This window comes from Hyaena hyaena, unplaced genomic scaffold (genome assembly GCF_003009895.1).
Source record: "Hyaena hyaena isolate Hyena2069 unplaced genomic scaffold, ASM300989v1 scaffold_8, whole genome shotgun sequence".
Taxonomy (NCBI): domain Eukaryota; kingdom Metazoa; phylum Chordata; class Mammalia; order Carnivora; family Hyaenidae; genus Hyaena; species Hyaena hyaena.
The window spans coordinates 3152860-3268518 of record NW_024080640.1 but is presented as its reverse complement, the minus strand read 5'-3'; the positions used below and the strand labels follow the sequence as shown (position 1 = coordinate 3268518).

Here is a 115659-nt window from a genome sequence, read left to right as displayed (position 1 = left end):
CCCAGGTTTCCCCCCATCCCTGCCTACACAGGTGCAAGAATCTAGTATGAAGCCTGGAAACCAGAAGAGGTTTCTGATGCCCTCAGTGTGTAGGAGTTGTTGGTCAGCAGCTGGACAGTGACACGGTGAAAAATGAAAAGCCCCCTGTCCTCTGACACCGTGAGGGTGGGCACCCCCTGGGCCTCCCACACCCATAATCCTGTGCAGGAGCTGTTCCCTTATCCCATCACACTCATCCCTTCCCCAAAAGGACGGCTTTTCCAGTCATGATGCCATATTGAGGTGCCAACCTTCCCGGAGTCTGGAGGAGGGTAGGGAGGGCCCCGGAGGTCTGGGAGGGGAGCACAGAAAGGGTGGCAGGGCCTCCCAGGTCACTCTGCGGCTGGAGAACAGTAGGCTTCTCTGTTTCAGACAAAACCCGTCTTTGGCCTTGAGGCTCTGGATCCAACCTCTATGGCTGCCCTTTGGCTGCGCTGCCCGACGGAAGGATTGTTCTGGAAAGGGACAGCCAGGTGCACATTTGGGGAGGCTCTGAGATCTCTGCCGTCTCTGTTTTCTGCTCCCTGAGTGTGAGGATTGAGCTTCTGATGGACAGCTGTCACAATAGCATGTGTGGTTGCTTTTTTGGTGTGGCCCTAGCCCTCCGGCTCATCTGCCACTGCACGGAGGGTGCCTGGCTCCTCTCCTCCTCTCCTCCCTCCCTCCAGGCCCACACCGCGTTCCAGAACAATCCCCCACCGTGTGCCTGTTGAAGGGGCCTGTCTCCCTGTTGCTTTTCTAGTGAGCCTTTTCTTCCCCTGAAGCACATCCAAGAGAGCCATAGCGACTGCCCTCTGGGTTGCCATGGAAACAAAGCATTCTTCCCACTTCCCTCTGTTTACCTTGGTCTGGGACTGCGGCAAAAACCAGCCAGTCGCTGAAGGGGAGGGAGGGCGACAGGGGGAGGAGGAGGGGAAGGCAGCCGCTCTAAACCAGATCATTCCGGTTCGGAGCGGTTCCCTGCTCCACTCCCGAGAGGGCCTCCAAGTAGGCTCTCCAACTAGGCGTGGGCTGCGGGTGGAGGCTCTGCGCCCTATTTAGCGGAGAGGGTCTGGAGGCTACCCTGCACCCCCCGTCCCAGGCTCCACGTCTGCCTGCTCTCTCCTGCCCCAGCTTCCTCCCTGCCGGTGCGGGGGTGTTAGCAAAGCCTTTGTGCAGCCGGGCTTGCCGGGCCTCCGCTCGGAGGTGGGTGGCTGGTCATGACACCCGGGCGCCCGGCGGGGGCTGGGGAGCGATCTGATGTCCAGCCCCGCTCTGTGACCTGGCCCAAAACACCCACACTCAGCCGGGACCACTGCCATGGCCTCCCAACAGAGGGCCCTGCTTCCTCTGGCACCCTCCCTGCGGCAGCGGGGGGATCAGTTCGTTCTCTCTGGCTTAAAGCTTCCAGTTGTTCTTAGAATAAAAACCAAACGATCTGCCCAGCTCTTCCATCATCGGCGCGGCCTGCCTCTCCCTCCTGCTTCCCTGGCCTCTTCTCCGGCCTTCCCGTTCTCCCGCTACACGGCTCCTTCCTTCCCCATCCAGAAGACCCCAGGAGCCGGGTTTATGTCTTAGGGATGCTTGGGCCCCTGATGTAGTGACATTCCCCCTCCTGCGCTTTCTAGCTCCTGGCGCCTAATCTTTGCACCCTCGGGGAGACTCTCCCTAACTCCCGTGTCCGGCAGCTCGTACTTCTTCACAGCAGCCTCTGTAACTGCCTGCCCTGGGACCGTGTCCCCTGCCCCAGCCTCCCAGGGAAGCTCCCGGAAGGCAGGCGTGCGCCACGCCGGCATCCGGCCCCGCACGGGGGCGTCCCAGGTGCTCAGTTAGGCGGCGGTCCGAGCGGGCGCGCGCCGGCCGCCACCCCGGCCTGCGCACCGCGCGCTCCCGCCTTCGGGCCGGGGGCCGGGCGCCCCCTCCCGGCCGAGCTCCGCCGGCTGCCGCTGCCCGCCAGGGGGAGGTAGAGAAGCCCCGGGCCGGCTCTCCGCGACGCGAGGTCCCAGGCCCGAGGCCGTCGCGCTGCAGGGGGGGAAACTGGCTGCCGGCCTCGCAGGCGGCGGGCGTCCCGCCAAGGCCCGGCGGGGACCTCGATCGCGGAGGGGAGGCGGCGGCTGGGCCGCCCTCGCCGCCAGCCCAGCGCTCCACGGCCCCTTGGACGGGGTGGGGGGTCGGGGGGGCGGGTTGTTGAGGCACGGCCACCCCTTTTCCGGGCTTTGCGGATCTGGGTAACTCCCTCGGCATGTCACTTGGCTTGGCTCACCAACCTGTGACGTGGAGGTCAGCCCTCCAGGCTTACATTCCAGTACCGGCTTGGCGGGGAGAAACGAGGCAGGCAAACGCTCGCCTGGCGCTGCAAGGAGGCCCAGGCCGGGCTCTGAGGTGGTGGTGGGGGGAGCAGGGCTGGAGTTCGAGTCCTGGACGCGCCAGTGCACCCTAGGTACATGCCACTCTGTGCAACGTCCGAAGTACCCTTCTTAGGGATCACATCTTTGTAGGTGGTAAGTGGGCCTCTTCCCTTTCCGGGGAGAGCAAGGGCACGTGCCGGCATCCCGAACCATGGATCTGATCTTGGCTGTTTCAGTGCATGCTCTGCCTTTTCCTCCAGGGGGAGGCTTAGGTGGGAAAGGAGGCCCCAGACACCTGGCTGCCTTCCTTTGCGGTGGCCGGAGCAAGTACGTTTGCACACTTAAAGTGGGGGAGCTCTTGTAGACCTCCTTGGCAGTCGCAGGCAGAGCCACCTCTCAGCGCGGAGAGCCAGACGGCTTCAGGTGGAAGGCGCAAGGGGCGTGCGCTGACCGGTGTGTTCTAAGGTGACACGGACTAACAGCTGCTTTCTCTTTGCACAGTTGCCATGTGCACCGCCCCTCTACAGTTCCGGGCCGGGTGCGGGCTCCTGAAATAGCAAGTGGCGCCGACTCCCAGCTGTCTCTGTCCTTCGCTCCTTGACCGCACTGAGCTGGGCTGGTCACCGCCTGGTCAGCCTGAGCTCTGCTTGGCCCTTCCTTCCTAGGAGAGCTGCGGAGGCCCTCCTGTTAGGCTGGGCCGTTGGAAAGGAACTCAGACACACTCCGTTATTGAGAATTCGAGAAAAGTGTCTGTCTCCCTGTTCCACCGACTTCGAGGCCAGACCCCCAGGCCTGTGCAGGGGAGGTGGGTTTGCCGGGTCTGCTCTGTGTATCGCTCAGAAGCCCCCCATGTCCCCTCACCTCGCTGTGGAGTACATGAAAGAAAAAGCCTCTAAAGTAATGTATTATCTTGCTCGAATTTATGAATGGACGGGATGGTGAGGGATGGCCTTCGGCAACAAGATAAAACCACATCTAAACCTTGAGAGACTTTTTAAAAAAATTAATTCTCCCCCTCTTCTGGATTTTTCCCTCCTACTAGCTTTCAAGATTAGCTTTTAAGTCAAAGATTTCCAAATACCAGTCAGGCTATATCTTAATCAATGGATAACTTAAAAATACTAATACTCCAGGCCTACCCTTTGAATCGCCTCATTATTTACAGCCTGATTTGGTCAGAATGGACCCAGATTCACAGTATCTTGGAAAAGGGCTAAATTGAAAGAGCTACGAAGGATTCTGATTTATAAAGGAGAGAAAAGGGGAAAAAATGAACAAAAAACCATAAACATACTTAAAAAACTTAGGAGTCGCTGCTGTGGCCCTTTGCATCTCCTGGGCCATCTTACTTCGGTTAGCTTTTTTGGCTGTTTTTGTTTGCATTTTTTGATCCCTTCCTTTATGCCTCTAATCAATATGCTTTCCTGGTTACTGCTTCATTTGAGACATTATATATATTACCTTCCTGCTGTGGAGGATGAGGATTTAGTTCTCATTTATGGCATCCCACTTCCCCTGTCTCGTCCTCTTAGTTTCTTTATTGGTTAACTTTGTAACTTTTAGTAAATCCTTCATCTTCATTTCTTGTACCATCAACCACAGAGAGTAAGAACAGTAAATACCTGCTCGCGCTTCCTAATTGCCAGGCATCCTTCAAAGCACCTTATACATACATTATTGCGGCCACACAATAACAATGACTGAGCCAAGAGCCAAGAGCTAAGCCTTGATCCCCCAACGCTCCAGGTCATCTCGTTCTAGAACTGTACTGAGGTAGCCACTAGCCATGTGTAACTGCTTATACGTAAATGAATTAAAATTAAATGGAACTAAAAATTTAGTTCTTCAGTCACACTGACCGCATCTGAAGTGCTCAACAGCCAAGGGCTACCACATACTGGACAGTGCAAATATAGAACATTTCCATCATCACAGGAAACCATTGGTTTTGTGCTGGTCTAGAAGCTGGGCCTTTCATCTGAAGGGAGTATGGAAACTGGATGGTTTTTACCAATGTTTTCTCCTGTCAAGCAGTTACTACTAAAGATTAGCTGCAAGAGAATTATGGTCACACTGTTCCATTATAATAGCTTAGTAATAGCATTTGGACAAACTAGAATTTCATGCCTGTAACTGAAAGAACAAAACCACCCAAACCAATGAAGCCACTGAAACCTCTTCCCACCCAACCTAAGACGGGGCTTAACTAAGAACCGAATTAGATACAAACAAGAGTTCTTTTCGAAGCTCTGGCTGGTCTAGAGTCTAAAAGGCCCAGGGGCCATTACTTACTCCTGATAGGCTTCAGGGGAGTGGACTTCAGAGGAGGCAAGAGAAATAAAGCAAAGGAATCGAGACTGCTCTGCATGATAAATGTATTAACTGTCAGGAGGGCTGAGAAGCCCAAGAAATTAGGGGGTAGAAATTGTTGTTTTCCTCTGGCTGACTTCTGTTAGAATATCAAAGATTATCTGTCCTGGGAAGGTACATTTGATCCAACAGTTTGTCGATGGAAACCCTGCAAACTAAGAGGCATCTGTGCGATTCTGGATGGGAGACCTTCAAAGTGGCCAGACTTGGGAGTGTCCACACCTACACCGGACATCAGAGCCTGAAGAAAAGCACTGCTGGGAGGGGGATCCTAGTAGAGGGTGAAGCGGCACAAAGCAGAGGTGTTGGAGAAGGAAGCATCTGGAAGACAGAGGTCAAAACCAGGAACTGTGGTTTCATCCCCAAAGGACCCCTGTGAAGGGCTCAGCTCCTCCTGGGGCTTCTTCCTTGTCTCACGAAGACAGCCGTGACTTTGTACGTTAAGATTCACGTTTTCCCTTTGAGTTCCCTGTAGCCCCTCCAGCTCTTTGGAAAGGCCTTGGTACATCCGTACAGACGTGGCTAAGTGGGAGTTTGGGGAATACACAGAATGGGCCAGAGCAAGGGAGTGTGGCCTGCCTGCCCTGGTCACTCGCTCCCTTGCTGATGTCCTGAGGGGACAGTGGTAGGTCCAGGAGTCCCAGGTGGTGAGCAGAGAGAGGGACCCACAGCAGGTGGCGATGGAAGGCAGACGACTCGCAGACATTACACAGAAAAGTGGACCCTGGCAGGGTGGGAAGGGGGTGGTGGAGGCGGGCAGACCGACGCTTACGTCACGGAGGCGAGCTCGCATACCTGCAAATTACCGTCCGACGATCGAGGGAGCCTTGAGCCAAAGAGATTCGGATAAGATTTATTGATCAGATTGTTTTAGAAAACCAACAGCAAAACACTGACAAGGTACATAAATACAGATTGGACATTGTCGGGTAAATTCACTATTTGTCCTACTGGCCCGTAGGACACCAAATACGGTGGAAAAGCTGTCCTGATCATATGGCATGCACACCGGACTGCAAAAGGACTTGCACACTATTTAACAGGACTGTGGCAAATAGCTTTACAGTAAGGCAAGCATCGTGTGCGGCCTAAGCACACCCCGTACGAAGAGCCACGCCCAGGCCTGCCCTCACACACTGTGCCAATGTTCCCCTTTCCCGCCTGCGTCCTTCCAGTCAATTCCTCATTGGCAGGTGCCTTTATGGGGAGGTGCCTGGCGCTGCCCCTGCTCAGACTCTGTGTACAAGGAAGTGGCTTCGGAGAAAGTCAGTGTGTTTCTGATGCCTCCTTTGTAATCTAAATGTGCAACTAGTAAAACAGCAATCGCTACGGCTCAGTGAAACCGCTTCGGATGTACCCTGTACACTGACTAAGCAGGGCCTTTCCAAAACTTCTATAAGGTGACAAAGTAAAATGAAATCATGAAAATTATACTAAAAACATGGTACCACTTTTGAAGCACAACTCAGAACTTCTTTTCTGTCACACCAGGTTAAGAGAAGAGGTCGCTTCCCGCCAAACCAGTGACCTCAGAAGGGAAACCGCGTCACTGGGCGCGATCCGCAGCGGCACCCAGGGGAGATGCAGAGCTCTACGAAGCCGACCTCGGGCCCTGCTGACGTCCTCAGAGTCCCTTGGGAACTGGGGGAGGGACCAAAGCACGTTAAGCTAACATTGACCAGTTTTTGGAGCTCATGATCACGGGGCCCTCATCCGTCCTGGAGCTCGACGCCAGAACGGTGAAGGAGGAGGAAAACGGCTTCTGGTGCTACATCAGAGCACTGGGCAGGTCGCCACTTTATACAGACACGGCGCCACTTTCTAAACGTCCGTAACACCACATACGAACAAACTGGTTTTTCAGAATGAAGACCAACACAGACTTACAGGGTAATTCAACCTTTCCTCCATGCCAAGCTATATGGCTGGAAAAGGTATTCCCAAAGGAAAAGATAAGGCTCCTGCAAGAACAGAGGAAAAGCAAGTGTTTGTCAAGAGCCAAAGAAATGTGTTCAAACGATGGGACTCCCTCTGCATCCCACACAGTAGCATCTTCTTCCTCTAGGTGCTAAGAGGTCTTTGGTGGTTATGGGAGAGGCAGCCTAGAACTCAGGGCAGGGAGACTGTGCCAGAGCAGAGGAGTGAAAAGTTAACATCTCAACTCAGGATTACCACCCGTGGGTCCTAATTCCAGCATTTAACAGCTGGCATCAGATTGACAATTACAGCTAACAGGGCTGCGTATATGCTTGCTGGTTTCCAGCCCTCCGTGATTCTTCGTTTTCATTTCTAACTATGTATTAGCCCCACTCCACTGAAAAGGAGGTGCTTGTGGGAAAGAGGTAAGGAGGAGGAAGAATATAAATGAATCAACTGTTTGATAGAAAAGTTGAAACACTGATTATCTATGAATTTCAATGATCTGTGCTTTACTCTTGCTACTCTGGGTAACCAAAGGTCACTGTTAATAATCCTTTTGCTTAGAAATATTAATGTAATTTTATTATTATATGTTTAAATCTAGCTATGTAATGGACATGAATAATTTAGAGCAAATTTTTACACCATGTCACGAGGGCCCTGAAAAAAGATTCTGCTAGTGGAAAGGACTTCAGTTTGGCCCCTGAAGGACAGTTAAAATTTCATTCTATTCTATATTGGTTAATAGATTTTCCAGAATGTGGAAAATATTTTACTAAATGAAGAAAGCATTACTGTCTTCATTTAATAAAGTATCATATTCACAGATAAATTAGTATGTACATGGGAGAGCTGACAGTATTAAATATTAGGTTTTAATTCTCCATTTAGGAAATTCCTTACAGGTAGACTTCTTTTTTCACGGGCAAAGAAATGTAGTAAGATATGCAAACATGAGATAGTACAAAAATGACTGAGGGAAAGTCTCAACTCTAACAAAACCCAAGGAATAAAAAGTCTTTAAGAATTGGGGTAAGAAAACAAGGACTTGAAAATCCAGATTGACCAAGAGCTGGCTCATGCTAGCTGGTCACATCTCAAATTCTTGGTATACGTTGACTCTAAAGGAATGAGCTGGCTTTCCCCCAGGGCAGATTAAAAAAAAAAAAAAAAGTAGTCTACCTGCTTTATAGTTACACCCTATATATAATCTGTATATATCCATATGTGTTTCTATATATTGCACTTAAATTTACGGGACTGCAGTAAGACGGCGGGGAGTGCCTCAAAGAGGCAGAGAAGCAGCAGGCATAAACTTTCCTAAAACAAGTAACAGTGTCAGGAATTCAGGGTGCTGGTTACAGGTACACTAAATGGCCGGGAACCCCCTATATAAAATCTAGTCATCTACATTTAAGTCATCATACACACAGTCTCATTTGGCATCCAGAACATGTGCATATGTGTGGTTCTATAGCACTCAGAGCTGGTCATACTACATCGTTTTCACTAGTGTTATATTAAAAGAAGACACTTAGACCAAGGATATGTACTTTTATAAAAATGTCACATACAAGGTCTTGGATGTCAGGTCTCCAAAGTCTACCTGAAAGAAGACTGCCCTCAGAAGGCTGAAATCCTTTTTGCTAGCAAGTGTGGACTGAACTAGACCCTCTTTCTAGCTCTCCAGTGTAGCAAAGCTACAGACCTGCTCACTTCCCAAGGAGCATGGAAGGGTAAGCACAGAGGCCGAGCATTGAGGCTTTGGTCCCTATGTAAATCCATGACAAATACCCTTTCACCACTCTAGACCGCGTAGCTTATTTCCCTGGATGTAGTCTACCAAATATCCAGAGGCCAGGCTGGAGTCACGCAGTCAAGTTTTGTTTTGAACTCATGGGGCTGTTCAACCTGACTTGCTCCGGAGAGAGCTCCTCACTGGAGTAAGCTTAGCAGTGAGTGGGAAGAGGTTAAATGTCAAACAGACTTGGTCATGGCGATGGGGGTGGGACCTCTAGAGGAGTTGCTTCTTGTTCTGCCTCTGTCCCATACCCCTCATTCCCCCAAAAGGACCCAAATGCACAGGGGAGTGGCATCATAAGACCTTGCAGAATATGGGCTCCATGAACTCAACCATCCATTAGAAATGGGATGTTCTAATAAGGCATGGAAGTTAGAGTCCAAGTCTAGAGACCGCAGGTTTCTCGTCCCCAGAACTCAACACTGGATGGGGACTTTTTAGCCATAACTCAAAGGTGATTTTCAGTCCACACATGAGCTAAAGAGATCCCTTCTGAGATGAAAGAAAAAAGAAGAGTAACTTTAAAAGCTAAGTGAAAAAGAGGCACTTAAAGGAAAAATGTGTCCCAAATCTCCCGTCTGAGTCTCCTGTTGTGAGGTGACCAACGGGATGATCAGCACTGTGCCTTCTTGTATGCCTTCAGCACCTTTCGTACACCTGAGGACTTCCAAATGTTCACGTCTCAGCGACTTGCTCAACTACTCTAGCAGCCTGATGGCAAAGAAGTGAAAACTCGGGTCACTCCTTTTTTTTTTTAGAGTTAAAACACAAAACAAAACAAATTGGAACTAAAATTTCACACCAAAAAACTAACGATCCTGTTGCATTCCTTCCTCATGCTAGTTTTTAAAATAATAGTTCTTCAGGAAGGATGACCTGTGGCTTTTCCCCTAAGACCTTTTATCCAATAACTAGACAATTACTCACAGCACCATGCACAGGAAAGCAGACAAAAAAAGAGGCAATAAGCTAAGGGAAAAAATCAAGGGCCAGGTGGCTTTCTAGAGATAAAACCCATTGCCTGAGAAAATGGCAGGTGCATGGCCCAGTGTTCAAGTTCTGAAAAGGAAATGGCCAATATGATGGTCAGAGCTCACAGCCTGGAGCTGAAGCCCTCCCCGCCTTGCTCTCTTCTGGCCTCTCACATGCTTACTTTTATGCCCCAAGGCATATGTAGGGTCCTCAAGCCCTCCCCCACCCCACGAAGAAGTCAGAGCTACTTGAAACCAGTAATAATAAGCACAAGGGAATTTCAAAACTGCCCAGAACGAAGAACTCTGACCACCATAAATTTCCTTGATTTGAAACACTCTTGGTGCCATAATTTCTAAGAGCGACAATAAACAGCACAACTAAAACACACACACACACACACACACACACACACACACACAGAAGCCATTTGACAGCCAAATCTAACCATTGCTGGCACCATAAGAACGAGGAAAGAAATCACAGATCAACAGTTGCTGAGCTGCTTGACTTTCCTCCAAAGTCAAGGATGGGTTTGGGTATCTGTGCAGCAAGATGTTGACTGGTGCTACCATCAGATCCAGCCACTCAATTAGAGGCGTCTTGGAAAACATGAAGTCTGACATCTAGGCTGGCCTGGATCCTGTACGATTCTCAAGGTTAGCCTTCTGGTTCTTGTTCTTGTTGCTGGATTTACATTTAAAAAAAAAAATTTTTTTTTTTCAATGATGCTGCTTTAATTTACAGAGCACTGGCTGACATGGTCATAGTTTCAGAGAGCCTTTAAAAAATTCTCTATCTTATCTTGATTCGTAACATTGTTAAGGTACTTTCAGATTTTCCCTCAAGTCCATCCAGGAAGAGGGAGGGCGGGAGTATGTGTGTGTGTTGAGGCAGGAGGGAGAGAAGCAAAGAAAGAAGCACGAGGGAAAGGGAAAGTGCCAGAAACTTAAAACCAATTTACGGAAAGGCATCTGATGTATTTTCTGAATAAGGCCTTGATCAGGGTAACCAATTCTACACTGCCCATAAATAAAGGAGTCTCTTTAAATTAACATTTCCAGTATCAACGAACAGTCCAGAAATCCTCATTTCAAGCGCTCGATGAGTCCCTGTGTGAGTCCGAGGTGCAGCAGCTGTGTGCGGGAGAGGTTGGCCAGGTTGGGGAAGGCTGCGAGCAGCTTCTCCCACGCCAGTTCCAGCAGGCTCGGCACCACCAGCCAGATCTTAAACAGTGACCCAGTCCGTTTGTTTTCATGGATGTTCACCACTCCTCCGTGAATGTACATGCAACCAGCCTATCAACAGACGGCAGTCAAAAGAGAACAAATTCAAATGGAGAGAAGCAGATACTTATAGGCTGGAGAGTCAGCGAGAAACTGCACAGGGGGCCAGACGGAGATGGGGTGAAACGAAAAGAATTTCTCACTGATCCCAGCATAGTGCAGAGATCAAGAAGGGTTTAAATAATAAACGGGGAAAATTGTAGCTTTTTTCTTGTTTTCACTTCAAGGAACATTAAAGTAACATTGTATTAGGTATTCACTGTGCCGAATACTAGGAATACAAAGATGAAAATAAAGCTCTTTGCCTTTGAGAAACTAGTGGGATCTTTAAGAACGAGGCATCTTGGGGATAGAGCTATTCTGCCCTCCCAGAAAACACCTTTTATATCACTGCCGGGGCCTAAATGCCACGCACAGCATTTCTTTAATATTTATGCTGCTCTTTTAAACTGTGTTTGATTGTTTTTCTCCCCTTTTCTCAGAGGAAGGCTAGCTTTGTCTTGAAGAGAGTTTCAGAAACACATTCTTTATCCAAGGTTTGTAATATCAGAATCTTTTTTTCCTTGCTAATATCACTAGAGACTTATCACCTGCAACTAGGTAAGGAAGACATGAACACAAAAACTTACCGGTGTAACAGCTGCACAGTGAAAATACACTGGCTCTGGCATGGTAGCTGGGAGCTTTACCCACTGAAAAGTCTGCAGATTCAACTTCCAGATATCTCCCAGGATCACTTCTCCGTTATAGCCCCCACAAATAAACACATCTATCAAGGAAAGAGAGACCCATAATCACACCAAAGGAAAGAGCCAGTGCCTCAGTGTGTTTCGTAGATCACCGGACAGGCTGATAGGACATGCTCAGTGGGTTCCCCTGTCCCACAGAGGGCTCGGGCTGAGGGGTCCTCTCCTGAGGTTGTCTTGTCCCTCACTGAAGTACGGATACTATGTTGCGATCTTTGCTAGGACTAAGGATGCAAGCCTCTAAGCAGGCCTCATGTCTGGGTCCTCAAATTCAAATACATATAGGTTGCCAGGCACAGGAAGTGAATGAACAAGAAGGTCCAGCACAAATAAACAGACAGAAGGTCCAGGGAAACAAACAAGAGTGCATACGCTCTGCTCCAGCTGACTGATACCATGTAGAGAGTAAGGTGAGCAACTGCCAGATCTTCTGTTTTTTTCAAGAGAAGATGGAAATCTAGATTTTTTTTTTAAGTCAAACACTTTGATTCTAAGTGTTATCCACTAATCCAAAAACTTTTCATACACATATGAGCCAGACAAAACATAACTGCAGGCCACCAGTTTACAAATTCTTCTTCATCCTCTAGAAAGGATGGACACCTATCTGCCCATAGTGACAATGTCCTCCATGCAGACATTTAACCTGAGGAGAAACATTCACTGCAATGCTCAGTTTGAGGGCAGAAAAAGTGGTTCTTCCAAACGTTCTTTAGCCGAAAGAGGATAGTTTGAAGCCCCGTTTGATGTATACAGTTTTTTAAGTTCTTTAAGCCTCCAAAATCAAAGTTTTTTGTTTTTCATTGTGGTTACTTTGTTTTTGTAAAATTAGATAGTTATAACTGGACAACTTGTAACAAAGTCTATGTATTCACACTAAATGCCTCCAACTAAGGCTGAGCTCCACTGGTGTACTGCTGGGCCTCGACGAATCGAATGAATAGATGTCTTAATTCAGGTGTAGATCAAGTTTAAGCCAATACTTAATTAAACTCTAAAATACACTGGGAACTTTTTTGGCTGAGATTCAAGAGAAGTTCGGCTCCAAAGCAAGGCACAGCTTTGCTTCCTACAGGGGCAAAGCTCAACAATGCCACTATCTCCAAATCTTACCAGAAAGCAGCAGCATAATAAAAGGTATGTCTGTACTAGAGATGGCAGCATAATCCTAGCCAAATCCAAGCAGAACTGCTGAAAGGATACAGGCTATCAAATTCATTTATACACACCTTCCTCCCAGGAAAAATGGAAGGGGGCATACCAAATGATAAAATAAGCTGTAAATTAAAAGGCAGGAGGGTTGTCCAAAGAGGAGTCATTTATCACACTCAGATGAAGTCACCTCAGCTGCCTTCTGAAGCCATACAATACCTCTGTTGTAATATAGCCAAAGAATGAGCTAAGAGTCCTGTTTGGCATCAGACAGAACACAGCATAAACTTGAGAAAATACCACTCTGACGGACTTATTGTAATTTTAATACTTTGTCCACCGAGGTGTCCACTATATGTCAAGATTATCAGTGTTACCCACCACAGCCACAGACATCGGGTGGGGTGGGGTGCTGAAAGGTCAGGTGGCATAATATAAGCTTATTTATCACCGATTTTTGAGTTCTCTGGTAACTGAGGGCACCCAAACCCCCCACTAGTTTACTTGATGAAAACTGCTGAGGGAAGCATAATTTTATGGATCTCCCTTTAAGTTTAAACTATAAGAAATAGACTCTTCTCAAAGTGATGTCCTGTTTAAGGAGCTATTATTAAGAAAGACATTAAAGACATTCTCAGGGCACCTGGGAGGCTCAGTCAGTTGAGCGTCTTGATTTCAGCTGGGATCATGATTGCACAGTTCATGAGATTGAGCCCCACATCAGGCTCTGTGCTGACAGCATGGAGCTTGCTTGGGATACACATTCTCTCTCTCTCTCTCTGTCTCTCTCTCTCTGTCTCTCTTTCTCTCTCTCTCTCCCCCCATCTCTCTCTGCCCCTCCCCTGCTTACACATTCTCACTCACTCTCTCTCAAAATAAATAAACATAAAAAAAAAAGAAATAAGACATTCTTGGCATATACATTTACAGAAATGAAACTAGAACGTTCTTCAGAATACTTACCATTTTTTATTTGAACGCAACTGTGACATCTTCGGGCTGCAGGAAAACCTGCCAAACACATGAACACAGAAATCCCATTATCCACAGAAAGACTAGAATGATGTTGATGTGCCACGGTGAAAGACATACTAGGAGTAACTCACTTAAAACAATCCCTTTGTTGCATTAAGCAAACATTGACTCGTCCTTCCAATCCTTCCTTACTTCACATTAAAATAAAGCCACCCGAGTCTCACCGTAAGTACAATGCTCAGGTGCCAGGGGAACAAAATGGGGGTTACTAATGGCTTTGCCAAGCCCTTAAGCCCACAAAAAAACCAGGTGGACCTTGATTCTCAATGCCTGCTTCCTAACCCATCCACATTTCCCTACTTCCACAGAACTCCACAATCCCCCTTCAAAGTCTCTGCATAATTGGGGAGGAAGAATAATTGGGCTAAGGGATAAAATAAGTTATAATACCAGTACAACAGATATTTTACTTGTCATATAACTCAATAAAAGTACTTCTTCCTTTCCAAAGCAAGTAAAAATAGAACGTATATTTATTAAGGAAAAATGAATCCATAATTTAAATTTACCTATTTTTTCGTGGGGTTTTGTGGCAATCTCCTCCCATGCATTCGTTTCAAGGTTGTATGCATGGATCTTGGGGAGAAAAAAGAAGAAGATACACACACATAAATAATTTTAGCTAGGCTGAAAACTGGAATTTTTATAATTTATTTTTTATTGCTTTAGAGAAGGAGCATGTGAGCAGGGGAGATGGGCAAAGGGACAGGGAGAGAGAGAATCTTAAGAAAGCTCTGCGCTAAGCGCAGAACCTGATGCAGGGCTCGATCCCACAACCCTGGGATCATGACCTGAGCTGAAATCAAGAGTCGGACACTTAACTGACTGAACCACCCAGGCACCCCTGAAAATGGAATTTTTAGCAACAGCCGGTAAAACATGTATTCTTGGTTGAAAAGTCTTTGTTTCTTTTGCTCTTCTCTGATTTTCCTTAATTCTTTTTTTTTTTTATTTTTTTTTAATGTTTTTTATTTATTTCTAGGAAAGAGAGAGACAGCGTGAGCAGGGGAGGGTCAGAGAGAGAGGGAGTGACAGACTCCGAAACAGGCTCCAGGCTCTGAGCTGGCAGTGAGCACAGACCCCGACGCGGGGCTCGAACCCACGAACCGCGAGATCATGACCCAAGCGAAAGTCGGACGCTCAACCGACTAAGCCACCCAGGCGCCCCTGATTTTCCCTAATTCTAATATAAGGCAAAACAACATTAAATGAAGCAGTTGACAATTAAGCAGATAGAGGACTCCAAGTTTTTAAAATCACAAAAAAGTATAAAATTTGGAATTCTGCAACTGCCACTTTTTTTTGCAATGAACGTGTATCATTTTTTTTTATACCAGAAAAAAGCAACTGTTGAGAAGAAAATATGAGAGTGCAGTTTTGACAGAACTCAAAAAAGACCAATAAGGTTCCAAAGCAGACCAGGAGCTCCGTAGCCTAACCTAGATTTCCCCTGGGAGATGTGCATTTAGAAAAGCCACAGGGAGGGGTGAATAAAAACCCTCAGAGTACAGCTTTCTAAAGTGAGTGACGCAGAGCCCTAAATGCACTGTTCTTTTTGACGTCGCGCTGATGACGAGAGACATTCTGTGGGACGTTCTGAGCAACTGGCTCCAGTTCTCACCAGTTTCTCCATTTAAGCTACTATGTCCTCCTTTTAGTCTCTTTCCTCATCCAGCTGTACCTGGGTTAATTTCCATGTGTTTTTAGTGTGTGATCAATAGAGCCATCAACTGGAAAGCCTAACAGGGGCATAGAGTTTGGCCTTCTGTTATAAAGAGCACGGAACACAAAACAGGTGTTAATAAGGAACCTGTCCAAAAATCCCAATACCCACAGTAACAGAATGTTGCTTGTATGAAACATGCCTCCTTTTCCTAACCTTCTCTCTCTCACTGTCCCTCATTATGATGATGATGAGGATGATTTTTAAATATACCTTGTTTAAGGAATAAGCTGTCCAGGAAGTACCACCTCCCAAGATGTAAATCCTCTGCCCATCATGTGCAATTTCATGTCTGTATCTGAAAATATACAATAAAATCCATCTATATTAAAGTGAAAAACGATCTACCTAAGATTCAGCTACAAGGCTTTTTTTTTTAATTTTTTTTTTTTTTTTTTGTTTTATTTATTTCTGAGAGAGACAGACAGCGTGAGCAGGGGAGGGTCAGAGAGAGAGGGAGATGCAGAATCCGAAACAGGCTCCAGACTCTGAGCTAGCTGTCAGCACAGCGCCTGACGTGGGGCTCGAACCCACGAACTGTGAGATCATGACCTGAGCCGAAGTCGGACGCTTAACCGACTGAGCCACCCAGGTGCCCCAGCTACAAGGCTTTTTACTGGATAAGTATACATAGTAATAAATTATTAGAAATAACCGAGGTGGTCAACAACAGTGAACTGATTAAATAAATTACAGAATATACACAAAACAGATTAGTGTGCAACCAATAAGAAGGTAGGTGTAGAGTATGGTTAATATATTGGAAATTTCTTTTCATGTCATTAACTAAAAAAAAAAAATTCTCTCATGTAAGAGCAGATAGGCTATAATCTCATTAAAAATTTATAGTTACACAAATATGCACAGAAAATAACTACAAAGATACATCCAAAATGTGAACCCTGGTTATCTTCAGATTAAGCTTTTGTTTTTTATTTTCTTCATTTGGCTGATCTGTATTTTCCAGATTTTCTAAAAAGGATCTGTCTACATTTCATTAGAAACCCTAGACTCTGAGCTTTCATATGAAGATACTTATTTAATAGATACAAAGATATCGAAAAATTATGCTACATAGAACTGTGACTATAATGTGAAACAACACCTACCAGAACTTTTATCCAAGCAGTCTAGCTAGAAGCTGGAACAATTTACAATATGTCCATAAAATGATTCAAGAAGGCAACCATGTGAAAATGCTTTGAAAACTTAATCTATTTCCTCCTTTCTTTGAAGGCCCTGGTGCTAATAAAATAAGTTACATCAAAATTATTCCAGTAGCGGTCCACCTCCCAAGTCCTCACACGGTAGTTCCGCAATCAACAGCCCACTGACATACTGCAATCTTAGCACCTCTATTCCATTTTGTTTAAAGGAAACAAAGAGTTAAGTGCATTCATCTAAACAGAGTGCATACAAAAAATGTTTCCTGTCTTTGCATAACTTTTTTAAGTTTATTCATTTAAGTAATCACTACACCACCATGGGGCTCATACTCACAGCCCTAAAATCAAGGCTTGCATGCTCTTCTGACTGAGCCAGCCACGTGCCCCTACTGTCTTTACTTTTAAACAGGAGGGGGAAAAATTAAGTTTTTCCACAGAGCTTACTTCTAAGAGACAACTCCTATCAGGAAAGAAAAGCACAAGGCCTATGCCTGCTCCTAGAAGGCAGCTAGGAGCACCATGTGATGCTTGTGTGCTTAGCAGGGCACTGAAAATGAATGGCCTCCCTCCCTCCTTTCCATCCATCCGTCCGATCAATATTCATTGAGTACTATGATGGGAACTCAATGTGGTGCAGGCCACAGGCAAATGCGCCTTCTTCTGGGGTTACAGCTGCAAGCAAATGAACCGAAGAATCCCAATGTGCAAGTGAAGAAGGGAAATCAAAAAAGTAACTAGAAAGTAATTGTTTTGTCTGTAATATGATATTTAATTACAATTGCTACCATTGGTTTTTTTCTTCAATGTGTTGCTATCTTCTTAATGCTGAAAAACTTAGGTATAAAAGAAAGTAACATGAGAAAGAATCTACAGTTAATGGAGAAATATCACTCGTTAACCAGAAGACCTTTCTTTAATGCTCAACTGGGATCTACCAGCCAGTTAGCTCTTTTAACCAGGCCTTAAGAATTTTCTTCAAACCATATTACCAACATTCTGAAAAGAGTCAAATTTTAGCAAGGAAGAATAAACATGCTTTAATCTTAGAACCTCACCTCTCTTCTGGCAGATCACAGGACAGGTTGTTTGGTTTCAGTTGTGTCCACTCTCTGGTATTGAGATCTAATTTGTGCAGATCTGTGCTATAAATATAGCCAGTTGTCCCTCCAAAAACATAAAGGGAGCCATTGATGATCGCCATGGCCTGGAAAACAAGGAAATGTGAATACCACTGACTCAAGAACACTTGATTGAAGAATGTAAACTTATTAAATACCCCAAAATCAGACTTTATGCAATTCTTTTGTATTTTTTAACCTTCTAAAATATCAGAACTTTAAAGGATTAAAGATTTTAGAGAACCCAGAGATTACTTTTAGACAGGCAGAGCTTTCCTCAACCGGAAAGCAATCCTACCTAGACAGGCCAGGGTATCCCTTACGGGTCGTAGCCAACCCAAGAGTGTATGCATCGTGGCCATGAGCACTTCCATGCAAAGCTGCTTCTCTTTCTAAGCAGTGTGAAGAAAATCACTCTCAGGAAGAAGAAGCAGATATGAAAATAAGCCACCAGACCTCCTTAAGTAAAATGCCTAGAGTCAGCAATCATAAAACTTCACGTTTTCCACCAGACTCTTCTTTAGCATAGGCTCAGCGTTTGTTATGATTGTGTATCAGAGTTGATATGCCTCCTGTGGTGGGACAGTTACCAAGTGTGTGCCTCTACACAAGGTATTTACCAGCAGTACCAAAGCTGGCCAGCTTGAGCAAGAAGCCAACGCTTGCTTGTTTCAAGCTCAGCCCATTACTTTCAAAGGGTCTCTGATGCTGGTAGGTTGCTCCCGATATTTTGGGATGTAACTTTCCAAACCTATGATTTGAAGCACTGGAATGTAATTAGAAACTCATCTGCACATAATTTGTGTTTTAGTTCAGATTAGTCTGTATAACAATCTCGTACCAAGTGCAGAGATCATCTCCTCTACTCCTTAGGTCAGAAAGCTCTCTACAGAATCAAATTGTTCTAGGGCTGATGGCGCCCAGACCATACACAGAGCCCGATCTCTCACCGGGGGGTGGGAGTAGGGATGCGGTGAGTCCAGACATTTAAAAATACTTCCGTATAGATCTAGATCACGATCCCAAATTGGATTAGAAACAAAGAGGGGAAAAAAGGAAAGAAGAAGGCAAGCAACCAGATTTATAAATTACGTCATAATCAGAACTGAAAAATCATGTATTTGCCCCAGTGAATTTTATTCTCTATTAAAAACATGGTAATAAATATTCTGACATTGTCCCCTAAACTAGAAAAATCTGCAGAAATACATCCACCGTGACTGGCTACAGACTGGTACCTGTCCATATATACGACTGGGTTTCTTCCCGCGACAGCTGAGCAAAGCCCATCTCTTATACTTCACGTTACACACATGGACGTCATTGCCATTGCTCTCGCCAAATGGGATGCCTGTACCTCCAAACACCAACAGGTTGTTTCCATGCAGCACAACTAGGGAAGGAGAAGCACAAATTCCATTTACATACTGGCTAAACCCAGAATAACTGAGAAACTGAAAAAAGAAAATACCTGCTTTAATGGTCTCAGAAGGTAGTTCAAACCACTGACATCTAACCACTGCAAAGTACTGCAGAAAAAAGCTTAATCCACACCATCCAAACTGTGTCACGGAGCCAGCTCATTGTTAGGTGTGTGACACGTACTCAATACATATTTGTGGAGTTCATGAAATACTGTATATGACAATACTAAAAGACATGAGCTTGTGACAGCACAGCACAGCCTTTCAAGACAGTTCAAGTGGCAGCAAAGCAGAGGAAAATGAAGTATTGTCTTTGCCGTAGCAAGGGCCCAGCAGGACTCCGGGTGAAGGGATAAAAGGATCGTTCTGGTTTTGCCAGGGGAATGAATGGTCTCTACACTTTAAATTATGGTTTCTGTCGCCTTAATCCTCCACCAGATAAAAAGAAACACCAATATCCTGCTGGTAACTCTGGTGTCCTTCTGTCTCTTCTGTTCCTGCAACCACACACATGCATGCACACACGCACACACACACACACTCTTTCTCTCTCTGATGACAAATGCTCCCAAAATAGTGCTACTGTATTATTTCAAGGGCATTTTTTTTTTAAATCAATTCTTCAGTTAATACAGTATAAGAATCAGCATGGGCTCTGGAGCCAGCTAGCGAGGTTTCAATTCTCATGTGACCTCAGGAAAGTTATTTAATCTCCAAGTTAATCTTCACAACAGCCCTATGAGGTGGGAACTAATCTTATCTTCTCTGTTTTTAACAGATGATGAAACAAAAGTGGAGAGTGGTTTAAACACTGGTTGAAGGTTTCCCAAAAAGAATGCTGCCAAGCTAGGATTCAATTCCAGGCAGTCTAACTCCAGAGCCTGCAGTCTTAGCCATTTCCTTAGGGCATCTCTACAGCCTCAGTTTCTCTTTTTTATTTTCTCCTTCCAAATTTTTATTTAAGTTCTAGTTAGTTAACATATAGTATAACACGGGTTTCAGGAATAGAATTTAGTGATTCATCACTTACATATAACACCCAGTGCTCATCCCAACAAATGCCCTCCTTAGTACCCATCACCCATCCATCCCACCCACCACTCACCTCCCTTCATCAACTCTCAGTTTGTTTTCTATCATTAAGAATCTCTTCTGGTTTGGTTCCCTCTTTTTCTCCCTTCCCATATGTTCATTTGTTTTGCTTCCTAAATTCCACATATGAGTGAAATCATATGGTATCTTTCTCTGACTTATTTCACTTAGTATAATACACTCTAGCTCCATCCATGTCATTGTAAATGGCAAGATTTCATTCTTTCTGATGGCTGAGTGATAGTCCATTGTGTGTGTGTGTGTGTGTGTGTGTGTGTGTGTGTGTATGTCAGTGGACACACTTGGGCTCTTTCCACTCAGTTTCTCATTTGTACAATGGCAATAATTCTAGTTTGTGCATTATAAAGATGTCGTGAGGTAAACAGATACTACGCGTGAAGTACTTTGTTCAGAAGCTATTATTGCCATTATAAGCTCCATTTGTTGATCTTCTACTATACTGTGCATTGTGTGTGTGTGTATATACATATATATACACACATATGAAACTTTATATTGAACCCTCCGAGATATTACTAATCTCATTGTACAGGTAAGGAACTTGAAGCTAAAAATCATCAAGCAAGTGAATGGTACACAGCTAGATTTAAACTCAGGACTATCTGACTCCCAAGTGATTCTGAATCATCATGCTGTATTATTACATACTAAAAAGCCTATCCATGAACAGGGTTTAATCATATTACAGTATTATTATGAATGATGAACAAAAAACATGCGACTCTGAACCTGTTCTCATAGACATTTCATAATTATAGTCCAAAGTTCAAAACTGCTTGCACTCACGTGACATGGATGCCAATTCCCGGGGCATGTAGCCATCTGTGCCCATCTGGTGCCACACTCCTGTAGCAAAGTGATACCTCCAAAGCTCCCTGAAGAGAGGGTAGTCTTCGTTATCTGGCCCTCCAGATTCATCGTAATCTGGGTTATAACCTCCAAACACATAGAGGTTGGTATTATCTGCCACACAACGATGTCCACTTCGTGCTGGTGGAGGTCTGTGGCCTAGGAAAGAAGAGGACAGTTTTCCACAGATGGCCAAGCAGATTCAAAGCACAAACACAATTTGGTCACAATTATTTTAGTTTTAAAAGGGTATTGGGGAAGATTTATAACGTGGATTTACTTTTTATTTACTTAGGTTAGTTTATACATTTGCACACACTACTTAAGGTAATTTTAAGGAGCTAGTCTCCATTTCTATTTCATACAACTACTTATAGATTTTGGAAACTGTAAAAAACATATTTTTCCAAGGGAGGAAAAATAGCATTATAAACTCAAGAAAATGGCTGACAACTTGAAATTTGCAAGAAGAGAAGGAGGAGGGGTTTAATAATCCAAAAGCTAACGGGACAAATTTTCTTATTTCCTTAGGGGAGAACAAAAACACAGGCCAAGTAAATTAAACTGAAAACATTAGAGAACTACATAAATATAATCACAAATGTGAATGAATCATGTATAAATAAAAATACACGCACATAAAACCTATGATTTGTTCACAATATATAATTACACACTTAAAAAGAAAACTGGCTTTCAAAGAGTTATAGGAAAATTTAGAATTTAAATCCCTCTCCAGACATTATGGAAGTTAACAAAAAATATCCTTAGAGTTATCTCAAAGAGCATCTTTCATCCTATAAAGAGCTTTACTAAGGAAAGCTATTTCTACAATTTATATTTGAAAGCTTTCTGAAGCTTTCTATAATTTCTGAAATTACATCAACTAGTTCACAAAGAATAACTTCATGATTAGAGTAAAAAAACCTACAATTTTATATTATTTCTATTATTCTTATAATTTTTTATACCACTCCACATAAACCCTGATCTAGCTATAGAACCAAAGATGTTTAAATACATATTGGATAGAATAAGAAGCTACTATAGTTGTCCGTTACCCTAAAGACTTAATCTACTTTCTTATACTAGGAATAGGTACTAGTAGAATGTTAATTAATATTTAGGACAATGCTGGACACCTAACAAACTTGTTATACAAATAAATATTTATTATCAACCTTACATAGGCCTTATATATTTTCTTAGTCAAAATCCCACTTCCTAGGGTATAATTTTAAATAAGAACTGAAAAGAAATTGCACAGACCTAAGAGACACTAAAAAACTCATGAACCACGAATCACTGAATCGCTCAACCCCAACTTCTCAGTCCTGCTTGAGAATCTTTGATGGTTCCTTCCTGTTCAAGCACAGTCCTCAGCTAGTGATTTAGAGCCTTTGACGACCTAACTTTGTCCTCATCTCTCACACTCCTGCCTGTTTAAGTTTGTCTCTCAGCTTGGAAAGGTGTGTCCTTACCTTAGACCTTGGCTTGACCTCCTACCCTTCAACGCCTACTTGTGGAAATGCCTCCAAGTCCAGCCCTTATAGCTTTCTCATCAATAAAACCTGTAGGGCCCTTACAGTTCAGCACCCTACACTTCAAATAATAGGATATGCACTTGCTATAAGATTATATAAATACAGGAGTATATTAGGCAAACTATAATCAGTTAGAAAATTTACTCATGAGCTGTGATTTACCTCAAGTGAAGAATTCAATTTCTCTTTCTACGAATCTTGAAACACAGAAAGTGTGGTGTGGAAGAAAGAGCAAAGGCTCCAAAAAGTATCTAGATTTGAATCCAGGTTTTTTCTAACTGCTACCTTGAGCAAGTCACTGACCCAGAGTCTCAGCTTCCTCATCTGCATAAGGGGATATTATTCCTGTACCTCACAGATGTTTTCATAGTGTTATTAAAATGTTTATTAGTAAGTTTTATTTTAATGCTTATTTTTGAGAGAGAGAGAAATAGAACGCACATGAGCGGGGGAGGGGCAGTTAGAGAGGGAGTCACAGAATCCAAAGCAGGCTCCTGGCTCTGAGCTGTCAACACAGAACCTGACGCAGGGCTCGAACTCATGAACTGTGAGATCATGACCTGAGCTGAAGTCGGGCACAACTGACTGAGCCACCCCAGTGCCCCTAAAATGTTTAATGGTTTATATGTGAATCTTCCAAGTATCTGCAAGCTATTTGAAGAGAGAGGAATGTATGTGTATTCATCTTCCTAGCACCAAGCCTAAGGCACACAGAAAACACTTAACAAAAACTTACAAATTTAATTCTTCTCTACTTATTTTGTTAATGTTTGTTTTTCTTCTCCAAATAGGTTATAAGCTCCTCAAAGGCAAAGGTCATATGTAACAATTATTTGGTACTATCTCTAACACCTAATACAGTTGGTAACAGTCACTGGAAGTTTCACTGATTTTAACTTTAAAGAAAACAATGACAGGGATGAGCAAAACAGTGTACAGCTCTCAGTGGACTTTGATATCATTATACTTAAGATATACTATTTGGGGGGTAGGGAGTAGATTGCACAACATCTTCTCAAAATACAAATGTTTCTGAAAGTTAGTGAGACAAATTTAGAGGCACCTGAGTGGCTCAGTCACCCCAAGTCTGACTCTGGTTCAGATCATGATCTCACATTTCGCGAGTTCAAGCCCCGCACTGGGCTCACGGCTGTCAGCCCAGAGCCGGCTTCAGGTCCTCTGGCCCCCTCTCTCTCTGCCCACCCCCCACTTGTTTTCTCTCTCTTTGTCTCAAAAAGAAATAATATTTAAAATAAACATATTTTTAAAATATATAAAGAAATAAAAATTAGTGTGACAAATTTAAAGAAAAAACAGAACAGAGTTGCTATGGTCACCAGATGGGAAACTCTAAGAATCTCTATAATGTCAGTCACGTTACTGCCTGGAGTCAACAGTAATTTTTTTAAACTGCTTTTGGACAGATATGAATAGACACACAGTATATTCTAGGATTTTCTCTAAATGGCCGCACAGCAGATATTCTATTATAAATATATTGACAACTATTTTTGTTACAAATATAACTCAAATGTATTAAAGGTTGAGGAGTTAGTGAAAAGACAGTTTTAATTTATCCACTCATTCTTTAAGCCAAAAATATTATCAGATACTTGCTATGTGCCAGGTACTGTGTAAGATGCTGGGGATACAGTGATGGGGAACAGGGATACCATTAGCATTTCTGTCCTCTGGAGCTTATAGGCTAGTCCTACATTGTCCAGTGCAGTAGCCACTATCCACACATTAATGTTGAGCACTTGAAATGAGGATGATCCAAACTGAGATACGCTCTAAATGTAAAATGCCCACTGAATTTCAAAGACTTAATATCCAAAAACGAATGTAAAATTATAAATTTTTGTATTGAATATACATTGAAATGTTTTTTATATCCTGAGTTAAATAAAGGTAATATTAAAATTAATGTCACCTGTCTTCTACTTTTTTAATGTGGCTACTAGAAATTTTTAAATTTTGTGGTTTACATAGCATTTCTATTGAACAGAGCTGGTCTAACTCAATTGCTGGCTTTTGAGCAATTTCATTACCTTTGCAAGTTAAACTGCTGGGCAAAGAGAATCTGATCAATTTTTGATAAATATTAAACACCCTGTCAAAAAGTCTGATAGCTGGGAGTGAAGAGGTTACTCTTCCTTCTCTTTGGTCAGTAACTAGAGATTTCTTTGTGCATATTTATAGCCCAAGAATGACTAACGTATCAGGAAGTCAAATTTTATTTTGAATAAATCATGGGAGTTTGTCAGGGCTAATGTCATGGAGACTAAGCACTGATTTTCATTATGTGGGATATAGCATAGGCTCATCAACTTGACTGAAATAAGATTGGGTTTTAGACTATTAAATAGTTCTCTGAATTCTCCCCCAAATTCTCCATGTGCAAATCTCACTTTCCTAAAAATGACTTGCTGCTATTAAAATCATCCATAGAATTAGGGTACCTGATTCAGGAACTTCCACTAGAAAATGTAAAAAATTCAAATGCGAATTTGTATGCAGAGGTGAACTGCTAAAACCCAGAAGGCAACCTCCAGCTAAGGCAGCATGCACCTATGATGTGCGAGCGTGTGCTCACCATGTCACAACAACTTGCCATTTACCCCAGGGAGTACATCGGAGCTTATGGTAACCAGGAAAATGGGCTTCAGTTTCTAGCCCAAAGGAAGAAAGCAGCTAGCTGTCCCTCATCAGGTGACAGATGATTAGGGTGCTGCTAATGTTTTCACTAATACAATATTTTAACAAAGCTTCCTTTACGTATAGCCAGGTGCAAATGTCTGAGTATTTCTGGGTCAAAGGAATATACACTTTGTTTTTTTAAAAAATATTTTTATTTATTTCTAGGAGAGAGAGAGAGAGACAGCGTGAGCAGGGGAGGGTCAGAGAGAGAGGGAGTCACAGACTGAAACAGGCTCCAGGCTCTGAGCTGGCAGTCAGCACAGAGTCCGACGTGGGGCTCGAACCCACGAACCGTGAGATCAGGACCTAAGCGAAAGTCGGACGCTTAACCGACTAAGCCATCCAGGCGCCCCGGGAATATACACTTTGAATTGTTACAGATGCAATGTTGTCACAGAGGCATATTGCTCTCCAAAAAGACTGGAACAATTTACACTCCCAGCAATGGTTTCTGGAAGTGCCTATTTCTTCACGGTTTCTTTAACCTCTTTCACTTGTGCCCACCAGAAGGGTGCAAATTGGTATCAGGTAATTTGTATTTCCCTGATTTTTACTAGTTCACATATTTATCAGCTCATTTTATTTCTTCTTTGGGGAACTGCCTGATCACATCCCTTGCCTATTTTTTCATGTACTGAGTTTTCTTCTCACAGATTTGTAGAAACTATTACATTTCTTTCCTCCAGCCTGTTACTTGTCTCAATTTTGTTTATGGTATCTTTTAACCGATGAAGTTTTCATCTGAGAGAATCAATCTTTTCTTCTAAGGTTCCTTTGCAAAAACAAAAAGAAACAAGGCTGCTCTATATCTCATATATTTCTAAATCATTACAAAATTATTTAAAACATTCCCATTTACTTCTAATTTTATAGTTTAGACTTTTTATATTCAGAACCTGAATACATCCAGAACTTATTTTTGTGTATTGTATGAGGTAGGGCTCTAATTGTTCCCCTCAAATGGATAGGCCATTGCCCCCAAACCACTTATGGAAAAGCCATCTCTTCTATACTGAATTGATATATCACCTTTATCAGGTACTAAACTGACATGTTCTAGAGTAGAATTAGGAAAATCCCAATTATCCAGGTCTAATTACAAATTTGGACACAAAACCTAAGAATGTGCAAGAGTAATATAAAGCAAAACCACAGATCTTAATTGCAAAAGCTTGCAAATAAAATAGCATGTACACGTACTGCTTAATAAGTCTATTACTTTACAAGATGTAGCCACCTCTAAATGTTCTATCAAATATTTGTGGGGAGGCCATTAAAAAAATAAGAACTTTTACTGCTAAAAGTAGTAGCTAGTTATAGATATCAAATAGCTAAAGGATAAATTGTTTAATTGGTCACTTTTCCCCAAATATAAAGCTTTCCGTTACCTCTACTGGAGAAGACAGGTCTTCTGTTGTGCACCTGGAAACCTGGACAGGAAATCCAAGGAAGACCGAGCCAGCTGGCTTCTGCCCCTGACCAGCAGGCAGACTGGTCTTTTTCCTACTCCCAGAGTCCAAGCTGCCCAGGCAAAAGCAATCCATTCATATCAGCAGGCAATATGTAAGCATTTCCTACCGAAGGGACTCTAGGCCCTATACGAGATGTGTATGTAAATATTTGGCTTCTCAGGGCAGAGTAGTTTTTAGTATCTAAGATGGAAGCAATAAAATAAATTCGCTTTGACAGATTCTGGTGTTATCGTGAGTCAGTTTCAAGTGCCGAGCACAGCATGCTTGAGATAGTGGTCACACTGTTCTAGGTATCAGGGTCCATGGGCTTGGGCTCTGTTCAGTGCCACTGTCTACTTATTCCTATATCATTATCACACTGTTTTAATTATGACAGCTTTGAAGTATCAATCAACATCTAGTAAGGCAAGTTCCCTTTTTTGTTACTTTTTCATAAGCTTCCTGGCTGTTTTTCTCCATTTACTCTCGCAATGAATTTTGAAATCAGTTTGTTAAAAACCCATAAAACGTTCCTTAGTGTAAGACACCATTTTATCCAGGTGATCCAAGTTAACATGGTCTTAATGGGACAAACCTGCACCATGTGCATTGAGAAGAACACAGTATTACTTCAGGTGTTCCTACCAAAAGTGCATAAGCTGAATGTAAGGGCCATTCCACAATATAACTAGTGTTTACTGTTCAAAATTATCAATGTCCAGGCTGAAGATGTATAAGAACTGAATGCAGCACATGATCTGGTATCTCCTTTTACTAAAAACGATATCACTGGAATAACTGGCAAAATCTGAAAATAAGGTCGGTAAATTAGATGCTAGTGTTAATTTTATCTATTACTTATAATTTTCTATTTTGGGGACAAGTCTGCAAAGAGAATACTTGTTTTTCAGGAAAAGATACTTAAGTACTTAGGGGTAAAGGGGGATGAAGTCTGTAGCTTACCCTAAAAAACGGTTCAAACAATATGCATGTGCATGTGTACACGTGTGTTATACACAGCAGGGGAATGGGCAAGGAGAGGAGAGAGACAAGAGAAGGAATAGGGTAAAGCAAATGTGATCAAATGTTAACATTAGGGGAATCTGGGAGAAAGGTACAGACTTTTTACCATTCTTGTGACTTTTCTGTTGAGTCTGAAATTAGGTCATGAAGGAAGATAATCTCTAGCCATTTATCCTCATCTTTTTTGATAGTCATTGGTAGTTTCATTTTTTTCTTGGTTTTATTTCTAAGTATAATTTTCCATACAATTGTGAATAGATCTTTTATTTTCTAATTTGTTGTTTATAGGAAAGTTATCTTTGCAAGTCTGAGTTTTATCCAGCCAACTGTCTGAACTCTGGTATTAGTTATCATTAATTATCTTGAATTTTACAGTAGACAATCATATACATGTTATTAATGACAACTTTCCACTCTTTCTTTCCAATACATGTACTTTTAACTTTTTTCCTTGTCTTCTATTGTATTGGCTGACACTTCCAGAATAAGGTTGAAGAGTGGAGATGACAGTAAGCATTTTTGTCTTACTTTTACTTTAATGAAGATATTAGCAATGTTTCACAATTATATATGATATTTGCAATTGGTTTAACAATTTTTTAAATGTTTATTTTTGAGACAACATGAGTGCGGGAGGGGCAGAGAGAGGGAGACAGATGATCCAAAGTGGGCTCTGCACTGACAGCAGAGAGGCTGATGCGGGGCTCAAACTCATGAACTGCATGATGATGACCTCAGCTGAAGTTGGATGCATAACCGACTGAGTGAGCCACCAAGGTTCCCCTACAATTAACTGGGTTCTTATAGATAGCCTATCAATAAAATAAATTTTCCTTTGTTCTTGGATGCCTGCAAATAGTTTCCTTGCCAGGAATGGGTATGATTTTTTTAAATAAAATTTTTATTGAAATGTAATATAGAAAATTTCACATAAGAGTAGAGCTTGATGCAGTTTAACAAAATGAACACACTGAGTATCAAATTTTATTAAATGCTTTTTTTATTAAAAATTTTTTTTAATGTTTTATTTATTTCTGAGAGAGACAGAGAGAAGACAGCGTGAGCAGGGGAGGGTCAGAGAGAGAAGATGACACAGAATCTGAAGCAGGCTCCAGGCTCTGAGCTAGCTGTCAGCACAGAGCCCGACGCGGGGCTCAAACCCACGAATCGTTAAATCATGACCTAAGCTGAAGTCGGATGCTTAACCGACTGAGCCACCCAGGTGCCCCTTAAATGCTTTTTTTGATATCAAGAAAAGCTTATTGTTCTCCCATTTTCCTGATTTTATTGAAATAATCAAGCTTTCTTAATTTTGTTTCCTTTTTTCCTAGGAAGATCTACATCCTATAGCCTCTAATAATTTTTAAAACCCATAAGCTTTTGTTTTTCTAACAATATTAAGAATAAACCACATATGGGAAGAAAGTTCCATATTAACAGTGTTTACTTCTGGAGAGGGAAATAAAGTGGAGAATAAAGATGTGAAGCAGGACCTTTGTTTTAATTTAACCTCTTTCACTGTGAAATATAACACATGTACAGAACACATAAAACTATAAATGTGTAGTTTAACAAATGATCATAAAGGCAATATGTAATCATCACCTAGGTCAAACTATCGAATACTGGCAGCGCTGAGACGTCCCCTTACCTGCTTCTTTTGGCCACAACTCCTTCACTTCTAGAGGAAATATATTTCCTAGTTTTTATGGCAATTATTAAACTTGCTTTCTTTTAAAGGCTTTATTATACCTAAGTTTGCATCCCTAAACAATATTGTTTATTTTGGCCTAAATTTGAATTGTATTAAAATTTTTTTTCAATGTTTATTTTTGAGACAGATTATATTTTAAAAAAGACAGCTATTCTAAAAATAAAGTAACAGCAATTCTTTACTTAGAAATAAAAATTTCAAAAGATGCATTTCACAAGAACATTTGCATTGTAGTACTTCTTCCATAAATGCATAGAGAAGTTTTGTACTTAAAATCATAATTGAGCAGAAAAAAAATTGATGTAGCTTTAAAAAGTTAATTTTCTTCCCAAATGGTTTTCCCAATATTTGGTTTAGTATATGCATGTGCGTTTAATTTTTTTTCATGTTTTTATTATTTTTGAGAGAGAGACAGAGACAGAGTATGAGTAGGGGAGGGGCAGAGAGAGAGGGAGCCTAGAATCGGAAGCAGGCTCTAGGCTCTGAGCTGTCAGCACAGAGCCGGATGGGGGACTCTAACTCACAGACCGTGAGATCATGATCTGAGCCAAGGTCAGACACCTAACCCACTGAGCCACCCAGGTGCCCCTGAATTGTATTTTAATAGAATGATACAGTATGTTATTCTTCCTGGGCTCTTTCATTCATAATTATGTTTCTGAGATTCACGCATGTTGTTGGGGTGAAATGGTCGGCTCATCTCCATTGCCAAATAGTATTACTTTGTGTATAAATAGTATACCACAATTTATCCACTCTATGTTGTGTGAATGGAGATTTGGGTTGTTTCAAATTAGTGGTTCTTAATGCTGCTATAAACATTTTTGTATAGGTTTTCAGGTGCACAGAGGTCCATATCTGCAGGCTATAAATCTAGAAATGTAATTTCTGAGTCATGGTATAAATCTTTACTTTTATTAGACACTGCCAAACTTTACAAAGTATTTGGTATTGTCAGTCTTTTTAATTTAGCAATTCATATAGGTTTGTAGACCTATTTTCATTGTGGGTTTTCAAAAACATTTTTATTTATTTCTGAGAGAGAGAGACAGCATGAGCAGGGGAAGGTCAGAGAGAGAGAGGGAGACACATAATCTGAAGCAGGCTTCAGGCTCTGAGCTAGGTGTCAGCACAGAGCCCAATGCAGGGCTCGAACCCACAAACCGTGAGATCATGACCTGAGCCGAAGTCGGATGCTTTACCGACTGAGCCACCCAGGTGCCCCTTTCATTGTGGTTTTAATATGCATTTGTCCCTGGGGCTCCTGGGTGGCTCAGTCGGTTAAGCATCCAACTTCGGCTTAAGTCATGATCTCACAGTCCGTGAGTTCGAGCTCCGCCTCAGACTCTGTGCTGACAGCTTGGAGCCTGGAGCCTGCTTCAGATTCTATTTCTCCCTCTCTCTCTCTCAAAAATAAACACTAAAAAATATGCATTTGTCTCATTACCTTTTTCTGTTTATTGACCAACTGGGTTTTTTCTTTGGGAAATGCCTGCTTAAGCTTTTAATACGTTCCTCTATTGAGATGTCTATTTTCTTCTTACTAATCTGTTCAAGTTTGTTAAACATGCTTGAGATAAGGCACTTTCACCCTCCTACGTACTTCCATATTATTTGAGTTTTAATAAACCCACATTACACCTGTAAATTCTAAAACAAAAAATCAGATAATCTTAAGCCGTTTTACTTTCTCCCTACCCCCAGTTTGTTTAAATCACCTGAAATGTTACAGAATGTTTTATATATATATACTTTTATATATATATATACATATAAAATGTACACATACACATTTATATTATTCTGTATTTTTAGTTACAGAATGTTATATACATAACATATATACACACATACATACACATACTTATACTTCTATATTTTTATAAATCTTTTTAAAATCAAACTAGGTTTCATAGTCCCTTTTTTTGGACACCACTTTGGGTTTTACTGATTTCTTTGCACTGTTGCTTTCTATATCCAAATCTTCCTCTTTCTTGGATTTGTTTTCATTTTACTGGGAGTATCTCTTCAAAGTAATCTTCCAAAAAGGGTATGTATAATAGCAAACTTTTATAAATCTTGTTTATTTTGACCCCCACATAAACATTAGTGAGGCTGGGTACAGAGTTCTGTTCAAAATAATTTTCTCTCAGAACACTGAGTGTACTTCTCTTCAGGCAAGTCATGTTGTAGGTGAGAAATCCAACACCAGTCTTTCTATGTAAACTATTTTCTGTCTTTGGAATCATAAGGAGTTCCCCAATGTACAGATAGAGGCTTTTGTTTGTTTTTGTATTCTTCCTGCTTGTTCCTTGGTGGGCCCTTCATAGTCTTCCTTCACTTTAGGGAAATAGTCTCTATTTCTTTATTTTCTCCCTTCCATGACTCTATGAACTGGATATTGACCGCTTAGATTTGTCCCCACAGTTTAAGTTTCTCTCATGTATTTTCTCTTTTGGTCTTCTTGTAATGGTCTCTAGATTTCCTCTTTTATTTTTGTAAAAATTGGTCTTAAGACTGTATATTATTTAACATTCCAACTGCATTTTTATTTCAGCAATCAAGATTTCAACACAGAGGTGCCTGGGTGGCTCAGTCAGTTAAGTGTCCGACTCTTGATTTCAGCTTAGGTCATGATCTCATGGTTGGTGAGATCGAGCCTCGTGTCAGGCTCTGTGCTGACAGAGAGTGGAACCTGCTTGGGACTCTCTTTCTCCCTCTCCCTCTGCCCCATGCCTACATGTGCTTGCTCTCTTTCTCAAAATAAGTCAATATAAACATTTTTTAAAAAGACTTCAACACAGAACTAATTCTTTAATTATTCCCTTTTCTCACAGCAGTTGATTTTTAATTTATGGACTCAATTCACTCTTGATTCTGAGGAAACCTCCTATGATCAGAGACTCCTAAAGTTCCATTCTGCTTCCTTGTTATCTGTTTCCGCCATGTCAGCTATTTGTTCATCTTAGTCATCCTCTTTCAAGTCTAGTCTTCTGCAAATGTCTGATGGGCCTTGATCACCTATTTATATTAATACGTGAAGGACTACATGGGTTAGTAACTGTTAAGAGACATGGGTTTCCTCAACGGTTGTATTACTCTGTCTCCCAGCTTCCAAATGGGAGGTTTCTTTCACTGTGGGTGTCTGCAGGCAAGTGGTAGAGTGGTGGTACACTGACAGCTTTCCTTTTTGAAAGAAGCTGAGAAAAGGTAAGCAGTTTTGCCTTAGGATTGCCAGAATCAGGCTGTATTTTGATTTTTTATTTTGGTCCTTTAATGTATGTCAATCCTAGACTGAGCTCCCTTCTTTTCCTGCTCCTGTTCTACCCTCCTTGCCCAATCTATTGTGGACGCACATTCCCTAAAGCTCTGCTTTGTGTTCCCACTCTCTCTCCAATCCAAGTCCATGGGGACATAGCCTGCTCAGTCTTCCCCAAAGCAAATCCCCTCACTCCACCTGAAGAATTGTTCTCACAGCGTTATCCTAGGAACTAATGCTGTTGCCAGAGCTCTTTATATGAAGAGACAGAAGAAGGGAAATAACCGTTAGGGAGGAAGTCCCTTGATGTCCTATCTTTCCTAAACCTGTTCCCTACTGCCACGCTTGCAGACGCTAGGCTTAGAGTTTCATGAAAGAGGCCCTATGAAGAATTCTCTGAATTCACCATGCAGCGGGAGCACCTATTTTGAGTTCCATTTTACTATTTTGGTTTCTCAATCAATATAATTCCAACTGCTTTCTATTACCCTGAAATTCCTTAGACTTCCTGGTATAATAAAATAATAATGAAAGCAGCTAACGTTAATTCAACATTGGCTAAATATAAAAACTCCAAGTACTTTGCACACATTCTCTCTCTCGGTCCTCACAATAACTCTAGGAAGTACTATCATCATACTTATTTTACAGATGAGGAAACTGAGGATGGAAAAAAAAAAAGAGTAAGAAACTTGCCCAAAGGCACACAGTTGGTAAATGGTAGAGCCTGGATTCAGACATAGAGATAATTTGGCTTTAAAGCCTTTCTTTTCTACAATCACGATTTATTCTTTTTCTTATGTCTATTTTGTCTTTTGCAATGATATTTAAGAAGTATGGAAAAATAAATGGGTACATTTAGGCCATCATTTTGTAATGGAAACCCATTGTTTTATTACACTAATATTGTTTTCACACCACACTTTTAATTGGTAGAAATATCTTTCAGAGAAAATGCAGGTTCTAGAGAAGGAATCCAGTGACAGAAAACGAGCCCTTTGAAATGTTAAATCAGAACCAACAGAATCAGAATCCTAATGCATAGGATTTCCCAAAATGAAAGACTTAAAAGTGCCAATTTCAAAAGCATAGGTTTTTTTTTTTTATCTAAGAAAATGATAAACAACAGCATTTTTGTGTTCTCAACAACTCTAATTTACTGCCACTTCACCAGAGAGAAATTGAGAGTATACGAAAATTTTAGTTCCATCCTATTCCCTGACAGTAGCCTTCTTAATAATTCAATTCAACTAAAATACATATGATATCCCTACCACATGTACTGCGCTAAGACTGGAGACAGAGAAATGTCAGGCACTGTCCCACTCTCCCTGCCCTTGCAGAGCGTACAGTCTAACAGCAGGCACGGACAGGAACCAATGACTGTAATTCAGTGTGATAAGTGCTATGACACAGGCAGGTACACCGAGGGTGCCATCAGAAAAGAGACAGGCCGGGGCGCCTGGGTGGCTTAGTCAGTTAAGCGTCCGACTTTCGCTTAGGTCATGATCTCGCGGTTCGTGGGTTCGGGCCCCGCGTCGGGCTCTGTGCTGACTGCCAGCTCAGAGCCTGGAGCCTGTTTCAGTCTGTGACTCCCTCTCTCTCTGACCCTCCCCTGTTCACGCTGTCTCTCTCTCTCCTAGAAATAAATAAAAACATTTAAAAAAAAAAAAAGAAAAAAAAGAAAAGAGACAGGCCTTCCAAGGAACTTTCCCTGGAAATAACTCTTAAACTGAGGGTTCAAGGATACATTATTATTGATTTGGGGAGATTAAACTGAGTGTATCATCTTCTCTTCAAATATGCCCCACTCTCCACCTATTTAACATGTGTAAAGAGCACAACGGTCCACACAGAAAGCTCCTCCCCTTCAATATTAGTTGAATCAAGTCTCATCCAATTCTACTTGTTTATATTTCAAATCAACTCCCTACTCTCTACTCCTATTACAACTACCTTCACTGCAGTCTCCAACACTTTTCACCCCGATTACCGGAATAACCATCTTCACTGGTTAAAAAAACAAAATGATTCTGAAAACTTCCCTTGGGTTGTACCCACTTGACCTGGGCCTTCTCCAGCTTCTTCTCTCCTTACTCCTTCCCTCTACGCTGAACCCCCTATGGTTCTCTGAGAGACTATGCTCCGTGTTGCCTAACTGCCTTTCCTTAAGGTACATGGTTCCCATGATTTGAGATGTTCTCCTTTGCTAATACCTACTCAGCATTTAAGTACATCTCTTCTGAAAAGTCATCGTGATGGCCACTCCTGTCTCTATCCATGCTCCCCACAAGCTGAGTCAGGAACCTCTTCCATGTAATCCCATACCATGCTACCTCATCAGGACACTTATCACAAAGAATTACACTCAAATTATTTTTTGTAATTGTTTATCTGATTCTCTACTATTTAGATACTGAGCTGGTACACTGCCTGGTACACAGGAGGCAATCAAGAAATATTAAAAGAATGAAAGAATGAACGAACGAACGGAGAGAGTTAAGTCTGTGAAAGCTGATGAGAGAACCAAAGGAGATAATGGAGAGAAGGACAGAACGCTGGAGCAATGCCCACCTGTAGTGGGTAGGAAGAAAGAAGCCAGTGAAGGAAACAGAATGAACAATCAAAGAGAAGAAGAAAACACTAGGATTGTACAGTAAAGTAACCCAAAAGAAGAGAAAGATTTAAGAAGGTGCAGGTGGTCAACGCATCAAACACTACAAACAGGTCAAAGAAAGTGAGAACTAAGACAAGACCACTGGTTTAGAGGCAGTCACTGGTGACTGATGATGGTGATGCTGGCTTCACTCCCACCTCCCTCTCAGCACAGGCGGAGGCCATTTTCCTCAGCCATTGTTGGAGCCAATTTAGGGCTTACAAAATAACCAAAGGTATGTGACTTACCTGTACTAATCTCTTTTTTCCATGACTGAAGAATTGAAAAACAGAATATTCAAAAGAAAAGAAAATCTCACCATCCAGGCATAACGTTATTTCACTGTTTCCCTTGTTGTTTCTGTTTATATTTGTACAAAATTGATATTAAATTCTATATCCTAATTAAACAATTTCTTAATTGTATTTAAATTTAGTCAGCCCAAGTTAGCTTTCTCATTGTAAATTGATAATTAGCATTTTAATTTATAAACAGAAGAAAGAAAAAAACGTTACAGAATTAGATGTGCCATTTGCTTGGCCACATATGCTAAGTGGTTTGTTTTGTCCTATAGTATTAAGATTATCTCAGTCTGTATCAATAAAATCATTATTTATTCTAAAAGGTAGCATACCACCCTAAGTATCTTATCTTGACCATTAAGTCTAGATTTTATTCTTTCCATGCTGTGGAATGTGGCTGCTAAAAATAGGTTAGGTACTAGATATAGACACATCTACAGCAGCTGCAGGATTTTTTTTTTTTTTTTTGGTAATAATCTTTTGACAAAATTAGACATACTGGCTTATAATAATTTAATAAAGTCTAAATCACCACATTAAGTATGCCTGTCTGACAATTTGTTATATCTAGACAAATAGTGTGAACGAGTGTTCAATCCTCTTCTGAGATTCTTTTTCAGTATGGAGTACGTTTTGGTAGAAAAAATAAGAAATAGAAGGAATGCAACATTGCTAAAAGTAAGAATTATTAGGTCAAAGGATGTCAACATTTTTAAGGCTTTTTATATCATATTGCCAAACTGAATCCAGACAGGCTGTGTTAAATTTACACTTCCCTCAAAATATGAGTTTCGTGTCCCCCTACTTTTGCCAGCGCTCGGTATTCTTATTTACAGTCATTAGCCAACCTCATGTATGAAAATGAGATCTTATTATTTTAATTATCGTATTTATGTAATAATAGTGAAAATAAATATTTGTTCATATTTACTGATCCTTCCTTTTTATGAATTGATTATTCATGTCTTTTAACCTATTTTTCTAGTGGGCATATGCTTTTAAACTATTGATTTATAAGAGCTCTTTATATATTCATGGTAGTAATAATTTCTTATAAATATTTCCCCCTTTTAATTTATCTTGTTATTTATGGTTTTTGACATAGAGGTTTGTAATTTTTATACAGTTACCTAAGTTAATCTTTATTTATTCCTCAGATGATATTTAGAAAATTCTTTCCCACGCCCATATTTTATATATTAGTCAAAGTTCTTTCTCATATGGCTACAGTGGAATAATACTGACCTCAGTTAGATGATTTATCTCTACAATCTAATACACATTAAGTGTTTCTAACTCCCTAAAACTCACAATTCTAACAGTGGTCAATATGAAACACAGGTTTAAAATTAAATTCTAGACTTTTCTTACTCCAATTTTAGCTGTTTAGACAATTTTTAAAAACCAAAGTTTTGACTTTAGAAAATTCAAAGTTCCCTTTAACCCATATGAAGCACAGAGCTCTTGCTAGTTATCACCCACCTCTCAAAAACCTGTTAGGGATCCTTATGATGGGACAGGACTGAATGAAGCGCCTCCTAACTGGGTCCCATCGTATTTTCTTCTTACCTGTTACCACAATTATCAGCAATAAGTCAGACACATACAACACATGGCAAATAATACATAGTTACTGTAGTTATAAAGACAGAAAAACAGGAAACAAAACAATACTTGAATACAGAAAGAAGTGATGTAAAGTAGCATTTAACCCTGTTTTGGAAGTCAAAACAAAATTAAATTAATATATAAGCAGTGATGAAGGTATTCAACTCATCCCCAAAGAATACAAACAATATGTGCACCATTTTTCAGAATTCTGGTTCAACAGAACATGCATTCAATAATCACCAATGCCATCTTGTGGCAAAAATTCACCAGTAGCTTTACAAACAAATTAGAAATGATGACATTTAAAAAAATCAGTGAATGTCAAAAAAGGAGCACTGGCTAAAATTAATTCGGCATAATGTAGGCTCCTGTTCTCTTCCACGTTTGGTATTCTTTTATCAGCTATATGGTTAAGAGGATAAAGCAATGGGCACCATTCTTTGAATATGAAATAAGCAGATCTTGCTATAATTAAAATGTTATGGTGACAACCAAATAAAGCAAACATTTAATATCTTGGCACTTCCACTGGGAGAGAGGAAAAAGCAAATTCATCTGCCTTCCAAGGAAGCAAATCAGCTCCATATTAACCCCCAATTAAAACTTGTTTTCTTAGAATATAGTAGAGAAATACAAAGCATTACTGAACTGTTAAAAGGATTAATTTTCTCTTCCCAAAGGTTTGATAGCTCCCAAAGATAGCTTTTAATGGCAATACAAAAAATTAACATTTGTATAGACTTTAAAGTTTACCTCACTTGATCCTCACAACAATCCTGTATGGTTTCAACAGTTATTTCATTAAGCATCTGCTGTGCCCTGAGCCCTAGGCTAGGCTCTAGGGTAGTGCAAGAAGGATTTGTCTCCTGCCCTCAACAGCTCTTGGTCTTAATGAGGAAGGCAGATGTCTAAACAAGTAATTACATTACAGTGAAGTAACTGCCATGACAGTGGCCATAAAAACACTCTGAGGAAGATATTATCATCTTAATTTTACAAGCCAGGTAGCCAAAGAAAAATTAAGTGACTTAATGCCTGACCCAGGATCCAAGCTCAGCCTGACTTTAAAACCTGCCTTCTTTCCACTACACCACACTTTCCTGTCTCAAATTCTTTAGAAAGCATATAGGTTTTGTGTTTGGCAATTGAAAATATATTTAGATGTTCATCAGCAAGGTCTGGTTTGTTTAATGTAGTACTGGTACATAGAGATACACAAATCCTATGTAATGAAATGGCATTATTGGTGCATGCCTATACACTGTGGAGAAAACCGACTCCTGGGCAAGGGGAAGAATTATTTGTTTTGCAGAAGCATTTAATCGTCTAAGTTTTAAATCAGCAATGCCCAAATGTTGGTTTACAGACCACTGCTAGGCTAAGGTGAAGATTCACAAATCCGAAACAAAATGAGAAAAAAGTGGCCAAGGCAGTGATTTATTTTAAAAAAGGAAAATGTCTATTTAAAGGCCTGTCCTTTTTTTCAGAGATTAGAAATTTTTTTATTAAATATGCTTCATTTTATGAGATGAAGATTACAGGAAATGGTTAGTTGTTTTGGTTTAATCTTTCTTAGAAAAATAGAAAGTTTACAAGCCTATGTGTATTCCAAAATATATATATATATATATATATATATATTTTTTTTTTCAATTACAAATTTGTGAAATCCAAAAATCTGGAGAATCACAGTTTAAATCAATACAGTTTTTGTTGACGACTCATAAGTCCAACATTATAAACCACTGTCAAAGGATACATAAGATGTATCAGAAACTTCCCTGGCCCTCAAGAAGCTTAATTCTAATTAGGGAGACAAGACAGACACATAAAACAATTAGATAGCAATACAAGACAGAATATAACAAGTGATTAGCTTCAAATTTGACATTTTTATGTATCAAAAGTGTTAAAATGTACATACCCTTTGACCCAGTTATTCCACTTCTAGGAATTTATTCCTAAAGAAACAATCACAGATGCATGGAAAGATGTATGGACAAAGATACTCACTATGATATTATTCATAATGGTAAAAAATTAGAAACACTTTCAATGTCCAATGACAGGGGGATGGCTAAGTATGCTAAATAAACATACTTAAATATGTTCATATTTCACACAGCACTAAAAAGTATATACAAGAATATTTACTAACATGGGAAAACATTCACAATATACTGCAAACGAAACTGCAAGTACAAAATAGTACTAGAGTATGATACCATATTAGTAAAGAAAAAAGTGCTTGTATAGATTCACAAAAAATACATGAAGGATATACATCAAGTTTTAATTGTGGTTATCTTTGGGTGGTTATTATAAGTGATTTTTTGATTTTTCTCCTTAATGCTGGTCTTTATTTTCCAAGCTTTCCCATTGAGTAGGCATTACTTTTGGACTGGAAGAAAAATAATACCATATTACTTTAAATTTTTTAAGCTATGTTAAAAAAATACTGTAAAGAAACATACCAAAGTGTTAACAGTGGCTATGATTAGGGTTGAGAGTTATCACCTCTTTTGTATTATCCAAATTTCTATGACATATTTTATTATGGAAAAATATAAACAAATTTAAAAGAACACTGAGGGAATAACACTGAAAATTACTGAACCAAAATTATAATAAAAAAAATCCTTTTGATGCTTTCTCAGAGCTCTGTCAAACATCTTTGGCCTGTTTCTCGCTCAGCCACCAACATTAAATTTGTCAAAGGTATAAGTTAATGTTGAGGTTATTCACACAACATAGGCACTGACTTCCAAACTCATGTTTTCTTCCTTCACCCAAATATCAGGAAAAGAGAGAAACCAGCAACATGGCAAATACATGTCTTTCCAATTACATATAGATAGGTTCCTGGTCTGAAGTTTTGTTCATTAAAGCTTTAATATGTATAAATTCAAACTGCCAATCTTCATTTGTGATTGCTTCTACTCTTCAAAACAAAAACAAAAAGGATAATTTATTCAATGATTTCATCAATATTTTAAGTTTTTTGATTTTTATTATTTTTTTAAAGTAATCTCTTCACCCAACATGGAGCTCAAACTCACAACCCTGAGATCAAGAATCACATGCTCTACTGACTGAGCTAGCCAAGCACCCTTATCTTTTGCGTTAAAATTTTTTTTATTAAATTTATTTCATTATAAATATGACATAGTCCTTGACTGAAATACGCTATTAGGCCAAGCATATTCTCCTTTCTGCAAAGCCCAGCTAATAACACAAAGCCATTTTTTTAAATCCATAATCAAAAGACAGCAAGAAATGTCTTCAGTGGACTAATACCATAAGGAATCACTGAAATATGAAAAACACAGTCCTATACACCCAGAGTAGAGGGCTATTGCAAGTGGTCAGAGCAGACCTCACAGTAAACTAAGCCCAGAGACGGAAAACAGCAGGAAGCATGGACACAACTTACAGAATTTACAGGTTGGGGGGTAGCGCAGAAGTTACAAGGCAGATCAGCCTCTCCTACTCATTCACCTCTCTGGGTCAAGCATTATAGAACAGAGGTATTTGCTCCAGATGGAAACAGTGACATCAAATAAAAGAGGTATCCCTCCCCAGGTAGGATCAATGAATATAAACACTAGATCATAGAGACAGGAGAGAGCCCTGGGTGGATACTAACTCCCAGGCAGAAGAGGGGACACTCACACTAAAGAAGACTGGCAATGACACACTTCATCCTATTGAACATTTCATCTCGACCCACAATCATTAAAGACCTGCTGCAATAACAGATATAATATCCACACGAAAGCTAACTAGGATTCTCAAATAAAAATGAATAAGCATAAAACCAAGACTTAGACATGAAAAAGAGGCATGAATGTGACAAACAGAGGAACTCAGACTAAAGAGAGTTATTAACAAGTTAAACAGAGTAAGACCTTACATCAAATGTAATTAATAGCCTCAGAGATATGCAAGGTAGTAATACATTTTAAAAAATCAGTTGGAACCCTCAGAAATTAAATTTTGATCACCAAACTAAAAAACCTAAGAACTGAAAAATACAATTAAAGAGCCAACTAAATTAGTACAATAAAAGATGGGGCCAAGAAATTTGCCAGAATATAGTATAGAAGGAAAAAGAAGTAGAAAGTATTTTCAAAAGTTAAGATATAAAAGAGAACTGTGCAATCGCTACCAAAATTCCAACTGTCTTTTTTTCAGAAATGGACAAGCTGATTGTAAACTTCATATGGAAACGTAAGGAACCCAGAGAACAAAAGCAATCTTGAAAAAGAACTAAATTAGATGACTCACACTTCTTGACTTCAAAACATACTACAAAGATACAATATTCAAAACAATTTAGTACTAGCATAAGGATGGACATAGAGATCAATGGAATAGAACTTAAAGTCCACAAGTAAACCCATCTATGGGCACCTGACTGTTGACAAAGGTGACAAGACCTCTCAATGGGGAAGAATAGTCTTTTCGATGGTCCAGAATTCTATTTGTACTCAAACTCTCAATTGTGAGAGTGAAATTAAGACATTTTTAATGTACAAGGAAACAAAAATTTTGCTTCTCTCAGATTTCTGGTAAAAGAATTACTCAAAGATAGATACTTGGCTCAGTTGGTTAAGTGTCTGACTCTTAATTTCGGTTCAGGTCATGATCTCACCTTCCAGGAGATCGAGTCAGTGCGCAGTACAAAGCCTGCAGAATTCTCTCTCTCTCAAAATAAATAAATAAACTTAAAAAAAAAAAAGGTATATACTTGGAGTTAAAAAAAATTAAACCAAAAACAACAAACAAGGTACAAGAAAAGAGTAAGGAGAGAAACCAGTAAGATCTTAAAGTGCTGACTGGGAAAAGAGCAAAACACAAAAGTTTACTAACATTCAAAACTCCAATCTCAGATGATACTGACAGGAATCACTGTGAGAGTAAGAAGGGGATTGAGAGAAGGGAATGCAGAAGAATGAAGTCTTTGCCTTGCTTAGAAGAAAGATACAGAAAGTGATTAATACAGATATTGATAGAAAAATACAAATTTAGGTATTGTGCAAAAAATTTAGGAGTACTAGCTGGCTTCACTCCAAACATTTAAGGAAGATATATAATACCTATCTTACACAAATGCTTTCAGAAAATAGAAAAACTCACTTATGAGACTAGTAGACTAGTAGAACCTTGATATCAAAATCTGATAAAAACATTAAAAATAATTACAGGTCAAAATCCCTTATCAACAGGCACAAAAATTCCAAACCAAACATGACCAAATAAAATCAAAGTTTTATAAAAGGATAATACATCATGATCAAGTGAAATTTATTCCAAGAATGTAAAGCTGATTTAACATTTAAAAATCAGTATAATTCACCATATTAACAGAATAAGGAGAAACACCATATGATCATCTCAATCTACGCAGAAAAAGCATTTGGATAAATTTCAATGCCAAACTGTGAAAAAAAGAAACTTATGCTCACACAAAAACCTGTACACAACTGTTCATACTTCATCAATAATAGCCAAAACCTGGAAACAACCTTCCAATGCATGAGTGGTTTAACTGTGGTACATTCATCCATACCGTGGCATAATGCTCAATATTAATGAACTATTGATATGTGTAACAACTTAGATGGCTCCCAAAGGAATTGTGCTGAATAAAAAAAGTCAATGCCAAAAGGTCATATACTGTAGGTTTCCATTTATATAACGTTCTTAAAGTGACAAAATTAGAGATGGGGAACAGATTAGTGGTTGCCAGGGGTTTACCAGGGGAGATGGCTGTGACCATAAAAGGATAACAAGAGGGGCACCTGGGTGGCTTAGTCGGTTAAGCCTCCGACTTTCGCTTAGGTCATGATCTCGCGGTTCGTGGGTTCGAGCCCCGCGTCGGGCTCTGTGCTGACTGCCAGCTCAGAGCCTGGAGCCTGTTTCGGTCTGTGACTTCCTCTCTCTCTGACCCTCCCCTGCTCACGCTGTCTCTCTCTCTCTCTCCTAGAAATAAATAAAACATTAAAAAAAAAAATTTCCTTTAAAAAAAAAAAATAAAAGGATAACAAGAGGGGTCACTGTGATAGATCTGATCTCTATCTTGACTAGGTGGTCACACAAATCTACACATGTGATAAAATTACCTGGAACTCAATACAAACACACACTCAAATGAACGCATGAAAAACTAATGAAATCAAAGTGAGATCAGCAAGCAGTATCAACATTGACTTCCTGGTTGTATTATTACACAATAGTAATAAGATGTTATCATTTGGGGAAACTAAAAGAATAAAGAACTATTCTTTCTTATAGTTGCATGTGAATCTACAATATCTCAAAGGAAAAAGTATTAAAAAAGTGAAAAAAATTGATTATGTTGATATGGAGCAGACTGCATTCAAAATGCTATATCTGAAACAATTATAAATCTTTTAATAAACAGAACTATTTAACATGATCTAAGAATTCTGATTTAGGTGGCTATGCCACATGGCCTGATCCTATTGCTTTATACAATTCAGTGTCTATAAAGAATTTCAAAAGAGAAGCAAATTAATACCATATTCAGAATCACTACAGAGTTGTGTAGGTTGCACGCTGCACAAGAGGTCCAGACCAAGTGGCTAAATGAGGCTAAAATCCAGCCTGCACTCTACTCCCTAGTGGACCCACAGGACTATGTCTACCTGGAAAAGGCATTTTTACTTTTATTAATTTTTTTAGTTTTAATGATACTATATTTTGAGAGACAGAGAGAGAAAGTACATGGGGGGGGAAGGGGCAAATGGAGAGGGAGAGAGAGGGAAAGGGAGGGAGAGAATTCTAAGCAGGCTCCAAGCTCAGCCTGGAGGCTGACAAGGGGCTCAATCCCATGACCCTGGGATCATGACATGAGCCAAAATCAAGAGTCCCATGTTTAACCAACTAAGCCACCCAGGTGCCCCTATTTTTTTAAGTATACACTCAACGTAGGACCCGAGCTCACAACCCCAAGATCAAGACTCACATGCTCCACTGACTAAGCCAGCCAGGCACCCTGGGAAGAGGCTTTTTTTTTTATGTGAAAGAGCCATTTTTAAGTAATTTGCATGACAGCACACTTTGGAATAGCAGTGACCCACTTTTTAAGTAAATGACTTTCTTTTACACTTAGAATTAACATCTATTCACTATCTACTCTATTCCTAGCAGTTAAACACACTCATTTTTAAGTTTCTGCCTTTTGCCTTTCAAAGCAGGAAGATCTGAACCCATATCTTAATTCTGTTGTGTTGGCTGAATACAGGGTATTCTTTCAGAGGCTTTGGTTCTGTCTCAAATCCTTTTTGAAACAAAGAGGTATGTAAATCAATACAAAGTAAAACATAAATTGGAGTGTTATACTGTGTTATGGCTTAGTTAGTCATGGCAGCATCTTATATATGTGTGCGTATGTGTGTGTGTATAAAAACAACTGAATTCTCTTTAATAACAATACTGTTGCAAGAACTCGTTTAATCCTCACCACATCTGTATGAGACAGATGCTATTATGATTCTCAACTTACAGAGGAGGAAACCAAGACAAAGAGAAATTAAGTAATTTTCCCAAGGTCACTTAGCCAAGCAAATGAAAATCTGGGATTCAGACCCATGCAGTTTAGATCCAAATCACTCTTAACAACTCTGTAATAATGCTCTTAGTCACAATTCAATTCAGCACCTAAGAAATGTGTCTAATGGAGGCATTTGCTAAATACTTGTTGAACGAAAGAATGAAGAAACGAACAGTAAGGCAAGGATTCTCAACTAAAGGTACATTCTCCCAACCCCTCCAAAGTAGTTGCTCTCCTCTCCCAAGACTCTGGTGTTACCCCCATTATACAATCATATTACCACCCTATTAAAATAAAAGCCACAGTAAGTCACTGTAGTGGATGAAATAACTGTAGTATTTCCTATCCCGTAGGCTTTTAGGAAACTATGAAACATGCACTCTGGTTCTTTTTCAAGGGCCTTCAAGCTAGGGGTGAGCAGCTATTAACTACTTACTGGCATCTACGGTACTTCCCTAATACATACACAGGAAATGTATCCTTAGGGAGGCAAAAGCAGCTATATGCCCCCCAGATATAGGTATGTTATATCATCTGTCTTCAACTACATCATTTACTTATTTATCTACTTATATAAAAAAAATTCTATTTTCAAATATATCTCTGTATTTTTGACACTAAGAGGAATAAACAGTAAATGAATGAAAATTGCTGGTTCCTGCCTTCTCTTGCTCATCACTGCTGTTCATTAAAACATATTCATTTCCCCTGCTGTGCTTCATTTTTCTGTCTTCTTTTACGTTAGTCTCTTGTCTCTTGACTCTACTCCTCTGACATTTGTTGCAAAAAGTAGGCCTATCATACACAGACTTCTATAAGATGAAGTAATCACAGCACACTAAAAGACATCTTCAAATCTTAAGCTGCTCTTTGTCATTCAGTTTATATTATTAGTTATTCAAGTATTACTTTACTGAAGAAAAGAAAAAAGCCTCATTGGTTGAGTTTTGTCTTTGGGAAAGGGAGGTAGACATAGGAGGTGTACTAGGCTCAAACTGTTCTAAAAGGTAGATGGGATATTTGAAACCAGTGCTCATAAATGAATTATAAGCCATACTGTCCTTCCTTTGGAATAATAAAAATAAAACAGACTAAAACCTTTCCAGATTAAAAATTAATAAAAAAGTACAATTCCTAAACCTGTGTTAGATTAAAATATTAAGTCTAATAAAAAAAATCTTGGGAACACTCTTGATTTAAAATAGCACTACCACATTCTTAATGTTTATGAATGGATGCCAGGGTTTTCAAATAAATTTTTAAATAAAAACCTTACTCTTTTGGATCAGCTTAATCTTTTGATAGCATTAACTATAAATACGCCATAAACTATATATAAACTGGACGGTCTCTAAAGCTCTAAAAATTCTACAATTCTCAGTGGAATCAGAAATGCTCTAAGCATCTCAGAAATTACCTAGTGCAATAGTTCCTGAGATGCTGGACTAGCTGGCTCGCTGCCAACTTATTAAAAATAATAAAAATAAAAACAAAAACAAAAAGCAGATTACCAGGTCCATCCCAGTAGGTCTGGCATATGAATTTTGGTGGGGAATCAGGGTCTATTGAGACTAATAAAAATTATTGGCTCTCTTCCCAGAAAAATGTATATATATATATATCCATATATATATGGATATATATATATATACACACACTCACAATTTCACATGTGATATAACCTCTACAGACCCACCCCCTGAAGACAGACTCATGAACTGATGACCCCCAGGTTAAAAAGTAAAAAATAATTCAGACCCAGAATGTTAAAAATGTTTTCCGAAGGGTGGTTAAATGGAAGGAGGAAAAGATTTATTCTATATTTATTCTATATTTATTTATATATATATTTATTCTATATTCTATAAGAAGACACAACTGGGAGAAAGTCATAGAATTTGCAGCTGAATTTAAGGCAAGTCTTTGTATTAGAGCCAACACATAATTTGACAGCTTTCTCCACAATTTAACAGGTATTCCATTAATCTAAGCAGTCAAGTAGAGATTAGGGGGGGTGCCTGGGTGGCTCAGTCGGTTAAGTGGCCGACTTCAGCTCAGGTCATGATTTCATGGTTCACGAGTTCAAGCCCCGGGTTGGGCTCTGTGCTGACAGCTCAGAGCATGGAGCCTGCTTCGGATCCTGTGTCTCCCTCTCTCTCTCTGCCCCTCCCCTGCTCATGCTCTGTCTGTCTCGCAAAAATAAATAAATGTTCAAAAAAAATTTTTTTTTAAGTAGAGATTTAGGGAACCTGGCTGGCTGAGTCAGTAGACCATGTAACTCTTGATCTTGGGGTCATGAGTTCAAGCCCCACATTGTACATAGAGCTTATATTAAAAAAAAAAAAAAAAACACACACCATTAAAATAGAGATTTTTATGGGGTGTCTGGGTGGCTCAGTCGGTTAAGTGCCTGACTTTGGCTCAGGTCATTATCTCACGGTTGGTGGGTTCGAGCCCCGCGTCAGGCTCTGTGCTGACAGCCAGCTCAGAGCCTGGAGCCTGTTTCAGATTCTGTGTCTCCCTCTCTCTCTGACCCTCCCCTGCTCATGCTGTCTCTCTCTCTCAGAAATAAATAAAAAACATTTTAAAAAATTAAAAAAAATAGAGATTTTATAAAAAGATTAGAATTATTGTGGAAAGGATTTTCATATTGTGTAGAAGTTAGGGCAAGATAATTAATTTCTAAGGTCTTTTTTAATTTTAACATTTTATGGTTCTTAAGGGTTTTAGAAGACAGGAAAAAGATAAAATGTTAATTTTAAAACATTTTTTTACTGCTTATATTTTCTGTGTTTAAGATTTTAAAAAATAAACGAAACTGCCTGCATTTGTATTCTGTGAGTATCTGTGTTCATGTGGCCATCCTGAAATGTAAACCATAGCCAGTCGGCTTTTCTTCTTTTCCCTTTCCTTCCTTCCTTCCTTCCTTCCTTCCTTCCCTTCCTTCCTTCCTTCCCTCTCTCTTCTTTCTTTCTTTTCTTCTTCCTTTCTTTCTTTCTAGAAATCGAGAGAGAGAGCAAACATGTGCAAGCAAGGGCAGAGGGAGGGAGGAAGACAGAGAGAGAGAATAATCCCTAGCAGGTTCCACATTCGGCTCAAAGCCCAATGTGGGGCTCAGTCCCACAACTCTAGGATCATGATCCAAAACCAAGAGTTGGACACTCAACCAAGTGAGCCACCTGGGTGCCCCAAGAGTCTGATTTTCTTAATTTAATATTATCTCCTTTTTTATCTCCTGCAAAACTTGGTTTAAAAAAAAAAAAAAAAAGGAGGGGCACCTGGGTGGCTCAGTCAGGTAAGCATCTGACTCTTGGTTTTGGCTCAGGTCATGATTTCTGGGTTCTGGGAGTTCGAGGCCTGTGTCAGGCTCTGCACTGGCAGCACGGAGCCTGGTTGGGATTCCTTCTCTCTCCCTCTCTCTCTACCCTTCCCCCACTCACATTGTCTCTGTCTCTCTAAAAATAATAAAAATAAGTTAAAAAACAGTTTAAAAAATGAGTATGGTGTATATCCTACTACCCTAGAAAATAACTTAATCAGTTTACTAACAACTACATATGTGAATCCTAATATACTGAAATGAAAATGTATAGTAATAACCTACTCAGGAGTCAAAATAGATGATTTGGTCTTTTCTTGTTTCTGGATTTCCTGCACTTTGATAAGTATCTAGAGAATAATCTTTCTCCCCAAAAACATTCTTGAAGGAGAGAGAGAAAGACTAAGTACTGGGTGAGTGTAGGTATAAGAAACTAAGTATGAAAAACAGATCTTTCAATCAATACATTTTGACAGTGCTTGGTGAACTAAAATGTTGCAACCTCCCTCCTTTAGGAAGCACCAAAGATGCTTGGCTCTTCAGAGACACAGAACCCTCCATATTTCTGCAAGTAAAACTGAGGAACAAAGCAGAATGAAATTCGCAAATCTAATAGTTAAATGACTGTATCCAGAAATGTCGGTTACTGCTTTGCTACTCATTCTGTTCCTTGATTAAAATGAGAAAAGTAGGGTGCCTGAGTGGCTCAGTTGGTTAAGCATTTGACTTCGGCTCAGGTTATGATCTCATGGTCCATGGGTTCAAGCCCCATGTCGGTCTCTGTGGTGACAGCTCAGAGCCTGGAACCTGCTTCAGATTCTGTGTCTCCCTCTCTCTCTGCTCCTCCCTCATTCATGCTCTGTCTCTCTCAAAAATAATAAATAAAAGTTAAAAAAATTTTTTTTCAAATAAGAAAAGTAATCAATTTTGAAATGAAGACATAATTATTTTTGTTGTTGTTTATTTATTTCTGAGAGAGAGAGAGCGAGCCAGCAGGGGAGAGCAGAGAGAGAGACAGAGGATCTAAAGCAGGCTCGGTGCTGATGGCAGACACCCTGCTGAAGGCTTGAACTCACACACTGTGACCGGAGCCAAAGTTGAACACTTAACTGACCGAGCCACCCAGGTGCCCTAAGACACAGCGGTTCTTTATGAATTCATTTTTCCATCTCTCAAGTCACCATTTTCTGTTGACAAATGCAATGTCTTCAAAGAAAATATCTAGACTTGACCAAAGATAACAAAAGCTTGTGTTGGACCAAACCTGGCAAAAAGCAACAAAATAGTCACCAAATAACAAGATTTTAATGTTTACTATCTTATTCAAAACTGTTTTTAAAAGTTCAATATTTAAAATCAAGCTATTTTGAAAAATTGGTGACAATCCTGTCATGTAACAAGCAGAAAGCCAATAAGAACAACCTAAATGCAAAACTAAAATATAATAGATATGAATACCGCCAAAGTAGACATGACATCTAGGAAGATACCTGCATGAAGGATTATATTAAAAAAGACAGCTATTCTAAAAATAAAATAACAGCAATCTTTACTTAGAAATAAAAATTTCAAAAGATACATTTCACAAGAACATTTGCATTGTAGTACTTTTTCCATAAATGCATAGAGAAGTTTTGTACTTAAAATCATAAATGAGCAGGAAAAAAAAAATTGATGTAGCTTTAAAAAGTTAATTTTCTTCCCAAATGGTTTTCTCAATGTGTGGTTTAGTATATGCATGTACATTTAAATTTTTTTTAAATGTTTTTATTTATTTTTGAGAGAGAGAGAGAGAGACAGAGAGAGAGAGACAGAGACAGAGACAGAGTGTGAGCAGGGGAGGGGCAGAGAGAAAGGGAGACACAGAATCCAAAGCAGGATCCAGACTTTAAGCTGTCTGCACAGAGCCAGATGCAGGGCTCAAACTCAAGAACCTTGAGATCATGACCTGAGCCAAAGTTGGCACTTAACCAACTGAGCCACCCAGGCGCCCCCATGCATGTGCATTTAATGCTAAACATGTTACCTCCTTCTAAAGTACCCAGTTTGGAATGCACAGTAGAATTTCCATATTCTGAAGTGCCTGGGTGGCTCAGTGGGTAGAGCATGCAACTCTTGATCTTGAGATTGTAAGTTTGAGCCTCATGATGGCTGCAGAAATTATGTAAAAGTGAAATCTTTAAAAAAAAAAAGGGGAGGGTGCTTAGGTGGCTCAGTGGGTTAAGTGTCCAACTTAGGCTCAGGTCGTTTGTGGTTCTAAGCCCCACTTTGGGCTCTGTACTGACAGCTCAGAGCCTGTAGCCTGCTTCGGAATCTGTGTCTCCCTCTCTCTCTCAACCGCTCTCCTTGCACTCTGTCTCTCTCTCTCTCAAAAGTAAACATTAAAAATTTGTTTAATCCTAAAAAAAAAAAAAGAAAAAGAAATTCCATATTCCTGCATGAGGTCTGTGTGTATTTTGAGGAATTTGTCTTCTGGGACACCAAAGATGTTTGTGGTTAGCAGTTTTTGATCAATTACACATCTGATTCAAATCAAATGAGTTCAGAGTTTGTTGATAAAACCATATGGTAGGAGCTACTGTGGGTAAAAAGGGAAATAACTCAAAGAAAAAGCACTATTAACTCCAAAGACTATTTATTCATTTTTTTTTTCTTTTGGTGAGTGAGAGTGTACACATCTGAGACAGCAAATGGGGGGTGGGGGGAGAGGGAAGGAGAGACTCTTAAGCAGGTTCCATGTCCAGTGCAGAGCCTGACCCAGTATGGAGCCCAATGTCGTGACCTAAGCCAAAATCAAGAGTCAGATGCATAACTGACTAAGCCAACCAGACACCTCTAATTCCACTATCTAATCTTACAGATAAATCAATGATATCTTAGATAAAACTTGAAGTAAATTCGTTGACTGCATAGCAAATATAATAAGAGCATGATATCAGGTTGGATTCTTTTTTTTTTTAATGTTTTTATTTATTTCTGGGAGAGAGAGAGTCAGCGTGAGCAGGGGAGGGTCAGAGAGAGAGGGAAATACAGAATCTGAAGCAGGCTCCAGGTTCTGAGCTAGCTATGAGCACAGAGCCTGATGCAAGGCTTGAACCCATGAACCGTGAGATCATGACCTGAACCGAAGTCGGACGCTTAACCAACTGAGCCACCCAGGCGCCCAGATATCAGGTTGGATTCTAAATATAGCAGGAAGCTACTGAAGGATTTTGATCTGGGAAGCATATCTTAAAAACCACAGTTTTGCTTTAGGAAGATTAATCTTGTTTCAGTATATAGAAGAGAATAAGAGAAGAAGTCTGGAAATGACCAAAACGTTAATTAGTATAGTCCAGTTATAGGGCAGTGAAGGCCTGAATTACATTAGGAAGAGAAAGAAGTGGGGAGGACAGGCAGCCCAGAGTTAAGAGCATGGGCTCTAGAACCACACTGCTTGTTCCAAATCCTGGCTTTCTCTAACTTAGCTAATAGCCTGAGATAAGAAATGCTGGGCCTCAGCTTCCTTCTCTGTGAAAAGGGAACAATAACAGTACCTACTCCTCACTGGGTTATGTTTATAAAAGTTCTAGCTAATGATATTATTATGGGGATAAAACCTAAAGACTCACAGACAAAATGGATGGGAAAGTTGAGTAAAACAAAAGGATAAATGTAAGCGTGAGTTTTTGGTTCCATAACTCGAAGAAACCTTTAAAAACTGACATTAAATGGTAAGTTGGTAATATTTATCATTATGCATTGCAGGAATATTTTCTCTTTTAAAAATTTTTTTAGTATTTATTTTTGAGAGAGAGAGAGAGAGAGAGAGAGAGAGACTGAGCATCAGTGGGGGAGGGGCAGAGAGAGAGGGAGACAGAGAATCTAAAGCAGGCTCCAGGCTCTGAGCTGTCAGCACAGAGTCCGATGCAGGGCTTGAACTCATGAACCGTGAGATCATGACCTGAGCTGAAGTGTGGCCCTCAACCAACCAAGCCACCCAGGCGCCCCAGCAATATTTTCAAATTGTAAGCCAGGAACAATCTCAATAAGTATCTATTGCATGAATGGTAAATTATTGTACATCCATGTAACACAATACTTTCAGCCATCAAGAAGAATCAGATCAATCTAAATATGGTAATAAAGAACTATCCCCCAAATAGATTTTTAGTTAAAAAAAAAAAAAGGATAGGTGCAGAAAGAATACTTTATGTTGTACTCTAACGGCTTAAAAATGAAGATATTCATACGTATGCAAATTCTCCCATCCAAGTACTAACCAGGCTGAACCCTGCTAAGCTTCTGAGGTCAGATGAGATCAGGCGCGTTCAGGGTGGTATGGCCATAGACTGCAAATTCTATTTCTGGAGAGATACACCAGAAACTCTAACAGATGATACCTCTGGAGAGAGTCTACAGAACTAGGGATCTAGGGCAGAAGGGAAACTTTGTCTCCTTTGTATACTCTTTGATTTTACCATATTTATGTAGTGCTTTTTAGTTAAAAAAAATTAATGAAAAAACATTAGGGGATAAGCTAGGATGAGTCCAATAACAGGAAATCATATTTACATATTTAGTTGAGCATAACTTTTAAGTGGTCTACAAGTTTACTCAGTATAGATAACTGGTAATCCGGTCTAAACGATCTTAGGGTTCAAAACCACTAAAAAACCGCTTTTAAAAAGGTCTTAAAAATAGTTCAGGGAGGAAAAACAAAGTGAACCTTCAAAAGTATAGAGGTTATTAAAAATTGGACTGTGCTTCAAAATTCTAAATTTATATGTCAGTTTGTGATATGAAACTGATTATCTTTTCCTGTGTTATAAATAGTTCATAGGTCCAAAGGCCGGCCCACTAAAGCCTACTATTACCAACAATGACTATAGTACCGTAGTATTAGAGTCCACCATTTTAGAGCCTTGGACAAGATGACCTCTCCCTCCTTCTTGAAAGACTTTCTTCTCTTGTCTGTGAAATCAAGTAGTCTTGGTTTTCCTCTTATTTTACTGACCTTCTTTGCTTGCTTCTCCTTTCCTTCTCACCTTCAAGTTAGTCTTTGGGCCTTATTTCTTTTTAATCTTCCTTGGTAATCTCATCCAGCCCAGAAGCTTTTAAATACCATCTATATGCTAATAATTTCAAAATTTATATATTGACCCTCCACCTCTCTCTTAAATTTGATTTATATATGAAAACTGCCTACCTCATATCCTCTTCCACATATGGAGGTCATATAGGCATCACATGCTTAACAGAGCCAAAACAAAATTCTTGATTTATGCCCCCACAATCCTGCTCCTTCCAGTCTGTTCCATCTCATTTAATGACACCATCATCGATCCAGTTGCTCAAGACAAAAACATATGATTCTTCTCTTTCCTTTATACCTCACAGTAAATCCTGTTAATGCTATTTTCAAGCATCATTCATGAGATCAAGCCCTGAGTTGGGCTCTGCGCTGAGAACATGAAGCCTGCTTGGGATTCTTTCTCTCCCTCCTCTACCCCTCCCCCGCTTTCACATGCACACCTGTGGTCTCTCTCTCTCTCTCACAAAACGTTAAGCCACCATAATCCTTTCAGGAGACAACTACAAATCTTCTAAATGGCTCTTATGCTTTAACCAATTCCCACACTCCATTCTCCACCCAGCAGCTAGAGGGTGCTTTAAAAAATGTAAATTGCTGGGGCGCCTGGGTGGCTCAGTTGGTTGAGCCTCTGACTTCAGCTCAAGGTCATGATCTTACGGTTCATGAGTTTGAGCCCCACATGGGGCTCTCTGCTGACAGCTCAGAGTCAGGAGCCTGCTTCGAGTTCTATGTCTCCCCCCCCACCCCCGTCCCTCGCCTGCTTATGTTCTGTCTCCATCTCTCAAAAATAAATAAACGTAAAAAAATTTCTTTAATGTAAATTGCTGGCTGACTTCTTTTGCTTAGCATAATACTCTCTAGCTCCATGTTGTTCCAAATGGCAAGATTTCATTCTTTTTTATGACTAATATTCCTGAGTGTATGTGTGTGTGTGTGTGCATACACATACCACATCTTTATCTATTCATCAGTCAGTGGACACTTGGGCTGTTAGGTCAATCAGAGAAAGACAAATACCTTATGATTTCACTCATACATGGAATTTAAGAAACAAAACAAACAAGCAAAGGGGAAAAAAGAGAGGGAGAGGCAAATCAAGAACAGATTCTTAATTATAGAGAACAAACTCCAGAGTGGAGGTGGGTTGGGGATGGCTGAATAGGTGATGAGGTTTAAGGAGCATACTTGTGATGAGCATCAGGTATTATACAAGAGTGCTGAATCACTATATTGTGTATCTGAAACTAATATCATATTGTATGTTAACTAACTGGAATTTAAATAAAAACATTTAAAAAACATAAATCACATCATATCACTCCCTTGCTTAAAACTGTCCAATAGCTTCCCTTCACCTTTAGAATAAGGAAAGGTCACAAATTCAGTTTTAGACATGCTGAACTTGAGGCATATAATGCATATAAGTGAAGACATGAAGAAAGTAAGTATATGACCCTCAAGAGAGATTTGGGCAGAAGTGAGAAAGTGGCCTTACTTACTGGCAAACGGATAGAAACTGAAAACCATGGATTTGGAAGAGAACACTTAAAATTAAATTAAAGAAAAAAAAGGTGGAGGCATAGAATCACATTAAGGCCTGGTAGAAAAGAAGAATTGACAAAGACTGGGTATGAGAGGCCAGACTCATAAAAAGAAAAGCAGACCCAACACCTGGAAAGCTGACGGAAAAGGATGTTTTAAAATGAAGAGAGATCTGGGGCGCCTGGGTGGCTCAGTTGGTAAAGCTTCCGACCTCAGCTTAGGTCATGAAATCATGGTTCGTGGGTTCCAGCCCCACACTGGGCTCTGTGCTGACAGCTAGCTCAGAGCCTGGAGCCTGTCTTCTGATTCTGTTGTCTCCCTCTCTCTCTGACCCTCCCCTGCTCATGCTGTCTCTATCTCTCTCTCAAAAATAAATAAAACATTAAAATTTTTTTAAATAAAATAAAATGAAGAGAGATCAAATAAAATAGAGACTGAAAAACATACATTTGATAACACACTAGTCCATTTTGTGACTTTAACAAGACCTACTTCAAAGACGTGATGGGGAGGTATGGTGAAAAACACAGCAACTCTAGTCAATGCTTTCACAAACTTGGCTATAAAAGGAAAAGGAGAGGGGTACCTGGGTGGCTCAGTGGGTTAAGTGTCTGACTCTTGATTTTGGCTCACGTCATGATCTCACAGCTCATAGGTTCAAGCCTCACGTTGGGCTATGCACTGACAGCACAGAGCCTGCTTGAGATTCTCTCTCTCTCTCCCTCTCTCTCTCTCTCTGCTCCTCCCCTGCTCACACACTCTGTTTCTCTCTAAATAAATAAATAAATAAATTTTAAAAAAAAGGAAAAGGAGAGATTAGAAGAGATAAAACTTAAAGCTAAAATGCTATAGGAATGATTTGATGGAGAGAAAAAGGTTGAAGACACAGGACATAATGTAAATTTTCTGGAAAGACAGGAAGGGATAGAATCAAGGCACAGATGGTAGAATGGTACAACTATTTCTGATAACATTCAACATAAAAATGTACTTGGAAAAAAAGAATATTTAGAAAAGCCATACAAAAGTTGTATGTGCTAAATTCCTCAGTAAAGAAAATCTATTGTAGACTATGTAATGTAGAATAACTCTTGTGTCAATACCTGCAGACATTGATAATTATTGACTCATTCAATAAACATTTACTAAAAGCACAGTCATGAGCTGGATAGTGTCCTAATCTCTGTAGAATATGATAAAGAATAAGACATTACTTTTGCCTTTAAGGAACCCATAGTTAGCAAGCAGATAAGTTGAGAAACAAATAACTGCAACTGAGTATACACAAGTACTGTGATACATACTTTGTATCTGCATACAAGGAAGGTGGTGGCACAAAGAAGGGACACAATAGCATGGCCTTTGAAGTCCAACAGACTGGTCTGAATTCAAACTCTGACATGTACTGGCTATATAACTTTGGCAAGTTATGCAGCTTCTCTCTAAGCCTCAGTTCCTCATCAGAGAAGAGAATGCAAAAATTATTTCCCTCACAAGGCTATGAGGATTAAATAAGTTAAGAGTTACAAAACACTTTGAACAGTACGTAGTACTCAGTACAAATAACCTATTTTGTATTAAAAAAGAGAATTTTAATTAAAAAGAGAGAATTTTTAGAAGTTGTATAAAGTATACATGAGTGGGTCTTAGAAGACGATTAGGGGAACGGCACTCTAGGAAGAAGAAACGGTATGTACCGAAGCATGACACATTGTAGTACTGGAGCAAATTACAAATTTCTTTAAATCTCTCTCTCCAACCTACCTTATGCCAAGAATTTAAGGCAACTAACTACAAATACTTCTATACAGCTGGAAAATAAAATCAAAGACATCAATGGTGAGGTTAGAGAGCTAGAAAGGGACTAAGGGAAGAAGAGTTAGGGGAAGGAGGAGAAATTGACAAGACTGGGACCAACTGGGTAGGAGGTGAGCAAAAGGAAGGAATCTACTGTGACTCCCAGGTTTCTGGCTTGAGTCACTAAATTGGTGAATTAGCCATAAAACTAGTCGGGATAAGGAGCAAAAAAGAAAAAACAGGTTTGGCAGGAAAGATGATGAAATTATTTTTAGACATACTGAATTTAAAGGACTCTTCAGTAACTTGGGTGGTAATATCTAGTAGCCACAGGCAAACAGACCAGGAAAACAGGTCTGGGTTGAAGACAGATTTAGGCATTGTCAGAAGATTAATAATATCACCCAGGGAAAATATTAAGAGAGGAAGAGAAAACAAATAAACAAACAGATAAAGTCTTGGATACCAATATTAAGGGGGCAGATAAAGGAAAACTAATAAGAGTTCAAGAGCTAAAAGGATAACTAAGAGTTCTTCAGGAATAGAGACTTTATCTACTTATGTATTTCTAGGCTCTAGGACAGCAGGGAGTCAAAATAAAAATCTAGAGAAGTTGGGTATGATGAAGACTAAGAGGTATCTAACGGATTTAGCAATTAGGAATTTATTACCTTAACAAGAGCACTTGAGTGGAATGAAGGAGGCAGAAACAAGACTGCAATAGATTGAAGAGAAAAAAAAAAAAGAAATTAAAATGAGTAACAGAGTCTATTCTTTTTGAAAGCTTTGCTGTGAATGAGAGAAATAAAATAGGACATGGGGTGCTTGGGTGGCTCAACTGGTTAAGCATCTGACTTTGGCTCAGGTCATGATCTCCCAGTTTATGAGTTCGAGCCCCACATCGGGCTCTGTACTGACAGCCTGGAGCCTAGAGGGGGCTTCAGATTCTGTCTCTCTCTCTCTCTGCTCTTCCCCCATACGTGAGCACGTGCACACAGGTGCTCTCTCTTTCTCTCTCTCAAAAATAAACATTTAAAAAAAATTTTAAAAAGATATAAAGTAGGACATTAGCTAGAAGAAAATCTAAAAGTTATTCATATAATAAATTGAGAAACAGATTCTTCCTAATAACAGAAAATATGAGTGAGTGTTTATGAGTAAAACATTTAAACATACAACAGCTTTTGGAGTTTTTTTGGTTGTTTTTCTTTTTTAAGAAAAAATTTATTTATTTTGAGAGAGAGTGTACACATGCGGGGGAGGGGCACGGAGAGAGGGAGAGAGAGAATCCCAAGCAGGCTCCATGCTGTCAGCACAGAGCCCAGCGCAGCTTGATCCTGTGAACCACGAGAATTGGACACTCAACCAACTGGACCACGCAGGCGCCCCTAAATATACAGTGGTTTTAACAGAATCCCAAGTTGCTGCTAGTGATGTGTAATTATTTACATAGTATTAAATAAAACCTAATTCGCTGATAAATAAAAGGAAAGCAAAATAACAAAATGTTGATATAGTGGTTTTTAAGTGGAATTACTATGAATGATTTTCAAGTTCTCACTCAATATTTTCCAAATTTTAATAATGAGCTTCTATTCCTTTTATAGTTGTGGTGCTAAGAAGTGGGAGACAATGAACTGTACTGTACAAAAATTAAAGATGTTTCAAAGGCAGCAAAGATTTGAGAGATTCAAACTCAAAGAAGATAGACCATAGAAGAGACAAAAGAGAAGCTGGTTGAAAGCAGAAAAGAAATGGAAGGAAAAAAATAAAACCAACACAGAAATGAAATCTTCATTGAACACAGCATAAAGGAGTACAAATACTGCTGAAAACATAGTAAAGGACATGGACAAGAGAACTGAGAAAGGCAAGCAAGATATAAATGACTCTGAAAACCATAAAACATTGTTGAAAGAATTAAAGAGGATCTAAATAAATTAAAAACATCCCATGTTTGGGATTGGAAGACTTAATGTTATTAAGATGGTAATACTTCTCAAACTGATGTGCAGAATCAATGTGAATCCCTAGGAGAATCTCAGCTGAGTTCATATAAACTGATAGGCTGATTCTCAAATTTCTATGGAATTACAAGGTACCTAGGATAGTCAAAACAATCCTGGAAAAGAATAAAGTAAGAGGACTCATACTTTCTGATCTCAAAATTTGCTACAAAGCAACAGTATGGGAGGCAGTGAGGTAATAGCACACAGACAGACCTATAGATCAATAGAAAAGAATCAAGTGTCCAGAAATAAACTGGAATCAAGTGTCCAGAAATAAACTTCCACTTCTAATGTTTATGGTCAACCGACATTTAACAAGAATGCCAAGGCTATTCCATGTGGAAAGAGCTGTCTTTTCAACAAATGGTGCTGGAACAACAGGGGAGCCAATTTAGATACCCCTTACCCTACACCAAACAAAAACTCACACAAAAAGAATCAAACACTAATGTAAAAGTAAAACTATACAACTCTTAGAAAAAACATAGGGATAAGTTTTCATGACCTTGGATTTGGCAAGAGTTTTAGATATCATAAACTGGACTTCATCAAAATTTATTTATTTTTGGACTTCCACCAAAATTTAAAACTTCTGTACTTCAAATAACACAATTAAGAAAGTGAAAACAGGATGTGAGGGCGATCTGGCTGCGACATCTGTCACCCCATTGATCGCCAGGGTTGATTCGGCTGATCTGGCTGGCTAGGCGGGTGTCCCCTTCCTCCCTCACCGCTCCATGTGCGTCCCTCCCGAAGCTGCGCGCTCGGTCGAAGAGGACGACCTTCCCCGCTAGAGGAGGACCGTTCCTCGGTCAAGGGTATACGAGTAGCTGCGCTCCCCTGCTAGAACCTCCAAACAAGCTCTCAAGAAAGTGAAAACATAGGGGCAACCTGGGTAGCTCTGTGGGTTGAGCGATGACTCTTGATTTAGGCTCAGGCCATGATCCCAGAGTCATGGAATCAGGCCCCCACTGGGCTCCATGATGAGTGTGAAGCCTGTTTGGGATTCTCTCTCTCTCCCTTTGCCCCACTCCCCTGTTCACATGTGCACACTCTTTCTCTCTAAAAGTAATTTTTAAAAAATTTGGTGGGGGAGGGGGGCACCTGGGTGGCTTAGTCGATTAAGCATCCAGCTCTTGATTTCAGCTCAGGTCATGATCTCACAGTTGGGTTCAAGCCCCACATCTGGCTCTGTGCTGATAGTGCAGAGCCTGGTTGGGATTCTGTCTCCCTCTCTCTCCATCTCTCCCCACTCTTTCTCTCTCAAATTAATAAATAAACTTAAAAAATTAAAAAAATAATAAAAATTAAAAGTCAGATAACAAGTGTTGACTAGAGCACGTGGATGAAATTGGAACTCTCATACACTGTTAGTAGAAATGTAAAATTTCAGCCACTTTGGAAAAGTTTGGCAGTTCCTCAAAATATTAAAACATAGAGCACAGAGTTACTATATGATCTAACAATTTCACTCTGAGGTATGTACCTAAGAGAAATGAAAACATATGTTCACACAGAAATCTCTACACAATGTATAGCAGTATTATTCTTAACAACCAAAAAGTAGAAATAGCCTAAACGTTCATGAGTGGATAAATGGATAAGCAAAATGTGGTTTATCCACACAATGGAATAGTATTTAGCCATAAAAAGGAATGAAGACCTGCCTCCTCAGCACAGTAGGAAGCGCATCAGTCTCTCAAAATGGAATGAAGTACTGATATCTACCACTGTAACATGGATGAACTTTGGACACATTATGCAAAGTAAAAAAAGGCAGTTACAAAAGACCACACACTACATGGTTCCTTCCATATGAGACAGTCTACAATGGGGAAATCTATAGAGACAAAAGGCAGATTAGCGGTTGCTTAGGGTTCAGATGGGGTGGGGAATGGAAGAGGAGGATAAGGGAGTAGCAGCTAAAATATCTGAGGATTCTTCTCAAGGTGATGAAAATGTTCTAAAATCAACTGTGGTAATAATTGCACATATCTGGCTATATTAAAAACCCCTGGTTTTCAAATGGTGAATGTGAATTTAAATGGTGAACTGACAGGTGAATTATATCTCAAGCCACTGAAAACAGAAATGGCAATGTTAAGAAAAGTTGGAAAGGATTAACTAGGGAGGTAGGGGCTAAAAAGGGGGGGGGATTAACTACTCTTGTACTAAAGAAAATAAGTAAAAAATGGAATGGATGGAATTGCAAGATATTTAGAAAATAACAACAGAAAGTTTATAATCTACAGAACACAACCAAAGCAGTATTTAGAAGCAATCTTAGCATTTAAACACTTAGAATGAAAAGAGCATTAAGCATCCAACATAAAAAAACAGAAATACAATCACAAAAAAAAAAAAACCTAAGAAAAGCTAAAGGAAGGATTTAAAACAAAAGAAAAAAGTAATAAATAAGAAAACAGAAAATAGTAGAACTAATTTAAATAAATCCAAGAGCTGGTTCTAAAATCCAAGAACCAAGGAAAAAACACAGGAAATTTTTTTTAATCATAAAAGAGTATCTTGTTCAACTTCACACAAAATTAATTTTAAAAACTTAGATGAGCATGGAGGAGGGCACCTGTGGGGATGAGCACTGGGTGTTACATGGAAACCAACTTGACAATAAACTATTAAAAAAAAAAACTTAGATGAAATGGATTATTTTCTAGGCTAATAAAATTATCAAAGCTTCGGGGCGCCTGGGTGGCTTAGTCGGTTAAGCGTCCGACTTTCGCTTAGGTCATGATCTCGCGGTTCGTGGGTTCGAGCCCCGCGTCGGGCTCTGTGCTGACTGCCAGCTCAGAGCCTGGAGCCTGTTTCAGTCTGTGACTCCCTCTCTCTCTGACCCTCCCCTGCTCACGCTGTCTCTCTCTGTCTCCTAGAAATAAATAAAACATTAAAAAAAAAATTATCAAAGCTTCCTCCAAAAGATGTATATTGTAAGCAGCAAAATTATCATGAAACTAGATGTTATTTGTCAAAGAGTTCTTCTTCCCCACAAATATTCAAGGTCCAAAGATTTCACAGGCAACTGGATCAAACCTTTAATTTCAATGCCATTTAGCCAGAGATAGAAAGAAAACAAAGAAATTCAAAAGGACAGAAAAACAAAGAAAACTTTGAAATAACTTTTATGAAAGTGGCAGAACCCAACAAAGATAAACCAAAAACTACTACAGAGCAATTTAGCTTATGAGGAGTGATACAAAGTTTCTAAATACAGTTTAACAAATAGAACCCAGCAGCACATTTAAAATAGTAATACATCGTGACAATTGATTCAGGAATGCAAGGATGGTGCAGTAGTACAATTCATCACGAAAGTAGATCAAAGGATAAGAATTATATAATTTTCAAAGAAGCTATAAAGGCTTTTGATGAAATTTACTTCTGTACTAAAAAGTCTTAATAAAATGGTAACACCGGACAATTTAACATGATTAAATATGTACACTTCAATCTAAAGTCAGATCTGATTCCAACAGGAAAGTATAAAAACACCTACTGAACCTAGGAATAAGACAAAGATCCACTATCTTACTGTTTCATATTTTTGGAAACTACTTGCCAAAATAATTTGACAAAAGAAAGAAATAAGTATAAAAACTGGAAAGGAGGAGATAAAATTATCTTTATTTGGTAATGATATGATTATTTAACTCCAAAACCCTAAAAAGACAATGGGGAAACTAGACAGTATTAGAATTCTAAAGGTGTCTAGATACAAAATTAATACTCGAAATTAACAGCATTCCCACATTCACACAAGATAACATACAATAAAAGTATAAGCTCCATTTACAATAGCAACAAAAAAGATAAAATACCAAGGGCTAATTATAACAAGAAATGTGAAAGGTCTTTATGAAAAAACTTTAAAATGTTATTGAGAGAGGCAAAAGAAGACTTGAACAATAAATGAATATATTCCCTGCTCTTGAACAGAAGACTGAACCTCAAAAAGACATCAAATATCTCTGAATCAATCTGTAAATATAATGTCCTACCAATAAAAATATCAACAGGATGGGGGAGAGGAGCTAAACAAGCAAGAATACCCAGGAAATCTCTGGCAAGTAGAATAAGAGTGAACTACAATCCAAGAATGAGGATATTAAGGTATAAATAGGCGAACTGATCAATGAAATAGGATAAAAGTCCAGTAAGAACCCTAAATTGTATGTAGGAACTACGTACACTGATAGACAGCATTTCACTGTGGTAACTTAGTAGTCACCTGGAAAAAAGTTGGGTTTCTACCTTCACACTTTACATAATTTACATTTTATATAGATATGTATATTTAACTTAAAATAAAATTATAAAAGTACCTAGAAAAAACATAAAAATTTTCATTTTCATTTTTTTAATCAGAAATAGTAGTTATACAGAGAAGGCATCTTTTGCATCTTATGATGCAAAATCTAAAATCCGAAAACAGAATAATTACAACTAGAAAAAAATGTTTAATTTCTGCTGAAAAAATATACCATAAACAAGGTCAAAAGCCAAATGACGAGCTGTGAAAAATATCTGCAACACATATCAGACAACTAATTTCCTTAAAACACAGAGCTCATATAATAATATTAAACATCCTCATAGAAAATGAACAAAAAAATGTAGCCAGATGAATAAAAAAATATAAGCAGATGTTATAAATAAAGTTAACAAATATGGTTCTCATACCTACTGAAAAGATGAAGAAAAATATATCTATTAAATTGGCCATTTTAAAAAGTTTCATAAACCATTCTATTACTGAAGATCTGGGAGATCAGCAGTCCAACACCAACAGTGAAACATAAACTGGTACAACCTTTATGGAAGGCAATCTGACAATATCTATGAAAATTTAAATAGTCCATTTCCTTTGACCCAGCAATTGTACTTCTAGGAATTTATTCTAAAGACTCACTCATGTGCAAAAATATATGGAGGGATATTCACTGTATCATCATTTATATTAGCAAGACTGTAAACGTTTTAAATGCCCATCCAAACAAAGAAATGCTACCATTTCTCTCTGCACAAGCGCCTGCACACACACACCCACGCACCGCCCCCCCAATACACACATAGGTACGCACACTCAAAATTTATCATTGCTTGCTTCTAGGGAAAGAAGCCAATTAGCTGGGGTCAAAGGTAGAAGGAAAAGTTGTCTTTTGTCATATGCTCTTTTGTACCATTTGGATTTTACATCAGCAACATATATCATATTTCACATTTTTAAGTTAAGCTATCAGTATTGTTTTTGCCCAGCTTTACCAGTTGTTACATTTTTCCTTCTCTTTGTCAGTTTTTCAGTTCTTTCATTAGCAGCAATGTTTAACTGTTATCCCAGGTAATACAGTTAATCGCTGACGCAGTGAAATCACAGTAGTAACTTGCACTCTATTATCCCCATGATCTGGTTGCGCTAAGCTCTACTTCTGCATACCTATTCTACAAAAACGTTCCCTGTTCTTTCTTTACTGGGTGTATAAAGATTATGAGTTAGAAATCCAGGACCAATAAGCTATGAATTTCTTGGCCTCTGGGGTAAACACAAAATCATGACTGCATTTTAGGAGACAGCAAAAAGGCAAGAAGCTGCTCAAACAAGGTTTCACAAAATATCATTTTGTGCTCTCACCATGAATGCAGAGTCTAATCTATTTTTAATGTAAGAACTTGATTTTTATCCATTTGTCCAGAGTCAATGGGGTTATAGAGGATTGAACCACACTAATCAATCAAAATCACAAGAAAGTAACTGCTTACATATAATGCCAATGCATTCATCTAGAATTTAAGTATATGTACATGTGTACATATGTACAGATGTATATACACAATTAGTGTGTATGCATATATGAAAAGTGTCAAATCATGCATATCAAGGAATCACACATAAATGGTAAGTGTGCCCAAGGAGAACCACATGGCACTGTAAGTGTGTACAGGGAGAAGAGAATAAATCAGAAGGTCAAAGAAGGCTTCCCTGAAAACACAGTGTGATCGAGTTAAGTTCTAATGGAAGAGAAGCCAAAAAACAAACAAACAAACAAAAAAACCACAAAAAACAAAAAACAGAATGCGGTGTAAGAGAGTTCTCGTTCTCGAGTGATGGGATTGCATGTGAAATGGCCTTGTGGCAGAAGGAGGATATGTCTAAGGAAGCAGAAAACAATCAAAGAGCAAGACCATATGATGCAGAATTAACTCGAGAGTTACACAGACAATGCAGTGCCTTTTAGATCATGTTAAGGATTTTTGCCTTACACTAAAAGCAATGAAAAGCTAGTGAAGGGTTGTAAGCAGAGATGAGAATAGTTTTGCACCTGCAAAAGATGAGTGTGCTGTATGTATTTCAGGGCAAGAGTGGAAGCAGGAAGGCTGCTTAGAAAACTGCAGGAGACCTAAGTGAGGGGTGATGGGAGCATGGACTGGAGTTACAGAGCAGAAATAAAAGAAATGGAACCTGGTGAGTAATTATACCTGAAATGCAAGGGGGAAGAAAATGTAAGGAAGATGCCCAAGTTTCAGGTTGCATAACTGCATGGATAAAGATGCCACCGCTGAGGGAGAGAGAGAGAATGCTCCAGGAAGACCAGAATGTTGTGTTTTGTTTCATCAGGGACTGGATGGAGGAACTGTGTGCAAAAAGTAAGAAAGGGTTCGGGGTGCTTCGTATCTGGAAGTCTTGGTAGATCCACACAAAACATGGAAAATAGGATTAGAATTCAATGGAGAGAGAAAGTTAGCTACAAAAACTTAAAAAATAGAATTCTGTTTTTAACCTCCAGGGTCACATAACACAGGCCTAGATACTTCTATGGCTCACCATCACCTAAAATCCTTTTAAACACCTCAGTACACAACTTTTTAGTGGGGGGAGGGGATACTCAAAATGCAATGCTGGGGAAAATAATTAATTGGTGTAAAAAGAATTTCAAATATATTGAGATGGCAGATGTTCCCAATTCTGATAATAAAGAAATGGCAGAAGCTGCCTACTTGGGGAAGGAAGAATGAAGCGCCAATCAAGAGGAAAAGAAAGCAGAGAGAAGAGGCTGATCACCCCATTGCATGAATTTTCACAGTTTAAAACACGTTTTTATCTTTACCTCTGGACAAATGGCTGTTCCTGGCCTTGTGTGCTAAGGAAATGCAGAAATAGCTCCACACCTAAGCCCCACATCAGAAAGCATGGCTTCCACTGCCATCTGGCGGTGGCAGTGAGGAAATGCACCAACTAGGTTCTTGGAGCCTGGGAATGCCTATATGAAACCCATGGTATAATTTATCTGAGATCAAAGACCTTAAGATTGCAGTAGTAGAGGGAAAACCGGTAATAGTCTTTGGAAAGAGATTTACCTTCTAATCTGTCGACACACAAAAATAGAAGTTTTCGCCATTAATTTGAGGTAGGTAAAAGGATTTCTCCTTTTCTCTTTTTCATGTTAAAGATCACATATATAGCAGTTCTAGAATACCGAGTCTGATACTATCACCTCAAACTCAACTCCTGGTGTATTATATATGTGACTATTTAAAACTGCTTCAGTGTTAATTTTAATGGCACATATAACTGGTTAACGTGCATTTCTAACACACAACAATAACCTCATCACAAACAAGCAACTGTCTCATTGAATGTGCAAAATTCCCTTTGTTGTCTACAAATTAATCAAATCATTTTTGACTACTTAGAACCACAGGCATGGTAGTGAAAGGAATTCAAAAACCATCATGTTCTCAAAACTCATTGGCTAAGCAAATATATCACTGATAAAATCAACATTATTCACAAACAATATGGTGAATGATTAACACATCATTCCTGATCGTTCTCTTCAAGGTAAGAATAAGGTTGCCCAATATAATATTTGACATTCTGTGCAATATTTACTTCCCTACTTTCTCTCTACTATACTTCACTTGCAAATGTACCTCTTTAAAATTGTCCGCACACACACATCGACTTGATTTCTTTGTTTTTTAAAGCATCTGAACTCAAGGATAGGACATTGTAGGCCAAAACCGTAAAATAATCACATTGGATACATTTTTCCGATTCTCAATCAGCTGCTTTTATATAGCATAATTTTGTCACTAAGAATATTCTTGATCTTAATTTTCTCCCCTTAAAATCTAGACCACGTTATCGATTCTGTCTCTGGACACTGCAAAATATTAATAATTTAAATACTTTTTCCTAATTCTCTTGGTTCTGTTTCCCACCCACATCCCAACACCCTCTCCACCACCACCGCCCCCCCCCCCGCCACCCCCCCCCGCCCCCCGCGCCTTTCCTCCTCCTTTCTAGTCTCAGAATGTCTAACTCTTACACACTCGAGGTGGTTTTTACAAAAACACTCTTTGGAATGCTCTTCCCTCTTCTCTCAACCTAGCACCCTTTTAAAAATAATGTCCCACAGCTAGGCGCCAATATCCTCCTTTTACAAGATCAAACTGCGGAAGAGGACGAGACTGGGAACAGAGTAAGCGAAACATTTGGGAATGTCAATGAAACATCGGCCTCTCCTTTGGAAAAAAAAAAAAAACACACAACTCTCAGCACAGAGCTTTCAACAGAGCAAAACTGCTTCTTTTCGTTGTGCTCCTGCTCCCACCCTGACCTGAAAGACACCTTTCCTTTTCTCTAAGACCCAGTTCCTCTGCTATGCGTGGGGCCTGCCTTTGCTCCTCCCAAGGAAAAGAAAGCCAGGGAGAAAAGAAAAGGTAGCAGTGGCCTTCCCATCGCGCCCGCAAGCTGTCAGGACCCTGTCCCACCACTCACCTGGCAGGTGTGGCCGCCCGGAGAGTTGCACGAATCTGTTGAGCTGGCCAGTTCCCCGACCCCCGCTGCCCCCATTGCCCCCGCCGGCCCCGCTACCTCCGCCGCCGCCGCCACTGCCGGCGGCGCCTCCTCCCCGCCGGCGGTTCCTGTCCCAGCCCTGGGCGGCCGACATGACCCGCTAACGATTGCGGCAGCCGGGTCCCGGCAACCCCTGGCCCGGCGGCACTAGCGGAGCCTCCTTGCTGGGCTCCTCAAGAGACCCGGGAGACAGGGGTAGGGGGAGCGCCCAGTCCTCACCAGTGACCAATGACTGGCTTACTTGGTGACAGGCAGCCAATGGCCAGTCGCCTTCTTGGTAAGTGGAGGGAGGCGGGGAGAGACGTGGTAACCATAGCTATGGCTAAAAAAAAAAAAAAAAAAAAGTGGGGAGAGAGAAAGGCAGAAGCAGCCAGTCAACACACGCATCAACCGCGCTAAGCAAGCCCGCGTCGCGAGTCCTGCGGGACCAGGAGAGCCAATCGAAGGCCGAGTAAGAGAGGCCACGCCTGCAGAAAGAGTCCCGGCGACGGCCGGTCGTCCAGGCTCCGTTCGGGTTCAGAACTCTTCCCAGAAACACCCAAAGCAGAGCTAGGATATGAACATAAGACACATATTTGGAGGCAATACAGTGTTTCACCGCCTGTGCAGCCTGAGATCCCTTTCCCTGACTGTTAACACACAAAGGAGGAAAAAACCAGAGGCGGAGTCAAAGCTTAAATGTAAAAGTAAGGTATTCCTGGGTTTCATTTGTCTTGTCTTTGAATTGAGTGGCTACTCCTTAAATACAAGCCACCTACCAAGCAAACAATTTTAAACCTGGTTAATAAACATAGAAAAATGTTCAAGCTCACCCGTAATCCTGGAAATGTAAAGTAAGACCCCAGTGAGAAACCGTTTCTGGCTTCTTAGGTTAGTAAAGATTTTTAAAATAACACCTAGCAGTCAGAAGGGTAGCAAGAAAAGGGTAATTTCATAGATGACTGATGACTATGAAAATGTTTTTGTCCAATCAAACCCTTTTTTGATAGTAGAAAATCTGAATCACCTGAAAGAAACACAGAAACAGGTAGGCAAGATGACGATTGAGGAAAAATGCAGATGTACAGTTCAGAAATTCCTATTGTTCCAAAGTCAAACGGAAAACTTGGCTATGAACTTACTGGGGGCAGTGCAAAGTGGGAAAATACAGCTTATTAAAGATGTTTATGAATGATCAGAGAAAAGCATATATACTTAAAGGAAAAACAACTTTTCAAGGTTCTTAGGTATGGTGGCTTTTCTCTTTTTTTCTGTAAACCTTTACATAGGAGAACCTTGTGTGATGCCAGTAAAATAGAGAAAATCTGCTGTAGCTGAGGCTGCATGCATATGCTTTTGGTCAAATCTCTGGTCACCAGTGGTCCTGCCTCCTTATTTTCCTACTTTGAGTCCCTCAGGGCAGGTGTTTTACCCTGTAAGCACTATAAGGCACTGTTTATGAAAATGTTTGAGACCTGAAAAAAAAAGTTTATGACTCTAAAATGTGAAAGTCAAAATTAATAAATGCTTATTTTTCTAAAGAAATTGTACTATTGAGTAAACCAAATAGTAGATGAAGGAAATTTTCTTTTTATACGAGTATTCCCTAAATAAAAAGTGATACAATATCACCATTTTTCAACCCTTAATAAATTCAAGGATCAACCTATTGAATATTACCCATAGCTAGCATTACAAAATTAAAGATGAGATATGTATGCCTCTGGAACATAAACACAACTATGAAGTAGCCTTGTAGAAAAAAATTGAATCTGAATTGCATCCGATATCTATATCTGTCAATTTATACAGAGGAAATACAGAGGACAGAGGGGAAAAAAATACTACCGAGTTACAAACAGCAAAATCCAAACTATGGAAATTCTATAGGATAAACAAATTTTTTCAACAAATAAACTACAAAGGGAACAGATTTGGAAGGAAAAACCTATATGATAAAAAGAGACTCATGATAGTGGTTTAAGTCCGTGAATATACTAAGAATCACTGAATAGTAATGGTTGCACAACTTTGTTATTACATTCAAAACCACTGCATTGTACACTTGAAAGGGTGAATTTTATGGCGGATTTTATGTGGATTATACCTGAATTAAAAATTTTAAATCATATGGGAAGGGAGGAATGAATGGGGAGCTAAACGAAACCCCGTAACCATAAGCTGAAGCTGGGTGGTGAGGAAGGACATAGAATGATCCATTATACTGTTGTGCCTACCTTCGTGGATGTTAGAAATTCTTCATAATACAAAGACAAAAAGGTATATAAAAATAAGATTATATTAATGAGTCAACTGAAAACTATCTCATGTAGTTATGTATTATGTAGCATACAGAATACATATATAATTTGAATGTAATATATATATATTATGTATATATATAATCAGTTCTAATTCCAGAAACAAAACTCTTGCTCTTAACTAAATTTAAAATTATTAAATTACTATTTTTTAATGCTTATGTTTGAGAAAGCACATGGGGCGGGGCCAGAGAGAGAGGAAGACAGAAGATCTGAAGTGGGCTCTGTGCCAACAGTTGAGAGCCTGATGTGGGGCTTGAACTCTCAAACCGTGAGATCGTGACCTCAGCGAAAGTCGGACATTCAACCACCTGAGCCACCCAGTTGCCCCCATAGTATTAAATTCTTTGGAAAACATCCTTGCCAAAAAACTGAAAATGAATAAAGTCAAACGTGTACTTCTATCAGTTTACAGGATATAAAATAGTATTGTGAAAGTACATGGAAAAGTATGTTTTCTGTAAATGTAAGGTCATATTTTCATGTTAGCAATCAATCAGGGTATAGCAATCCTTTAAAAACGTTTACTTCTTGGATTGTTGGTTAGTTTGTTACAGATTAAACAAACTATTTATATAGTTATGACCCAGAATCATATAAATTCCTTGGTGAATAGTCAAAGGTGACTAACTGCTTGTCATCAGCCTAGATCAAATCAGCATTAATTTTCAGAAGCTCAAACTAAGGAGTCGTTAGTTTACTTAATTACAAAAATTATAACCATCTACTCATATAAACAGTACACACATCCGCATTACACATATAGATGTCACTGAAATGCAAAGTATAAATTGTAGCTAAGGTTAAGTTTGGCTGCCCAGGGAAAAGAAGGGAGAAGGCTCACATTTATCGATCACTTTTTGTGAACTAGGCACTTTTATGTGTATTACGTTTTCTAATGGGCAGATTACCTACCATGGCATTTTTGAAACATTAAGGAATGAACTCAATTCAATGGGACATGACCAGTATTTCCTAAAAGAATAATAAAACTATAAGAGTGCAAGAAGAGAAAGGGGTGGGGGACAAAGTGGTCCAGGAAGGTCTTGAAACACCTTGGCGTCTAGCTAGGTATTCAAGTTGGAAGGGCCTGCTCTGAAGGGTTAATAGAAACCTTGGGCTCACCTCTCACAACGTTTACACAAGCATTTGATCAACAAAAGGATAGGCAGCCAATGTGTTTACCAAAGTTTTAGGTTCCCAGAAGCCCAGTAACTTCAGCCCCATCTAAAAAATATATATGGAAATTTTGAATGCAACTCTTTGCCCTTATCCCACCCCCACTTCACACACACACACGCACACAATCCCACTATTTCAAAGCTTCCGTGTTTCTTTATTCTTTGTGTGGCTTTAAACATAAAAGCCTGAGTTTGCCTTCGATATGTGGAAAAAAGACCTTGGACTTTGCAAAGGTAAAACCAAGATTTCATTCTGAATAGGGAAGGAGTTAAACAATTCTGCTTAAGATGAACTGGAAAGACAAATCTCATGAAGGAGCTTGGGCTGAATCCTAATGGAGTGAGGTGCCATTGAAGTCTTTAAGAAAAGAGGTGTGACATGATCAGATAAGTTTTCAAAGATGACGCCAGAGAACTGGGTTCAGGATTTATAGGGGAGGCTGTCCATTGCCATGGGTGAACTTCCTATAGGCAGCAGCCTCTGCTCCCAAATATCTCCTACCAGCCACACTAAAGATCTATCATGTTGGGGCACCAGGGTGGCTCAGTCAGTTAAGTGGCCAACTCTTGATTTTGGCTCAGGCCATAATCTCACAGTTCATGGAATCAAGCCCTGACTGGGGCTCTGCACTGACAGCACGGAGCTTGCTTGGGTTTTTCTCTCTCCCTCTCTCTCTGCCCTTCCTTCGGTTGTCCTCTCTCTCAAAATAAATAAATAAACTTAAAAAAAAAAACCTGTCCTCACATGCATATTTGAGCAGTAGCACAAAAGATTGGAATCCTCGTTTAGGCTATGACTTAAGTGCGATATTATTCTAGCACTAAGCCATGTAGTCTTACAATCTTCAATTATAAAGACAATGCTCTTGGGGCACCTGGCTGCCTCAGTCAACTCTTGATCTTGGGGTCATGAGTGCAACTTGGAACCTGTACATTAAAAAGTACAGATAGGAGTGCCAAAGAGGCTCAGTCAGTTAAACATCAGTTTAGGTCATAAACTCACAGTTCGTGAGTTCAAGCTCCACATTGGGCTCTCTGCTGTCAGCACAGAGCCTGCTTTGGATCCTCTGTCTCCCTCTCTTTCTCTCTCTCAAAAGTAAATAAACATTAGGAAAAAAAAAACATTTGGGGCATCAGGATGGTTTAGTTGGTTAAGCGTCGGATTCTGGATTTCAGCTCAGGTTATGATCTCATGGTTTGTGGGTTCAAACCTCACATCAAGCTTTGTGCCGACAGCACGTGGAACCTGCTTGAAATTCTCTCTCCCTCTCTTTCTTCCCGTCCCTCCCCTACTCACTCATGCAGTTTCTCTCGCTCCCTCTCAAAAAAATAAAAAAAAAAAACTCAAATAAATAAATAAACCTTAAAAAAAAAAGAGAGAGAACACTCTTGTAGCGGTGCTTTATAACTGAAAGACTGAGACAGAATTAAACTAGTTTATTGTTATTTGATAAGTTTACACTTGATGTCAGAAAAACGACATAATGAGATGAAGTAATATATTACTTTAGCTGTTGCAGGCTAATGAGAAGAAGACAAGGGCTGCTGCATAACATGAAAAAATGCACTCATGGCATGTTTGAAGGTTTCATGCTGTCACAGAAAGCAATCCAAAAGTGAGTTTCACAGGGGTCCTAATGTTCCAAGTCCAATAAGAAATGTAAATTTCTAAGAAAACTGAATAATGGTCAATCATTTTTAGAGTTATATGATGGAGTTACTTGAGTATTTACTGATTTCCTTTAATAATAGAAAGTTCTGAGCTAAGGGGCACCTGGGTGGCTTAGTCGGTTAAGCGTCCGACTTTCGCTTAGGTCATGATCTTACGGTTCGTGGGTTCGAGCCCTGCGTCAGGCTCTGTGCTGACAGCCAGCTCAGAGCCTAGAGCCTGTTTCAGTCTGTGACTCCCTCTCTCTCTGACCCTCCCCTGCTCACGCTCTCTCTCCTAGAAATAAATAAAACATTAAAAAAAAAAGAAAGTTCTGAGCTAAAACTAGACTTTTTAAAATTTATTTATTTAAGTAATCTCTATACCCTGTGTGGGACTCAAACTCATGACCCCAAGGTCCAGAGTGGCACGCTCTTCCAACTGGGCCAGCCAAGTGCCCCCTGGACAGTTTTTTCAACATCTGCAATATTGAACTTGAAGTCCAGATAGGATTTCCTGTTATCAATTTCAGTAATAATTGTCTTATATATTCATTTGATTCAAAAAAAATTTTTATAGTTTATTTTTGAGACAGAGAGGGACAGAGCATGAGTGGGGGAGGGGCAGAGAGAGAGGGAGACACAGAATCCGAAGCAGGCTCCAGGGTCTGAGCTGTCAGCAGGGCTTGAACCCATGAACCGTGAGATCTGACCTGAGCCGAAGTTGGACGCTTAACTGACTGAGCCACCCAGGTGCCCCTCATGTGATTCAAATTTAAATTATACTAACTTAACTGCAAGGGAACAAGATAAGTTTATGAAGATATTAAATGACAGCTCATTAAATTGACTTTAGGAGAGGGGCGCCTGGGTGGCTTAGTCGGTTAAGCGTCCGACTTTCGCTTAGGTCATGATCTCGCGGTTCGTGGGTTCGAGCCCCGTGTCGGGCTCTGTGCTGACTGCCAGCTCAGAGCCTGGAGCCTGTTTCAGTCTGTGACTCCCTCTCTCTCTGACCCTCCCCTGCTCACGCTGTCTCTCTCTCTCTCTAGAAATAAATAAAAACCTTAAAAAAAAATTAAATTAAAAAAAATTGACTTTAGGAGAATGCTCTCTGGCAAAGATTTGTGAAGTTTAAGTCTCATTATCCCAAACAAGTAAACAAAACCTTGAAACTATTAATACCATTTTGTATTTTTGGTGTGGTAAGCATATATGAACAGGCACTCTCTGCATGTGTTAATACTATTGAAACGAAATCACACACAAGCAGATTAAATAAAGAGCCTAAGCCAGCCGTGTTTTTCTACTTTTCTCCAACATTGGTGATTATAGTTCAGCAAACATCAGTCATTAATGTGAACTGTTTTGAATATATGGTTATTTAATTTAGAAGTTTATTTTGATTTTGTTTTAAAGCACTATAAGCATACATAAGGTTATAGATAATGTATGCATTGAACTTTTGATAAAAATAACATGTCAACATTGAGGAGGAGGCTTTTTTCTGTGTAAAACAGGATGAACAAAATCAAAAGGTAGAATGAACATTAATCATTTTAAGAAATACTGTTCTACCAAATGCTCCTTCTTGCTTAAGATAGAGTTAACTGGGTTTGTCACCTGAAGCCAATAAAATCCTAATTAATATACTACCTCTAGAGTTGTAAGAAACAGATGTAAACCATACAGTACAATACAAATGTGAGGGATTTCCTACACAGAGTAGATTCTTCTTCTTTTTTTTTTTTAAGTTTATTTTGAGAGAGACAGCACAAGTGGAGAACACAGAGAAAGGGATAGAGAATGCCAAGCAGGCTTTGCATTGTCAGGGTGGAGCCTGATGCAGAGCTTGAACCCATGAAACTGCAAGATCATGACCTGAACCGAAATCGAGAGTTGGATACTTAACCAACTGAGACACCCAGGCGCCCCTACACAAAGTAGATTCTTTAAAAAAAAAATGCTCTTTAATTAGTCAGCTGGGAGAGATGAAATAAGATAAATATACATAAAGTTGTAATAGTCCCAAGATTGGCCCAATAGCCACATGGGAAATTATTTTGAGTCTTTATATCAAACTCTGATTTGTAAAATAATGAATGCATCCTTACTGTAAAATCTTCTGTAAGTAGAAGAAGATATAGAAGAAGTGAAATTCTCCCATTCACTTGCTACCCAATCCTACTCCTCACCCCAAAAGACTGTTAATGGTTTGAGGTCTATTCTTCCAGATCTTTTTCTTTTTTGTTTTAAGTTTATTTTTATTTATTTTGAGAAAGAGAGAACATGAGCGGGAAAGGGGAGACTTGAGAGAGAATCCCAAGCAGGAGCCCAACATGGGGCTTGATCTCACAGTCATGAGATGATAATCTGAGCCAATATCAAGAGTTAGATGTTTGGGGAGCCTAGGTGGCTCAGTTGGTTAAGTGTCCCACTCTTTTTTTTTTTTTTTAATGTTTATTTATTTTTTGAGAGAGAGTGAGAAAGAAGGAGACAGAATCTGAAGCAGTCTCCAGGATCTGAATTGTCAGCACAGAGCCTGTTGTGGGGCTCGAACTTGTGACTGTCAGATCATGACTTGAGCTGAAGCCAGAACACTTAACCGACTGAGACACCCAGGCACCTCAAGTGTCCAACTCCTGATCTCGGCTCAGGTCATAATCTCATGGTTCGTGAGTTTGAGCTCCACATGGAGCTCTGAGCTGACAGCATAGAGCTGCTTGGATTATCTCTGTTCCCCCACTCCCCACTCTCTCTCTCTCTCAAAAATAAACATTAAAAAAAAAAAAAAGAGTTGGATGCTTAACTGACTGAGCCACCTGGGTGCCCCTCCAGATCTTTTACACAAACGTACACACATGTGAGGGTATTCTATTTTAGTTTGTTACATAGATGGGGTTACAGAGTGTATTCTGCAGGCAGCTTTTGTTCTTCTATACAATATGTCTTGGACACATTCTTATTAGTTTTTAACAAGATTTTGTTATTGTTATTCTTTTTTAACCTACAGTTATTCTTCTGTCCTTTGGTGGAAACAGTAAGACTGATGATCTCTTAGTCCCAAAACAGCACGTTGTCTTTTAGGATGTAAGTTTACAAACAGCGAAAAACAAACAAAAAGATGTTAAAGAAATCCAAGGATTCAAAATATATTCAAACATAGTTGGAATCACTTTCAGCCCCCAAATAATCTTTCACACCAAAAAAACCCAAACAAACAAACAAACAAGGGAATAGGAGTTAGGAGGGAGGATTCCTCTCAATGGGAAAGATAATTTGTCGAGGTCTAGGTGGATCTGGGAACACCTTTGTCTGCTGGGTTGCACAGTAGGTGGAAAAGCTCCACTGACTTTCTCTCCTGAGACATTTCACAAGACAATATTCTTGTTTCCCCATGCAAATTTCACTGCGTAAATCAAGGGTTCTGAAATTATTTTAGCCTGGTAAGGCCTATGGATACTTTTTCAGAATAATCTTTTTTTAATGCATAAAATAAGATGTATAAAATTACCAAGGAGACTAATTGCACTAAAATACAGCTATCAAAATATTAAAAGAATTAACTTTTTGATATAGAAAATCATCCCATGAAATAACAAAGTTGAGTGGGAGCTTCCATAACTACTAATTTAAAATAGGGTATAAACAATATTTTAAGGTACTTGCAGTAACTCTAATGGTGTATGAAAATATCTGGCTTTCTAAGGGTGACAGAGTGACAGTACAGTTATTACTACTGTGGTTTAAGTAGGTGATGGGAATTAAGGAGTGCATTTATTGTGATGAGTGCTGGGTATATTATGGAAGTGTGGAGTGACTATATTTTACACCTGAAAGTAATATTACACTGTGTATTAACTAACCAGAATTTAAATAAAATTTAAAAAAAAGAAAAAGAAAACATACTATTGTGGTTTGTTGCCTACATTTATATTGACAGAAATGGTAAATTTCAGTCAGGGGATTGTGAAAATCAAGGTACCTTTCCCCCTAACTTATATTAGTTTCCTTGGTGTATTGGTTTGCTAGGACTGTTATAACAAAATACCACTTAGTAGGTGGCTTAAACAATAGAAATGTATTTTCCTACAATTCTGGAAGCTAGAAGTTCGAGATCAAGGTGTCAGCAGGACTGGTTCCTTCTGGAGGTTCTGGGAGAGAATCTGTTCCATGTCCCCTTCCTAGTTTCTGGTGGTTGCTGGCAATGCTTGACATTCCTTGGCTTGCAGCTGCATCACTCCAATCTTGTGACATGGTGCCTTCCCTGTGCTTCTCTGTGTCCCAATTCCCCTCTTTCTATAAGCACACCTGTCATATTGGATTGAGGGCCCACTCAAATCCAGTATGACCTCGTCTTAACTTAATTACACTTGCAAAGACCTCATTTCCAAATAAGGTCATATTCGTAGGTTCCAGGTAGACATAAATTTTCGCTGGTGGTGGGGGGTGGAGGAACGACACTATTCAGCCCAGTATACTATCCAAGTTCATAGACTCCCTGGTGTAAGTGGAATCAGTACTAAGTCTAAAAGAGGGAAATGATGAAATGGTTATTGTGCTGAAGAGTGGAATTATGGATTTTTTTTCTCCTTATCTCTACTTTGAGAAAGCTCTAGAACATGACTTTATTACTTTTAGAATAAAAAATAAAGAAATTATGATATGTTATTGATTTTAATTAACAACGTTTTAGATAATAAAATTTCCTTTGAATTTGGCCTTAGATAATTTTATCACCATAAAGGCAATGGACCTGGCAACTCCTACTTTTATATTATCTGTGAGGTTACAGATTAACCAGAAAAGTTTCTCTCAAGGAAAAACATACAGTCATGTTTAATTCTTTTAGTATAAAAAGAACATGTACAAAGTCTCATAGACTTAAGGAATCCTTGGATAAATGCAAACTATAAATACCGTATAATGAAAAAATTAAAAAAAAAAAACACTAGTAAACATACTTCATTAAAGAGGTATGGACCCCTATATTTGTGGCCAATTTTAGACAAGGGTGTCAAGTACATTTATTGCAGAAATAACAGTCTTAACAAATGGTGCTCTAACAACTGGATTTCCACACACTAAAGAATCAAGTTGGACTCCTTCCTCAGTCCATATATAAAAATAAACCCAAATTGGGTCAATGACCTGAATATAAGTGTTAAAACCATAAAAGAAGAAAATCTTTTGGAGTGATTTTTATGTTATGTAAGTTGCATATCAATGAAAAGTAGCCCATAAGAAATAAAAATGTTTGATAAATGTGTACCCACTTAAAAGCCCATGGTCATGTTTTATAGAAATTAAATTTTTCACAGAAAATGTAAATCTTGCTGTTTGGCACATTTTTGTACTTCATGAAAGAATTATACTAGCAAACACAGTATGTTAGACTCCTTAAGAGATCCAACACAGCATAAAAAGCTTACTTACATAAATTTTTGTATATTCTCACATTAAACAAACCACACATAGAGGGGTGCCTGGCTGGCTCAGTCAGAAGGACATGCAACTCTTGGTCTCGGGGTCGTGAGTTCAAGCCCCACACTGGGTATAGAGATTACTAAAAAGTAAATAAAGTAAATAAATAAAGAAAGAAAAAACTGCACATATACAATAAAGACGGTCTGACAGCTGGAGCCATCAGCCCTGTCTGCTTCCCTGGGATAAACAAAGTGGGTAAACTGACCCTGAGAGTGAAATTAGTGTGCCAGAGGGTTTGGGGGAGGGCATTTGGGGTCAATATCATGGGAAGGAGGGGAAGGAAGCAGGATAGGGCAAGGAAGAAGCTGGAGTGCCAAGAAGTCTCAAGGTTGGCCCCAGGGGGGTGGGGGTGACCCTACAGGAAACTCCACAGCTGGATGGCCCTTTGGCATGTCCTGAGTTGGGGCAAGGATGCGGCCTTTTGTATCTCCATCTTGATTAGTCCCTGGATGCAGGATTCCCTGGGGAAGGCAAATGGCTCTTTCCATTCAAGTTAACTCCTAAAGGAACTGACAGCTGAGGGAGGACTTCTTGGTGGTGGTACTCCCAGCAGCTATGGGATTTAGTTCTTCATTCCTACAGGGGGGCCTAGGTGGGGCAACACTGCCTCCAGGAGCTATGCTAAAATGCTTGGGAAGAAAACTAGTTCTTATCAAGAACCTACTATGTGCCAACCACTTTCACAGACATTATCCCATTTAATGTCACTACCAGAGGTTACTCGACCCCAAGGCCACATAGTTAATGATGGCAGTGGGAGGAGGATCCATATCCAAAACTCCAAAACTCTTTTCTCCATATCACATTTGCCAAGTGACTCCGAAAATTGTAAACTTCAGAATGATTTACGGATCCATGTCTTAAAACTGACATCTTTTTGGGTTGCCTTGCCAGGTTAGTTGGTGGAGTGGCTTTTTTTTTTTTTTAATTTTTTATAATGTTTATTTATTTTTGAGAGAGAGACAGAAACACAGAAACTGAATCGGGCTCCAGGCTCTGAGTTGTCAGCACAGAGCCCAACATGGGGCTCTTGACTCACGAGCCTAAAGATCATGACTGGAGCCAAAGTCAGAACAGTCAACTGACCGAACCACCCAGACGCCCCTGAAGCATGTGACTTTTGATCTCAGGGCTGTGAGTTCGAGCCCCACATTGGATATAGAGATTAGTTAAAAATAAAATCTTTAAAAAAAAAAAAAACCTGGATACTTTCTCAACATTGGTTATGTGCCAGGCACTGGGAAATTATAGGTAAAAAGGCAAAATGTCTGCCACAGAACAGCCCATGTGAGGTAAAGAATATAGAGACAAACAACATGTCGTGCATTTTTCTTTAACTATATTCAGCTGACTGGATGAAGGGGCAGAGTGGTGGAGAGTTGAACTCAAGTGGGATAGAGGTTTTGCCAAATGGGCACTGTAAGGCAAGACAGGCTCAAGGAAATTGAGAGGATATTCAAGGAAATGTATTATTTTTAGGGAAATAGTTTGCTTTTTATTATGACATTGTCAACCATACTCAATAGTAGAAATAAATAATGAACCCCCATGAACCCATCACCCAAATTCAACAATTAAAAACATTTCACTATCTTCTTTCATGTATTCCTCCTTACACTTTCTCTTCGGGAACTTTATTTCCTTTTTAAGACTTTAATTTCTACACCCAACATGGGGCTCCAACTCACAATCCGGTGATCAGGAGTTCCATGCTCCCTAGACTGACCCAGCCAGGCACCTGTCTCTCAAAGAATTTTAAAGCAAATCCCAGACATCATTCCAGTTCACCCACAAATACCTACACATTTATCTCTAATAAGTAAGTCCTTTTTTTAAGGACTTTTAAAAACCATAACCACAATACTATAGTCACAAAAGACAAACTAACAATCATTCTTCAATCTTAACTAATTCTCACTCCATATTCAAATTTTGCAAAGGAATAATGAAAATGACTGGCAATGAACCGAAGCTGGCTAGAGAGAGAAGAAATGGGGCAGGCTCTGGGTTTAAGGATCATGGAAAGGTGGCCAGATCAACAGGTTGAAGGTCCTGGTGGGTGAGAACATTACTGGAGTTAGAAGCCCACAGAGAGTGAGGCGGAAGGGTTAGGGTGGTCCCACATTCACCTCAGCCCATTGCTCAGTCACAAGCCTTTTTTGCCAGGTGATTAGATGAGACAAACGCCTTCCAATCTGATCTCTTTCCCACAATCTCCTCTATTTTAGCTCCAGCACCCGAGAGTCTCGGGACAATCTGCAGACTAAATTAGGTCCTCCGGTTATACACTTAGTACTTCTTCGGAGCATTTCTAATCATAACCTCAGAACTAGAGGAAAACGCATTTGTTGGAGGTCTAACCCCACTAAGACCTGTCTCCTTTCTCCGCTGTCATTGACAACGCCCAGGACACCATCAGTAGGGCACACTCAATAAATACTTGTCGGACAAAGGAGGGAGGGTGTTCAATAATGCCAAATGCCACAGACTTCTAAACCCGCTGTAACGCGGTTTCTAAGAAAAGTTCGAAATTATTTACGCTCAAGAAACGGTCGCCATTTCTTCACTTGTAAAAATACCTAACTTAGGAAGGCCATATCAGTTAATTACTTTAAGACCCAACCTGGCCCCTCATCTCAGTCGAATTTGGAGAAACAGCACTCGAAACACCCCTCCTCAGCCCGAATATGCTCGCGCAAAAAGGAAACGATTAATCTAGACTTAAACACCAGGAGCCCCCGTGGTGGTTTACCTCGTCCTATCATGAGGGTTTACCTCGTTCTAAGATGGCCACGAAGGGGAGGGCCCCGCGGTCAGATCCTGCGAGTTGCGTGGGCAAACGCGCCGGACCGCGCCTCCAGAGGAGGATCTTAACCGCGCAGAACGGAAGTTGCTGAGCCTTCAGGTCCGCGGGGAAGCAAGTCGGCAACGGACCAAGATGGCGGCGCCCAGTGAGGGGCAGGCGTTTGCCGCGGGGGTTGAAAAGAGTTGGGGTGCGATTATTCGCTCCCCAGAAGGGACTCCTCAAAAAGTCCGGCAGCTGATAGATGAGGGGATTGCCCCGGAAGAAGGAGGCGCCGAAGTGTGAGTTCACGAGTCCACCCTGGGTCCAGCGCCGGCGAATTAGAGGGTTTGGGGAACGCGGGCCTTGAGGGGGAATCCCCTGGGTCGGCAACTCTGTCTGTGGGGTTGGCTGCGTCCTGGGATCTGAAAGAGACTGGCTTTACTATGTTTACTCGGTTTGAGTCTCTGGATGTACTGCTTTCCTCACCACGGGCGGAATTTTGCTATAAAATGGGTTTGGCGGGGACGGGGGAAAAAATAGGACCGCTAACTGTATATGCACCTGGCATCTTTAGTTGGGCTTCGTAATCTTTTTTGAGCCTTAGACACCTTTGGCAGCCTGGCAAAACTTATGAACCCCGTCTCAGAATATTTTTAAATGGACAAAGTAAATTACATAGGAATATAAAAGAAACCAATTGGTTTAGAATGCGGTTATCAAGATAGTAAAAGAACAAAAGTGCAGTAACATTCTTCATTACTATAAAGTTAAGTAATTTCTAGTAATAAGCTTATTATCTCCCATAATTTTGGAGTAATCATGAACCTACGTGGTATTTAAAACCACGTTCAACAACCATAATGTGACAAATTCATAGGTGCTGCTTGATGCTGCTGTGTTTTGGGGGGGTAGGGTGGGGGTTAGTACCTTCATCCCTAATTGAAGGAAGTGCTGAATTTCAGTTAGAGGTTAATATAATAAATGTCATTTTTTTTCTTATCCAAGTTAATGGATCCTCTGAATTTCTTTCAAGAACCGCACCTCCCTGAGGCTTTCTGAGAAAGATTGTTAGAATGAGTTTATGTTTTTCGAGTTATAGTAGTTGCTCTCATCAATGACTTTTGTCCTCAAGGATTCCCTCCTCTACCCCTTTCAGGTGCTGCTGAAATGCCTTTCACTAAAAAAATAATAATTGTCCTGTTGGGTTTTTTTTCTCCCTGAATTTTTTCATGAAATTGCCCAAAGGTCTTTCCTTTTATTTGAATTTTAAAACTAGTTCTTTTTTTGGGAGAGTGGGTGTCAGTGATCGACTCAGGTAGAAAAATAGCAAAATTATTTTTTTCTGTGGTAAAGAAGTTAAATTTCTAAGGTGGTTCAAGCTGTATAATGCATAGAAGCCTTGGCATTTGCTAAAGTTGTGTGAAATACTGTTGGAGAACAGTGAGTTAGCTACAAGTTCTCCAGTATAGGACTAGTGGAGCCGTGTGGAGGTAGAAATTACTTGAAACTTAGGTATGGCCAAACGGTAAAGAAATTTGAATGCCAGACTGACAAATTTGGATTCTATTTAATAAGTATTGTAAAACCATTGATAATTTTAAGCAGAGGAATAACATTACTGAAATGATTTTTAGAAAGGTTAAAATCCAGTGTGGTGTGATTGGTACTGTGATGTGCCAAGAAGCAGGATGCAAAATGTTTAGGTAAAGTGATGCTGTGAAAGATTTCTGAGAGTTCTGCCGCTTTATTTTAGGAAGGACACATCTGCCACATTCCAGTCGGTTAATGGGTCACCCCAAGCAGAGCAGCCGCCGTTGGAATCTACAAGCAAAGAAGCCTTCTTTAACAGGGTGGAAACATTTTCTATATCCTTTTTTATTAGTTCATGTGAGTTGCACTTTCTGTCTGCTCCTGGAATTAGGAATAACAGCACTTATTTTGATGTTTTAAATCTAAGAATTAAACTTGGAGGGGAAAAAAAAGAATTAAACTTGGTAAGAAATTTTATAGGAAAATTAGCATCATAAAATGTTATTCTTCAAAGGGATATTTGAGATGATCTGGCCTTTTCTTTTTTTGTTGTTGTTTGTAACTAATTAATTTATTTTGAGAGAGAGGGAGAGAGAATCCCAAGCGGACTCTGCACTGTGAGTGTAGAGCCAATATGGGGCTCGAACTCCTGAACCTCGAGATGATGACCTGAGCTTAAATCAAGAGTCGAACGCTCAACTGACTGAGCCACCCAGATGCTCCTTATCTTTTCGTTTACAGAAGAAAACACTGAGACCTTGAGAGGGCAAGGAATAGTAACTAACTTTTGTATGTAATGTGTTTTCATGTATATTGTCATATTCAGTCATCACCTTAAACCTGTGAAAATAGGTATCATTAAACTCATTTACAGACGAGGAAGCAGCTTCAGGGAGGTTGCCTATGGTCAGCCTGCTAGCAAACGGCAGAGCCAGGATCATAGCACGAGGCAGTGTATACCACACTTCCTGTCTCTTTCTATATTTTCCTCTGTATATTAGTTGTCTATTGTTGCATAACAAATTAAAACTTAATGGCTTAAAACAGCAAACACGAGGCACCCTGGGTGGCTCAGTCGGTTAAGCATCCGACTTTAGCTCAGATCATGGTCTCAGGATCCATGAGTTTGAGAGGCCTCCCCATTGGGAGCTCTCTGCTGTCAGCGCAGAGCCTGCTTTGGATCCTCTGTCTTCCTCTCTTTCTGCTCCTTTCCTACTCACTCACCCTCTCTCAAAAATAAATAAACATTAAAAAGAAAAGCCACTTATGTCACAATTTCTGTGCCTGGATATGATAATCATTTATTTCACTTCGGCAGTTAAGTAATTCTGTTACTTTTATTTTAGATAATGCTAGCTCCTTTAACATCTATATCTAAATTCTGTTTTCTAGTCTTCAGCCCTTCTTTCGCTGACATTAGAATGTTTTCAAATTCCTGTACCCCTTATAAAAATATAGAATTTTCCTGCATCTTCTTTCATGTTTTGTGCGTGTGTGTGTGCGCGCGAGCACACGCGTGCGCTCTGTCATATAGAGCTCTTTAGGTAAAATATAAAACATTAAGTGTTAAGTATTAAAGATCAGTAAATGTTCGAAGACATTTTCCCAAGCACGTACTTCTAGATGCTCTGGGTGCCCTCAGACTGTTTAACACACATAGGCTATATGTACACATTAGTTTGTAACAATCAAATTTTGGTCAGGGGGATAATGAAGAATATTAATTTTACTGACTATTCTTTAGAACGTGTAAAAATAGATATGGCACAACAGGAAAACATAGATGAGTGGCAGAAAATATTTCTGCTTGTTTGACTTTTACCATGCCTTATTGCTGAGGAGTATGCCTGTGCCTTTACAAGTGTTTTTAAATCTCTAGTATTTCACTGTAAGTGAAAGTGAATGGCTTCTGTGTTCCACCCCACAGCCAATAATAACATAAATATTTTATTTGATTAAAAAACATTTCTTAGCATTTTTATTTATTATTAAGAGACTGAGCATGAACACGGGAGGAGCAGACATAGAGGGAGACACAGAATCTGAAGCAGGCTGCAGGCTCTGAGCTGTCAGCACAGAGCCCAACACCAGGCTCGAACTCACAAACCGCGAGATCATGACCTGAGCTGAATTTGGTTGCCCAACTGACTGAGCCACCCAGGTGCCCCAATAGCATAAACATTTTAAACATGTAAAATACATAGGGCTCTGTAGAGGAAAAATTCATCATTTTCCCCCTCTGGTTATTACTCAGTTGACTTTCATAATTCTGTGAAGTATGTGTGTGTGCTTTAAAAAAAATTTTTTTTAACATTTATTTATTTTTGAGAGACAGAGACAAAGCATGAACAGGGGAGGGGCAGAGAGAGGGACACAGAATCTGAAGCAGGCTCCAGGCTCTGAGCTGTTAGCACAGAGCCTGGCGTGGGCGCATACCCACGAGCTATGAGATCATGACCTGAACTGAAGTTAGACACTTAACTGACTGAGCCATCCAGGTGCCCCATCTATGCTTTAAGAATCGTTTTTCAGGGGCGCCTGAATGGCTTAGTTGGTTGAGCGTCTAACTCTTGATTTTGGCTCAGATCATGATCCCAGAGTCGTGGAATCGAGCCCCACATCAGCCTCTGTGCTAGTGTGGATCCTGCTTGGGATTCTTTCTCTCTCCCTCTGCCCTTCTCCCCTGTTCACATGTGTGCTCTCTCTCCCTAAAAATAATGAAAGATAAAAAAATAGAATTAAAGTAAAATTAGTTTTCCGAACTTTTCTTACTTGTTTTTTCTCTTAATCTAATGTGTTTATAAGAATGAGTTAAAGTTTTCATTTCTGACTTCCTCATCATAATATACTTGCAGCATTGTTTCTCTTAACATGAATACTCTCTGAAATGGGCAGGTAAGCCCTCCGAGCTGTCTCCACTTGTCTGTGCCAAGTATGGCTGGGTCACAGTTGAATGTGACATGCTCAAGTGTTCCAGCTGCCAGGCTTTCCTCTGTGCCAGTTTACAACCAGCTTTTGATTTTGACAGATGTGAGTATAAAATACAAGTTACATTTTCCTCCATATTCAAAGATATATTAGACTGGTTTTTCTAAAAACACCAGTCACTTGTGTTTGATCAAAGAATGTGTACTGTTACCTATAGCAAGGCAAATCTGTGATTGTCTTCGTCCTAATTATTAGCTCCAGTTACTACTGTTTTTTTAAAACTAAGCTACTTTAGAGTGAACCTGACTATATTCTGGAAAACTGATAGCAGGGTATGTTTGCTTTGTGTTTCCAAAATTTATACTTAGGCAAAGAAACAAGGCACTTTTATGAAGATGTACTTTAGAATGCCCTGCCTTATGAGATACATAATATTATTACTGATCTTAGGATCTTGATTTAGAACTTGTTTTGTGAAAAATATTAAGATGATGCAGTTGCTAATAGTTTCACTACTTTTAAAATTATCTTAGTCATTTTTATTTTTAATTCTATCTAAACTCTTAAAGGGTCTTAGCCATTAGATTTTGAATCCATAGAGTGTTTTCTAAGGCATTGCTGCCTGTATGGGTTTCAGATAAGGACCGTTGTGCTGAGCTGAAGAAGGCCCTGTGCACCGCCCATGAGAAGTTCTGTTTCTGGCCAGACAGCCCCTCCCCAGGTACTTATTGCCAAGATTTCCCATTTACCATCTCTTCTGGGTTATTGCATTTTTAATATTGTCTGTTTCTTTGTGAAAATCTAGTTTTTGATGTTTCATTTTTTTCCTTTCTATTTGGGCTTTTCAAGAAGAACTTACATTCGTTTACTTGTTAGGTTATTACTTAACTTTATTAAGGGCGTTTGACATGCCAACAGCTTAGCCAGGCATAAATTATCCCATTCAGTCCTCACAGGGGCCCTGGGAGGTAGATTATCAATCCAGTTTTTTAGGTGAGGAAACAGAATCAGAGATCTTTTTTCCTAATGTTTTTGTTTTTGTTTGCTTTATTTTTTTATTTTCCGACTTCCGACTTGAGAGAGAGCGCATGTGCAAGCAAGGGAGAGGGGTGGAGGTGGAGAGAGAACCTTTTTTTTTTTTTTTTAAAGAGGCTCGGCATAGAGCCTGACATGGGGCTCCATCCCATGACCCTTGGGATCATGACCTGAGCTGAAATCAAGTCGGTCACTCAACTAACTGAGCCACCCAGGCACCCCAGAATCAGGTATCTTAAAAACAACTGGTGAGGAGGCAAAACTGTGGTTTTATCTGATTTCAAACTCTCTGCTTTGCCCCCCACAGCAAGCAGTCCCGTGTTCTCCCCAGGCTTCCTTTAGTGCACTGACTGTGGCAGTTAAGCAGGGTCGGGGTTTGGTTCCTAAAACCAACTTACAGGAAGCCAAATGAGAGTGATCACAGTGTATAGTTTGTCACAGTGAAATGACACAATATAAACAATAGCATTGAAGCCAAAGACTGCCTGTATAAGGGCCTTGGCAAGGCTCCCTCTCTTGAATCCGGTGAATTTGTGATTGTCTTCACTCTAATTATTGACTTCAGTCGTTATTTTTTTATAAAACTAGCTATGTTAGAGTGAATCCGACTGTGTATCTGGGAAACTAACAGCAGGATATGTTTACTTTATGGTTCCAAAATTTATACTTAGGCAAAGAGACACAGGAGTTTTATAAAGCCTCACACTCTAGAATGCCCTACCTTATAAAATACATGATTCTCCTTTGTTACTTATCTTAGGATCTTGACTTAGAACTTGTTTTGTGAAAAAATATTAAGGTGATGCTGTTGCTAATATTTTCATTTTTTAAAAAGTTTTTGTAACATTTTTATTTATTTTTTGAGAGACCAAGACAGAGCAAGCGGGAGAGGGGCAGAGAGAGAGGGAACACAGAATCTGAAGCAGGCTCCAGGCTCTGAGCTGTCAGCACAGGGCCCGACATGGGGCTCAAACTCATAAACCCTGAGATCATGACCTGAGCTGAAGTCAGACGCCACCCAGGTGCCCCATTTTCGTATTTTTTTAATTGAAAAAATTTTTTAATGTTTATTTATTTTTGAGACAGAGAGAGACCAGGCACAAGCAGGGGAGGGGGAGAGACAGAGAGGAAGACACAGAATCTGAAGCAGGCTCCAGGCTCTGAGCTGTCAGCACAGAGCCTGATGCGGGCCTCAAACTCACAAACCGTGAGATTATGACCTGAGCTGAAGTCAGATGCTCAACCAACTCAGCCACCCAGGCACCCCAATATTTTCGTGTCTTTTAAAGTTATTTTAGCTCTTTTTCTTTTTAATTGTATCTGTCCCCTTTTTTTTTCCGTAAGTAGGCTCCATGCCCAACATGGGCCTTGAAATCCTGATATCAAGAGCCACATGTTCTACCACCTGAGCCAGCCAGGCGCCCCAATAGTTTCTGTACTCTTAAAGACTCTTAAGTGTTTGTATTGCATAAAATGCTTCAGAATGAAGGAGTTCCGAATGTAGTCACAAGTGGGAGTTTTAAATATTTTACTGGTCACATGGTCATGTTCCCGCTGAATAACAGCAGAGCCTTGTGGAGGGCTCACCAAGACCAGGTGCAAAACTTCATGCTTGACCAGACATTAGTGCCATGTAGGTATGCTTCTTATGATTTCAGCAGGACAACTCAGGCTAATTTGAGGGTCACTGATGTCTGGGAATATTCCATGCATAACCACTAAGAAGAAAAAAATAAATCGAAAGTGTCCACAGAGTGCCATCTACTGATAGATGAAGAGGTGATAGAAAGGGACTATTAAGAAATTATTATTATTTTTTTTTAGGTTTATTTATTTGAGAGAGCGAGCAAGCAAAGGAGGGGCAGGGAGAATCCCAAGCAGGCTTCGCTCCTGATGCGGGCCTTGAACTGTGAGATCATGTCCTGAGCTGAAACCAAGAGTAAAATGCTTAACCGACTGAGCCACCCAGGCGCTCCAAGAAATAACACTTCTCTTAAAATTTTTATTTATTTAAAAAAAAATTTTTTTTATATTTATTCATTTTTGAGAGGAAGACAGACAGAATGTTAGCAGGGCAGGGGCAGAGAGAGAGGGAGACAGAATCCAAAGCCGGCTCCAGGCCCTGAGCTGTCAGCACAGAGCCTGACATGGGGCTTGAAATCACAGTCTGTGAGGTCATGACCTGAGTGAAATCGGTCTCCCAACCAACTGAGCCACCCAGGCGCCCCAAGAATAACATTTTCAAAGTGAAGATCACGGTAACAGGAGTTTCTGCTGTTGGCCCAGCAGTTTCTCTGTGCAGTACAACTGCATTCGTTCCTTGAGGATACGAATTGTCTCTCTGTGTACCCAGCTGGTGGTTCCTGCTCTCAGGACCGCGCACTTGGCCTTCTGGGTCCCATTCATAACTTCAGCTGCTGCTACTTGCAGACCTCGAACTCCTATCCAGACCTCTCTTTTGAGCTTGACTCCTTTCCAGCTGCCTTCTGAACATTTCCACGTAATATCTTGCACACAAAACCAAATGCTTCATTATACCTAAAACGTGCTTCTCGTCTACTATATTTTCCGTCTCGGGAACTGGTACTGACCTCCCTGCCAGTTGTCCCTAGCCAGAAACCTAGAAGTCACCGGAGATGCTCTTCCCTGTCTTCACCACCTGGTCCTGTCCATCCTACCTCCTAAATCTCCAGTGCGACCTTTCAATTATACCATCCTTCGTTTGGTTCTTCCACGTTCAAGAGACTTTAGTGTGAAGAAAGGAACGCCTACAACTATCTACACTTGAATGCTTTTCTTCATGAAGCGTATCTAATAAATACAGTCTCTTAGGTAACGTTTTCCTAACGTTCACCAGTAATTATAAACAAAACTAAATCCCTTTAAACATTTCAAATTATAATTACTAGTTTATTAGACTGATTATTTTGAACGTACCAAACACTGAAATAGACCAAATATTCACAGATGTTAATTATAAAACATTTTAATTTATGTTTAAACATTTTCATGATGGGTGTAATTTCTTCTGTTTGCCCTTTTGCCTTCATCAGTTTTTACTAGTATTAGGATTGTAGGAATCAGACCAAACCCTAAATTGGAAGGTGATCAGAAGGGCATTAGGATCTGTTTTTTTCTCCTAAGTTTTGTCAGACCTGAGCCACTGGTCATCAGAATGTTTCCTTTTTGTTAAACTTTACTTGATTTTGTAAACTCCATACCTTTTTTGTTAATCTTAGTTTTTTATAATCAGATGTTCCTTGTGAAATGATACATCTTTCTAAATTAATGGCATATGTTTTTGACATATTTGATTACTTGCAACAAGTTTAAATAGTTTGATAATATTTAACAATATTAGAGACCAAAATCTGGTTGTTGTGGGTTTTTTAATTAAATTAAATTTTTTTAATGTTTTTACTTATTTCTGAGACAGAGAGACAGAGACAGCATGAGCAGGGAAGGGTCAGAGAGAGAGGGAGACACAGAATCTGAAGCAGGCTCCAGGCTCTGAGCTAGCTGTCAGCACAGAGCCCGAGGTGGGGCTCGAACCCACGAACTGTGAGATCATGACCTGAGCCGAAGTCAGACGCTTAACCGACTTAGCCACTCAGGTGCCCCCAAAATCTGGTTGTTAATGGTACATTAAATGGTGGACAAAAGCGCTATTGTTACTGCTTTTGTACCTCTTTTTTAAAGTTTTTATTATTTATTTTGAGAGAGAGAGAAAGAGGGGCACAGTGGGGGAGAAAGAAAATCCCAAGTAGGCTCCGCACTATTAGCACACAGCCCGAAGTGGGGCTTGAACTCATGAACCATGAAATCATGACCTAAGCCAGAATCAAGAGTCAAACGCTTAACTGACTGATCCACCCAGGTGCCTCTGTACCTCTTAATAATAAAACTGGAAAAGAGATTTTTTCTTTATTTTTATGTTTATTTTTGAGAGAGAGAGTGCACACGGGAGAGGCTGAGAGAGGGGGAGACGGAGGATCCAAAGCAGGTTCTGCACTGTCAGCACAAAGCCTCACTTGGGACTCAAACTCACAGACTGTGAGATCATGACTTGAGCTGAAGTTGGATGCTTAACCGACTGAGCCACCTGGGTGCCCCTTTCTTTTTCTTTTTTGTTTTTATTTATTTATTTTTTTGAGAGAGAGCAAGAATGCGTGTATATGTGTGCAAGCAGGGAAGGAGCAGAGGGAAAGTTAGAGTCTTAAGCAGGCTCCATGCCCAGCTTGGAGCTGGACCCAGCACAGGGCCCCCACGTGGAGCTACAATCTCACGTGTGAGATTATGGCCTGAGCCAAAATCAAGAGTTGGACCCTTAACAGACTGAGCCACCCAGGCTCCCTCCCACCTTTTTTTTTTAAACAGCCTTATCAAGGAATAGTTGACATAAAATAAACGGCACATATCTAGGTATGCAGTTTGGTAAGTTTTGACATACTTGGGTGCTCGTGAAACCGTCACTGCTAGATTTCCATTCAACATCATGAGTTTATATTCATTATCCCAGTTTGACACTATATCTTACTATGCCCTATTTTCTTACAGTATGAAGTTTCATTGACCATTAAGAGTTTTATGGCATTGGGGCGCCTGGGTGGCTCAGTCAGTTAAGCGTCTGACTTCGGCTCAGGTCATGATCATGTGCTTTGTGGGTTCGAGCCCCGCATCGGGCTCTGTGCTGACAGCCAGCTCAGAGCCTGCAGCCTGCTTCAGATTCTGTGTCTCCTTCTTTCTCTACCCCTCCCCCACTCGTGCTCTTTCTTTCTCTGTCTTAGAAATAAATAAAACAATAAAAAAATTTTTTTTTAAGTTTTATAGCACTGATGCTACTTCTCTCCATCTTTATGCCACCTGTATCTTGCAGGGATTAGTACCTCTGATCACTTTAATGTCTGCTGAGCTTATTTTTTGGTATCTCAACAGACCCCTTATGGTCTCTACTCTAAACTACTGCATTTTATCTATATTATATCACTTACTCCTTTAAAAAATCTTTCAGTAATTTCTCATCACATACATTAGTAAAATCATGGTCTAGTTACTCTCTCCACTTTCACCCCATCTCCTCCTCCTTTCCCCACAGGAACACTGGGTTCCAGTCCTGTGACACTGTTTAGAAACTGCACTTGTGCCATCCTTTGGGCCTTTGCTTTTACACACTATTGTTGGTCTTCAGATTCAGCTTAGACCTGACTGCTGCTTTTGTTTTTTTAATGTTTGTTTATTTTTGAGATAGAGACAGAGCTTGAGGTGGGGAGGGGCAGAGAGAGAGGGAGACAGAATCCGAAGCAGGCTCCAGGCTCGCACAGAACCCAACGCGGGGCTTGAACCCACGAACTGCGAGATCATGACCTGAGCTGAAGCCAGACACCCAACCGACTGAGACACCCAGGCGCCCCTAGACCAGACTGCTTCTGAGAAACTTTTCTTGAGAATCTACTTTTTTAAACATATTCACAAAACGATCACAGCTTTGTCAGAAAAAGTCATTCATTCTTAATATCTTCAAGTACTTGATGGGTTTTATCGGTACCTATCCCCTGTTGTTCCATACACATCTTTTACTTTTTACAATTTATGCCAATATGATCTTCCAGTTTACCTTGTCCACAGATCGATTTGGGATGTTGCCGTTGGATGAGCCTGCTGTTCTTGTTGGCGAATTCCTAGATCGTTTTCAAAGCCTGTGTCACTTGGACCTGCAGCTTCCTTCTCTGAGGCCAGAGGACTTGAAAACTATGGTGAGTTTTTCTTAGCTAGCCCACGGTGGCCTTCAGTTCTCACTAGCAGTTGTACACGAAGTGTTTCTTTAAATGACCAGAGGATTCAGATTGCTATGAAGAGAACTAGTTGTTTGTCCCTAACTGAACTGTTTTCAGTCTCCACTACAAGGGCAGCTATTGATAATTAAGTAAATGGGTTCCATCTAAACTTCTAGGTACGATTCTTTAAATGGCGTACATTCAATTTTGTCTTGAGTTGTTACTTTTAAATTTTTTTTTTTAATGTTTTATTTATTTCTAGGAGAGAGAGAGAGACAGCGTGAGCAGGGGAGGGTCAGAGAGAGAGGGAGTCACAGACTGAAACAGGCTCCAGGCTCTGAGCTGGCTGTCAGCACAGAGCCCAACGCAGGGCTCGAACCCAAGAACTGCGAGATCATGACCTAAGCGAAAGTCGGACGCTTAACCGACTAAGCCACCCAGGCGCCCCTGTCTTGAATTATTACTTAAACTGTTTAACAAAAGATACTGAAATGTGACTTTATATGCTTTATTGCTTATCATTTCCCAAAGAAAATAAGACAGGAGGAGTTACAAACGCCCTTCTCCCCTGTGAGTAGAAATTAGAAATATCTAGTGTCCCATTTCATTACCCTGCACACACTCTGAAGACAAGCTTTACTGTAGGAAATAGAAGCTATTCTTTTGCTTCTTCAAGTTGAGCGGCCATTTGGATTTTAACGGAAGTATTGACCTCTGTGCCTATTGCAAATGTCCCTGTCCCCAGCCACAGCAGCTGTTTTGTTCACTCTGTCAGTTCTTTCTTATTCTTTACAAAAGTAAAGACCTTGGCAAGCACTTGTTTTGTCAAGAAGTGAATTTAGTGGCAGGTCAAGATATAAATAGTAATTTGTTTTCCCTATTTCGGTCTGAAGTTTACAAGTTTGAGAGAAAATCGGCAATTGGTAAAGTGCTTTTTTGGGGAGAGAGAGAGAGCACACATGCAGGGAAAGGGCAGAGAGAAAGGGGGAAAGAGAATCCAGAGGAGGCTCCTCGCTGTCGGCACAGAACCCAGTCTCATCAATCGTGAGATTATGATCTGAGCTGGAATCAGGAGTCAGATGCGTAAATGACTGAGCCACCCGGGTATCCTTGTAAATTGATTTTTTTAAGTTAATTTATTTATCTTGAGAGAGCAAGGTGGGGGAGGGGCTGAAGAAAGGAGAGAGAGAATCCTAAGCAGGCTCCTCGTGTCAGCATGGAGCCCAACAAGGGACCCAGTCCCATGAACTGTGAAATCATGACCTGAGCCAAAATCCAGACTTGGAGGGCCCAACTGACAGAGCTACGCAGGGGCACCTGCAATTGGTAAATTGAAAACAAATTTGTAGTAAGAAAAGATTTAGTAGTTCTAGGAAAACTGCTACCTTTCTCAATCACTAGATTCAGGGCAATTCAGGAAGCTGCTGTGTAATACCTTAGCCCTGTCCTAGAACTAAGCCTTCCCTAATGATGACAGTTGTCTTCGTGTTTGGCATTTCTTTCATGATTTTTGCCTCGTACCATCTAAGTACATCATTTTATGTCATTTTTGTGGTTGGAAATTTAAGTTTGCCACCTTGGTTCCTTTATAGTCCTTGACAGAAGACAAGATCAGTCTTCTCCTGCACCTGGTTGAAGATGAACTTGATCACCGAATGGACGAGAGAAAAGTTGCAAGCAAATTAGGCTCAGACATCCAAGTCCACGTCACTGCCTGTGTTCTCTCTCTGTGCGGCTGGGCGTGCAGGTCAGTGAGCGAATTTGCAGGATAACGTGAACTTTGACAACGTCATACATTGGTTTACGTCAGTCACTGATAGTATTTGGAGATCACATGGTGTTTCCTGTCAGCAAAGCAGACAGAGAAAACCTGAGGGGGTGGCGAGGGGATGATAAGAATCAGTAACAGTTCCAGAATTAGAACTCAGGAATTCTTGGGTTACGCCTGAACTTTGGGGTTTTGTTTTGTTTTTGTTTTTTTTTTTTTACTGTCACTTCCCAGCTGGGAATTTGTGCTCCTGTAAGCAGTGAAGCTCATTTCTGTTTATAGAAAGGAAGAAAAATCCTTTGCGTTCATAAAAACTACCAAAGGAAACATCAGCTGGAGTCCTCTGAACCTCTGTGTTGGTGTTTCTATTCCAGCTGCTCAGTTTAGCATAGTCTCCCTCTGAGATAGAAACCTGTTGGAACTGGGACCCCTGGCTGGCTCAGTCGGTAGAGCATTCGACTCTTGATCTCACGGTTGTGAGTTCGAGCCCCATTTTGGGTGTAGAGATTACTTAAAATATTTAAATTAAAAACAAAACCTGTTTGAATCAATTTTTTTAAATGTTTATTTATTTTTGAGACAGAGACAGAGCACAAGCTGGGGAGGGTCAGAGAGAGAAGGAGACACAGAATCTGAAACAGGCTCCAGGCTCTGATCTGTCAGCACAGAACGCGACACGGGGCTCGAACCCACGGACCTCGAGTCATGACCTGAGCCGAAGTCGGACGCTTAACCGACTGAGCCACCCAGGCGCCCCCGAACCAATCTTGATTTACCTTAAATATGCATTCTTTGATAGATAAAGGAATTTTACATTTAATTTATTCTGCGGCACCTGGTAGTTCAATCGGTTAAGCGTCCGACTTCGGCTCAGGTCATGATCTCACGGTTTGTGGGTTCGAGCCCCGTGTCGGGCTCTGTGCTGACAGCCAGTTCAGAGCCTAGAGCCTGTTTCAGATTCTGTAGCTCCCTCTCTGACCTCTGACCCTTCCCTGCTCATGCTGTCTCTCTGTCTCTCAGAAATAAATAAAACATTAAAAAAAATCTTTTTTTATTTTAAGGTTTATTTATTTATTTTAAAGTTTATTTAAATAATCTCTATACCCATTGTGGGACTTGAACTCACGACCCTGAGGTCAAAAATCACCTGCTCTTCTGACTGAGCCAACCAGGTGCCCCAGGAACATTTTCATTTAAAAGGAACAGGAGAAATTTATAAAACAACCTTTAATATAGTCTTGCCTTAGAGATGACACCAAGACACTTAGATCTTTCTGTAGGGACTTTGCGAGAGATGTTGGAGTTGGGGTCCTGAGATCAGAGGACAGGGGCTCTGAGATGACATGATTCCCAATCCACTGGACTATTCCAAAGATTTATTTGATGAGATAAAGCATTCTCACAAGTGATAACACCTTGTCCTTTGGAAATGTTAACCTTTTGAGAATCCTCTCTTTTCTGTTCCTACCTAGTTCTTCTCTGGAACCCATGCAGCTCTCCTTAATAACCTGTTCCCAGTGCACAAGAAAGGTGGGGCTCTGGGGCTTCCAGCAGATGGAGTCCTCCATGACCGACCTGGACGCATCATTTGGCCTGACCAGCTCCCCCATCCAAGGCCCCGAGGGGCGGGCAGAGCGCTGTGCTCTGGTGCCTGAATCTCCTCGAAGGATGGTGACTCGGAGCCAAGATGCCACATTTTCCCCTGGCTCAGAGCAGGTATAGACTTAATCGGCTTGTTTGAGGTGGGCTTTTTAAAAGCAGCATTCTTGGGGGCTCTCGGATAACTCAGTACAACTAGAGCGACTGACTTCAGTTTAGAGATTATTCAGCATAATCTCAGGGTTCATGAGTTCAAGCCCCACATCAGGCTCTGTGCTGACAGCTCAGAGCCTGGAGCCTGCTTCGGATTCTGTGTCTCCCTCCCTCTCTGCTTCTCCCCTGCTCGTGCTCTGTCTCTCAAAAATAAATAAACGTTTAAAGTAATAAATAAATAAATAAATAAATAAAAGCATTCTTGGGGTGCCTGGATGTCTCCGTTGGTTAAGCTTCTGACTCTTGATTTTGGCTCAGGTCATGATCTCAGCCATTCGTGCCCCGCGCCAGGCTCTGCTCCGACAGCGAGGAACCTGCTTAGGATTCTTTCTCCCTCTTTCTTTGCCTCTGCCCCTGCTCATACATGCTTTCTCTCTCCCACTTTCTCAAAATAAGTAAATAAACATAAAAAAAGAAAAAGCATTTTTTGCCAAAAGTATTGTGGTGGAAAAGTTGGGGATTAACTTAGGTAGGTAAGCTTCAGTTCTGACCACATTGATTAGAATACCACGTTTTTATTCGCCAGTTGCAATACAGAAGCTGTATTCTTGAGTTTGTCTAAAAATCTATTATTTTTTGAAGAGTTTAGATATGTTGACAGTTCAGAAAGTAAATTCTTACAGTTTAAATTGTCAAGTATTCGTTTTTACCTGCTTCTAGAAATAGCTTCTTCTGACCATAGTCCTTTACATCATTGGTATACTTCTCTTACCTCCTCTTTCCTTCAGGCTGAAAGGAGCCCAGGCCCCATCGTCTCCCGAACTCGGAGCTGGGACTCCTCCAGTCCCGTTGACCGCCCTGAGCCAGAGGCCGCTAGCCCCACCACCAGAACTCGTCCTGTGACCCGAAGTATGGGAACAGGGGACAGCGCTGGCCTGGAAGTGCCATCCAGCCCTCTCCGGAGAGCCAAACGGGCTCGCCTCTGCTCTTCCAGCAGCTCGGTGAGTCCACCTGCGTGTAGAGGTTGCCGAGCGCAGACAGCACGCCAGGCCCTCACCGCGTAGCACAGAGAAGCAGGTGTGGCCCTGTGGCAATGAGAAAACAACGTGAATAAGTCTCAAGATGAGATAGTTGGGTGGCCAAAAGGAAAAAATTGAAGAGGTTTGTCATTCACTTCTTTGGGATGGATTCTGGAGAGGTAGTAACTGTTTGAAGCACATGGGGCTGGCGGGGTGACGGGGACAGACCTGATCAGGTGCCGTTGGTTTAATACAAAGGGAATGGAAGAATTTAAAAAAAGAGCGGGCACTACATAGACACTGTTTAAATTTTCGTTTTTAAGTTTATTTTTATATTTTGAGAGAGAGAGCACGAGCCAGGGAAGGACAGAGAGAGAGGGACACAGGATCCCAAGCAGGCTCTGCACTGACAGCAGCGAGCCTGGTTTGGGGCCTGAACTCATGAACCATGAGATCATGACCTGAGCCAAAGTCAGATGTGTAACCAGCTGAGCCACCCAGGCGCCCCAACTCGAGCACTGTTTAAAGGAGGCGTCAAACTGGAAATGTGGGCAGTTGTAAGACTCGGAACTGGACAGCTCACAGCCGTGCCTCCCTGGATTGACCTGGCATCTGCACTTCATCAGTACTATTTCTTTTCCTCCTCCCAGGACACATCTTCCCGAAGTTTCTTTGATCCCACCTCTCAGCATAGAGACTGGTGCCCTTGGGTGAATGTCACATGTGGCCAGGACGCCAGGGAGGATGGCCGAACCGAGGTGGCTGCCAGTGCCGCGGCAGAGCCAGGCTGGAAGGCCGTGCTGGCTGTCCTGTTGGCCCACAAGCAGTCCAGCCAGCCGGCTGACCCAGACTCAATGGTGAGATAAGCGGTCGCCTCTGTGTGCATAGCACTCGCTGTTTATGGGATGAGGAGCTGGGGCTGGTCCTATAATTAGCACCCTGCCTGCCCTCAGCTCTCATGAGTCAGGTTAGACTGAGTCCGGATTTGTCCTCGAGAACAGGCGTGGAGCTGATTCAGTCTTCCTACAGTTTAGCATTTGGCATTCCATCAGATTCTGGTAAATTCTTTGTCTTCTCAACTAACGTGATTCAAAGGAGAAAAGGATTACAAAACCAGAACTAGGTGAAGAGGCGGCTGCTCCGGCCTCATGTTGCACACCAGCTGCTTTTTCTATCAGTTGCTGTCACTTGCATGGGGAGCCTGGCCAGCTAACTTAGCCATCTGAGTACTGTGCCCTGAGCCCGAGATTGCATTCCTCAGGGTGGCCACGTTACTTGGCTCTCTCCCACAGCCCCAGACTTGTGCGCTGAGCCTCAGCGAAGCCACTGCAGTAATGTTTTCTGCTACTTGCACACGTGGGCAAATGCAAATCTGTCATGACAGCAGAGGAGACAGGTCACGTATTTACTCTGCGTAAGGGGTGGAAGTGACAGGAGGGTGGGCGTTAAGGAATCATGGAAACTGGGTTCTCTTTCCTCTGTCTGCTCATTCCCAGGTTTGCCTTCGAGTAGGGTGTAAATAGAATAATTTCTGATCTCTGTAGCCTCTGAGGACCAAGTAAAATAATAGTTGCCAGTATATAAGAAGTGCTCCCAGGTTCGTGGTTTGACAGGGTCATGGGATTCTATTGGAAGCCACAACAGCGAGCCCCAGAATGTACATCCGTACCCTTAATAAATACGCATACGAAGGCTTTCCAGGCTTTTCCGCAGGAAGAAAAATCTACGTTTTTCCAATTTAAAACCTTTTGAAAATACATAAAGCTCTCTGAAAACAGATGTCTGCACGTAAATTCTTCCTCCTAGATCTTCATGGAATAGTGTCCTGGCGGTTTTTATTGACTCCACTCTGTTCCTGTCTTACTAACAAGAAATCCCACAGGGTTTTTATGGGGTTTTTTGTTTTTGTAGAGGAAAAAGTTGGCCTCATGATTGACCCTGGGTTCCAGGACTTTTAAGATCCTTTTTGGTGGTTTGTCTTTTAACCTTCCCACAGCTGCTGTGACTGGGAAGTTCAGAGCTTAATGAGGCTGCATAATGGATCTTCATGTTAGAAAAAAGTTCATGTTATTTTGCAACTTAAGTTCCTTTTAACTTTGTCACTGTATTAACTAAATTCCCCTCAGTCATTAGTAAGAGCTCCAACTCCCCCACCCTTGCCCCCCAGCCCGGGACTTTTATTTTATTCAAACATTCATCCACAAAGAGGATGAGAAAACACTGAAAATGTCATCTGATGTCACAAACTAGAAATAAGTTTATGGATTATCTTGCTAGATTATTGTTTATGTTCTCACTGAGACCCTGCGGTCTTTATTGTGCCTCTCAACTGCTGAGAGAATTGGCATGTTCTGGTTCTCTGAGAACTTATATCTTTTAGTGAATTGCTTTGTCTCCCTGTAACACCATTTCTCAGAATCTCTGATCACTTCATAGGCATGATCAAGTGGCAGTGAGAGTCTTCCTATTATTAGCTCTGCTGGCTAAAAATGAAGCTGAGAAGGCTAGGGTCACAGTTTAAACTCAAAAGAGTCATTTAACTTTTTTTTATTTCTTGGCCTTGCATTATACTGTTAACCCCAGCAGAGGTATCACATGAATGTGAATCTTTGTTCACAAGAAATACTGAACTAGGGCCAATTTGGCACCGTGGATGGATAGCAGTGTGATATGCGCATTGCACTAATGGTAGGTCAGAAGTGTCAGCCTCACATACAAAGATGAGGACAGATGCAGACACTTGGACGGGGGACATGAGCCGTGTTTCAGAGGCTCAGAGCGTGTTAGCAGTAGTGTAACAGTAGAACACAGGCCTCCTGGTTTTTAGTCTGGTTTTAGGTATCTGTTATGTATACAGTATAAAGTAATACGTAACGTAAAATTGGTTTTACTCAATCCTAGACATACTTAGGTCATTGCGGGAGGAATTTACAGACCAAGCTTAACACTGTTACCCATCTTTCATCTCTGTAAAAGAATTTAATCTCTAATAATGAGCTTTTCTACCTATAGAGTCTCTCTGAGAAATCAAGGAAGGTATTTCGAATATTCCGGCAGTGGGAATCCTTATGCTCATCCTGAAGATACACCAGCCCTTCCTGGAGAGAAGCGGAATGAGTGACTTTGAGAAATTAAGTCTGAATTCTCTTTCGGTCAGCCGATGTTAAGTTTTCCTCCATTCCGGTTTAATCCTAAGGATCCCTGTGTCTGTAAAAGGCAGCGTCGCTGTCTGTGTCTGCGTGAGGGAAGCCCGTTTTCGCGCAGGGACTGGACAGGTGAAGTACTGCAAGCCTGGTTCCGTTACGGGATGTGGGGTGGTTCAGCTAGATGGAGGACCGAGGACTCGAGCACTTTTAGTGTCTTCTAGTACGAGTCAGTGTTTTGAAGACTCTTATATCCCAGAAATATGACAGTGTGTGTTAATAAAATCTTTGTTAAGATTCTTACTGCTGGAAAATTGTGTTCCTCTTTGCCCCTGGGCTGTTATAAACAAGGTAGACACTGAGAAAACATCGGCAGAGCAGTAAGCAAAATCAAAATTTTAGTTTTCAGATTGGCTACAAAGCCTGACATTTGTGATTCTAGTCAGAGGTATTTCTGAGCCAGAAGGTGTTTGTTATGTCACCACATCTGATGTTTTATAGTGAATGGCAGGGTGTTCGTGTTCTCTGTTCACTTTGAAGATAACAGAGATACTAGAATAAGGGAGGACGTTCTTTCTGGAGACACCCGTTCCACGTGCCTTCCAGTACATGGCTCCCCCCGAGTACGGCCCTCCAGGCTCCTTCACTGCTAGTGGCCAGCATCAGTCTCTGGAGATTGACCCTGACCTGCCCTATCTAATAAGACTGCCCACTGATAAAGGGACCATGAAAGCTAGAGAAAGTGGTTAGTCTCTGAAAGGTCATAATTTCTTTTAGTAACTGTGTTTGGTTGGTTTTATGACTCACTTTTTTAAAAAAAATTTTTTTAATTTGTGTTTATTTTTGGGAGAGAGAGAATGAGTGGGGGAGGGGCAGAGAGAGGGGGAGTCACAGAATCCGAAGCAGGCTTCAGGCTCTGAGCTGTTAGCACAGAGCCCGACGCGGGGCTCGAACTCACGAACTGTAAGATCATGACCTGAGCCTAAGTTGGACGCTTAACCGATTATGACTTACTTTTATACTCAAGTATTTTAAAGAAAATAAGACCTCATAATACTGTACCCTGCTAAACCTCAGTTTCCATCTTTAAGTACATTTTTTTTAATTCTCCTTACCCAACAAAAATTAACAAGCTCTTAGCATCATCTAATACCCAGTCCATTTGCAAAATTCCTGGATGTTCCAAATGTTCTTTACATTTGACTAAACCAGGATCCAATTCAAGATCATGGAGTACATAAATCTCTATAGTCTCAAGGACAGTCCTTTTTTTATGCATGTCAGATTTTTTAATTTGTCATTTTTCAGTCCTAATTTTTAGAGGGGTAAATTGTGTTGATACCTCTTTTAGATGAAGCCTCTGCCAGTGGCTGAGGCCAGGAGAGGCTGCTTCCAGGTTATTTTGTAAGGGGTGCGCTTTTGCCTTTGCCGTGAGCATGCGCTGTCAGTCCCCGCGGTCCCCTCAGAGGGGCATGCTGCTGGGCAGCTCTCTGACGTTCCCGGAAATGAGCCTTTGGGCCCAGGGTGCAAGCCTTTGCGAGCTGGTGGCTAAGTGAGTTTGCAGTCTGCCCTCTGGAAGTTCCTATCTAGGTCACCACTTTAGGAGTGGCGTAGAACCACTAACACAAGATCTTCAAAAGGACTGCAGGTTAGGATAATGTGGGGAAATTTTTAAAAGTTTCCACTGCTTTTTTTTTTTTTCCGTGAGAGAGGGAGTGAGAGTGCACACACTTGTGATCCAGGGAGGGGTAGAGGGAGAGAGCGAGAGAATTTTTTTAAATTTTTCTAATTTTATTTAAATAATTTATTTTGAGAGAGAGCGTGCGTGCATGAGGTGGGGGGTGGGGGGCAGTGAGAGGGAGGGAGAGAAAGAATCCCAAGCAGGCTCCAGGCTGTCAGCACAGAGCCCAACGCAGGGCTCAATCCCATGAATGGTGAGATCATGACCTGAGTCGAAATCCAGAGTTGGACGCTCGACCAACTGAGCTGCCCACGTCCACCTCCACTGCAATTTTTTCATTTATACCTCCCTCCAAGGAAAGTAGTCACATTTCTTTAAAGTAGACAATGTTCCACAAGTTGTTTTGTTTGTGTGTGTGTGTGTGTTTCAAGTATAAATGGAAGCAGTTTGGGATAGACTTTGTGTAATTCAAGAATCATTCGGTCTCTTGCATGTGCGAGGCCCTGCACAAGCCCTTGTGTAACGCCAGGTAGATCAGTACCTGCTTCCTGCCCTCAAGGAGTTTATCACCCAGGCTGAAAGTTACATTTATATGCATCTGTTGCACAAGACAGAGTGGTCAATACCGTGGGAGAATTGGTATAAAAAAAGAAGCGAGGGGCACCTGGCTGGCTCAGTTGATAGAGCATGCGACTCTTTGATTTCAGGGTTGTGAGTTCAAGCCCCACGTTGGGCACAGCACCTATTTAAAAAAATAAATTCTCATGTATGGAATTGGAGAGAATTTTCAGGATGGGATAGATTTGAGCTGGACTTGGAGATGAGTGGGAGATACAGGCTCTGTGAGAACTAGGACCTTGTCCCTCTTTTTTTATATATATATATATTTATTTCTAGGAGAGAGAGAGAGACAGCGTGAGCAGGGAAGGGTCAGAGAGAGAGGGAGACACAGACTCTGAAATAGGCTCCAGGCTCTGAGCTGGCAGTCAGCACAGAGCCCGACGCAGGGCTCAAACCCACGAACTGCGAGATCATGACCCAAGCGAAAGTCGGACGCTTAACCGACTAAGCCACCTAGGCGCCCCATTTTTTTTTTTAAAGTAAACTCTACCCCCACACATGGGGCTCAAACTCCTGACCCAAGATCAAGAGTCACGTGCTCTACCAACTGAGCCAGCGTGGCACCCCATGGTCTGTCTTGTTTATACTCTCAGCACCTGAAACTGCCTGGCACACGGCAGACACTTAATGAAATAAGGACATTTGAGGCTAAAAGAATGTTGTGAGCAAATGAGCAGAATTTCACATATCCCCGAAAGAGCAGGTGTTCTGCTGTGGCTAGACCTTTGCACTGAGGAATAGAAGACAGAGGAAAAGAGAATAAAAGTTGAGCCAGATATGAGTCTTGTATGTGACACTGAGGAGTGTGGTCTTGATTCTGTGGGAAAAGGGAAATCGTTGAGTTTTTGAGCAGGGAAATGACATTTGTACTTAGGAAGGTAATTGTGGCATGCGTGGATAGCACGCATTAGGGGAGACAGGGAGGCTCTAAGGGAGGTATGATGGCAGGGACAGTGGATGGCCTGACAGCAGCGTCAGGACAACCTCAACATGAACAGTCTGGGCGTGAAGAAAAGGGACAAATCGCGTGACTTCGAGGTCTGTGGCCACCCATGCAAGGTCAAGAATCCAGGTGGGGAGAAAAGAAAATAGTTGTATCTTTGAACGTTTTGGGTTTAGTATCTGCCTAGAAATGTTGTTCCAGAGGACAGGAGAAGAGGCTCCAGTATGTTGAAGTCAAGGGTCGTTGTTTCAGATGTCTGCCATATAGAGAGCCGCGTGGAAGCGAAGCCATCCGCCTTACCGTTGGCCCGTGTAGCCGCATACCCGAGGCTTGAGGCTACCTGTTTTGTGTTTCTGGTGCCTGCACTGCTGGGCTGGACTGAGTATGCTTTCAGAAAGTCGTGAGTGTTCTCAGATGGCGTGATGATTAATTTTATGTGTCAGCTTAACTGGGCAGAGGGATGCCCAGACAGCAGGCAAAACAGTAGTGCTGGCCATACCTGCGAGGGTGTTTCAGGAAGACGTTAGCTTTGGAATTGGTGAAGAGGTAAAGATCACCCTCCCAGTGCGAGTGGGGATCCTCCAATCCATCGGGGGCTCGAACAGAACAAATATGGGGGAAGGGTAAATGCTTGTTGTTTTAGCTGTGACGTTCATCTTCTGGTCTTGGACCTTGGACCTCCTGGTTCTCGGGCTTTTGGGCTTGGATTGGAAATGTACCAGCGGCTTTCCTTGGCCTCCAGCTTGCTTGAGACAGAGTAATTGTGTGGGCCACTTCCCATAATAAATCTCAGTGTACAGTGTGTGTGTGTGTGTGTGTGTGTGTGTGTGTGTGTGTGTGTGTGAGATTCTGTTTCCCTGGAGAACCCTGACTGATAAAGATGGCATTGAACTCATTAACTTCTTCCCAAAGCTGCTATTCTCTTCCACATATTAGGACATATCACTTCAACCCCGGGCTATTACTCGTTCTTCTTGGTGAGTTCTTCCTGTTACTCTTCTTGGTGTGTGGCCTCTCTAGAAACCCACCATTGCTGATTTAATTATTTTTTTAAAAAATTTTTAAGGTTTATTTATTTTGAGAGAGAGACAGCGTGAGCAGGGGAAGGACAGAGAGAGAAGAAGAGAGAGAATCCCAGGGAGGCTCCACTTGGCCCGCACAGAGCCCAACACAGGGCTCAAACCCACAAACTGCAAGATCATGAGCTGAGCATAAATCAAGAGTCCGGACGCTTAACCAACTGACCCAGCCCACTCCCTACACCCCCCAATGATTTGATTTTTTTGTTTGAAAATACAATTTTTGGGGCACCCAGCTGGCTCAGTCAGTAGAGCACGCAGCTCAATCTTGGGGTTGAAAGTTTGAGCCCCGTGTTGGGTGTACAGATACTTAAAATTTTGAAAATACAATGTTTCTTCTTTTGGCAGACCCTTTAAATTTTTTTTTTTTTTTTTAATTTATTTTTGAGGAGAGAGACACAGAATCCGAAGCAGGCTCCAGGCTCTGAGCGTCAGCACAGATCCCGACATGGGGCTTGAACTCACAAACCATGTGATCATGACCTGAGCCGAGGTCAGACACTTAACCGGCTGAGCCACCAGGTGCCCCTCGGCAGACCTTTTTAAAGAAGATAATTGTCTGAGGACACCTGGGTGGCTTGGTGGGTTAAGCGTCCAGACTCTTGATAACAGCTTAGCTTGTGATCTCACAGTCGTGGGATTAAGCCCCGAGTTGGTGGAGCCTGTGTGGGATTCTCTGCTCCTCTCCCTGCCCCTCTCCTGCTTGCATGCATGCTATCTCTCTCTCGCTCTCGCTCTCTCTCAAAATAAAGTTTTTTTTAAAAAAGATAATTGTCTAAAATTTTATTTTTGCTGCTTTCCCATCCTCCAAGGTGGCGTTATCAATCATCATGGTAGGAATTTTCCTGCTCTCCTTAGCCACACTAGGCAGCTTATAAGGATGCTGTGTAATCTCTGTTCATCATCTGCTGGCAGACGGAACTTCCATTGCCTTCCTAGCTACTTCGCAGGTGAGAACCTTCTTTTGCCGTCTCGGTCCTAGCCTCAGGGTGGGTGGCCATATCTTGGAGACTCCATGCTATTCCAGGTTATTTAGACTCCCTCGTTTGGCCAGCCCTCCCTGCTTTCGGACTCTTTTTTTACTGTTGTGGCCCACAAAGATCTCTAGGATTCTATGTTTTAACAAAGGTGGTGCTTCTCATCCAAGTAGCTATTATTCTCACAGAGGGAAAGATTGAAGCTTAATAACGTTTAACAGTAAGTGCCGTTGTACAGCTAGAACGTGCCAGAGCCGCGGTCAGATCATATTTCCCACCCTTCTGGTCTTTCCATGACTGTACAGCTGGGAATACCCTTCAGCGCGGTGATTCTGATCCTCCTTTCCCGGGCACAGAGTTGGGCGCTGCCCCTTACAGCTGAAAGGAGTATCTTGCAACAGCTCATGGGACACTGGTATCCAGAGGGCAGTCTTTGCCTGGCTTTTTTTCAAACTTAGCCAGCTTTAATCAACTTAGCAGGTGGAACATTGCTGTTTGGGGGCTTTCCTAGGGGCTTTCCTCTTTCGTCAAACCCTTAGGCCAGTCGCGGCTGCCTCAGAGCCAGCTTCTAAATCCTTTCCACCCTGTTCCGTCTCAGCAACAGAAACAGCTGCACGTACAGCTCGACCAGCAAAAGTACAAACACTTCCTCCTCAGTTTTCCTTGCTATTTTTAGTGTTAGTCCTACTCTGGGTTTTCTTTGGCTCTACGGAGCGGTCATCTGGGTCAGCCGACCCAGGCCTTTTGAAGGAGATGCTGTGTCTCTAATTAGAGACCACTCATTCCATCTGCCTCCCATGCTCTCTTCTCTCTCATGGCTCTTTGGCCAAAGGGTTGCTGGTGGTTACTGTTTTTCATCCCCTGGTGCCTCTCTGGTCTGTTGTGGACCTAAAACCAATTAGGAAGATGGGGAAAGAGGGAGCCACGTTTGCACGGAGGTCTGTGGGAGGAGCAGTAGGCCCTGGAGACTTGGCAGTTTAACAGGTCATCCAAAGATTCAGACCACTTTAATAATACACTTTTCAGCTTTCCGTCTGCACTTCTGTCAGCTGCCTGTCACTGTCGCAGTAGGTTGGTGGGAGGGGCGGACTGGGCCTGTTTCCCACAGTAGGTGAGGGACAGCCCTCAAGAGGACGGGAGTAGGAACATACAGTGTCCAACCAGGAAGGAGTTCCAGGTTTCCCTTCAGAACCCTGCAGTTCTCATGAGGAAACCAAGGTCCCAGAGACAAGAAGCTCATTGTTAGCTTCCGTGTCCATTTCCTAGCAAGTCTTGTCCAGCCTGACTAGGACCGAAGGAGAAGAAGGAAACGTACATGTGAGTGCCTGGGTGGCAGGGTGGGTTTCAAGCCGTTTTGAAGGCACAGAGAAGCAGAGACTGCAGCTGGAGCCCACCTCTCCTGTGTAACCTGAGCCAGAGGAGAGGAACATTCTGGAACAGGAGAACCCCTAAAAATTGAATTTACTACTGCTACAGATAGCAATCATTCCCTGTAAGTGGTATCAGTACACACTACTCTATACACTACGTATTTTACCTCTATACATTACGTATTTTACCTCATTGAAGCCTGAGAGGAAGGTACAATTACTATCTCTACTTTACAAATGAGGAAATTAAAGCAGAAGTTCATTGCTTTCCTAACACTTTGCTGTCTGCCTCCCGACCAAGAATATACTTCAGAAGCGGAAAGTGAGGTACCGGAAGGTGTTCAGCAAATGCTTACTTATCGTAAAAAGTTGCACATAACTTAAACATCTAACAGTTGAAGAGTGATTAACTCCACAGAGTACAAATCAGTGGAACACAATTTGAACTATTAGAGTGACCATTGTAATAAATCCGATGCGGTGCAGAAAGTTGTGTGTGACGAATGTGGAAAACGGTGCAAGGGCACGTACCTCCGCTGTGGTTTATATGGCCACAACCAGAAGAAAACTTGAGAGAGTGAAAAGTTAGTGTATTAAAATGGGACATGTGATGTTTTTTGGATATTTTTTAAATCATCACACTACTGCTTGTGCAGTTAATTTTTTAAAAATTTTTTTAAATGTTTATTATTATTGAGACAGAGAGAAACACAGCATGAGTTGGGGAGGGGCAGAGAGAGAGGGAGACCCAGAATCTGAAACTGGTTCCAGGCTCTGAGCTTGCTGTCAGCACAGAGCCCGACACGGGGCTCGAACCCACGGACTGTGAGATCATGACCTGAGCCAAAGTTGGATGCTCAACGGACTGAGCCACCCAGGCTCCCTTTGTGCAGTTAATTTAAAAATTGTCTCTTTGGGGCGCCTGGGTGGCTCAGTCGGTTAAGCGTCCAACTTTCGCTCAGGTCATGATCTCGCGGTTCGTGGGTTCGAGCCCCGCGTCGGGCTCTGTGCTGACTGCCAGCTCAGAGCCTGGGGCCTGTTTCAGTCTGTGTCTCCCTCTCTCTCTGACCCTCCCCTGCTCACGCTGTCTCTCTCCCTCTCTCCTAGAAATAAATAAAACATTAAAAAAAAATTAAAAAATAAAAATAAAAACTGTCTCCTTGGGCTTTATAATTCTACAATCAGTAGTCCGTGGCCTAGCAGAGATTTCTGGTAACTCTATGTTCTCTCCACCCCCAGGTAGCTAAGTTTTCATACTTTGTTTTTCCTATTCTGTTTTGTATGCCTTTGATAGAAGGTCGATGAGAAACCATAGAAGTGATAGCAGTAAATGACAGCGTTCAGAGAGAATAATAATAAAGCTTTATCGTGAAGGTTGCCAAGTAATGTATTACCTCATTCTGGTAAATATTTTATGTGCCAACAAATATACAAAAACCATTCTTTGTAGCTTACTAGTTCATAGTGGGTATCGTTTTTCACAGTTTATAGACTGGGCAGGAGAGCTACCTGTTCTAAATCCTTTGGTAAAGGATATAGAGGGAGCTCTGTTTTCCTTCCTTCCCTTCCTTCCATTCACCTTCAGTCCACCTTCACTCCACTGTGGAGTCTAGTCAATCCTTTTCTGAGCTGAGTTTCTTCGTAGCTGTTAAAAAAGAAATGGCTACACACCCATGTTCGTTGCAGCATTATTCACAATAGCCAAGAGGTGGTAGCAAACTAAATGTCTATGGACAAACAAATGAATAAAGAAAAGTGATGGAATATGAAATATTATTCAGCCATTTAAAAAAGGGGAGGGAATCTTATCCTACACTACAAAATGGGTGAACCTTAAGGACAATATGTCAAGTGAAATAAACCAGTACAAAATGACAAAAACTGTTTGATTCCACTATTATCTAAAGGAGTCACAGACTCAGAAACAGAAAGTAAAATGTGGTTACCAGGTGCTGGGAGAAGGGGGAAGTTCAGTGAGTATAGAGTCTCAGTTGAGCAAGAGGGAGAAGTTCTGGAGATCTGTGCACAACAATGTGCATGTAGTTAACACTACTCTAAGAAATGGTTAAGATGGTATGTTTTATGTTACGTGTGTTATTAGCACATTAATGAAGAAAAGAAATGGCTGCTTGTGCAGAAGTGAACCACCACTTGAGTTCTGTCCTTCTAATCCTTACCATCTAGGTTTGGGCAGCATCCCTTTTCTTCCTGCTGACATGCCTCGGTATGGCTTTGCCCTGAGACCCTCCGGCTGTGCCATGGTCTTGGTCTTCCATGAATTTCAGTTACTCCTCTAATAAGGGAAGAAAGTGGATGTGAAACCTTTCTTTTGTAGGTTCAAGAACATTATATGTCAGTGAAAGGCGACTCACTGGATTAATATTAAGTGACTAGAAAATCTCGCCTCTTTAATCACCATGCCATGTCCGGAAGAGCCAAAGTCACTGTAGCCTACTTTGAGAATCAAGATCAGGTATGTGGCCTCCATGCTGAGCAGTGATGCAGCAGTACCTGTCGGGGCCACTAGATGGCCCCCATGGTCCACATCTGACTTCCTTGCAGGCTTGCCGAATTCTAGCAGGGATTGCAGAGACCAGACAAACCTCGCCTCTCCCCACTTTATATTAATCGCTAACAAATCAGCAGTGGCAGGCATTGCCGCTCTTCTTTTCTCAAGTGGCTTATTTTCATTTTCACCATCAGTCTTCCATTGTCCTTACTTTGCTACAGGCCTTCCCTCTTTTTTTTTTTTTTTTTTTTTTTTTAGGTTTTATTTATTTCTAGGAGAGAGAGAGAGAGACAGCATGAGCAGGGGAGGGTCAGAGAGAGAGGGAGTCACAGACTGAAACAGGCTCCAGGCTCCGAGCTGGCAGCCAGCACAGAGCCCGACGCGGGGCTCGAACCCGCAAACCGCGAGATCATGACCCAAGCGAAAGCCGGACGCTCAACCGACTAAGCCACCCTGGCGCCCCTACAGGCCTTCCCTCTTAACAAAACTGACGCTGAAGCTGCCTTGTTTCTAACCATAGGCTTCTACTGGGATGGAAAGGGTGGTGGACTGAAAGCACGAGATAGTAGGGGGAGAGAGAGAGAGATAGAATGGATGTTTATTGAGGAACCAGACAAGGGGAAAAAAAACCCTTAAGGTCAGGGTTAGGACCCTGTGTCGAGGATTAGAGGCGAGAGGAGCATGGATGAGAAGCGGATTGGAATAGGAATTCAGCTGTAAGAGGAAACCAGGGGATTATAGCCATTGGCAGGGACATCAGCACACATTCGGTAGCCCTCCTGAGGTATCCTCTCATGCCAGTCTCAGCACCGGCACTTGGAGCTGGGTCGCCTCAGGGTCAACCCACAAAGTTAGGCAAGCCACGAGTGACGCCTTGAGTACATGTTCATAGGGGCATGGGCCAGAATGGTGTGTCGTCATGTCCACAGTGTGGCCCGGACCCAGCAGATGACTCTTGTAAAGACTCCAAAGCCTGTGACTAATAGTAATTAACCCTGACCCACTGGAACACTGAGCACAAAGAGGTCATTGTCTCCACTGAGTCCAGTGGGGAAACTGAGGTATGGAGTGGGGAAGCAGCTTTGCTCCATTAGTCAGTGGCACCAGGCCACGAGTTTATCACTGGCCTGCTGAAACGCCCTCGAGGCTGCCCTTGATAATCAGGAGTAAACACTTCCAATGGGCTGTTCAGAGGAGAAGAACAGGACCTTTCCTCAGGGCTGCTCCATGTGGATCAGAGCCAGAGAACTAGAATCTCCCGGTCGCAAAGACTTTTTGGCTCAATAACCCCTCCACTACCTCATTCTACAGCAAAGAGTCTGGAGGCCAGAAAGACAGCCCTGATCACACCATGGGTGGTGTGAGTGGGCCAGGCCTTGCATCCTGAGGTTCCGTGTGCTGCCCCCTCGTACACCCCGATGACAGCAGGAGGAGGCAGGATTGTGCGAGTTACGAGCGTGGGGTCCAGCTTGGGAGCCTGGGTTCAAATTTCTGGATTCTTTGCTTACCACCTGTGTGCCTCTGAGTCAGATCTTCCATGCCCCGGTTTCTCCATCTATAAAATGAGGCTAATGCAAGTAGCTATATCATAGAGATGTTTTGAGAAGCAAAGTAGATATGTAAAAAATGATGCCCCCCCCCCCTAAAAAAAAAAATACGTAGCAGGGATACTTGGGTGGCTCAGTTGGTCGAGCACCTGATTTCAGCTCAGGTCATGATCTCACAGTCTGAGTTCGAGCCCCACGTTGGGTACTATGCTAACAGCTCAGAGCTTGGAGCCTCCTTCGGATTCTGTGTCTCTCTCTCTCTCTCTCTCTCTCTCTGCCCCTCCCCCCCACATTCTGTCTCTGCCTCTGCAAAATGAATAAACCTTTAAAAAATATGTAGCTAATTTTTTTTAGTATTTTTAAAATAAGGTAGGTCTGACAATCCTTAGCTGTACACCTGGCTGTACACCTGGCTCCCCTACTGGCTACAGCTCAGTGGTCTCCAGTTTGCCTAGCCTTTGGGGTCTCCTGAGAGAAGGGATAGGTGTTGGGCTCAGGAGAAAGAGACACACCAGCATTTCTTCACATTTCTCTTACTCTGAAGTAGGCTCTTTTAGCCCTGCAGCTTCCAGGAAGACATCATTGGACAGTGTAGGTGCTGCTGGGTCAGCTCCAAGCCCAGCTCTAGAGGCATCAGAAAGCATCTTGGGCAACAAGACACAGACCAAGATAACCACATTCCTGCCGATCTCAGGCCCTGGCTCTGGGCCTGGCCAGCCCACCCTCAGAACGAGGTGGGATAATGATGACGACAGGAAGGCTAATTATAGTCATCACCCTGCTGGGTTGAGAAGACTGGCTTGTTTGTCTAGCAAGACTTACCTGAGTCATCCAGACTGTAGCCTCTAGCCACCTGGGCCTGGACTTGGGCCCGCAGGCTGCCCAGAGTCTAGAACCCCTGCGTGCTCACCCTGGCGAGTGCCAGCACTTCCTGTCTGTTCTCCCCCCTCCAGAAAGCAAGTCGAGACAGTTTCGCTCTGAAGACAGAGCTCCAGACTGAGTGAAGAGCCGGGCCAGGGCTCATTCTGGGGCGAGGAGAACCAGAGCAGAGGCCTCACGGCCAGCCTTTGGAAGGTCGCCTCCGCGGAGTTAGAGAACGGCCAGGGCGCCAGCTCCCTTGCCTCCTCCATGCCACCCGCCAGCCTCGCCTTTGAGGTGCTCCCTGTCCCCCACTCAGGGGTCCCCCCAGCACTGCCCAGGCCATCCTGCCGGCCAGCTGTGATGTAGGCTCAACTCCCACTAGCTCAACCTCGGGTTTTTCCGAGGTAAATGAGAAAGAAAGTAGGTACTGTACTTCACAAAATCTTTTTTTTTATTTATTTTTTATTTTTTACAAATAGTTTATTGTCAAATTAGTTTCCACATAACAGTGTTATGTGTTCATCCCCACAAGTGCCCTCCTCCATGCCCATCCCCCCTCCCCCCTACATCCATCAGTTCTCAGTTTTTGTCAGCATTCAAGAGTCTCTCGTGGTTTGCCTCTCTCCCTTTCCCCCACCATTTCTTCCCTTCTTCTCCCCCTTGTTCCTCTGTTAAGTTCCTCCTAATCCTCCTATACGTGCAAACATATGATATTTGTCCTTCTCTGCCTGACTTATTTCGCTCAGCATAACACCCTCAAGGTCCATCCATGTTGCTACACATGGCCAGATTTCATTTTTTCTCATTGCCATGTAGTATTCCATGGTATAGATAAACCACATCTTCTTGATCCATTCATCTGTTGATGGACACTTAGGCTCTTTCCATGTTTTGGCTATTGTTGATAGTGCTGCTATGAACATTGGGGTACATGTGCTCCTATGCCTCAGTATTTCTATATCCCTTGGGTAAATTCCTAGCAGTGCTATTGCTGGGTCATAGGGGAGTTCTATTGTTAATTTTTTGAGGAACCTCCACACTGTTTTCCAGAGGGGCTGTACCAGTTTATCACAAAATCTTTTTATTTTACTTATTTATTTATGAGAGAGAGACAGTGCTCATACAAGCTGTGGAGAAGGGCAGAGAGAGAGAGAGAGAGAGAGAGAGAGAATCCCAAGCAGGCTCTGCGCCCAGTGCAGGGCTCGATCCCACAACCCTGGGATCACGACCTGATCCAAAATCAAGGGTTGGATGCTCAGGCAACTGAGCCACCCAGGCACCCCTCATGAAAATGTTTTAAAATTAGACCTAGAAAATACTTCTAGTAAAAGTGTAAAAAAATGAGAATAAAAATCCCCGACTCCCTTTCTGACTCACTGGGTAAGGGAAACTGGAAGGATGTGGCAGAGAAGAAAGGTGGGCCCCCTTCTCTGGGACCGGAGGAAGTTTACAGCCTTGAGGTGATTTCCACCGTCGGGACCATCTGTGGCATGGCTGGTAAAAGGAGCCCAACAAGGCCAGGTGGGGACACTATAGGTAGGACAGGAGACACAGGAAGCAATGTTTTAAGGCCTAGGAATGTGGCTCTGTCCTCCAAGAAAAGAGCTGAAGAGCCCCGTAAAACGAAGCACAGGCCAAGAGGCCAGCTTCCCCGGGGGCTGGGGGATCCAATTAGTGGGGTTGCTCCAGGCCCTGCCTCCCCACAGCCGTGGCTGTTGCTTGTCTCCCTCTCTCCCTGTAGCTCCCCGGGTGGTGGGAGGCTCTGCAGTAGTACCTCCTGCTGCTCAGTCTGTTACCCATTAAAGCCACAGCCTTCCCGGTGCCCCCTGTCGCCCCTCACGCTTTGTAGTTTGGCAGGAAGTGAGGCTGATGACAGACTCTCCCTGGAGGGAAGGGAGAGGCAAGGCAGGAGGGTGGAGGAAGACCTAGTTCTGGCCTTGAGAACATGACCTCGGTGTCCTCACACCTGGCTTTCTGGTTGACCTGCCAACTGAGGGTGACTCCCAGCCCTGACCTTTACAAGGGCCTTGAAAAGGACACGTGGCTCCTGGAAGGCAGCGAGCAGCCATGGGCCTCACCTCGCAGAGGCCGGCCAGGCCTGGTCCCGGTGTTGTTCTGCCACTACACACGGCCGCATGGCTGGACTCCCTCAGGACGGGGCCCGGGCGCTGTGACCCCGGGAGACTCCATCACCACGTGTTCTGGCACATGCAGCCTAACAGGCAGGACTGAGTTGATGAAAATATGACCGTTTAGAACTGCCCTGGAAGACACGGGACACACGATCCCTGTGCCCAGTGCTCTTCGTGCAGGCGGTCCTGCGGTGCAGGGGACACCGGGGCTGGAAGGGGGAGCCTGGTTGTCCCAGTGCCCCGGCACTGCCTGTCACCCTGATGACTTTGGGCAAGTCAGTCGCCATTTTGTCTGTCCAGTGTGGTAGAAATAATTATCTAGCTTGTTTAGAACTCACTGGTGAGGCCAAGGAGACTCCAGGAACAGGTTGAAAGTGTCTAACCCTCTCTCTATCTCTCTCCCCCTCTCTCTCTCTCATGCGCATGCGCACACACCCCACATGGGCTGCAATGAGTTGGGACTTGACTTGGGGATGAGATTCGCTACCACAAGAGTGGGGATGAGGTGCAGACAACAGCTGGTATCTGAGTCAAGAACAGGGAAAGATCAGAAGACGGCAGTGCAAAGTCAAGGAGGAAGGAAAAAACCCCAGGAGGTCAAGCCGAGAAGCTCTGGGACTGTGGTTTGGAATAAAGAGGAGTGTTGGGTGGTGCCCCAGGCCCAGGGACGTTCTTTCCCTCGGCAGCCAGTGTTTCCCCTTCGGAGATGCCCGCAGGCCCGCGGCAGTGCCCAGCCTGCCCGCTGACGGACAGGACGTGTGGAGGCCAGGCCGTGCCCCGTCCCTGAACGCCACCCGCTAAGCCAGCCGCAAACAGCAGAGGCGAACAGACTGTTGCGTGAACGCCAGAGGTGACATTAGCTCTGCAGGACGGCTCTCCACATCATGGGTTTTGGTCCATCCGAGGCAAATAAGACAATCCGTGGAGAAAAAAAAAATTATTTTTTCTTCGTAAGTAATCCGTACAACCCAACATGGGGTCCAAATCCAGAACCCCAAGATCAAGAGTCGCACCCCCCACCGGCTGAGCCAGCCAGGTGCCCCAAGAATTCTGATTTTTGCCCCCTTGACTGCCCAAGGGGAAAATTAGTGCCACCCAAGTTCCCCAGCTCTTGGCAGGGAGTCCCCAAAGGGTGTTTCATGTGCGTCCACAAGCCAGTGTGTCACAGGGCAGCTTACCCCAGGGTCTTCGTCTCCGGCTTCGGCTCCCACTGGCTGACTGCACCTCCCCCTGGGCCCCTCGAGGGAGCCCAAGCGGCCATGCTTCCGGGTGTCCGAGAAGGTGGGCTACCTGTCTGGGGCAAGCATTGTCAGTGCGCCCCAAAGCTTCAGGGCGCCGTCCAAGCCTCCCAAAGCCATTTGTGAATGGTTTGGTGAAGCTTCTGGCCCTTGTCCTCAAACCATGGGGACCCGAGCCGAGACGGGGGATCCGCCAGGGAGGAGACACAACCTCCTCCTCCCCACAGCCCCACAGTCCTCTCTCCACCCTTTTCCTTTAGCACCCGAAGGCCAATCTAGCTCCTTGGAGTCCGGTCACATCCATCTGCATTTCAGAAAAAGCTGTTCTTATTTCCCTACCTACAAGATTGATTTTAGTGCTTTTTCCTGAAACAAAGGAACCCGGTGCCCTTGAGGCATACTGAAGCTTTATACAGCTTTCCAATGAGAAGCTGATTTTGATTGTTCCCTTGGGCTCTGAAAATCTTCCGCCCTGAGTGTCAGCAGGGCACAACTGTTACATGAAAGGGTGTGAGGAATAGAGAGAGGAAGTATGCAACTGAGCTCTGAAAAAAATGTGAGAGTGTGTGTAAGATTATCTCTCAGAACTTCTCAACTACTTCATCTACTCCCCTGCGTGGATCTTCCTCATTCCCATATCGCCAGTGCTCGGCACAGTGCCTGAGCCAGGGAAAGTGCTCGGGAAAGATTTGCTGCATAAATGAACAAACAGGCGTTCATCGCTGGTAGAGGAGTTTGGAGTCCAAGCTCGCTGTCTTGCAGACTGTACGGCATGGACATGAGGGGTTCCATTCTGGTCCCTCGAAGAACCTGCTTTGCTAAGGGTTTGAAAGACATGCTCTGCCCTCTTCTTGGTGAGTAG

General features: G+C 41.4%; 2 protein-coding genes across 3 annotated transcripts; one reads left to right on the top strand and one right to left on the bottom strand.

Moving 5' to 3' along the window:
- Positions 1-5573: 5573 nt before the first annotated feature.
- KLHDC10 (kelch domain containing 10) lies at positions 5574-80885 on the bottom strand. Of its 2 annotated transcripts, none has more exons than XM_039243482.1 (10): positions 80858-80885; positions 37173-37259; positions 20979-21200; positions 18894-19048; positions 17593-17741; positions 15585-15669; positions 14158-14224; positions 13577-13624; positions 11345-11484; positions 5574-10727 (listed from the first exon to the last, which is right to left on the bottom strand). In XM_039243482.1, the coding sequence occupies exons 1-10, from the start codon at positions 80868-80870 to the stop codon at positions 10518-10520; spliced, it is 1176 nt and encodes a 391-aa protein (XP_039099413.1). In that variant the 5' UTR covers positions 80871-80885; the 3' UTR covers positions 5574-10517. The 2 variants fall into 2 exon arrangements, with proteins under 2 accessions (XP_039099413.1, XP_039099405.1); XM_039243474.1 differs by lacking the exon at positions 80858-80885 and adding an exon at positions 67416-67699.
- A 157-nt stretch (positions 80886-81042) lies between these two features.
- Positions 81043-100142, top strand: ZC3HC1 (zinc finger C3HC-type containing 1). Its single transcript, XM_039243991.1, has 10 exons — positions 81043-81189; positions 82644-82755; positions 85300-85450; positions 85986-86069; positions 92009-92136; positions 93750-93904; positions 95398-95641; positions 96466-96678; positions 97347-97553; positions 99709-100142. Exons 1-10 carry the CDS (start codon positions 81044-81046, stop codon positions 99775-99777), a joined length of 1509 nt encoding a protein of 502 aa, XP_039099922.1. The 5' UTR covers position 81043; the 3' UTR covers positions 99778-100142.
- The last annotated feature ends 15517 nt before the right edge of the window (positions 100143-115659 follow it).

Bases quoted from the DNA above. Each gene is read 5' to 3' on its own strand.
- KLHDC10 (XM_039243474.1), bottom strand. From the start codon at position 67,587: ATGTCGGCCGCCCAGGGCTGGGACAGGAACCGCCGGCGGGGAGGAGGC. The intron at 21,201-37,172 runs GTGGGTGATAAC...CTTCTTTCCTAG, and splicing joins CCCTAACAGGTTTTTGAGAG to GCCACAGACCTCCACCAGCA. The intron at 11,485-13,576 runs GTAAGTATTCTG...TTTCCTTGATAG, and splicing joins TTGCGTTCAAATAAAAAATG to ATGTGTTTATTTGTGGGGGC.
- ZC3HC1 (XM_039243991.1), top strand. From the start codon at position 81,044: ATGGCGGCGCCCAGTGAGGGGCAGGCGTTTGCCGCGGGGGTTGAAAAG. The intron at 85,451-85,985 runs GTGAGTATAAAA...TATGGGTTTCAG, and splicing joins AGCTTTTGATTTTGACAGAT to ATAAGGACCGTTGTGCTGAG. The intron at 96,679-97,346 runs GTGAGTCCACCT...TCCTCCTCCCAG, and splicing joins TCTGCTCTTCCAGCAGCTCG to GACACATCTTCCCGAAGTTT.